Here is a 137,641-nt window from a genome sequence, read left to right as displayed (position 1 = left end):
CAAATTTTGTTTTGTCTATCCATCATGATATTTTTCAGTATTCTATAAATATTTTAGTTAATTCTACCATATTTGAAATTTGATGTTTATTAGTATATTTATATTATGAATGTCACATGTCACTCGCCAAATACAGGTGGTATAAAAATTTTACACACAATCATAGCACAAATTTTTTTATTTATTAAATTATGAGAAATAATTATATTTTTTATTTTCATGCTACGCGCATAACAACAAATTCAACAAAATAATGGATGAAGTAAAATTCAACAATTGTTGATTTATAAGAAAAACACATTTGCAAATCATTTATAAATATGATAAGATTGATTTTATGATGTGATATTTTATAACAGTGATATACAGTTGTAACGTTTTTTTTTTATCAACTTTAATACAGTTAGTTTAACTAAGACGTATGTTTCTTTTGTGTACTGTTGCATTTCAAACTCTTATTGTATATCTATATATTGAGATACATTTTGATAATTGTACTTGTATTTATGACTACATATTGCAAAGTGGAAATGTACTTGCTAACATACAAGGAGATAAAAGTTAAATTGCCTTTTTGGGTCCTTTAGGGCTAAGAACAATTGGTGGATTTCAAATGTTGCTTAATAAAGATGGTGGCTTGGTGTATTATGACCTAAAGAATAAAGACAACTACATTTCCATACCCATCCACTTCTTTCCTTTTCTCACATATCATTTATTTTTTTAGATTTAAATTCTAAAGTTGCTATTTAAACACATGTTTGAGAGCGTAAAAAGAAAGAAGGTAAAAGAAAAACCCTTTCTCGGTTGGTTTGTGTAGTGAGGTGGGAAAGACATGCTAACGATAAGTGTTGTAGGGAAAAGAGTTTATTTGTTTTTCTCAATGCAAGTACCAAAGGATTACGTTAACAAAGTACAACTATTGAATTTGTCATTCTGGTAGTACTGCAACTTTAAACTACTTGAATTTGACAAAACTCTTAGATACATGCTCTTTGACTTAATATCACAATAAAAAAATGATAGAGTTCTTCTATTAGGAGTGAGGTTGCTAATTGTTATAACTCTCAATGATGCAAAAAATAAAAAAGGAAATATTTGTTAAATTTAACTTGATGGTATGTCACTTGACCACAATCAAAGACTAACTCATTCGAACATAAAACATTTACGACATTTATGAATTGAATATTTGCATATGTTAAATTTGTACGAAAACATAATATAATTTGATGGTTTCAATTCAAATCAACCGTTTTCTAACAAAAATGATATATCCAATGAAACCTTTTAAACAATTTTGCAACTATGAAATGTGTAGTTTTCTCGAAACAAACAAATAATTAAGAGTGGTCGATTCGTGGTAGGAAAACGAAATATTAGAAAAAATATTTAGAAAACTCATATTTTCTCGAAAGAGCTTAAGCTCAACCAACACATTTTCTTTTAAATGTTTTCGAAAGCTATAAACTAACAAGAGATTTATCATTTATTTATAAGCCCCTTAAAAATCATAACCGTGTTTGTTTTTTTTTATAAAAAAAGACATTTCCAAATATACTAGAATAGACCAAAATATTTATAAAATAAAACAAATTTTTATATCATAAACACTAATAGACTTTTCCATATACGTGTACTTGTCGATTATTATCTATTTGTATTAACGTTGTTAAATATCAAATCAAAGTTTGAGAACTAAAAAGAGAGTAGTATTGAATAAATATTATGTATGATTTAAAATAGAAATTTATTTGGTCATTTTAAAGTGTTACAGAATTTCCTAAGTTTAGATCCAATTTAGTTGTTTCAAGGTTAAAAGTATAAATATTGAATCGTACGAAAGTATGTACAGTTTTTTTCATAAATCAAACATCGAATCTCTATTAAGAAAAATATTGTCGATTGTTATTGACTCCTAATTCAAAATTTATAGCTAAACAAATAATATTTTGAAATTTATCGATAAAATGAAATCCTAGAGCAATTTGGGACAAAAAAAACATCTAAGACTATAATATCCACATTTTACTGCAATAAATATTATTTAAAAGTCTCTAAATAGCTACATTAAACATTATTTCAAAATTAATTGTTGTTACGGTTTTACTTATTGACATCCATAATTTTATCTACTATTTGCTCTATGTTTACAATTTTATTATCAAACTAAAACAATCTATACTCGTAACAAAAACTACAATCTAAAACCAAAAACCAAAAAATGTAAGTTTTCACTTATAAACTACAAAAACATGTATTTTGAAGAGGTAATCAATTCAAAAGCGTGCCACATTCTATTAATAAGCCTTCAAGTATACCAAAAGTATCCCAGAGAAAGGGAAAGAAAACTATACGGCCACAGCTTAAATCTTGCCTTCTTCGTCGCGATTGAGGGCAAGAATCATCACGCATCACTGCGCCAGGAACTTCAAGCTTGTTACAATGACGATGACATTGGAAGGTACAATTTCCTAATTCCCCTCATAATTTCACTCCACTCAAATTTTTTTATGGGTCTAATGTGCTTGTCGATTTTGGGGATGAGCGCTTTAGATTTTCTGTGCAAACATGTGGCTTAGCTTAGTTTTATACCAGGTTTTCGAACCATGGATTTTCCGTTTACTAACAATTCAGTTGTTCCCAGCTATTACTAAATAGGGGATTAGAGGGAATGATAGTTTTAGTTTATTGGGAAATTGTTCAGGAATTTATCTTTTATCTCCTTTTTGCGTGTATGAAAACATCGATTTTGCTCGAATTTGAATGGAGTTGTGGACATGGGCAAAATCGTGTCTATATAAGAAAGGCTGGTCTCGGAGAAACTTTTGATGATCCCAATTTTTCTGTTGAATTTCCATTGGTGTTCTTAGTTTTTGTTAAGACGGGGGGAGAAGTGGCATCTGTTTCGTTTGCATACTTTATTCCTACATAGATAGTTACAAGATATATGGAGCAGGAAAATGAAAACCCCCTTCATATAGGATATAGGATTGAGAATGAATCCAACAGCCTGAATTGAGTTTATCTCTGAGAGCAATGCGTGAGTCTGCCTGTGAGAGTAGATAAACTTATATATAATGAGCTGCAAAATTTGATCAATTTGGTTCATTTGTTGCTCAATTTGGCTTTTAAATTTTTCTTTCGTTTAATGTTAACTAATGTTCTTGATCTTTGTTGGGTGGTGCTTCTTGCTGTTTGGTGAACATGGATGGATCTCATATTTGCAGTGTGAGTCAAATTTATCAACACCTTTTACTTTGTAACTTAGTTCTGTATTCTGGCGTTTAACTCTATGGAAAGAAATCTAAAAGATACCCTCTGGCCATGCAGGTTAGCTGGGCTTGCGTTTATGTTTTCATCTAGCATCTTGCTACAGATTCTGGTATGTTTTATTGTGCAGTTGCGTATCTTGCTGAATTATAGTACTGTTTTTTGTGTTTGACATAATTTGGGCACAGATGAATGATTTTTTTTCACATGTTTTGTCTTTTAAAAAAATTATAATTATGAATTGTATATGGAGTGATTGTATCTACTTTCAGATTTAACTACTAACAAGAAGCTGAAAGGCATAGTTTGAATAGAAATTCATTTAAGGCTTTCCATTTTAAGGACAAATTGAAAATTTTGAAGAAATTCAACTGGCAGAAAGAAATATGTGGTTAATTGTATTTAATCCAACAAATACATCAGTTTTGTAATTCAATGCACGTTTTATGATCATGTTTCTGGTCTTCCTAAAGAGGTTAGGTTGAACAACATATATTTATGTAGTCTACCTATCAATTACCTTTATACGTATGATTGGATTTGAAAAGTAAGAAAAAGGATAGCCACTTAGATGACAAGTGATGATACATCACTCTTTGATCTCTTACCAAACCTTGTGACATGTTGCTTTGATGCCAAAGGTTGATTCAGGATAAGAAACACACAAAGATCCAGAATATGTTTGTAGGATAGCAACCTGTAGGACAAATTTGTAAGGGACTGGGGATTGGAATTGTAAGAGTCACCTTAGTGATTCCAGGCCTTATACTTAAGGTTATAGATGCATAGCACAATTCAAAGAAGTTGTTGGAGGATCTTGTATTTTCATTCAATCATTCAGAACAGAATTATACACATACTCAAATCCATAGTAAATTTCAGGGACTTTAGACATAACTGAGAGACCTTTTAAATTTGAAGAAACCAACCATATTAAAGGTTCAACAATTGACCTTGCAAACTGAGCACCAATCTGTTCTGATAGGCACCAGACGCTAATTAAAGAATTTTCTTGGGATGATCCCAGTAAAGAGCTTCCATCATCCTAAGCATGCAGGATATCAATGCTTGAACTTTAGAAGGCATTTGTCCCATTCTTAATAAACCTATTATTGCTGCCATTGCCACGGTTCTCTATTAGGATGGATTCTTTTTGATACTCTTGGTGTAACTGTTAAAATTTTGAACAGACTTCTATGGAAAGAAGTTTTATGAAGGAGAGAAGTTGCGAACCGTATATGATTTATTTTTCATCTGTTTTTGTTATCGTCATGGCAGGCTTGTGCACTATACAACAATTGGTGGCCTTTGTTATCAGGTGAGCATCAAGTTTGTTATTTTTACTCATAGATAACTTTTAATGAGTACCAATCACGATTTCTCTGCAGCTTTGATGTATGTGCTTGTTCCAATGCCTTGTTTATTTTTTGGAGGTGGGTCCACACAGTTTCTGATTAGCCGAGATGGTGGAGGGTAAGTACTTAAGTATATACATTGAAAATATGTTTTGTTTAATTAAATTAAGTAACCTTACGGATGTTTTCTTTATTATACACCATCCATGTGATCTAGATATGCTTGTGTTGTGGTTTTTGAGAAATATGTTATTCTTGTTACAAATATATCAATAATATTTGTTATACCTCTTGGCATCGTCACTTGTGTCCAATATGCACATTATCGAGTAAAATATCTCTTCGTTATCATGGAAATTGTTGAATTGCTTTAGTGTAAGAGTAATTGTTGAACACTTACCTCATCTACCAAATTCTCCAAAAGAGCTTTAACTGGATTTTCCCATTGTCATTGTCTCATTTTTCTGTCGACTCAGATTTATATTGTAAATATGTCTTGATGGTTTGTGCACAAAAAATCAAGCTAAAACTTTCTAGCTGAACACTTTTTGAGATATTTTTGGATAAAACATTTTCTGAGTATTCATTTCAAAGTGCCTTAGAAAATTTTCAAAAGCACTTCTGTCCATACAATCAAACATCCTGCATACACTCACATCTATTACTTGTATACAGTTCATTTAAAAGTTCGGATCATTGTGCTTACAAATGTGTGGAAAGATTGAGAATGTAACAATACCCATCCTTACTTTCTTATCCTAATTTCTTATATTTCTTTTTGGCACATGTACTTGTCCCTGTGACTTCTAGATGGATAGGTGCTGCTAAGTTCTTGACGGGCGCCTCAACTGTCGGCAGTTTGGCAATTCCTATTATCCTGAGGCATGCTCATATGATCGACACAGGAGCCATGTTCATAGAATTCGTTTCCTTCTTCATATTTGTTTGCACCGTGTTGTGCTTCCACCGTGTTAGCCTTGAAGATGATTGGTGATAATTCCAGACGAATATAGTGAAGCAGATTTGAGTGCTGATGATTACAAAACCTTCCTTTGTTAAATTTTAATCCTCGTCTTTTGAACACACTCGATACGAGACATTGTATAACAAGAAGATACTTGTGCAGGAGGAAAGAAACCGAGTTCCAAGTTTTCTCATATGTAAATCAATTTAATGTATGATAATAGTTATTTTCTTATGGGTTATTTGGAAAAGTAGGTTAGTTTTGAATTTAATTTGAGAAAAAAATACTGGTTTTAAAATAATTTAGTTAAAATAAGTTTTTTTAGTGTATTCTTTTTTTATTTAATTATTTTAAACATCAATTCATTCATTTATATTCTCCCTAATTCTCTCTTTATTATTATAGTTTTTAATTTTAATGATTTATTAATCATTTTATACTTAATGATTTAAAAAAATAATTCAAAACTTCATATTTACTATTATTTACTTGATTATTTTAAATTTAATGATTTTTAATAAATTTTGTAATAATTTATTATTCCTATTTTTTTATTATGCACCTCGAGTTTTGTGTAATATGGTTGGTAATTTCTTCTTTTATTTTATTATTATGTTTTTCTTCTCAATTTATTTAATAATGCATGTTTATAAATCATGATAATTTTGTCAATAATTTAAGTTTTAAAAAATGTATGTAATTAATGTATATGATTTCTTTTCTTTTATCATTTTAGATGTACCAAGTTCTTGCTTGGTATAACGTATAAGAGCATGTTCTGTTGGTTCGTCCTTAGACTTAATCTCATTAGTCGAAGTAGAAGTCTTTCTTAATTTTCTTAAGGTCATCTAAAATTACGACATATTTGCATTTTCTTGAACGAATTTGATAATCTAACACGAGCTCTCCATCGGTTATGTCGTACACTTGTTCTCTCCTTGATTAAGTTGTATGACCAGCGAGGAACTTTTTTACTGATTTCTGTTAGTTCAATCGAGTTTTGATCACTTGCGTTAACCTTGTAAGGAATACGACAAATCTTAAATCGGCATTTCTTAAAATAGATTGATCCAAATACATAAATTTTAAATTTAATTAAAACATTAAAAGAGTTAACCAATCATGATTATAAATAAAACATTAAAGTAACTAATAATGCTCGTAATACATATACTTTTATTTTTATATATTTGGATCAATCTTTTTAAAAACCTTGTCGATTTAAGAAATATAGTATGAACTCCATATAAAAGAAAAACATATAGATTAATTATATAATTTTTTTAAAAAATATTTTCTAAATCTTAAATTATTGACAAAATTATTAAATCATTACGAATATTGTTATGAAATAGATCGATGAGAAAAATATACTAATAAAATAAAAGAATAAATTATCAAACATATTAAAAAATATGGAAGTGTATAATAAAAAATAGAAATAATAAATTATTACAAAAACCATTAAGTTAAAATCATTAAAATATATATATATTTATAATTAAGCAAATATGAATCTGTGAAAAAATAAAAAAATAATAAATTATTACAAAATTATTAAGTATATAATAGTAAATATGAATTTGTGGGAAAAAAATTAAAAAATCATTAAGTATATAATGGTTAATAAATCATTAAAATTAATGGGAGAGAATAAGAAGTGATGAATTGATGTTTAAAAAAATTGAAAAAAGAAAAAAGAAAAAAGAAATCACTAATTGACAAAAAAAAAAAAAAAAAAATCCATTTTATTTTTAAAACCACGTATTTTCTCCGATTTAAATTCGAAATCACCCAACTTTTTCAAATAACACATTTTCCCCTTCTTTTCTTGTTATGTCCTACAAAATTTGTTTTAAGTGAAAAGCTCAAGTACTACTAATTTTTTAAGAGTATATTATGTGGTTTCAACTTTCAAAATATCTATTTATTTTGATTCATATACATATTTAAGTTTCAATAAATAACTATTTTATGGTTCTTTTAATTTTAATTATAATGACGTGACTTCTAGTTTATGTGTTAATATGATGTTGATTATGAATATTTGAATCAATCGAGTTAAAAGGAGAGAAAAAATAACATAGCTAATGTTTGTTAAAATTGAACACCCCAATGGTTTAGTTTTTTTAGTGTAATTATTAGATAAGAAAATTCTCAAATCACGTGTACATTTCTTTTCATCCGGCTTTATTTTTATACTTTTTAGTCTATGATTGTAATTAAAAGTTCCTCTACACTCAAATATTTAAATCCTTCGATCTACAATATAGAACCACTAACATTTTCCAACTAAGACCTCCCTAAAAACTTCACAAATCTATAGTTTTTACTTGAAATTTGGTTTATAAGTCAATTATTTGTTAAATTCCAATTTTCATATATTAGAAAGCAAATAATCAAACGATAAAAGAAAAAAGAAAGAAAGAAAGAAAGAAGTACGAACGAAAAGTGGAGAGAGCAATAATTGAGTTAAAAAGAAGGAAAAGAAAAGAGTCAATGCAAAAAATAGACGAAGGAGTTTTCCTAATTTCATTTGCCATTTTGTATGTTTACGTCTATTACACACCACACGACTGAAAATTGACTTCAAGTTAAACAGTGAAGAAACTATTTTCCTTTTTTCTTATTCCCAATTTCTAATATATGTTAATTGCCTATTCCTTAATATTGTTAGAGAAAAAATAATCTTTTATTTGTCCTCGATTTTGAGGAATAATATGTATGTTGGGTACGTTATTAAACTTCGAAGTTGTACATTTTTAGTCATCGAGTTTTTAATTAAGATTATATACACATTTGATGTTTGTTCGAAGAGTTCAAAAAGTAGTTTTTAGTCCACGAGTTCTTAAGAATAGAGGTAAGAGAACGTTGTTTTAAGGTAATTATTTTAAATAGCATAGTTGTTAAAATTGTTTACAAATTTAACAAAACGTCCTAGTTCATTTGTGATAAGTAACAATAGGTCATGCCATTCTCTTTTCTAAATGTTTTTATCATCGGTTGCAATTTTCCAAATTTAAAATTAGACAAATGCTTTTTTAAAATTAATTCGAGGGAGAATAAATAATTTTTAAAGATTAAAGGTTAAATTATTATAATAATAAAAAGTATACCAAATCAATGGTACGATAGACAAAGTGTTTATTCTGAATCAAATAATAAAGCCAAGACTTAGAGAAAGAGGAAAAAAGAAAAGGTCTAAGATTTAAGAAGAGACTTTATATGTTGGGATCAAATCCCTATTCTCTCTTTTAAAATTAGAAAAACATCACATCTTCACAAATTCAAAGTTTAAAAAACATAAAAATAAAAAACCCTAAATAAAAAAGTAGTACTAGATCTTCTCCTTTAACATCGAACTCATTTTTTATATCTTTCTAGTTATCTTTGTCGATGAAAATTGGCATGACAGTAGAGATATTTTTCAATCTTCTCCTTTAACAGCACGCTCTATATTTTTTGTCTAATAATGTTCTCCTAAACATAACTTACCTTTATAACTTCAATAATAATAAAAAAGTTGATAATTCAAATCTCCACAGGTCGTGTAATTTGCATATAAACTCTTCATAATATAAATATAATTTCAGTTATCTTATAAACTTTGTAAAAATTCATTCTAGTAAAGAGAAAGTATGTATCTATAAAAAAAAAAACAATTCTTTATTTCAATAGAGAAATGAAAGAATTCGAGGCATCTTGATTAATAACACGTTCATATGTGATTAGTTGAGTTATATACTAGCTTGTTTTAGTAAAGATGTTTTTTTAAACTATGACGTTTTTCGTTTTTTTATATAATATATAGAGTCTAACCTTAAGGTTTGATAGAATAAGTTATAAATTGATCAACTACCCTTACACTTTGGAGTTACAAAACATTTCAGTAGATAAATATATTTATTTCATCCATATATATATATAATAGGTTTGTGGTATTAAGGATAGAAAACACACAATTCTAAATTGAAAATGTATTTGCTTCAACAGCTACTTTATTATGTTATTTTTAATATGCTTATATAAAACCATACTACAATACCATTTTCCAATTTTCATTTTTTTCAGAACAAATTCAACTGCTCCCAATCCCACATCGGCTCATAAGCAGCCTCCATAGGCACTACAATGTTCACCTCATTATTAATATTAGTCTCTCCGGTTGTAGTTTGGGAAGACTTGTCGACTCGGTCTCTCAAAGAAGAGCTATCTGGTGAGCTTATTGTTGTTATTAATGGAGCAGTAGTTGAAGTCAGGTTAGGCTCATTGGGGAAGTTAGGTGGCTCAATCGTCGCTGCTTGAGTGCTTACAGCGAACTGAACCATCCTCGGTTCACAAGGTGGTGGTCGTCGATCAAATGATCGTAAAGTTTTGGATTTCTTATAGATTCTACATAAACTGAACTTTTGTCTCATCTGACATACAATAAATTAAACATGGTTAATATAAATAAACATGAATGTATACCTAATTTATTGTAAACAGTCGAAATGGTAAAAATATTTGTAAAAGAAAAATAGACACTAGTGTCTATGATTGATATAAATCTAAAAAGTTATGTTTTTTTATATGCTCTCTCTCTTTCCTCTCTTTGTCCTTTGGATTCCAATCAAATGACACCAAATTTTAAAGAACACACCATTCTCTAGCTTTTCCCATTTTCCTCCCTTACCTTTCACCCAACCATTAACCAAATTACAATCTCTCTCTCTCTCTCTGGGGTTCTAATGTCCAATACTTCGATGTTGGATCGATGCTATAATGATAAGAATCATAGGGGAAAAAAAATAGAAATGAAGGAAGAAATGCTAAAAAATTAAACATAACAAAAAAAAAAAGAAGAAGAAAAAATAACTCAAGAAAATTTTAAAAAGGAAAAAACTACCGAGTGAAAAAAAGAATATAATGTTTAAAAAATACACTTGAATTTTAAAAATAGTTTAAGAAAATATCTTTGTTGTTTGTATATATACACAAAATTAAAAAAAACGACGTACTTACTCGGATGGTAGGAGTGGTACAAGAAGAAGAAGGATTAGGATTAGAGGCTGAGTGATGTTCGGGTTGATTATCGTTGATGAAACGATGATGAGCAATGGCTTTATATTCATTCATCTTCCATTCAGTTTTGGTTCCATTTGGAGCTCTTCCATTGTAGAAAACCATTGTTCTTTTAACTCCAATGCTTTTGTTGTTTGAACAGTAAACATGGCTTGGAGAACCTGTTGCTTTCCAATATCCAGTGCTTGTTAATCTCTTTGGTCTTCCTCCCCTTGCTTCACTCTCTTGCCTTGGTATGAAATAAAACCATTGCTCTTCATCTCTCCGACACACTTCCCCAGCATACTCTACAATTAAATGAAACCACTTGTTACCCTTACTGTTCATCATTTAATCTCGTTAATTAATTTAAACAACATGGTATCAAAATAGAAGTCGTTTAAATTAATTAAAAAACTCTCGATTTTTATCATCTCTCCCGTTAAAATTTGATAGTTGTAATGATATACAACATCATTTTACAATATTTTTTTTTGTGGTTCTTTGCAAATGATTAAGTTTTCTGTTTTAAAAGATTATGTTGGTTTTTAATTATCTACACCATTACCTCTAACATATAAAGTAGTTAATACCAAAAAAAAAAAAAAACTATATATATAGAGTTGAAGTAGATATTGTAAGCTTATTTTTAATATATATATATATATGATTATAAAAAGATGTTATAATAATTTCACAGGTTTTCTCTTAATCTAATAAATTCAAAATGTTAGGGTTTGAGCACTCAAAAACTTTAGTTCTCAACAAACCCTAATTTTATATGAAACGACGACTACTCTAACTTAACTATACGACCATACATTCACTATGTGTCATTAATCACAACTCTAACTAATATATAAATTTTCAACATAGAGTGCATTTTTTTTATATACCATGCATACACTAGAAACCCTTCATTATTACTTGCAAATTCCCTACAATATAATATATATTCTAAAATTCTTTCTTTGTGTTAACCATTTTAATTATCTAAAAGAAACATACAACGTCTTCCCAAATATAACAATCACATGAACAAATAAAAAAAGATTGACAAAAGAAAAATTGATATGAACATATAATAATATAAGATGAGATGAAGATGGAGAAAAATAAAAATAAATACGTGGAAGATCCCAAGGATTGAAATTATAAATATCCAAAATAGGTATGATTTGATCCATCGCTTGTTTCAAATCATCGTCTCCATCGTCTTCAAGCTTGTGTTGCAAATAGAATGAAATCAACTCTTCTTCAGTTGGGTAAAACCTAAACCCAGGAATCAAATAATTCTCCATCTCTCTCTTTCTCTCTCTCTTCTCACTCACTTCTTTTTCTCTTATAATATAATAATAGTTCACTTCTAAAACGTAACTTTAACAATGATCACACACACATATATATGGAGGTGAATTAAAGAGATGTGGAATGGATAAGGAAAGAAAAATGTTATTCTATAGAGAAAATTACCTAAAGAAATGTGAGGAGGAAATTAAAAAATTAGGGTTTGGGTATTTCTTTGAAGTTTCCAAGCTTTTTGAATATGAACCAAAATATTCTTGTTTTTTTCTTACTCAAATATCAAACTAAAATTAACTAGGTTCAACGAACAAGTAGGGATGTGTTGTCTAAAGTAATGTATTTCTATCCGTATTGGATAAATATGTGTATGTGAAGTCCATTTAATTAAGATTCGTTCGATATATCTTATAGTGATCCATTTAATTAATAATTTGATTTTAAGTCTTTACATCCGGCCTAAAATTTAACTAAAGTACAAAATTCTTTACTTTTTTCCTTCGTCACAATTATTATTACTTAGGTCGAGATAAATATACACAAATGTGGTGTATTTTCTTTGATATACGAGTGTGGTCTACACCATAAGTATGAAACATTACAATATCATGGTAGAGACATATGCTTGAGCAAACAATTGCATGATGCATATTTTTTTCATTTATAAATATTCAAGTTTAAGTGATATGCTTATGCTTTTAGTATGAGTTTGATGTAGACCATAGATTTGAAAGACCACGATCATCGTCTAAATTGATAGAAATGTATTTGAACAATTAGTCTCGTCTTTCTGTCACCCCTCGTTGGAATTATTTAGGTCTATCTCATGTTTGGGTGTTGCTTAGAATAACCATATATAGATAAATAAAAGAACATTTTTAAAAATAGCAAAATAAATTAAAATATTGGCAAGCTATACCAAAATTTGGATTTTATCACTGATAGTTTTCTATCACTGCAGCATGCATATCAATGACTACAGTGATATAATTTGCTATAGACTGTAAATATTTTGTAAAATTTATTATTTGTAAAAATTATTCGTAAATAAATAATATTTTTTTGACAGGTTTATAAAGGGTGAACAAAAAAATTAAAGTTGTCCAAATTACAAAATACAATTTTACAAATAGTTTCTGTTTTTTTGGCTTTTTCAATTCTAAAAACATATACATAAAATTAGGTCGAAATGAGGTTTATTTCCCAAATAAATAAACTAACTTTCTCTTATTTTTATGGAAAAATTGTCATAATATACACTGAACTCAAACACATAATATTCATCATGCACGAGTAAAAATAAAATAAGATAAAGGCACATAAAATTTGTCATAAACTTTTATGGGTTTTCTTTTATAATATATATTGATAATTGATCATAAATAAAAACAAAAATATATAATTCTTTTGAATTATTGTTAATTAGAAAAAGAACAAAAGTTACAACAAGAAACTATCTAAATATATTTTCACAAAAATCAAATTTGATTAGTCACCTAAAAATTCATATAAAGAGCTTTCTATGTGGTATCAAAGTCGACAAAAAGCTTCTTACAAATAAAAATAAACTTCACCCGTAAGTTGCACTCTACCGAGAAAAAAAAAACTATTTAAAGTTTATAGAAAAAAAAAAACCAAAATCGTGGACTATTTTTGACAATTATAAATAAATATAAATCAACTTTGTGAATAGAACCATTTTTCTCTTTTCTTTTTGCAAATTTGAATTAATTTTAAGAAAATTGTCAAAAATAGTAAATTTGATAAAATATTTACAACATATAACAAAATTTATGATTCTATCACTAATAAATATTGATAGATACAAATGTGTTTCTACCAGTGACATTGATAAAATTCTATATGTTTCTATCACATTCTCCATTTTTGTATTTTAATTTTAGTTTGAAATTATTAAATTATAATATATATTAAATATTCTTCAGATTTTGGGTTTGAATATTGTCTATTACATCTACTTCACTTTTCCATCTTCAGTTAATTAAAATCATACGTAGTTAATTTGAAAAAGGGAATCAAACTTAAGCATATAGTTGAATTAATACATACCTTTGAATTCTCTACATATTTTTAACTTAAAAAACTCTAATTATAAATATGAATTATATATTTTGCGAAAGAGAAATTTATTTCTACTTTTGACCTTGACTCAACTTTTTATTAGAAAGGAATTTGGTTCTCAAAATTAAATATTATTAAATAAAATGTTAACTAAAATTTTAGTTTATCTCTATAAGCTTGACCTATTATTTCAAAATGTATTTAATAATAATAATTTTATTTACATATATTTTAATTTAAAGTAGAGAGACTAGTAATGTTGAAGTCTCAAATCAAATACTATATATAGATATTTCTAATAAACCATTAAGTAAGCATTTACATTTTATAAAAACAAAGTTATATATGAGAAAAAATAAGTTAAGAGGCATTTATTAAAACAATGTTATTGCATGAATAACATTTATTTTGGAAATGAGTATCACAATTGATATAGTCTCAATCTTTCTAAGAAATTATACGTCTTTTTTTATGGTACAATAAAAAATCAATATTATTATTTACTGAATCTATAAACATGTAATAATGTTTGCATCGGGACGAAAATTGAATGCATAGTGACAATGATGTATGAAAAATAAAAAGACAATGATGAGAAGTTACAAGTGAACGAAGAAGGGATTTGATGGATTTTAAACTTTTATGTGACAAAGAAAGTTTCTAAGACATTTCCTCGACGGGGGCAACAAGGCAAAGAGGACTTTCCCACATATCAATTCAATGCCACTTCTTCATCATGTACTACAACCAATCAAATTTTGGTCACAAAAACCATTAAAACTTCATAAGAATATAATTTTTTATGTAATAATTTGTATTCATTTTAAAATATTTACTTCTCGTAACAATATAAATTTGCCTCCTTAATTATATTTTCTCACGTCATTTTTAACCATAGATCATTTTGGTTTTGTACACTGACAACAATTGAGGTAAATTTTTGTTGACATTATATTTTGGTATTCGAAAATGGGTATATGATGAATCTTTAAAATTATATATAGTATGTTTGTGAATTAATGCATAAATGGTTTTCAAATGTGATTGTAACGAAGTTGTTTAATAGAAGTTTAATTGACTTAAATTGTAAGTTTATATTAGTCAAATTAAATTTAGAAGGAGAACGTAATTAAATTGATACACTTACTAAAATTTAGAGTTCTAATTAAATTGCTAAACCTTTTTTGACTTTAATTAATCGATACAGCTCCCAAAGTTTAGCTATATAGATTGATCTTTGTTGTAAAATTATATTTTTTATAAAAAAACTCCATTCGTCGGTGTTGAAGTATTTTAAAAATGTTACAATGACGAGAGTTAAGGTCAATGTCTGATCTAAAACCGAATATATATTTTTTATGTGTTATTTACAAGTTTAGTTCTAGAATTTAGAAAAATATGTATATATACATAAATCTTTTAATCTAAAGGCTCCCTCGCAACATGTATTTTCTATTTTTCTTTTTAAATAATTATCTACTATTTTCGAACGTAGATTGAAGAGTTAGGTGCATCTTATTAGTGAACTATGTAAATTTGTGTCAACCATCCCTTTATTATATCGTTTAAGTACTTGGAATATTAAAAAAAGTTCTAAATGTCTTAAGTATTTAAGAAATCATAGAGATGTTGACTACTTCCATCATACTGAGTGCCTTAATTTTTTCTTCTTAATTAGGTTTCATGTCAATGTTTGTTCACCATTTGCTTTTTATTTGTATTCACCGGCGAAAATATTATAAATTGAACAATATGTTCAAACGTAAATAACTAAATCCAAACTTTTAGAGCAAACTGAGCAAAAAGAAAAAAAGTTTAAACACTTTGAGATCAATTAAAATACATACTTAGCCTAATTATTTTAACACTAATTTAAATCTCAAGTGATAAAATATTATTGTACATTTTATTTTCTTGGTCGTTACTTATATAGTTTCACCCAAAATATATTTTAACTTGATTATTTCAAAACCTTACATTTTTTAGTTGACAGAGGTTTAATTTAGATTTTGAAAATTGTGTTTATAGAAAAGTAAGGCAAGAAAACGAAAAAGTCAATAAATAGAAATGGTGTTAATTATAAGCTTAATACAAAAGAAAACAAACTATATTTAAATCAAAAGAGACCAATAAACTATGATCTCGAGTATTGATAGCATAACTCTCAATTAGGGATATATATATATAGTAACTTAACAGGACCAATAAACTATGGTCAAGTCAATGGCTCACATAAATGTATATAGATATAGAAGAGTGTATGATAGTTCATAAATATATAAAGAGTTTATGATAATTAAAATTGGTATTTGACTTATGGGAATAAAGTTTCCTCTTCAATATGAATTCTATCCTTTTCCTTGAAGTTGAAGACTACTATCTCTAGAGCCAATTTAAATGGTTCCAATCCCACACAAGCTCATTATTATCAACTTCCATCTTCAACTGCCCATTATTGTCGTTGGTTGACGATTCTCCATGGTCATCTCCAGAGGAAGAAGACTCCGGCGAGCACGGTCTCTCCGTCGTCATTAATAGCGGATTAGATAACTTCTGGTCATCGTCTACAAATTGATCACCCACATCGTTATGTTGAGACGTTGTTGCTCGTAGCTCAGTCGGAATTGGAGCCTCCACTTGCGGTGGTGGCGGTCTTCTATCGAATGCTCTCACTGTCTTTGATTTCTTGTAAATCCGACACAAGCTCAACTGCATGCCATGCATATGCATCGAGATTAATAACTTGAAAGAACTTAATTCTTTTTACCCTATATATACTTTATAATATGTACCATTCTTTACACTTTAATTCTGTGTTATGAGTTTTCTCGTATTAATTATATAATATGAACATTTTCACACATGACAAACCTAGTTCATTTGCATATTATTTAAATATTACACCCTCAATATTAGCTAGTTGCATCCAAATTAAACAACAATGCATGGACTAAAGACTACCCCAAATTTATCACACAGAAAATTATAAGCTTGTATACTAATCTAAAACATTTAACTAGAAGTATATGAATTAAATAATACAGCACGTCTGGAAAGTTTCAAAAATCCTACTAAGAAACTAAAAATAAACTATAGTACTCTGAAAAAAAAGAATATTGAAACGTATAAGAATTATTCGTAAACCCAAATCATCCCCATGGTCGGAGTCCAACAAAAAGAGATAGATCTAAGTGAATGAGAAAAATTGAAGTGTATATATGTATATATGTATTTAGGAAGGGTAGTTAGGGTTAGAGAGATTAAGACCTTAGGAATTGTGGTAGAAGCTGGAAAAGGTTGTTCCCCAGGGACGAGTTTATATTCATTCATTTTCCATTGAGTTTTGGTTCCCTTGGGGGCTCTTCCATTGTAGAAAACCATAGACCTTTTAATACCAATGCTTCTGTGATTGTTTGAAGAGTAAACATATGTTGGCGAGCCAGTTGCTTTCCAATATCCACTGCTTGTCACTCTCTTTGGTCTTCCTCCTCTTGCTTCACTTTCTTGCCTTGGTATGAAGAAAAACCATTGTTCTTCATCTCTCTTGCACACCTCCCCAGCAAATTCTACCAACAAAAAAAACACACACACATACAATATATCTATATATGATCTCTAGCTAAAAACGAACAATCTTGTTAATCAAAATTAGAGTTTTATTCAATTCACTTTATGAAGTAATCATTAAAAATACTGTTTTTACACCCATATATTGATCACTTTACATGATTTACTAAAAATATAGGTTAGATATATCTTTGAGTTGATTAATTGAGAGAGAGCCCTCGTATTAATAAAATATAATTTAAATTATTAGATATAGAAGAGGAGTTCTTTGTCTGATGCACTTCTACTTCTCCAGCCCTTAAGATTAAAAATCATAAACGACATGATTAAATATAAAAAATACAAAAACAAACAAGGAAAGAAAAATGTTTTTAAAGATCATTTTTCAATATATATATATATATATACACAGTGGAAGTGATTTTCACAGTTTCAAGATCACTTGCTATCCTAATTTGTAAAAAAATATTTTTTCATGCTTATACCTAATTGCAATATATAATTTTCATAAACACCCTAACAGATTACGCTAAACAACTCATTAATTAAGTTTAATAACACAACTCCCCACCCAAGAAGAAAAAGATGAAGAGCAGAAGATATAGTAGTAGAGATCAGAGGGAAAAAGGGGAAAATTACGTGGAAGATCCCAAGGATTGAAGTGATATATATCCAAAATAGGTATGATTTGATCAACAACACCATTAAAATACTGTCTTCCACCTTCAAGCTTATGATACAAATAAAATGAAACAAGCTCTTCTTCTGTTGGGTAAAATCTAAACCCAGGTGGCAAAGTATAATCTTCCATTATTTCTTCTTCTTCTTCTTCTTCTTCCTTCTTCCTTCTTTTTTTAAAAAATTGTTTTTCTTCATGCACTAACTAACTAGTAGAAAAGAAACGAAAAGAAAAGGGGTCTTTCAAGAAATAAATGCTTGAAACCCGGTGTGTGATTGCAAATTACGTACAAAGAAAAGAAGAAATTAACTATAAAAAAGAAAATTGGGGAAAATAAATTAAACAAGTCAACTTAAAGATGGAAAGTGTTAAGTGTCACAACGTATTAAATGGTTTCTATAAATATGTGTTGTTGTTTGGAGTACAGTTGGGGAAACAATAATAAAATAATGACAGAACCTTTTTGGAAATTTTAAGCCAACATTCTACAACATAAATTTCTAAACAATTAGTCTCGAATATGGATCGTAAATATGATTGTTCCACGAAATTTTAAGAGAAATTTATTTCGTTAGTCAGGTTGAACTATTGATATTAATTTTTTTAGTCGAATGTATATAAAACTAAATCTAAGGTTTTCTTAATTTTTATCTAACAAAATTATATTTAGTATTCGTTTAGATTAACCAAAATCTTTGAATTGTTGATATGAAATCCAACGTTCTTCTTGAATTTTTGTTTTTTGCATAATACGTGTGCATTTTGGCTCAATTTCAATCTTTAATTATTTAAAAATAGTTATTCCATTATGATCAAATACATACAACAAAAACAAATAGAAGTATTTTAATGATTTAAGAACACTTTAATAGATTATAGAGTTGGATGCATTTTGGCTCAATTTCGATCTCTAATGATTTAAAAATAGTTTTTTCACTTTGATCAAATACAAACATTAAAAACAAATATCATGAAAACACTTCAATGGAAGTGATTATTGTCACGAGTGATCATGGGTGGTTTAACAAAGCATGTGCCAATTACAAAAAAATGATTTTTTATTAGGTATCCTTTCTCCGGGTGGTGTTCCACCCATGGTCGCATTTTAGTCCAAAGATGAAATTATTATTCATAGTTGGTTGTATTATCAAATATCAGGATAAACAGCATTTTATGGACGTTTAAACGTTTATTATAAAAACTAGGTGGACAAAGAAGTACAAAAAATCATTAAAAGAAATTACCTCATATTGACAATGAATAATTATGAGAGGTTTAGAATTTAAAATAATTAAATGTACTCTATTATTGGAACCACTATTTAAAAATAGATTTTTATATACATTAAACTGAGGAAGAAAACTTTTTAAAAACCTTAAAAAATAAATTATAAAAAAATAAAAAGAAATTAATAAATTGTTAATTTTTCTACTCACATTCATTCCATACAAAAAAGTATTGTTCTAAATCCACGAGATTTAAAAAAAATCTCCTTAAATCTAAAAAAACAAAGATATTTATTCAGATTAGATGAATATAATGTCCATAAATTATTTTGTTATTCTAATCCCTCGTTATTTTGTTATGTTCATGTAATTTATTAAAGAATTTGTATCATAACCCTCTATAATTTATTAACAATTTTGTTCCTTAAAAAAAGTAGATATTTTATCTAGTTTTTATCTTGACATTAGGATGGAATTCTGATGTATCTCTTTTATATTTTACTAATAAATGCAAAGTTATAAACTTTAATAGACGTTTTCGAAATTGTAATCAATAAATTATTCGAGTATTATCATTATATCTTATACATCTGAGCTTGTGAAACTACTTAATAAAATTGTGCTTGAAACCATGAATTATAGAACTAGTTTTAGGGATAAGACATTGCTAATGTAAATTCCAGAATTAGAAACATGCAAGAACTTTTATTTCTTCTTTTCTACAACAGTTGGTGGAAAAGATTTAACAAAGCCTTCATTTGAAGTTCTGTAGGATCTGTCACATACAGTGCTGTTGGAGCCTAACATAAAGTCAAGCTTCTACAAAAAGCACCATTCGAATCTCCGTTCTTGAAAACAATCATCAGGCTCGGCTCGATGGACTTAATATTAACTAACTCCACAAACCAAACAAACTAGATGCCAATCCCAAATACTAATCACATGGATTCCATCATCCATTTAGATACAACTTTATTGATCCAATACTAATTTTTCATCCTTATTTCAGAAGTTGTAAGCTGACTTCGACAATAACAGGGAGGAATTAAACTGATAATTGGCCTCAGAGGTAGTGACAATTCATTAGTATCATCATCTCTTACTCTGATAATACGTGCAATAGATATGCATCATTGGCCAAATCTAATAAAATTAAATTAAATAGTATAGTGCATCAGAGAGATTCCCATTGACAAATCATCATCCTCTTGCAGAGTGCTGATGTCCCTGTCTATTTTATCATCACTTGCACAATACAATAAATAAATTTAGGAAATGAATTAAAAGAATGAAAAACAAAACGAAATCAAATGTAAAAAGACATAGTCAAACCATTGAGAAAAGAACATAAATACTTAAACAGATAGGAAGGAACAAAAAAGCCATGGTGCCTCAGATCAAAAATTTTTCACAGAAAGTCATCTCAAAGTATATTTAACACCATCACAGGCATTAGGCAGAGTGAACAATTCGAGCAAGATGGTAACATCATATATCTAATAAATTTGGCACCATCAAAATGCTTGCAAACATACAAATCAGAAAACATATCAAGTTGAATTTATGGAAACGGGTTTACAAAATTAACAAAACCAGCTTGTATAGAAACATCAGAAACTACACAATGAAAACATTAATCAGAAGATAAATGGCTTGCTGATTATGACTTTCTTTATATAAACAGTAGCAATCGGGGTAACCAAAAGTATGATTATCTTCAGACTAGTTGGACAAAAGAAAACACTATGGTATATCGAATAAAAAAACTCAAGATCCAAATAAAAAACCAATGCAAGCAGGACAAAAGCAACGAACTAAGTGAAAAGGTAGAACTCGGGCAAGTCAGACAAATGAAAATGCCTCAAAAAGTTAAGTTCAGAAAGGATTAATCCTTTCACACATCTAATTGAATCATCACCCTTGCCATGAGTTAATATCCATATTGTCAAGCGCTTGTAAAAGAACAAAACATGAACAAAAACAAAATCAAATACAAACATCACAAAAATCGAATACGAAATGTAACCCATCGATGAGTAAGGCATAGACAACATCCATAAGGATCTGAAACTCAACTTGTCTGAAAACAAACAAACGAGAGAGCAGAAAAGCCAAATCGTTTGAGTTTCAGACATAGTAGGAGATCCAAAGGCGGATAACAAATGCCTCGAGATCAAGATCAAGTGGGAAACGCAGAGAATTCCAGCAGGAAAACCCTAGTGGAATTCTCCGAAAAGAGTGTCGCTGTAGCGCAGCTATGACTCGAAACGCTTCCATTTCCCGCAGAGGAAGGCGATCTTAAGGGCTGCGCAAAGAAATTAGAAATGGAAGTGCACGACGAATACAAATGCAGAATAAAAATACGACGATAAGAAACAAACCCTAGAAGATGCAGTAGACATGGGGGCTGTAAGAAATAGATAAACCCTAGAAGTATGAAGTGGTTGGAGATGGGAGTGGGTTTTATAAACATGCCTGTGTGAATGAGTTGCACCTCTCTTTTGTGGGCCTGTAATTATGGACAATATTAATGGGCCTCTCTATAAAATCGAGCCCATTTGTGGATAAGATATGCGAATGGGCTTCCAATATTCGTCGACTCCATGGACGTTGGGCATCCGACTTGATTTAGAAAGAAAACTCAATCATTTACTCTTGTTTTATTGTAATATGCTTTTAATTCAAAAATCAAACTTTGTGTCATATTCAAGTAGAGTTTTTTCATACTTTTAACGAGTCAAGTGATTGCAAAATAGCAATGTTTAATGTTAATGATTTTGTATTTTCACCTATCTTTTTAGTTTCAACTGAGGTTAGGTAGGTTGGATCTGGTTTTAGGATTGTTAGTGAGGTGGGTGAGCCTTTGGAGCATTTTGGATGTGTGTAAAATAATGGTGAGTATAGGCTATTGTAGTATTTGTTGTACTATTGTAAGATTAATTTGGTGGTTAAAATGACTCTCCCTCAAATGTTTTCAATAACTCCACCATTGACAACCAACTTCGACTACCATTTTCTACTATCATTCTAGTGAATACCACGTTGGTCCAAATTTAACTACAAAACCAACCATGCAACCAGTTTTTGTGATCACTCTGACAACTAACTCTAGTGATTGGCTTCAATAATTCGCTTTGACGACCAAGTATGATGATATCACTTTCAACAACCATCCATGCAATTAACTATTGTTAAATTTGATGACCATGTAAGTAATTAAAATGTTCCATTTGTTCATTTTGAAACTCAATCTCATGTTTGTATAGACTTAGTTATACTTTTATATGTAATAAAAGAATTTCGTGAAAAACACATCCATGAGAAAATGCAAAAAAGTTAATGGACACCCATCTCCCCAATGTCCATAGTTTTAATTGTAAAAAATACATGGTTACAGTAGTAATTTCAATATATTGTTTGGTGTAGATGAAATCTTACACACGCTTTATTGTTTTTTAACCTTCTGCTTATGTCATATGGTGTTTTTCACCTTCAATAACCCATTGTGTCCCTTTTGAAAATTTCAATCCAATGATGGACCGTTATCAACTCAATGACATGTCTCATTGCAAACTTCACATCTTAATAGGTGTCGTCACAAAACAGTCGCTAATGATATAGGTTGGATTAAGTGAGTTAAACTCGCATAGTGAAGCATTATTTTGATTTCACAACTACAACCCAATCATTTACTCGTTTGAATTAAGGTCAGAGGATGTAGGTTCTATTAGGCGAAATTGGGGAATTCTTATAATTGGCGAAAAATGTGATTAAATGATGAACAAATTTAAACATTGGAGTACAGTAATGAAATCGAGATAAAGCTTCACTAAAATACATCACACTCACTGAATCATTCTTATCGCATGTGACAATTTGTAGCAATAACTACTAAAACATGAATTCACATTGAAACATGTCATCGAATTAGAACGATTCACTGTCGAGTAAAAAATTCAAATGCGAAAAACAGTTATATATCATATTTTTTGGAAGGCAGGTTAAAAAACAATATAACTAACGAAGGTTATCCTTACAAAAGAAAACTCTAACTTGAAGCTTGAAAAGTACTACCACTCAAAGAAACGTAGAGATGAGCTTAACTTTCCACTTATTTGTCCAAAATTTGGCAATTCCCCTCATTTATTTACGTTGTAAGCTTCAATTAATGGCATAGGAGTTGGGAAACTAGAAACAGGCAGCAATATTGGTAAGCCACGCCGATCCGGTTCATAAACGTGGAGTGGACTATTATCCTTCCCGATCAATCACCACCCACGTCTTATATGATCGTTTCTGCAATTACCTGCGAGAAATTTAACGTGGTTGTTCATCTTTCCTTTTAGATTTTGGATTTCGCATTGTTTGGTGGGCTATAGAAGCATGGAGCAGGAAAGAAGTTTACCGGGTTCATCGCTTAGCCCTAGATCTCCGTCTTCCCAGCCTTATCTGTCAGTTTCGGTGACTGATCCTGTCAAATTGGGAAATGGGGTTCAAGCTTATATCTCATACCGAGTCATCACAAAGGTATTTTTGCATTCAGAATTGATTTTCCATGCTTCTTTGATTATTTGTTTATTTTGCTCCATTTGATGGAAATTATTGATCCTGTACACGTTTCAAGTTACCTTGTCACGAGATTTTTTACTTGCCATCTAACTGCGGGCAGTTTTCATGTTCATTTCACTGCCAACTATGTAGAATTATGTGAATTTTGTTTGTGATACGAAGTGAAGAATGGTGATTGTATACTTAACTAAGAAACTGGAAGAGACCGATTCGTTTGATTTCGGCCGTAGTTTTACTTGGTATTTAGAAACGTTAATAAAGAAAAAAGGAATGCAGATTGGATATCATCATCTAAGTAAACGTGTAATTTTGAGCTTCAAAACCAACGGACAATGATTCTATTGATCCTGACATTTTAAAGAGAATGAGCTGGGATGTTCTTTTGTGGGAAATTGTAAGGCCTGATAGGCAGCTCTGAGGAGAAGTTGATGTAAAGAAGAAAAAGTTCTGTACATGGTGGAAAATAAAAGCAGAGCATATTTGCTGAATGCAATTTAAGGGGCATGAAGTTGTCTCGCTAAATGAGGAAGAAGGAGTCTGCCAGTAATTTGAGGGTTGAATTGTATCTTAAAGAGAAATTTATTTCATAACATGAAATATTTACTTCAAAAGATGATTTTTGTTCGCCACCTCAGTCCTCACCAAAACAATTGTTATTTTGGATAAGGTTGCCAAGTACTTCCTATTTAAAAAACAAGATAGTAAAACAAAATTGCTAAGGATTTCAGGTTTTTGGGAAAAAACTCAGCTGCATACTAGGTAATTTTCAATAGGTTACAAAATTCATATAATATATGTGGTCTCATATACATGTGAGAATCCCATCTATTTGTACTCTCATCTAGAGAAAAATAGACCTTACTTGGATAGGACCTGTTCTATAGGTCCTTGAGTTTCTGTCTAGAGAAAAATTCATCAGATAAATTTTTGCAGTAAGGTGACTGATTTACTAGGATTAACACATATTGCAAAAAAGCTTTCCTTTTGCATGTGAACATAGTATGTATATTTTTAGCCTTGTTTTATTTTTAATATGTACAATGATTGATCAACAGATCACTTATTATAATTTGTATTAGCAGACTAATTTTCCTGAATACCAAGGTCCGGAGAAGATTGTCATTCGGCGATACAATGATTTTGTTTGGTTACATGACCGGCTTTTTGAAAAGTATAAAGGCATTTTTATTCCTTCTCTTCCAGAGAAGAATGCTGTAGGTAAGAAGTTTACGAGTTTCCCTTTCCATCACATGTTTCATTATTTTGAGGCTGGTGTTGCTAAATGATAATTGTATTTCCCGTTTTACTGCTAATGCTAATGTGGTAATTTCAACTTGCTTTTCTAATTAATCAATGTCAAGTCTGTGTCATGATATAACTTTCATTTGACAATATTTATTTTCCTTCCCATTTTTGTAGTTGGTGAAGTCATATATATGCTTGGAAGCATAAAAAGTAGAGTGTTTTTGTTGGACTATTAATTAGCTAGAACAAACTCGGATATGTGATAGTGTTCAGTTGTTTTAACATGCTAACAAGTAACAAAACATAATACAAGAGGTAAGTGAGGAAACAAGAAGACAAGACAGGATAGGGAGAGGCAAGGGCATCTCCATTTCTAGTTACGTTATGTCCAGAACCTGGTAGTAGCCTTGCTTTTTTTGGTTGGCTCAGATTACTTAGCAGTTGGCAGTCAATTCAAAACATGTTTAGAGATGTTTTGTAGATATAAAGTAAAAGATTTAGAGAAAAGCTGATCAGTGGCAGGTTATCTAAGATGTTTGTATTAAAAAATTAACAAATAGTGTGATTTAGGTTGTAATCACCACTATGGTTTTCCTACTACCCTGCTAATATTCCCCACTAGAACTTGCAATATGTTCCAGAAAATGTTTGAGCAATGTGTTCAGATATCAACTACCTATTTTGTTGAGTTAGGTTACATAGTACTTCTTTTGCTGAAGTAGTATTGGTTTGCATGGCATGCCATCTATGAATTTGACATTGAAGGTTTATTTGTCGATTGTTCTATATATACTTGCACTTATAAATTTAAGATCTAGATTTGAAATTGATAACTTTTTTCTTCTTTCATTGTGAGATCATCTAAAGTGATGAGAAAAATGAGCTAGATTTGATGTGGTTAAACATTTAAGATTAATATTTGGAATAAGTTCAGTTTTTGTGCTACAGAGAAATTTCGTTTCAGTGCTGAATTTATTGAAATGAGGCGTCAAGCTTTGGATATATTTGTAAATCGGATAGCTTCCCACCACGAGCTTCAGAAGAGTGAGGATTTGAGAACCTTCTTACAGGCAGAAGAAGAGGTGATGTTCGTGAACTTCCTTTGTTATATAGTACATCCTTCTTTTTTTTTTTATCTGTTTGTCGTATTGTTAGGAATCTAATTAGGGATATGATAGAACCCGACTTCTCAGTTGGCAATGGAAAAGGATACAATATAGGAAATACTGTGGCTAATGAAAAATACAGAAGAAAAATAAAAGCTCCCTGTCGAAGACTCCCTCTCTCCCTCGGCTGCCTTCCTATCTCTCAAGGAATAACAGTAGGATTCTTATCACCAAAATTCTCTGCCCTCTCCCTTCCTTCTCGTCTCTATTTATATTTGCTCCCTCACTCCCCTGCCATGGTGATCGTGCGTCGGCACTCCATTTCCTTGTGGTCCCCACTTGCAGTTGGTTACATAACCAACTCCTCGTCCTTTTTCTCTTTCCTGTTTTTTCTCCTACTATACTGGCGTATGATGGGTGGTCTAACAGGATATTAGAAGGGCATATTAGTAATGCGCTAGAGAGGTGGTTGTGGAGTTTGGTTATGCATAGAGGGAGCGAGGAAGGAGGGAGTTAGGCATTTGGTAAGTGAATTAGGTTTGAGAGAGATCTCAAGAGGGAGGGTGCACGTACCTCAAATGACTTGTTTTTATTGTAGTTTCTTCTTGATATTGCTATATGTTAGGTTTCTATAGTTTGTGTTTGGATACCTAACATATATTAATGTTATACTGCCCATCTTCTGATAATAAAGTAAGAAGTTTCATTAAGCTGACACACATATGTTATCTTATGAGCAGACCATGGAGAGGTTGAGGTCTCATGACTCTGGAATTTTCAAGAAAAAGCCAGCTGATTTAATGCAGATATTCAAGGTAAGTTAAGTGTTGTGGTGGAGGCAAAATACACATTACAAGATTTGATTGTTAGTGCCTGTGTGTTTTAATGAGAAAAAGAAACTTTATTTCTATTCAAAAGGGAAGTACTGCCAGACTCTAGAGACACAAACGTTTTAATATCTATCAATAAGGTGAGTGTAGCCGTAATGACTCTATCAAGTTAAGATAAATGTCCTGTAGATGCAAGTTCAAAAGTGGAGATTTCTTAAAAGCTCTCTTGTAGTCGTAGAGGGGAGAAAGAAATAAAAAAAGTCTAAATTTCTGACTTTTGTTTGCTTCCAATTATTTCCTTTGATGACATAAATATCTATATGTTTGACTGTTTCGTTTCCTCTTTTTTTTTTTTAATTTGGACACCTCTCTCCCCCTCTGGGATGCGGATCAGTATTAAATCTTCTGATGGGTTCCTTCTTTGAAAAAGAATTATTCTAGGAAACCTTTTTTTTTAAATTTCTGAATTAGAATAGCTCTACTAGATGCAAGTTTTGGTTTAACTGAGATGCTAAGATGATAAATGGAAGTTCCATAGGACATAAGATTCATATGCTCTTTCTATAGAAGATCTTGGAGCATGCTTTTTCAGACCTCAAGCCTATGTGATCCAGATAGTTTTGGGGAATTTGTATTCTAGATGGCCTCTAACCATGCCTTTAAGAACAAAAAGAAGTTTGCATGTTCTAGTTTCTTCCTGATAGCAGTCACGTAATTATCGTTTTTAAAGTTTATCAAGAGCTAGAGGTATTTTTTCAATATATTATGATGTCGTCCATACTTAACTAAATAACTTCAACTGGTATGATGTTCTTCTCTGCTATTATCTTGTTAGAGAGATTTATATAATTCCTTTGACTAGGTGGGAGATTTTATTTTCCATTAGTTATCCTATCCACATATGATTCAATCATTCTGTTTGTTCCCCCACCAAAAAAATGGTTATTAACAGGATGTACAGTCTAAAGTGAGTGACATTGTTCTTGGAAAAGAAAAACCCGTGGAAGAATCAAATCCTGAATATGAAAAGCTAAAACACTACATCTTTGAGCTTGAAAACCACTTAACTGAAGCCCAGAAGCATGCATATCGACTCGTGAAAAGGCATAGAGGTATATGGAAATCTTCAAGATCGCTTAATTTTAGCTGACATTTGTAATTTATGTTTTCATTACCACTTCATTTCATTAGATAACAAATGAATAATGTCTGATTGTTTCTGCTTGTGAATTAGAGTTGGGACAGGCGTTATCGGATTTTGGAAAGGCTGCAAAACTTCTTGGTGCTTGTGAAGAAAATGCTGTTGGGAAGGGGTTCTCAGAAATGGGAGCCAAATCAGAGATGCTGTCAGTTAAGTTGCAAAAAGAGGTATATTTGAGTGTGTTCTCATAACTTCTTGATTACCTAAAGTGTTTCTTCTAAAATCTACCACGTTAGGTAACAAATAAATTTCACTTTTAATAAAATCAAATTGATTTGAAAAGATTCTTTCATTACTTCTTGAAATCTCATCTCCAGGAGAGTGATCTTTGTAATAATTAAACCACTTAAATTCAGTATGTGGAAATTTGAATTTTGGCATGGAGGAGCTAGGGTTTGTTATATTTACAGTACTTACATTGATGAATATCTGCAGGCTCACCAACTTCTGATGAATTTTGAGGAACCCTTGAAAGATTATGTTCGTACCGTTCAATCTATTAAGGTATTCCCCCCCTCTCACTACCTTACTTGAATAGGATATAGGTTGTACAACTATGTCCTTGATTTCTAAAATTTTGCTCCTCCCTTTGTGTTGATTTTGAATGGACTCATTCAGCTTTCAAGTTTGTGGCATAACTTTCTGAATCCTTATACTGTACTCTTAAAAGTTTAGTTGGACTTGGTTACCATAAGCATCGGTGTATGTTTCCGTGATACTGGTACAAGTTGGGTGCAAAATTTAGATTTCTTTTTCATGCAGGGGCTGAAATAATTTGTTTTGGAGTACGTGTACTTTCTTATTATCATCTTGTCTATGTATTTTCTGTGGAATTGATTAACGTAAGTTTGTGTTTGCTTGGTATATGTCCATGATAAGACTTATTTTCTTTGTTTAAAACAGGCCACCATAGCCGAGAGAGCCAATGCCTTCAGGCAGCAATGTGAACTTGCCGAAACAACAAGGCTGAAAGAGATAAATTTGTATGCATTCGACAACTCGTCTTTATTTTCATTTGTTTTCACTTATTTTATCATAATAACAGGCTAGCACGACGTCCTGTGTTTAATTTCCTTTAAAATTCATTCTGGAGTTCTATCTGCTTATCGTACTAGTATTGAATATCTTTTACCTTTTCCTCGAGCCCTTTGTAGATTCTTCAGACTTTTGGAATGTTTGATTGAGCTTGTAGATTAATTTTTTTTAATAAGAAATTTAGAGTATAAATTCAATGGTCTGCAGAGACAAACTCATGCTAATGAGATCCGATAAAGCATCTGAGGCTGAGGTGGAGTACAAAGAGGTATATGAACTTCTATGAACATAAATGGTTACTACGCAGAAAACAGAATCTTGTTCTAATTAGAAGTAGTTTCGTTGTACAGTTGAAGGCAGCAAGTGAGGAAGCGACGAAAAGATTTGAGACAATAGTGGCACTAATGAATCAAGAGACAGTAAGATTCCAGGAACAGAAAACACTAGACGTGGGGCTTGCTTTCCATGAATTTGCAAAAGGACAGGCACGTTTAGCAAATGGGGTCGCCGATGCATGGCGAAGTCTCCTCCCCAAGCTCGAGGCTCTCTCGGTTTCCTGAACAATTACATCCTGCTACAGCAACGACCTTTGGTAGTCACGTCAAGTGGCAGACGGAGACATTGTAGTAATGAAAGCAACACCTATATAATGCTGTCTTGGCTGTGTCTTCTGGTTTTCCATCTTCTTCTGTACAGATCTAAATGTGGCGTTGTAGTCTTAGACATCTTTAGCATATCAAATTCCATCACACTTCACTTGCTGTCATTCTTCATACTGTTCATTCTCTGCCGTGGTGGGTTCACTCTGCCGTTTTCCTTTTACCTAAATAGTTCAATAGCCTATGATGATACTTGAAATGATGAAGTGAGCTTTATGGGTTCAATTTGGTTTTTGGTGTGTAGATGTGGATGTCTTTGACAAGATAGGTTTGAACAAAATAGCTAATTCTTTTCTTTTTAATTCATTGGGATTTTTATTGGTCAATTTCTTCTTCTTTTTTTTTTTTTTCCTTTAATCAGGGATTAAAGGTTCGACCATGTGCAGCTTATAAAGTTCTTAGATAATTCATAAAGATTTGCTTGTTTTAATGTAACATTGAAGTTATGGGTCTTTATCGCAAGTGGGGAGAGCTGATATACACTAACAAAGTCCATTATACATAAAATCTAAAATTTTGTTATATTTTGTAAATATTTTTAGCGGCTTTATCACTTATAATAAAATTTTTAATAATCTTTTTCGTGTATAAAATAAAAACATTTAATCGACATGGGTGGGTTTGATCTAATTAAAATTTTACGAGTAACTATTTAAAATTTTTGTTTTTATATTTTCGGACAACAACATGCATTTTTACCGAGGCCTTCTTTTTTTTTTTCATTTTCATTTCCTTTTTGTAATTTTAGAAAACAAGGCTCTTACAAAAAAAAGTAGGGTAAATTCATTCTTCTATCCATATTTGATTGTGCCTGGTAATATTTTTGGCATCACTAATGAATATTTCTGATTTGGAGGATAAAAACAAAAAATTCTTTCTCACGCAACCCCGCAATACTTTCAGTCTGTCTTATGACACTTTTTATATAGTACTTTATCCGAAAGACTATCCATATTAACTCAGGATTTTAGACTACAATATTAAGCTACGGAGGTCCTACAAGACATATATTCTTGGAACTAATATTTGACAATAAAGGCAATCTACCCGTGTAAGTAAAAACAAAAACAAATTAATACTACATTTACTTTTTAAGGAATCATAATATAAAAACGTGAACACATCCTAAATATATTTTATAAATATTTTTTTAGTGGAGTAGTTGGAGTACATGGACTAGACCTACGGTACATGCCATTTACCATTGCTCATTCTGGCTAGAGCAACATTTATGAGTTTCTTTTTAAGATTTAGAAATTCATATATCCATTTGGTGTACCAACAAAATGTAAATTTTAGTCCACACAATTTACAAATTTTATAGAGGAGTTTTTAAAAGTTGCAAAAAAAAAAAAAAAAAAACGGCTATGATAATATAACATATCTTATTACATTTTTTTAAATTGTAAAAATAGTCAATTTAAAAGTTTAGCTTTAGATATCCAATATTTTGATAGTTATTTGATATCGTTTAATATGTCTAATTACTTGTCGTATTTATCATATTTACAATGTAAAAAAATGATAAGGGCTATTTTTTGTGTGATGCAATTGCCTAATCTTATTAGTTTAGAATATTTGCATTTTGCATAGTTCATCTTCATATTTTCTCAAAAGAAGAAAAAAGAAAAAAAGAAAAAAAAGAAAAGAAAAGTACCGACCAACCGTCAAACTCATCGCTGAAACACTATCTTCTCCTAATTTCCAATCATCTTCGTTATCTTTCTCTCAGTTCCTTTTTCCTGTTGCTTCTTCGATATCAAATCCATCAATGGACGCCATTTCTTATTCAACAAACCAATTCATTCGCTACCCAAATGTCAATTCTCGCCCATGTGTTTTCTCTTCAATGCCCTCCCATAATCCGTCGCTGGTTTTCTTCGCTTCCAACACTCGGTATCGCCAAATCTCCAATTTCTCCCAAGTCTCAGGTCCATGCCACAGGATTCCCAAGCTGGTGCCCAAGTCTTCGGATGAGAACAACGACATTGTGCCCTCAGAAGATGACCCTGAAGATGGAGTATCCCTTGGGACTATGAAATTGCCTTTGGACACTGACATTGCTAGGTTTCAGGTCCTACTCTTCCAGGTAGGTCAAAATCCCCCCCACCTCTTCCCAACTTCAATAATCCATGAAGAGTATAATAGGTAATTGATTTCTTGGCTGCTTGCATTGCAACAGTGGGCCAATAGTCTTTGCCAGGGAGCTAACTTGCCACTTCCAGTGCCATTGAAGGTGAGTAATGGGCTTGCATTACGTGGGTTACTGATTAAAATTTTTTAATGATAAAGTAATGTTAGAGGTTCTGTAAGGAAGCTAGACGACATCATGCTCGATCATTGTTAACGATGCCGGCCAATTTTAGATAAGAGGATACTGTCGCCAACAAAAAGCCAAGAGGCTCTTTGGTATTGCTGATATAAAACTAGTAGCAGGAAGTTGACTGATTGACAAAACCCAAACAATAGGTCAAAAAAAAAAAAGTTCAATAGCTGTTCTTTTTGTTTGTGGGTTCTTTATATGTATTTATATGACGATATATCATCCTAATAATTATTCTCTTGTGAATAGACGTACAGAGCTACTCTTGATTGGCATTGCCTAGCACGATGAGACAAATACATTTGCACCTTATAATTTTGAACTGTGAAATTAACAACTATGACAAGTCTTTGCCTTATTTTGGTCTACATGTTCTTAATATTTGCTATGCATAAGATATGGGGAGTTTTCGTACATAATAAGTTGATTACCTTTTTCAGCAAAAGCTCTAGCGGGAACTTATTTTTCATGAAAATCAAACAGGTTGACAAAATACCCAGTGGAGTTAGACTTGGTTTTATCACAATTGGAGATGGAAAGACAGAAGTTCTCGTGTATATAGATTGCTTGGTTTTTCCTGCTACTGCCAGTAGTAGTCCAATTTTTCGAGCCATAAGAAATGGACGCTTAAAGGACCAGTCACCTCCTGGTGAACCGAGAATTATGAGAAGTCTTTTGGGTGCTTTGAAAAAATCAGTTGAAATTTCTAGAGTATGAGTTAATATTTGTCTATGTAAATGTACCAAACTTGTCTTTTCTTCTGTCATTAGGTAATGTAAATGACTGTCGGTGAAGGTTCACTTCAATGATTGATCTGGCTCTCATATATATATATGTTCATATCCCTAATTCAATGTGGCTTGAATTAGAAAATTATTTCTTATGGCTTTAGTCTCATTCAGAAAACTACGATATAAGATCCTCTCAAATAAAAACAGGATGACAGCATAATGCTGATCTTTCAGTTGTCCTTTACTGATCTAGAATGCACAACACTTGCTTTCCAATTTTTGGAATGTCCACAAATTGTTGATGGAGACAGGGGAAAAATGCCATCAAGAAAGCTAAAAACAAGGAAATTTGTTTGAAGTATTATTTATTGTTCAGTGTTTGGTTATTCACACTGAAATTAAAGTTAGCTGTTGTCTTGGTGTTGGCCATTGCACTCCCAGTCCCTGTCAAGGCAGAAAACGAGAACAACATGCTTAGAAGAGGAAAAAAATGAAGAAAGCTATGAGCAGACATTTATGGCCCATTTGGTAACCATTTTACTTTTTGTTTTTGAAGATTAAGCCTATAAACACTACTTCTACCTCCAACTTTCTTCCTTTGCTATCTACATTCTACCAATGGTTTAAAAAATTAAGCCAAAATTTGAAAACTAAAAAAAGTAACTTTCAAAAAGTTGTTTTTGTTTTTGGAATTTGGCTAAGAATTCAACCATTGTATTTAAGAAAGATGTAAATGTAAGACATGGAAAGGAAATAGGCTTAATTTTCTAAAAGAAAAATAAAAAAACAAATTGGTCACCATAGGGGGGTCTATATAGTTTACCAACAGCAATAAATATGAACATTCTTTGCTGTATTATTTGCTTTCTATGGTATACTTAAATAGATCATTAGAGCGAACTTTTCGTAAGTTTCTTAACCTTAAAGAGATGGAAGAACGGAAAACTGCAGATCTGATGTGTGGTAATGAAGTAGAGAATGGTTTCGATGCAATTGTTATAGGGTCAGGATATGGTGGTTCTGTTGCTGCATGTCGGATGTCTATGGCAGGAATAAAAGTTTGTTTACTTGAGAAAGGCCGCAAATGGGAATCTCGGGATTTTGTTACTGACAGCATGAATTTAACCTCGGCTGTGAGGATGGAAAATCGCAATTTAGGCATAAGCTTTGGTCCCAAAGATGCATTATTTCAGGTAATTATGTTCATAATATTAAGTGTTATTCTATTGTTGTTCCTTTGAGATTCAGAGTGAGTATGAAGAAAATGACTTGTATGCATATATGACACACACATAAGGATATGAATCAAGATTATGATATTTCAGGGAGTCATGAAGTAATCATGATTAAATTTTTTATTTTACGATCTCATGAAAAACCAGAGATGTGCAGTGCCATGCAATGCAACTTTTAATTATTTGGATATATTGAAAGAGTGGCTTTGAAGTTATTGCTTATTATACATCTGTATGTAGTTATGGACAATCACTATCTAAAGGAGTTGCTTAAAGTTAAACCAGATTATACATTACATCTACAGAAACTAATTAGTTTGTAATTGACTATTTATAAAATGTTTTGAATTTTAGGTATTTGAACAAAATGATTCCCTAGCTACTGTAGCCTGTGGGCTAGGGGGAGGTTCGCTAGTGAATGCTGGAGTGATGGTTCCAACCCCAGTTCTTGTGAGAAGGGATCCGAACTGGCCAAAAGAATGGGAAAGGGATTGGAATTTCTGTGAATCTGCTGCAACAGCCATGTTGAAGGTTCAAAGTATTCCCATCAAGTTTCCTTCCGCCAAAGTTTTAGAAGAAATTGTTGACGAAGAGATTGAAGGATGTTTTGAGTCTTCGCTGAATCTTAGCATTAACTTCGATATTGAGGAATCACTGTCTAATTCAAGCCAACAGTGGGGTAACTGCTTAGCTTGTGGAAATTGTCTTGCTGGATGTCCTTATAATGCTAAGAGTTCAACAGACAAAAATTATTTACTGACAGCCATCCAGGTATTTTTTCCACTGCATTTCAATTACTAATCCACCCACATACATATGTATGTATACATTTAACACATGTCATGTACATAAGACCTTTTCCTTTGATAAGATAGAAGATTGCTGATCAATAAAAGTTACAAGAAGGATTTCCGGAACATTTATTACCAAAAATTATATTGATCATTGAAATACCAAAGGAGTAGCATTGATTAACTTCTGCCAAGTACTAATGTGTGCAATGGCTCCCCCTTTCCCTTTTCCCTTTTCATAACACCTATTCTATTCATTTCGTTGTGCTCTTGTCTTGTTCCCTGCAAGTGTGTTCTCCCATCTAACTCCAAGGATGTAACTACTTTTAAGAGTTGTATTATGAAGGTTTGGCAATACCACAAGTGTTGCTCGGCTGACATGGAATTGAAGTCAATTTTTAATCAATGACTTTTCTTCATTACATTATTTTTCAATTTTCTAAACAAGGAATTTACTCATATTTGATGGGACAATGTCTAGACAACATGTTTTATGTATCATTAGCACTTTGATTGAAATCTGTCCTTTTCCTTTTTGTAGGCAGGATGTGTTGTTCATACTACATGTCAGGTTCAGTATGTTGTAAAAAACTCACCTAACCAAGAAGGCGGAACCTCCCAAAAAAGAAGATGGTCTGTTTACTTGAATGAGATTGACTTTATAGCCTGTGATTTTGTAATCCTTTCGGGTAAGGAAGAAGCAAGATATTTGATACATGGAAGACTTTTTACAATTACTTACGTTTTAATCTTTTCTTCTCAGCTGGAGTTTTTGGTACAACTGAGATACTCTTTCGGTCTCAAATGAGAGGACTAAAAGTTTCTGAAGCACTTGGCTGTGGATTTAGCTGTAATGGAAATACTGTGGCCTACCTTGCTGGGAGTCCTGCACCCTTGAATGGTTATGGGTTAGATAGAGAGCGGCTATGGAAAAAAGCTTTTCATGAACGGCCAGGACCGTCTATCTCTTCTTCGTACACTTCTTCATTGGGATTCACAATTCAGGTGCATAAATGCCTTTACATGCAAAAACTTGATTCCGTTGGAAATATTGGGCTTTAGATCATTGGAGGTAGAATTCTACAAATATGATGATAAAATGCATCCATTTTAGCTCCTTTGTAAAGGTCCTTAAGAATCTTGTTAGCTTCATTTGCTAGAACGGGGATGGAGAAAACTTAGTGGTCTGATCTAAGTAAGCAATTAGCAAATGACTTGCACAAGAGTAATCTAGGGATCTCCTCTAAAAACTTGAAAAAATTTCCATCTTTTTGAACCAATGTTTCTAGAAAGTAGAAACTTGGGTATCTAGGATTGCCTTACCTCTCACAGGGATGCCAAAATAATTGATAGATCACTTGTCTTGCCGGGAAACTAGCTATTTAAGGATTGCCTCTCGAGTTGCGTGGGCATGCCAAGATAATTGGTAGCTCACTCATGACTCACCAATCTCGCAGATCTATAAAAAGAATGATGGCTTATTGAAGAAGACATCCTGTATTATAGTGATGAGCCATTGAATTGATTGCACTATATTTATAATTTGTGATGAGATACCGAACCATTGACCACAGTTTGCTCTTAACTACTACTTCTTTTCCTATGAGTGACCGTGAGCCCAAATAACCTTTACTTTTTTCCTGCATGATGGGATTTTTTTTCCTTTTAATTTTTTTTAAAATTTTGAATTCAAATGGTTGCTTTATGTTCATAAAATGTCCTTTTGAGTTGTAAAAATTGCTCTATTGAGTTTTAACTGAATTCTTTTTCCTTGTGCCATAGAGTGCAGTGCTTCCTTCGGCTTATCCTAACCTGCTTTTTAAAGGCGTTACAACTTATGGATGGCCCAATGGCTACTGGTTCTTCCATGGAATTTTAGATAAGTTGAAACAAGTTCTAAGCTGCAAAGCCAGCCAAGCAATTGTTCTAAACGCAATGGGTTATGACAAGGGCGATGGGAAAATTATGTTGCAAAGGGACACAGATAAAGTTTCTTTCTTTCCACCACTTGATTCTTTACTACCACAAAAAGTAAATGTCTTCCAAAGAATCACAAAAAAGTTAGGGGGAGTTCTTTTCATTTCAAGGTACCGAAGCACATCAGTTCATCATTTAGGTGGGTGCAATGTGGCATCTGATTCTTCTTGTGGTGTTTGCAATGCCAGTGGTCAGGTTTTTGATCTTCAGAATCCTGCTTCTGTGCATCCAGGCCTCTATGTTTGCGATGCTTCATTAATTCCACGTTCTGTTGGTGTAAATCCGTCTTTTACAATCACAATTGTTTCTGAACATGTAAGCAAGCATCTTGTGAGTGATATTCTCAAGTTCAAGTGCCAACGTGGCATTGAGCTTTCTGCCATCAATGATGATAGGCATTCTTTGCCCAAAACAAAAACAAATAGATCCCAGAGATCAATAGTCATGGTTAAAGAAACCATGAAGGGTTATGTGGGAGGAATGCCTTGTGCCATTTTTCTCATAATGAAGATGAACCCCGAGGGTTGGAAAGATTTCAGTCAATCAAAAGAAGGTCTTGGAGGATGTCATCCACTTCTTAGAGGAAAGGTTGGTGGATATGTCGAATTTAAGGGCATTGAGAAGGACAATCTATACATTATCAACGGGGAAGTAAATTTGTGTGATACTGGTTGCAGAACTCCCTTCACTCAGTATATGACTTATGATCTTCTCCTTGCAGCTTCTTCTGGTGCAAGGTGAGAGTTTAAGCTTGTTTGATGTATTCTACGTCCACACCACTTATCATCTATATTATGGATAACATTGTTATGCCCTTTAGAATTATATTTTATTCTAAAAAGTTAAAATGCAGATACATTCTGAAGGGGAAGAAGACCTTGAATCCTTATCTCTTTGGTTTATATGCTTGGCGAGAGACAACAACACTGCAAGTGAGAATTGAAAAAGTTTCAGGAAACCATTCGATGAATGATGTTTCCATTTTAGAAGGGGAACTTAGCATCTCAATTTTAGAACTTCTCAAGAGTTTCTTAAGCCTTAAGGGAGAAAAGAGAGGACAATTCATTAGTCTTTTGTTAAAGACTTTTGTGAGAACCTATATCTTACAGATACCAAGGTTGAAATACAAAAACTCAACACCAATAGGGTTCTTAGAAAACCTTTATGGATACACTTCTCGTTTTGAAATAACAACAGGTACTAACTAAGGTTAATGGCTTTGTGCCGTACTGAAACTTGAAAAGACCTCCTAGAAGAAAATATTAATTGCTGTTTTTAAGATGTCAATATTCATTTCTTTATGTCTTGCTTTGGTTTTCAACTTGTCTCAGCCTTTGTCGTGTGCATTGTGCAGAAGATGGAATTACCATTAGTTGCATAAAATTTAGCTGTACCCAACATCAATCGAGGGTTCAAGAAGGAAAACAACTTAATCCAGTTATCCTGATTAATGGCTATTCAACAGAGAGTTACTATCTACCAACAGAACCCATTGATTTAGCCAGAACTTTACTTGGAGAAGGTCACGATGTTTGGCTATTGCAATCTAGATTACACCCTCTAAATCCTTCTAATGACTTCACAATAGCAGATGTTGGCAGATTTGACATCCCTGCTGGTAATATGTTCAGAAGAATTTAACTGCTCGGATTTTTTCAGTACCAACATTACTTTGTTTTCATTGAGCTTTTTGTCCTTCATTTATCTTTGCAGCAATCAACAAGATCCTAGAAATGGATGGGTCGTGCAGAAAAGTACACATTGTTGCACATTGTGTTGGAGGGTTGGCATCACACATTTCTCTCATGGGAGGACATGTCTCTAGTTCTTGTGTGGCCTCTCTCTCTTGTACCAACTCTTCAATGTTTTTCAAGCTAACCTTATCGTCAATGGTCAAAATGTGGCTTCCTCTGGTCCCAGTGAGTACAACTTTCTTAATATTCGCGCAAGTTCTTACTTTTCTAAGAGTGTCAAAATGTGATTGATTAGGATCTGAAAAATGTCCAGACTACAGATCTTAATTAGACAAGTCTCACTTTCATCAATCTTTGGGTTAACGAAAAACGAAGTAAGTCTCTTTCGGCACTTTTTGAATCTTTTATGCAGATCTCCATGGCTATACTTGGCAAGAACAAGATCCTACCTCTCTTGGGAACATCCAGTATCAGCAGAAGGCACCAGCTCCTAAAATTGATAGCCCGTTTGTTACCACGATACGAGAGGTGCACGTGCAATGAATGTGAAGTCTTCTCCGGCATATTTGGCTGCACATTTTGGCACGAAAATGTGAGTCCTTCTGTTCATCACTGGTTAAACAAGGAAAGCTCCTCAGTGCTCCCCATGGCAGCATTTCCTCACCTCAGAAAAATTTGCAAAGCGGGTTTCGTCGTTGACGACAAAGGGAATAACAATTACTTAATACATCCAGAGAGAATGGAATTTCCAACGCTATACATATCAGGTGGAAGGAGTCTTCTGGTAAGTCCTCTCACTTCCTTTCTGGCTAACAAGTACATGAAGTTGCATCAACCAAAATTCAGACATGAAAGGGTGGTTGTAAATGGTTTTGGGCATTCTGATTTGTTGATTGGAGAGAAGTCTTGTAAGGAAGTATTCCCTCACATTGTGTCACATATTAAATTAGCTGAAAATGGAGGTGCAATCACTGGTGAAGCCAAAAAGAGAGGCATTAGGTGGGAGACATTGTCTTGGAGTGAAGATCCTCATGATGAGTATGGGGGCTTTGCTACTTGGTTTTCCCCTTGGGTCATTACTTGGATGTTCTTATGTCTTTTTGTTTTGTTATTGTTTCCATTCTTCAGTTGAATATTTTTTACGAGTAAAGCCACCTTGAATGTTGCTTATTGGATCAAAACATTATAAAAATAGTGAAGATTTCAAAAGTTTGGATCTTCACTCCACCTACTGTGGAACTAAAAAATGATGTGGTTTGCTAATATAACGTTGGTAAACATGTTTGTTCTGTTTTTTTTTTCAAATTCTAAAATGTTTCAATCGAGTAAACTATATATATATATCAAAAGTTTGAAATATAAATTTTCATTTTTTGTTGAAAGATTTTGTTTTGTTATATGTATGGATGCAACCCAAAATGAATTGTGATAGTTCAAAGTTTTTTAAAAAATCAAAATTAAATGACACGATAAACAATGTGCATTTAAGCATATGTAAATTTATATTCTTAGAAAATAATGTATCATCTAATTTTGTAAATATGAGACCACTAGTTCTTGTTTAGGGAGAGACGTGTAAGGCGGAAGTCCTAAAGAACGGACGGTGACAAAAAAAGTTCAATAGTAATTGAAACAAACCTATCCGAAGCCAATGTTAGATTCTTCTTCCATTTTCTCAATATGAAAACTAATTTTTAAATAGAGGATGCTTATATTAAATTCATGCTAATAATTTTGCACCCAAAATGGTTCTAAAATTAATGTCACCAACATGCATTGAATCAATATTCTCTACTATATTGTAAATGAATTTATAAAACATGAATAATAATAATAAGATATCATTTATGTAATATAATATTGTACATGATAGCCTACCTCAATTAATATTTATCGATGTCTAACATTTTATAGATATTAACCGTTTTTATGGCTTATTTATATCACGTATAGGATGAAATGTAAGATCAAATCAAATAAATGTCGTATGTTCTTAAGTTAGTTGAATATACATCGATATGCCAACATTTCTACGTCTTTAATATTTTAAAATTAAATTGATATTTTTTTATATCATAGAAAATCTTAGGAGATGATATATTGGGACTAATGTAAATATAATATTAATAACAAACATATTTAAAAACTATAAAATATTTATTTAGAAATATATAAAATATTATTTGCTTTTTAAACCGTCGAGAGATAATCCTTCTAAATCAATATTTTATGGATATTTGGGTCGAAATTCTTTTGGTAAAATGATCTCACAAAACTTTCCTTCTATGGTAATCCCAATCCTCTCAATCTTCTTCTTCAGCAAAGATTAAAAAATGGGAAGTGGGAACTGTTAGTGTTTGGTAGGCACAAGAATGGCAAACGATTCTCAAAACTAAATCCTCCCAATCGCATTAGCCCTATCCCCTTCTTAATTCTTTCATGTTCTTCCAATTCTCCCTCGAAATTCCCTTTCTTCTCTCTTAATATCTCTCTTTTGCTGTTTTCGATGTCTCTACCTTCTATCTTCGCTCCTTCCTCTCATTTTCCCCTCCCAATTTCACATTTCAAGCCCTCTCGCCATTGCAGAGCTTCAATTTTCTTGTCCATCGATTATAGATGCTGCAAGTCCATCTATGCATCCTCTAGAAGTATTTCCATACGATCGCCGCGCATCTGCGCTTCTTCGTCCGATGGCGCGTCGGCTTCAGTTCCCTCTGATAGTGATAACACTTCCAGGTTAGTTTTTCGGGTTTAGTAGTTGTTGAGGAGTTGAAGTTTGGTGGCGACTCTGAAATGTGTAATTGGTTGTGAATTTGCTGAGAGTTGAAAAGAAAATTTTACGAAGAAGCTACTGGTTTACTTGTGGCGTTCGTTTGATTTATTTTATGGTATCTGTGTAGATGGAATTCATGTGTGTGTGTTGGAATTTATTGATTTTATTTTTCTGTTGCTGCTTTTCAGTAACTTTTGTATTATAGAAGGACCGGAGACCGTTCAGGATTTTGTTCAGATGCAATTCCAGGAAATTCAAGACAACATAAGGAGTCGTCGTAATAAAATTTTTCTTCTAATGGAAGAGGTTAGGTTTCTAAATGGAAGTGGATCCTTCAGTTTTTTCTCCCTTGAAATTTGTGCGTAAAGCTATCACCTAATGGATAGAATTATCAGTTTTAAATTTTTATTTGTGAACGGTGGTTAGGTTAGAAGATTACGAATTCAACAACGTTTGAAGAATCTAAAACCTATCGATGAGAATGACATTGAAGAGGCGAATGAGATGCCTGACATTCCATCATCTATTCCTTTTCTTCCCCACGTGGTAAGTGGCAAATTTATCTATCGTATAAGCACAACATATTGGCTTATTTTCTTTTTCTTTTTTGAGTTCAAAAAAATGTGAGGTTTGAGAGATTCAAATCCCTGACCTCGTAGGTCAAGGGTTGAGTCATGGCTAGCAGCACAACGTTCATTAGGAAACACTGTATGCTGTTTTTTCTACCAGCGTCAGGAAGCTCAATATCATTACTACATTGAGAACTTGATATAAACATTCTCATCCTACAGCAGATGGCTTCACTAATAAAAATGCTAGGCTAGTGCCTGACTGTTACTTAAAACCATCAGAAATCATTTAGATGATTGCAGTCATAGTTTGGAAGGAAAAACTGAAACCCATTTTTATATTCCCATATGAGCTTAAAATTGTGTTTATTATCCAGTTGTTCACTTTCTTTAATGATGGGTAAACTGTATCTGAACTTTTTACACCTGTTCAGTTACAGCCAAGTCCGAAAAAGGTCTTATATAATGCACCGTATTTCTTGTTTCTCTCTTTTGTGTTTAGTTACTCGGGGTCACTTATTGGTGGGTTTTATCTATTCATATTTGACTAAAGTGATTTTTTCCCTTCTTCCTTTGCAGACACCTAAGACATTGAAGCAGCAATATTTAACCAGCTTGTCAGTTATATGGGGAATAATTGTATTTGGTGGCCTTATTGCCCCAACTGTAAGTTGATTTCTTACATCCTCTTCTTTTGGCTCTTGTTCTTCGCCCTTGCGGATTGTTCTAGACTTGTTGATGGTGTATTGCCCTTGTATGTGGGTTGCTGTTTCTTATTTTGCTTCTCCACTCCACCCCAAAAAGTTAATGAAGAGCGGAAACTTAATAACAGAAACAAAAATGTTTTTCTTGAATTTAAAAAGCAGCATGATTTATTAACTGCGATTATTAGTTTTATGGATGCTTTTGGTATTCTTATGAGAATAGTAGTTTCTTGAGCTTTATATCAAAACTCTACCAGAAAATATTTTCCTCATTGGATGCAATCTTTGAGCTTGAGAATAATAGAGATATTTTATTTGTGTCATAAAACATATACTTAGATGACGATGGCTCCTTTTTAAGATTCGTGAGAATATGAATCATAATAGAACATGATTTTGATCAAGTATAAGGTATCTTAATATCTTATATTAGGAACTCTTCATATATGGGACTTGAGAGTGAATATTTATCAGATTTTATATGCTTTACCATGTGAGCTATAAGTTGGATCGAATATATTTAATATTTACCGATTACTGCTTCTGACTGCTTCGGAGAATAAGGAAGGATATGGATTCTGAATGATGGTGATGAAATTCCTTTTTTTCAATTAAGCATAACTTACTTATTGAAGTCTTGATGATCATGCTCAATAAATTTCTACATTTCATATTGGTTATCTATTTATGGCTCCGAGCCTCCGACCATCTAAATGTTGGTGAAAAAATCCTTCCCATGGCAGCTGGAGCTAAAATTGGGATTAGGTGGCACTTCGTACGAAGATTTCATCCGCAACATGCATTTGCCTATGCAATTAAGGTATTTCATGAAACCCAACTTCTTTCCAAATTTGAATTCTGTTGCTAATTCAACGTTTGTCTCTCGTGTTTGCTTCAATTTCTCTCTTTTTGAATCTCAAATACAGTCAAGTGGATCCCATAGTGGCGTCATTTTCAGGTGGAGCGGTAGGTGTCATCTCGGCCTTGATGTTAATTGAAGCCAACAATGTTGAGCAACAAGAGAAAAAAAGGTGTAAATATTGTCATGGAACTGGTACGTGCTAATTTAAAGTGATTCTATATATATTAGCTTTGCTGCCCAATTCATAGTTTAGTTTTGAACTTTTGAAATTGAATGTTTGTCATTCTCATGTGGTATGATAAAATCACATTCTCAATTCAATTTAAAGATCTTATATCCAAGTTTATATTTATGTTCGTCCCAGTTTAAAGTTCGGTTAAAATATCATTTTGGTTGTTCAATTTTAATCCCTATTCTTTCATAAATATTTAAATTTAGTTCACAACACGAGTTTTTTTCTTTTAAAGATTTTTGTAACGTATAACATATGTTTAAAATATATTCACATACTATATTTCGATGCATTAAAATTTCTATTAGTTATTATTTATTAAATTTGGCTAAAATTTAACTTTGAGGGACTAAATTTAAGATTCATGGAACGTACCAGAGTTGAAATTGGACAAGTGAAATTATGGGGATTAAAATTGAACAACCTTCAAAGTTTTAACCATAATATTTTAGTTTAATTAGTTTAATTTTTAACTTTGTGGTTCATGTCTACTTGATCTCTAGCTTTCAAAAATGCCTAATAGGTTTTTGAGCCTGCATTTGCAATTTTGTGTCTAATTAATCATTGAACTTTTAAAATATCTAATAGGCTCTTCAACTTTCACTATTGTGTTTACTAGGTTATCAACACATTCAATTTTTTTATAAAAAAATTAGTCTATCAGATATAGATTTAAATTTTATGTTTAATCAGACCCACATCTAATTTTATCTTGGAGATATGTGAATTCTAAAAAATATTGAATTTGTCAACAAGCTTGATAAACAAACTTAAAAGATCAATGATCTATTAGATGGTGAAAGTTTGAGGTTTGAGGATATATTAGACCTTTTTTAAAGTTTGGAAATCAAATAGGCAAAGTTAATTTTGTATGTTAACCAATTTCATATTGTTTTCCTTCAGCTTAAAAGTTTCTAACCATCCCTTCATAATCTTATTTATTATGGACAGGGTATTTGGCTTGTGCTCGATGTTCTTCCAGTGGCGTCTGCTTAAGTGCTGACCCCATCTCACTATCTGCTTCTTCTAGCCGCCCTTTACGAATGCCCAAAACCCAAAGATGTCTCAATTGTTCCGGTGCAGGAAAGGTACAAAGTTTTAATCATAATTATTCTTTATTAATTTAAGAGTAGTTGAAAATACCTATTTCGCTTTTGAAAACAACTTGTTTGGCAGTATACTTTTTAAAAACTTTTGGCTAATGTCTTACATATTTCTTCTTTCTTCTTTCTTCTTTTTTTTTTTCCTTTTTAAATCTAATCTTTATATATGATCATTAATGAACGTTATTTTTTTTGTACAACTTGATATAAATCTACTACATATTTTAATTACTATGGAGAAGAAATCAATGAACACAATAGAAATAACTAGAAGGCGGCTTTCTTGATGACGACAAGTTTGTGGCCTAAATCATCAGAGAGGTTTTCTTTACTCTTACTAACCGTCAACATAACCATTTGGCTCATAGAAGCTCACAAAACTATAGACGAGCAAAGATCCATCACACCCTCATATCTCTCACCTTCAGTGGTTTCTTGTTTTGGTGTCGAAAAATTTGATTTTGTAGTGTTGGGTTACCTGTTAGTTTGCTTCTAAAGAAAAGCTGTTTCAAAAGGCTAACATAATGTGTTGTCTCATGATAATTGTTTGATATGGATTAAAAAATCGGTATGCCTCTAGTGATCATTGGGTATAAATTTGAGGTTCTTCTTGCTCATATATCTAAGGGAAAAGTTTTCAATCAGATTATAGTGGCCTCATTTAATAATTTCTTCAATTAATTTATAAAATAAGTCTTTGACAAGTGTTGTATGGTTGAGCTTGAGATTGTTATATTTACGGTAACTTTCATGATTGATTCAGGTAATGTGCCCAACATGTCTTTGCACGGGGATGTTGATGGCAAGTGAGCACGACCCAAGATTCGACCCATTTGACTAAGGTTAAACTTGTAACTTGCATTTCAACTTTTTTTTTTTTCTTTTTCAAAATTTATTTTCGTGTTTGTGACCTAAATATTAGATTTGAAAACTCATATATATACACATATACATAAGGTAGAAATGTTGGTAAAGTAGCACTTTAGGACCAATAAACATTCATATCCAACGAATATCAATTTTAAACTTAAATGTTGGAGTCTCCCTGATGAAAAGAAAAGTGTTTCTAGAATTGATTAAATATTTGTAATGCTTTAATATATAATTATTTGGCATTTTTATTGAAAGCATTTTAATTTAGACTCTTTATGTTAATAATAGAAAAGAGTTGATTCTTAAAAAGTGATGGGGGGTTTTATGTTGATCTCTAATATCAAAATAACATCATAGGACCGAAAAAATAGTGATGATGATAATTGTTTATTCATGAAAATGCTCCACACGTTGAACATATTAAAAAGAATAAATGGGATCTGCTTCTAAACGATGCATTATAGAATCATAAAATTTGTACCTCTCAAGGATTGCTTCATTCATTTATAAGAACTTGAATTAAATATTTCGTATTTAATGTGTTTATAACAATTTATATACAGTAACTATATTTTAGAAAGGAATATTTTTTAAATAGCAAAATAAATTAAAAATACAAGTAAAATATGTTTATTATTAATAGAATCTTAAAAATTTGATATCTTTGACCATCTTTATTATTGATAGAATCTGAAAACTTTGTTATATTTTGTAATTATTTTATCAAATTTTGTTATGTTTTACCGTTTTTCTTTTAGAAACGAAGATAGGATATTTTAAAGATTTTTCAATTCGTTTGAAATACGACAAAAATATATATATGTTTTTCAATAAACCACCCCAAGGCTACATAGTGATTGTAAATAATAAATTGTAAATAATAAAGGTTTAGTTCGAATTATTATTTTAAGTTTAAAATGGAATTGTCTTAAAATATAATTCAATATTGAATTTTTTAAACAAGGTAATTTAATATATAAGAAGAAAGTAAAGTGCATGTCATTCAATGATTGTTATCAATAAGACAATAACTATCAAAACCAACATGTAAGCAACTATTAATTTTATTAATCAGCCACCTTTTCTAAAAAATTTATAAGGAGGTGGTTACATCATTAATGTCAACCTTAAAATAGTTTAACTCGTCAAGTATAGGTGGGCTTACTTGGGTCTGACCCCCATTTTTGCAACATTGCATATGTAAAAAAAATAGAGGACATGCTATAAATTGAAAAAAAAAAAAAAAGGATTTGTGAAATAGTGGAAGAACGTAGCATTTAACCCATGTAGGTTATTGATTTTGGTGACTAAAATTTTCTTTTTACATTGGAAAAAGAATGAGAGCCTAGTTTTGAAAGTCTTTTGAGTGTCCCAACGTTTCATTGAAATGTGAAGATGATTTCATGTAGAAAAGAATATATATACACACTTTGAAGTTTGATTGATTGGTTTTTGTTTCTCTCGGTTCATTGTATTTTGACTTTTCGTCCCAACGTAAAAAGACAAAAACTGCCAGCTACTACGCCTCTTTTTGGTTTGTCTCATTCTATTGTCTTAAAAACTAAATGGTATTTCTCTTACTCTTTTACATTTATATTAGTAGGAATATTATTCAGATTTAGTTACCCTAGATTTATATTTGATTCTTCCTCTCCTCAACTCGCATACTATTGGGTACTGTAAACTTTTCTTTAGTATCCGTTCACGGTTTTGAGTTCTCACCCATCACGAGTAGGTGAGTTAGAATTCACTTTTATTGTTATTGTGGTGGAGAAAGCATAAGAAAGTGTAATTGAGTCCCTAATTCGGGGTGAGTTAAAGAAAATGTAGCTATCTATCCATTCTAATTTTGAAAGCTTTTCTTAAGTACACCTGTGACATGTTTTTTCTAAATGGAACCCCATCAATGAAAAGGTATATATATATATATATAACAATAATTCATCAATATTTATAACATATTTGAGGTAAAAACTATCCAAAAATAAAACAATCAGCTCCCTAAACATAATTTACAATAATCAATTATTTGTCACAATCAACCCTTAAAAGTTTGACTTTGGTCACTAAATTAATGTGTATTTTGGTCTAATTTACGAGTTAATTTTTTGTGTTTTGTGTTTTTAATCCTACTTGGGTAAAATAAATTGCGCCAAAAGAGAAGTTATATACCAAAAAATGGAGAGTGAAAAAATCTATGATTTTTCTTGTTCATTCCTTCCTTGTAATCTTTGTTTACATTCTCCATTGCCAGCTGCCATGAAAAACACTTGAAGAAATTTAACAAATCACCTAAACCAACCACATTCATACATACTTTGATAATTACAAATTCAATTTCATCGCATAATTACAGCTCTGATTTTACAACTTCCGACGATAAATGGATCATCGAATCTAATCGGATATGAATTTTTGAATTTTCAGATGAAGAGATTCACATTCCACACCAAATCAAATAATGGTAAAATCGGCCGAATTCAATCGAATCGGATCATATTGCATCGCATCCTCCTCCTCGGCATATTGCAACAGAAGTCGACGAATGATCAAACGATACAAACTCTAACAAACTCATATCCATTAGCCATTGCATCTTCTGTTCTATAGAAACTCCTCAACAATCTCGCCGAAATCGAATCTGCCATTGCAGCATTCAACAGCGCTAACAATTTCTTGAAAAGCAGAGACACTACAAGGAACCACAAGCGCATTCCTCTGTTCGAATCCGAACTCTCTGTACGCTTTGTCGAGCACCATCCTGAAGAGCGGATGCGAGAGGAAACTTGTCGGAACGACGAAGCGCTGGCGTTCTTCGCCGACGTAAATGGCGAAGGAGCCGGTCGGCGTTGAGGTGGGAGATGAGGGAGAATTAGAGTCATGATCTGCGGGTAATTCAAAGCGATCAGTGAGCAAACATTCGTTGTGGGAATGTTCGGTCTCGGTTCCGACCCGGACGGCCTTCACTTTCTTGGCGAGTTTCTTGAAGGAAACCATTTTCTTGGCGAGCATTTTCTTGTGAAGGAAGAAAGTGGAGAGGCGATTAGGGTTTTGAAAGGTGAAGCTATGAATCCATGGAGATGGAGAAAATGGAGGAAGTGAAAAAGGGATTTATACAAAAACGAAGGAGGCGGGTAGAGGAATAAAAGGGATTTGAAAAGAGAGAGATTGGACTATTGACTTTGACGGTTACTCATTCAGTCTCAATTATTCCAATTCTATGCTTTAATTTATAGTGTAAATTAAACTCTAATTGCATAGTTTTTTCGTTAATTTTCATAAATATAACCAAATCAAATCAAAAAACTCTATCAACCTAATTTTACTACAGATTTGTTTTCCTTTTCATATATCAAATTGAAGAAAAATCGTTGAATATTCGTTTACATTTGGTACAAACCAAATTTAAACTGTACCAAAATCTTCAGAAAAAATCTCACATTAATCTAAACAAATCCAAATCTAAATATTTTTTCTAAATTGTTGAATATACTTTTAAAATTTTAATTATAAATATCAAATTTTATTTTTTTTTATATAGATTTTAAAATTGAACCTTCAATCTTCTACGGTTGTAAGTTAAATTTAAAGTCTAATCTTAACCAATTTTAAATAATAAATTTTAAGAGTACATTGACAACGGATTGTATTTTAGAAATAGATTTTACCATTATTAATTTTAAGAATTTTTAGATGTTTTAAAAACTTATTAAGCTTAAATTTTAAACTTTTAAAGATTTGTAATTTAGGAAGAAAAAATATTATCAATAATGCATACACTTTATGTTGGTTGACAATATATGTGAGAAATCAAAATATACTATACCTTATCTTTATCAAGTTATGCTATTGACTGCTGCTTTTCATTAATATTAGAGGTTTTTAATGCTAAAACAAAATGATAGTAACGATGACCATGAAACTTCAAAAACATATTGGAAAATATAAAAGTATTGACACATTGACTTCAATTATAGTTTAACATATGGTTTGGAAAAAACTCATTTAATTTGCGTCATATGTTTGACAAGTAGTTGTGTATCACATTAAAATGTCAAAGTTGATGATTTTCTTTGATAAATCAAAATTTTCTTTTGAATTTCTTTACCATGTGTGTTTCCTCTTACTGTTTTTTATCTAGAAAAAATAACAAAAATATAATAAAATCTTAGATTTTATCGATCAACAAAATTAATAAACACTAATAGAAGTTTTTGAATATCTACTGGTGTCATCATTTATACAATCTAAAATTTTACTATGTTTTGTAAATATGTTTATTAGTTTTGTCACTTACAATAATTTTTTAAAAAAACTTTTATAAATACATTATTGTTACTTACTAATATTTTCCTGTTTATTTTACTTTTTATCTCTACTCAATATTTCCACCAAACAAATCTTAAACTACTTTCAATAATCAACCATTGTATTTAATTATTGTCTTATAGATGAAAATATAAGTTAAATAATCTACCGACTAATTTTGGGACCAACAACGGTCGATTTAAAGATGCAATTGATTAGTGTGAGAACATGTTGTTTTCTTGGACTTTGGTATATTTGCAACGACAAGTTGACATAAGTTTAGTTAAACATCGACATTCTATTTAACACGATGACTATTATACCCCTAACTTTGGAAGGTATACATATACATATAGATGAATATTATAGTAACTAAGTGTATATATATATATATATATGATATATGATATATGATATGATATGGAAAAGAGACAAAAGAATGAGATGTGAAAGATATTCAAAGGGAGCGGCATAAAAGAATGGACTTTGGTGCTCAACCACTAAAAAGAGAGAATATGAGAAGGCGTTTTAGTTTGAAATAATGGCAACCACTTATCATTCAAAACCCCCCTCTTTCCCTTGACTCCTAACTTTTTCTTTTTTATATTTACCAAAATTAAACATTTCACATTATCAAATCAAGAACCACTTCTTCCTATTCTTCTTCCTTTCAATTCATTAACATGTATTATTAGAAGCTTCTAATGTTGGTCTACTTTTACAATCTTAAATAAATTTTTATCATATCAATATTATTTTTTTATTAAACCATGATAAAATGCTCTATCCGAATATATTTTAAAAAAAAATTGAAATTACACCAATGTCAATCACTAAATTTGTGTTGGATTTTGGTAAAATGTCTAAAGAGTAGTTATTTCGTATGTTTAAAGAAGTCATGAGTTCCAAGTAGTATAAAAATATTAGTTTATGCATCTTTTTATGTTTAACCGTTTACCATATAATGAATTATTTTTCATTATGTTTAGAGTTCCTCTGCATCAATTTTTATGTTCTTAGTGTAATTATTTTCTTTAAACAAAACATTAAATATTTATTTTCTAAAAAAACTATAAAAATGTATTTTTGTTGTAAGAAATTATAAAGAGCACACTAATTGATATGAATATAACAATATGCTACAAGAATTTTTGGTTTTTTCTTGTATTATAAGGTGTTGGACCACTGTTACCTACCTTATTTTTAAATTTTAATATAAGCTTAGATTTTGATTTTTAAATAAACAAACAAATAGATTTAAGTATTAGTATAAATTGAAATTAAAACCCTTTTGTAGAAAAATGAAAATAAAATAATTTGTCAGAGAATCCAACCAAAGGTTGAAGAATAATTGATGAAGTTGCCTTTTTATACAATTAATTACTCTCTACATTAATTAGTTATTTATTCATACACATGAAATTATTAACATGTTAGTTTGTAGAGAGAAAGATTAATGATTGTGGTCACCATGAATGGTTGCTTAATCAATCTTGTTTATTTATTTATTTTGGGTGGGTTGGTGAGAGTATTGTGGTTTGAATTGGCTTTTCTTTAGAAATAAATTTGTGTAATAAAAGTTTCTCTAAACAAAAGTAAAAATAAAAAAGTTACCTCATGTTTTTCTCACTTTTTTTAAAAAATTACTCTTTTTACTTTTTAACCTCTTTTCCTTTCATACTGAAGTATGATTTAAAATAATAACTAATGATGTAGAATGTACGATATACTTGATTTAACTTTTTAAGTATTTAATTTAATCATCTTAGAAGAGAAAAAAATTAACATTTAACGATTATTCAAAATAGATTTTAAAAAAATTTCAAATGATTTTTTAGAAAATGAAAAGTAATCTTCTTCTTCAATTATTCTTATTATACTAAATTAAACTCACTAGTAAAAAAAACTATGTTTCAAATGAATATCAACCCATTACTTAGTTTTGGAAAGTAGAGATAGCAAAACCAATAAACTAATAAGTTGATCATAGTGCTTATAATTTTAGTTTTCAAAAACCAAATTTAAAATTTTGTTTGATAGTTACTTGATTTTTTGTTTTAGTTTTAAAATATTATATTCAATTTTTTTGCGTTTTTATATTTTAAAATTTAAAATTTTAACCAATTTTAAAATTTTAATTTTTAGAAATATAACATAACATCAAAATATTTTCCAAGTAACTAAATCTAAACGTGCATTCAAATCTAAACTTAAACCAGTAGTAAGATTTGAACAATTCAATCTAGATCTAGACTTACCAAATTGATGTTTGTGTATCAAATATTTTAGGCTCGAGTGGTCAATTAATGTCGTATTGATTGAAGTATTTTTTGCATTTGTTATGTAAGTACGTGTGTTTTTCATTTTTTAAATTGTTAATATTTGATGGGTTTGTTATTTTTTAAAAATACAAAAAAAAATTTCAAGTTTTTCTTTCTTTGTTTCAATGTTTCGAATTTTCAAGAGTTATATAAGCTAATCAATATTATTATTATAGTTATTTTCTTTTCTTGAAATCTTAATTTAAGTACAAATAAGACAATTTTGATTTGATAGATTGAAGAAATAAGTGGGAGTTGAAAATGTGAAAAGGACAGAGAATTGGGCCAATAAAGGGCCAAGTGGGCTGGGCCTAATAATAAATATCAACGCTTTGACTTGATTTCAACGCTTATCAAGTCAGATGTTTCGGATTTTTGCTTCTATTTGTTCGACCGATGATTTGGCGATGCACAACACCTAAATAATAATCGTTTACTTTCACACTCACACTGGCGCTCTTTTGACTCAAATAAGTTCACATTTTAATACTAAATTAGTGAAAATTTGCCGAACATGTTTTAAATGAAATTTATAAGTTCATTTTTTTAAAAAGAATATCGCTTTAAATATATTGTAATATCTTTTTTTACATTTATATGAGTTTGAGAATCTAATTTTTCATCTATAAATTCAAGAGAGTTAATGATGGTATCAATCCAACTATTCCATACTTGGGAAGTAACTTCTATCATCCATCCTAAAACTGAAATTGACTTAATAAGTATAGTTTATTAATGACTTTTTTTTCTTAGTTTTATATTTTGAAAATTAAAATAATATTTATAAAGATTTGTCCCAAGAGGTTTCTATAGAACTAAATAAATTTTAATTAGAAGAACATTTTATTTTGTTATTGATCATAAATCAGGGTGTTTGGTCTAGTGGTATGATTCTCGCTTCGGGTGCGAGAGGTCGCGAGTTCGATTCTCGCAACACCCCGTTATATATATTTTTTTAAAAAATCAATTTAAATGGGCCCATGTTTAGGAGGCCCAAAACAAGTTTTCGGCCCAAATATGTCGTCATCCCGTGAACAAAATCCGAAGACTCGCCGTGACCTTTTTCTCGATTAATTAGGGTTTTTTTCATCTCTCTGACCTCTGTCCTGTTGAATCCTCTTCACAGCTCTTTTTTTTTTGCGTTCTTCACCATGAGTAGGTCAGGACAGCCTCCGGATCTCAAAAAGTAAGTGTATCTTAACTTTTATATTTTTGGTTCGATTGTTTCAGCTATTTTCATTTGGTTCTCATTTCCTCCCTTCTTTTTTGCAGATATATGGACAAAAAGCTTCAGAGTAAGTTCTATTTCTCACAAGCTTGTTTCTACATTTCGTTGTTCTTTATAGATAGATAGATGTAGATTTTCTCTCTCAGTTAAATTCTGGAGAAGTTGGAAATGTTTGTTTTCTTTTAATTTATGCCATATGATTTGCAATTCCGTTTGATATTGATTACTGCGAACTTTATCGCGCACTGAAACAAAACAATGTCTTTTTGTAATGCGAGGATCATGAAGTTGAGTTTTACGGGTTTAGGGTTTAGTATTTACGTGTAACTGTTCGGAGACGAACGGAGGAAGTATTGGGACTTTAGGGTTAGATAATATACTACTGAAGGATCTCTACCTAATTTTGTGGTCATCTGTTAAAGGTTGAACATTAGTATTTTAGTAGCATGTCGAAACTATGTGCATTCAAATTGACGATGCTTCTAAATTGAACTTTGCAGTAAAACTCAACGCTAATCGCTTGGTAATTGGAACTCTTCGAGGCTTTGACCAGTTTATGAATCTAGTGGTTGACAACACCGTGGAAGTGAATGGCAACGAGAAAACTGATATTGGCATGGTGGTGGGTCGCTGTTATTTTCTTCTCTAATAATTTATTTTCCAAAATGGAAACAATACTTTTTTTTGATATGTGATGAAAAGAGATAGATGCTCAAATTAGAAAGAGACATAGTGTATAGGAAACAAGAACTAGAGCTAGGGGATCAGTAAAATACAACTATTAAAAGTAGGTGCAGTATGGCAAAATGGCATAATTGTTTGAAGATTTGGATGTATTCTAATTCATACAAATATATTGAATGAAATAAGCCCCATCATCTTTTTATTGGGGACACCATGTTGACACTAAGGGACAATTGAACCAAAACAATCTGACGAGTTGGAAGGTTGTGTGTGTCAAACCATCAGCATTCTCAATGTTTGCGTTAATTGATTAACACTGGAATAATCCAAGAATTGATCACCATTTTGGTTTTTATTTCAGGTGATTAGAGGAAATAGTGTGGTCACTGTTGAAGCACTTGAACCTGTAAACAGGATGCAGTGATTGCGAACGTGTTGGAAGTTGGTTTGATTCTTGCTGCTGATCTGTTTAATAGATGGATTGAGTTAAACATTCGGATTTGTAGTATGTATAATTTTGGGATGTTATGGATTTTAGAACGAATTCTTGTACTCCATCATTCTGGACAGTCAGGATTCTAATGTCAGCAATGGGGTTTCTGTATTATTCTGGGAAAGATAGATTCATTGCATTAGGTAAGATTTTTCTCACGAAACCAAATATTCTCTCTTCTGCCACAGCCCCAAGATCCAAATTCTATTTGTTCCAAGTCTATGAGTGCCACTGTATCATTTCGAAATGTGCTCATTAATCATTTCAACCATGCGTTGCCAAATCGACCAATTTTATACGTGTCCTCTCCTCCATTGTACGTTTTGAAGATACTATCAAAACCTGCTAGTGATTGGAATTTTTCGATACAACTTTGTATATTACAAAGTTCATAATCATAAAAAATGAACCATAGATACTTTTTCTATTTTTAACAGCAGTTTTAGAAGTGTTAGATTATACATCAAATTGAATATACTATAGTGATCTTAATCATTTAAAATTTACCTCTAAATATGTTATATTGTTCTAGCTTGGGAAGAAATCTCGTAAATGCCTTTTAAATGCCTCTAATCCTAATATTTTGTAATCGAAGCAGCGGTATACGCCACCCGGGTGGTAACTTGACGCAATCTACAATCTATTAGCATGAAAGGAAATTATGGGTGTTAATCCATAAATTTTAATTTGTATACATCTGTGGCTCCTTTCATGTTATTAGCCCACTTCTGAAACCATCACATATTCAGTAAAGTTCTAAGTTCAAGGGCTAAGAGACACTTAATTTGAAGTCTAACTGAAACTAAACAAGTCCATGATTCTACCAATAATCTTTACAAGAACAGCTCCCATTTCTAAAATGATGGAACCGAGTAGCATCTCTAACAGTTAATTGACGATGGACAATTTTACTAACCATCTTGAAAAACAAGTGACAATCTTCACATATCCTAAGATTCTTTATTATAACAACTTCAGCCCCAGTCGTAGTATTCAGGAGGCCAAAAGCAACAGCCAATTTTTCACTATGAACTCCAACACGAGTAAAACCATCTTTGTTGCTTTCTTCTCTATTATCTTTCTCAGGCTTTCCAAATTCCTGCATTATTATCGCTTCCAACTCTTCCAAAACCCTATATATCTCATCAGACTGAAGATGGTTTCTATCCCCGACTATAAATGGATGAACTCTGCCTTTCAATTCAACATAGCTACATCCAGGATCCTTCTTCAGCTTCTTCTCCTTCATCATAATCCGAATCCTCAAAACCCCTTTTGAATTATTGGCGTTAGAGTAAATGTTTGATAATAAAACATAGTATCCTATATTTTCTGGTTCAAGTTCGATCACACGTTCAAAAGCCAACTCTGCTAACTCAACATTCTTGTGGATCTTACAAGCACCTAGAAGAGCTCCCCAGACGGCACCATCAGGCTTTATTGGCATGGATTCAATTAGAGTTTGAGCTTCTTTAAGCCGCCCTGCTCGCCCCAGAAGATCCACCATACATGAATAATGTTCGGGACCCGGTTCCAATTGATAGTTTCTCTTCATCATTTTGAAGTATTCCAAGCCCTGATCAGTGAGTCCTGCATGGCTACAGGCAGACAAGACACACACAAATGCAGTTCCATCAGGTTCAATGCCACTCCTTATCATCTCTTTGAAAAGCTGCACTGCAATTTCTCCATGTCCATGCATTCCATAGCCACCTATAATTGCTGTCCAGGAAACTAATGTTCTCTCAGGCATTCCGTCAAACACGGCTTGTGCTTTTGTCAAATTGCCACACCTTGCGTACATATTGATCAAAGCATTATTCAGAAATGGATTACTGGTAAACCCACTAGCTTGGATCTTAAATTCCACCTCATGGCCAACGCTCTGAGCTCCAAGGTTCGCGCAAGATGATAAAACCCCAACAAGAGTTACAGGATCTGGGTGAACCCCATTCATATCCATGTTACGGTAGAGCTCCAAAACATTAGTTGCCAACCCATTTTGTGCGTACCCAGAAACCATAGCGTTCCAAGAAATCAAACCCTTCACAGGCATTTCATCAAACAGCTTCTGTGCGTAATTAACCGAGCCACATTTCATGTACATAGTAATGAAGCAATTAACAACAGAGACATCTGAATCGAATCCATATTTCAATGTGGAGCAATGTAGAGACGATCCAAGCTCCAAATTAATCGGAGATACACAAGCTGGAATCAAACCCAGCAAAGTAACTGAATTAACAGGGACACCCTCCTCATTCATTTGGCGAAACAAAAGAACCGCTTCAGAACATTTTGAATTCGAAACATAGCCGGAAACCAAAGCATTGTAGCAAACAGTAAGCTTTCTGGAGTGGAAATTTTCCTCGAACACTTTACGGGCATTGTCGACCAAAGATCCTTTACAATACATAGAAATCAAACCAGTTTGCACAAAAGGTTCAAAAACACACCCAACTTTGGTAATTTGACCATGGAATTGACTGCCGAGTATGGGGAGTGAGAGGGCCGCGCAGGATTTGAGAGCAAACGGGAAAGTGAAAGCATTGGGGCGATCACCATGGCGAAGCATTTGGGGATAGAGACTTAGAGCTTGAAGAAATTGGCATCGTTTTGCTAATTCTCTGAGCTGAGTGTTCCATGGCGTTGAGAGAGCGTTCATAGATTTTGATTTGCAATGATTTTTCATTTCCCGTTAGTCTAGAGGTTGAAGAAGAGAGCAATACGCTGCGTTTGAACACAGAGCGTCGATGCGTCCACGTCAAAAAAATAGACGGTTCAGATTTGAGTTGAAAAGGATAAGCGAAAAATCGGATATATTATCTCTGAGTGGATAAAAGAAAAATCAGATACTGAGACTTGGGGGAGCTAAGAGAAAATCGTCGAATTTGGCAATGGAGGGATTGCAAATTTCGACTGTTGCTTCTCGTCATTTGACTTCCAATTCTCAATCTCATTGTGCAAGTAGAGGCTTGTGCCATGGTTCCAACTGCGCGCGAAAAACCTCGAGTATTTCATCTTCTTGGCTTGGTTCGAGCAATTTGAAGTCGCTCTCTTCGAGGAATTTGTTTACTGTAAGACAGTGATTGAGTTAGTAATTGCGTATTTAAGTTACTTTCTGATTGTTGCCTTGAAATTATAACGATTTTGAGGAAGAATTTTGTGTAGTATAACGAATTAGTGCTAAAATTTTGTTATTCCATCCGGTTAGAAATATTGTTCTGGATGTATGGTAACAGAGAAATTATGATTATCTCAATTTGTAAATTGCTTGTTGAGGGGAAATTTGAGAAAATAAGGCCTTCTTATCTTTCACTGGTAGACGTTAGTCTTGCTACCATTTGTGTCAATTGGAGAGGATTCTTGAATGTTTTGCTATTTACTATTGAACGTAAATAATACTTTCTCAGGTTCCTTAGGTTTGGTTTTGATTTTTTCCACAGAGGGAAATTTGGGGTTGGCTTCATGCCAAGACTGTCAACACTAGGAGAGACATGCGTGGGGTTGTACGGGCTGAAATGTTTGGCCAGTTGACAAGTGGCCTGGAGGCTGCTTGGAACAAGCTCAAAGGAGAAGGTCTGAATATCTTTAATCCTTTTGATTGGTTTCCTTATTTTAAAGTTTGTTATATACGTGGGTAATCGTTGGAGTACTTTGATATTGGTTTGATAGTAAAACATAGTCGAGAAATATATGTTCAAAATTTTCTAAATACATCAGATGGCAATTTGCATAATGTTCTTGTACTGGAAGTACCTTAACTGGTAAATGATACCTCTCTTATGAGTACTTTCATCACTGATTGGATCGGGGTGGGGTGGTGGTTGGGTGCTGTGGAGTGGGGTGGGAGGGGGAATTTTCCCTTCTAATATGGACTTAATGTATGCATTCAGGCAAACTGTGCACATTTCATTTTTAGGCTACATCAAACCAGATCAAATTCAGAGGAACTAATTTGTTCAACCGGAGTACTTAATTGTTTTCCTTGAAATGTGATCTGATAACAGCTGATACTTAGAAAGTTCATTTTGTTGATGGAACATTATCTTCCTCTAGAGGTTTTGTCAAAGGAAAATATTGTGGAGCCAATGCGAGATATTAGGAGAGCTCTTCTGGAGGCTGATGTAAGTAACTGCTACATTGTTTTTATATCAGTGCTTTGGTATAAAATAAGGATTTTTGGGTCCTGCTTGGTTAATATAGGTAAGCCTTCCTGTTGTACGAAGGTTTGTGCAAGCTGTTAGTGACCAAGCTGTTGGTGTTGGTGTGATTCGAGGAGTGAGACCTGATCAACAATTGGTTAAGGTATTTAAGCTACCATGAGTTTTACCTTCATATTCTCACATAATCCTTCAGTTACAAATGTACATGTGGACTTGGTTATTTCTCAGAAATTAACAGTCGCTTAATGTTGCAATAGTATTAGTAGGTCTGCTGTAGTATGTGAATTTTATCAAATCAAACACGATGTTCTTTTTTATGTATATGTTTCTTTTGACGGATTTGAGGAAATCTCCTTGGGGTAAACGAGAGTGAACATGGAAAATATTACATCTTGAATCTGTATTGGGCCAAGGTCTGGGATCATCTTTTGTTGTTTACATTAGCACACATATCAATTTCTTTTTAAAACATTAACATTAATTTTCAACTGTTGGTTGTTAACTTTAGCGTAGAAGCTATCTTACTAGTGCGTATAACTTCATAATGCCATGGTTTCATATCTTTTATGTTACATTTTTGTTACTTATAGGTGCATCCTGCTGCCTGGATTAAATTGGAGATTCTAGAAAGTAGAATTTTTTTTTCAGTTTATTAATATAAAATAATTACTTAACTACAATTCATTGTTGTCTCTTATAGATTGTACATGATGAGCTTGTGAAATTGATGGGGGGAGAAGTCTCCGAACTTGTTTTCTCCAAGTCTGGTCCCACTGTCATACTGTTGGCTGGTCTGCAAGGAGTTGGAAAGACAACCGTTTGTGCAAAATTGGCCAATTATCTTAAGAAACAAGTAAGGTTATAGGTTACACACACTCACACACACTTTTCATCTTTCTCTAATTAAGCATGTGTACTGTGTTCGTTGCTTTCTGTTTTCCTTCTGCATCCCTTTTAATCAAATATGTTTTTTTTAAAACAATGTTGACCACAGGGGAAAAGTTGCATGCTGGTGGCCGGAGATGTGTACAGGCCTGCTGCTATTGACCAATTAGTTATCTTGGGTGAACAGGTATGAAACTTCATTCTCATCAATGTCTTTTGCACCATTGTGTGATTTATATGTGATATGATTATTGGTTAAGCACAAGTGGGTGAGCAAAGATACTTAGTTAACCAGTTTTAGACATTCTTATTAGGTTGACTCCCTCAACAGGACTATGAATACATGACGTGTCCGCGCATAGAATAAAATGTAAAGTGGGAGATAGATGATAGATAGGAAATAGTAAACACTGCAGCAAAATAGATTTCAAATCATATTACTGTAGTTAATTGTAGGTTATAAATAAGTGAATACACTATTATAGTATTATGTTTTATGTTTTGAGCCCCAAACATGGAGTGGGCTATAATATACACTCCATCAACTTCAAGTTGGAGGCCTAAACCCCCCCCCCCCCCCCCCCCCCCCCCCAAAGGTTGCTAGTGAAGATGATGTGAACTAATGTTCTTATCTGAATAATAATAGTGAATTTTAGAGTGGATCAACTAAACACTTGGCATAGGAAAAAGGGACATGTTCCCTGATTTGTTTTGTTGATAATTATTCTTTAAGATTTGGTATTATTGGTGATTGCTTGTTGAAAGATTTTGTACAGGGTTGTAGTTTAAATTCTTTAGAATTATTAGTTAAGTTCGATGGTTTGTAATGAGTAACAATTTACTTGTCCGTTCCCTAATCAGCTGCTACTGATACTTTTGGGAAATGTTTTGATATAAAATGTATTGAAGTGAAATGGGCTTTAAAGTTTGGCTCTAAAGGGAAATTGGAGATGAATTAATTGCATCTGCTTTTAGATTGTGAATGTTGCCTAGTGCCGGAGCTTGTTCAATAAGTCCTGTTATGTTGTTTTTATGTAGTGCATGTAGCCGGGTGAATGTTAAGTGGGATGAGGTTTCTTTTCATTCAAAATTATGGAGCTGAGCAAATATGATAAAGAGTTATGAACTTATCTAGATATAATTCTTAGTTATTGTTTTAGGCTCACTTTTGGTCATAGTGAATTACAGGTGGGGGTGCCTGTTTATACGGCAGGCACTGAGGTTAAGCCTTCAGACATTGCAAAACAAGGTCTACAAGAGGCTCGAAAAAATAAAGTGGATGTAGTAATTGTGGATACTGCTGGACGGCTTCAGGTGCTCATTATTTTTGTTGCAAAGAATACTTGGATGGTGCATAGAAATATAGTACAGATTGAAGACTGTTTACCATTCATTTATCATACAACTGAAAAACTTTATTCTTCTAAAAACTGAACAGATAGACAGGGCTATGATGGATGAATTAAAAGAAGTAAAACGAGTAATCAATCCAACTGAAGTACTCCTTGTTGTGGATGCCATGACTGGTCAAGAAGCTGCAGGTATTTCATTCACCAATCTTGGGAAACAATATTAAAACTGGTTTGGAAAATAACGTGGGGACAATTAAGCCCATTGCGGTCTTATGTGGTTCTGCAGCTTTGGTCACAACATTCAACATAGAGATTGGGATCACAGGGGCTATTCTGACAAAGCTAGATGGAGATTCAAGAGGGGGAGCAGCTTTGAGTGTTAAAGAGGCATGTCATTTCGCTAAACTAATGCGTATTCGCATCTTCAAGAATTAATTTACTGGAACGTTTTATTTAGCTCAGTTCTTTTTGTTTATGAGATTTGTTTTCAGTATCATCAAATTAACAAGAGCTCTGGATCAATTTAGCTATCTATTATATTCGTCTATCAACTTTTTTGTAGGTATCAGGAAAGCCAATCAAGCTTGTTGGTCGTGGAGAGCGCATGGACGACCTTGAACCATTTTATCCTGACCGTATGGCAGGAAGAATCTTAGGAATGGGAGATGTCCTCTCTTTCGTGGAGAAGGCACAAGAAGTGGTAAGTTTGAATTAATTTTGTCTCGCTTTCAGACAAGTTTGTAGATTTTAACTCAAATGGTGGATATAGATGCGCCAAGAGGATGCAGAAGAACTGCAAAAGAAGATATTAAGTGCAAAATTTGACTTCAATGATTTCCTGAAGCAAACTCGTGCAGTTGCACGGATGGGATCTATGACTCGTGTCATTGGAATGATCCCTGGTATGGGAAAGGTGGGAATGCAAATCTTCAGAACTTCTACCTTCTAGTTTCTTTATGCCATGCATGGCTATTAGGTGCTCGTGTTTCAATTCACTGATAATTCAAATGAATATCACAGGACTGTTTCCAGGTCTCAGTACCTGATGTTTATGGGAATTACAATTTCCTACTTTCCTCTAATACTCTGGTCGTTTCACACAGGTCACTCCAGCCCAGGTTCGCGAAGCAGAGAAGAGTTTGAAAATAATGGAATCAATGATTGAAGCAATGACGCCGGGTATTTTCTTTTCACCTGCTGCTTTCTTCCATGAGTTAGAAATTCATACTAGATCGTGCTTATGAGGCTATGATAAATTGTGGACCTTATGCATTTTAATCACCTACTTGCTTCTTTATTATTAGAGGGCGAGCATTTGACATTAGCTTAATTGATTGGATCAGGTTTTTACTAGATGAGAAGTTTTCTCATTATTCTGATTGAATGGACACTAGGCTTCTAGTTAACCCGGTCCTCACTTATCAAACTTAGATAGATTCCTAATACTATACTAAAAGATAAAAGATGAGGATGCCATTTAAATGTATATATTATAGTGAAGTACCTAATAAGGACGAAATAGAGCTGCAGTACCTATTTACCGTTGTATCTTTTTTCCGATTCAAGTACATCAATTGTTGTACCGTATACCTCTATTGATCTCTACTCATTGAACTTCTTTTACCCGGAAACTTTTCACTTGTTTAATGACAGAGGAAAGAGAGAAGCCAGAATTGTTGGCAGAATCACCTGCAAGGAGGAAAAGAGTTGCTCAAGATTCGGGGAAAACAGAGCAGCAGGTATGTCAAGTTATTTCTTTGATGCAATAACTGTTGATCATCCATCTTAATTAAAAACACTCCCCCTCTGCCACGTCCTCAAATAGTGTGGGAATTTACTGACAAATGAAGATTTTATAAAACACTAGGTGAGCCAACTCGTAGCTCAACTCTTCCAAATGCGTGTTCGTATGAAGAATCTGATGGGTGTGATGGAAGGTGGATCCATTCCTGCATTGAACAATCTCGAAGAAGCTCTTAAAGCCGAACAAAAGGTTCCCTTTTTTTTCTTTCTCTATACTCGATCTAAATAATGGTTAGAACTTGAATAAAATGAACTCTTCATTAATTATATAGTCCTTGCTTGTTTGGATATGTGAATGATATATGGGTGTGACCTCATCAGGCCCCTCCTGGTACTGCACGAAGAAAGCGAAGATCCGAATCAAGGAAGCAATTTGCAAATTCAGAAACAAGGTCAAGTCCTCGTGGTTTTGGGAGTGGAAACTAAGCAAAAGTTTATAAAGAGATGCATAACAAATTCAGGTTAATGCTCCTTTTCTTGCATGTCTTTATTTACCATTGCATTAGGTATCCAATTTTCTTGTTCTGTAATTTTACCACAATATTCCTGCGCTAGGTAATGAAACTTTTTTCTTTTAACTCATTGTATAATATTATAAGATTGGTAGTTTAGACTTTAGGATATGGGCTATCAACTTAATCATGGAAACCAGCTTATTTGAAATCTTTTTCACTCCAGAAATAATATCTTAAGAAAAAGTCAGATTAAATGTCAAAGGCGTTAGAAGGTAATGACCAAAGACTTGATTTGATGCACCCTTTGACCCTTAGTTTGTTTAGAAAGATAAGTAGAAAGTCAATCATGAAGAACAAAGCCTATATCATCCAAAATTGTTATTTGAACGTTGGGAAAGTGTTGTTTGAACCAACAATGAGTTGCTTGTGGAACCTAAGTATAATACCTGCAAAAAAAGAAAAAACTGACCAGGACTACATTCTATCAGTTCCGTTTTTGTAGATTTTCACCGTGAAATAGAGACTAATCACATAACTGGAAAATAATCCTCTCCTCACCTTCAAGAAATCACCTAAATGATAATTCTATCATTTAATCATCTGAAAATCTACGAGAATGCATTGGTTGCCTCATCACTACTAATAGACTTTTTAGTATAACAATGAGGATGAAGGATCAAACTTTCCACATTTGAGATGTGGAAGGTCGTGTCAATCACGGTTGAACTAAGTTCATTTGGTGCTTAATATATGATTGAGTCCATGACTTTTTAGTGGTTTTTATTTTTATTTTTATTATTATTAGTAAAGTTTTAATTTAATCTTTTATATATTAACAAAATTTGGTCGATGATAAACTCAGATGAGATAATACCTAGTGAATTAGTGGAAATTTGGCAGAGCAAAAAGTCATCTAAGTGAAGAAAACTTGAAACTTACGTGGAGGAAACTTTCTACAAATTCTTTTGGAATTTAGGGGAGGAATTAGGAAATTTCCTCTCTAGATGAGTTTTTTCTTCCTCTAAATTTTTATGAAATAACTAAGCATATAGTTTTTTATCAACTAATTTTGACATTCATTAATAAAGAGAATAAATTGAAAGATATTGAAAACTCAAGTGCGAAATTTAAACTTTTAGAATAATAGGAAAATATTTTAGGGTCTCTAACTTTTTTTTTTATCTACGTAGTCTACATTTATAGGGGGAGGTTAGAATATAATTTGTAGAGGGGTTTGTGCAAACAACATGGTTTAAAATTTGATTTAATGTGAGTTGTCAAGTGTATGTTCATGTTGCTTGCATAACGGTTTAATGAATTGGAATTACTTGGATCTCTTCATTTCCAAGTATTTCACATTCAACAATTCAAAGTCATTTGGATATAATAATAACAATAACCCATTATGGGTTTGATTTAGTGGTATAAAAGATTACATAAGCTTAATAACTAACTAAGAGGTTATGTGAGATTAGTCAAGATGTGTGCGGTTTCAAACGTTCACACATACTCATATAATATGATGATAATAACAATAATAATAATTTACCCATATTATTTGTATGCCACTTTCTTTGACTAATTGAATTTTAAAAAATAATGGTTCTACCCAAATGCTCCTTTTAGTTAACTTCAACTTCTTTCGTGTTAATTTTTTTCTTGTTTATAAACATTGATTATATAAGACGATCAAGAAGTACAACTATCTCTATTAGTTTAAAACTTATGTGTGCATATCTAGATCAACAACTCAATTGATCTCATGAAGATAATGTATCTAAGTTTACAACATTTGGTTCCTTGGGTGGGCTAAGTTTCTCTTTTAAAATTATTATTCTCATCGGTCTTATTAACTACTAGCTAATATGTGATAGTTTAACTTATAATCAAACAGGATAATATAATTTCTTTCAAATTTGTAAAACTAGTAGAATATGGTATATTACACAAGTCATACAATACACTATTTTTAGTAAAAAGTTCAAAGCTAACATTACATTGTTTAATTCCAAACTCTATATTGAAAAGCCAACCAATGTTGCCAGTTTAAAGCCAGGATGGCAATATTGACTGTGTGAAAAAAGAGAAGTTAAAGGGAAAAGAAAAAAGGTAAAAAGAATTGGATGTAAAAGAAAGATGGTGCCAAAGTCAAAAATTCCAATAGACTTTTCCCATAAGGTGAGGCTGTCATCTTCTTCATTCGGCAACTGCAGTCTACAACTGCCAAAAAAGTCTTTAACATTTAGCCATTGAAATGTCCTAAACCCAAACTTTTGTTTTATTTGTTCTTTCTTTTTTTAAAATCTGTGGTTTTTATTTGTTTTTAATTACTTGTTTATTTTTGCTTCTCGTGACTACCAAAAAGGTAGGCCTAAAGATGACTTATATGAGTTGCTTTGAATTATCAGAGTATTATAATGAATTATTTGGAGAAGTAATTAAATACACAAAATGTGCATGCTTTTCTTTGTACATTTTAGTAAAAAATTTCAAATATTCGAATAGGTTCCTGATTTTAAAAAACATCTAATATAAATCTGAAATTAATAGACTTAGTCTTTTTTTTAAAAACAAACTAAAATGTTAAGGGACCCAGCCTTTTAAATTCATCATAATTTGTCATTTTCTTTTGGTTTCTTGATTGGATGATTGGAAATATTATCGTTTATGCATGTTTATGATATTTTTTTATATTCATGTTCATGATATGTTGTTATATTTATAGATATTTGGAGTAAAATAAACCTTCAAGAAAAATAATAAAATTTGTAATTTGCAGATAAAATAGTGCAAAAATATTGGTGGTCAAGAGTCCATCCTTAAGTATGAAAAAATGGGACGACACTTACCATGAAAGGCAATTGCTGGCATTTTCTCAAAATAGTATTAATATTTAACAAATAAAACTCTTTGTGACCCTAAATAAAGAATCGTGATTAAATAAGACTATTTCTCATCATGCTAAAATTAATTTTAAAATTCCACTCTCTAGTTATTTTTTAGTTAATTAATACATTAAAAAAATTGAAGAGGAAGTATTTATTAAAAAAGTGTAATTTGCCCAATAATATTAAAATTGATAAATGATGTGAGAAGTGATCAATTTTGGGGTGTTTAAACCAAGGTGTAGTTGTAGAAGTGAATTCCCACTGCATGGAATAGTCAAATGGATTATTAAAAATTATAATTTTTCTATTTCTAGAATTGGGTTCAAATAAATAATTCTGTTTTATATTATCATCACACAAATATTCTTTGGGTATAATATCTTTTATGCATTAAAATTCGAGAAGTTTTTTTTAAAAAAATAATTTTTAATAATAATTGTTTCTTAATTTTTCCTGTAGTTCGTATATATTTCATTTTGTTTTTTTCTTTTACCTAAGCCTTCCCTTTTTCCCCTTTTAAAGGAATTTTTAGATTTCCATATTTCATATAAAACAAAAGCTTAAATAAATGAATTGGATGAATTTTACCGTAAAGAGATTCAATATATTTTTCAAACACAATATTTTATACATATTCACTTATAAAAATCATTGTGATATTTTTTTTTGGATGAATAACCAAGTCTTATTATTGAATTCTAAAGTATGGTGGAAATTATGGATTCTAATTATTATTTTTATATGGGGTTAAGATTTTTTGAATTCCTACCTATTTCTAACTTGTGGAAACTAACAATTATTAAAGAGACTACTTGTTGACTTTATACATAAGTTAAGTGCAAAATTGCTTTACTTTACGTAGACAACAAATTTTGCATTATCACTGTGTGGTTTGTATGATTAAGAGTTTTGGGTTGATTAGAGAAAAAAATTCTAAAAAATAAAAGTATTTTTAGTTATAAGAAAACATATTTTTAGTTAAATTTTTTTATAAAACTGGTTTAAAATATACTTAAGCTGAGTCGTTATTAGATATGTCAATTTGGTTTCCTCTAAAATTATATATGTATGTCTAAAGCTAAATACTTGAAAAGTTCAACCAAATACACCTAGTTTTCTTAACTTCATTAAAGAGACTTGCTTAGCCATACATACTAACCAAAACACACTTTTCTCTATTTTACGAATTCACTTGTTATTTTAGAGCTTTTTGACGATCTCTTGGGATCTTTCATATATTGACGATGTTGGTGTGTGGGAGACTTCACATTGGATTATATTGTCGATGCTCGGTAGCCTTGACCTCTAGTCCTCTTTCCTCTACTTCAATCTTGATCTTATTCAAGTTGAGTTGTGTAAAAGATCCTCACTGGGATGTGTTGCAAAGCTTACTAGCATTATGACGCGTAAGTTAATAAAAGAAGTTACTTATTCTTTTAAATACTAAAAAGAAATAAGGTGAGATTTCTCCTTTTAAGACTTCATACTTATTTTGCTCTTTTGTGGTGGTTAGATGAGGTTATTTATATCATGTCATTTGAAGTCCAACTACAGTTGCATGTGATGTTAGGGTTGCCAAAGATGTGGAGCTCGAGGTTATCCTTCCTTTAACACTCGTTTATGGTTGTGTGTAACACTGACGATGTCACTAGTAGATTGTGGTTTCAAGTAGGGACGAAGTCATGTAGGGAGTAGGGACAAGGGGCACCTACCCTCTTAGTTAGTTCAAATTCATTAATTATATATATAATACAATTCAATGTACATAACCCAAAATGGGTTTGAGTCAATGTTTTTTTTTTGTTTCACGTGAGCGGGAGTATCTTACCCAAGTATTTTTAACACTTTCGAAAATATAAGAGACATATTCAGCATATAAACCTAAAACCATAGAGATCTACCAAAATATAATTAAAAAAAATATAAGGGTGTGTTATACACATATTAACGTCAGAGCCATGACATAGAAACAAATTCAAAATTCCAAGTTAAATATCTAAACATAACAAAAACGGTGCCTTCCAACGTGAAATTTTAGTTGCGCCACTGGTCTCAAGGTTACCGTGCACGAAATGAAATTATCTAATCAATTTGGAAATTAAGGTAAGCTTGATTATTAATTAACCTTGACTTATCTAATTTTAAAAAGAATATCTATTTACTTATATTAGTTCTGAATCTCATGTGGTATTTGTAATATATTAAGAACGTTTAGACAGTAATGGAAGGAATTGTACTTTACCACAAAATAATGTTGCTATTAACTAATTGAATTAAATCTTCATTAGGATGAAATGAGGAAAGCAAAAAATTATGTGTTAAAGAAAATAAAAAACAATTAAAATCAAGTGGGTCCAACTCAAGTAATCGTAACCAATTAATAATTTTCATAAACATAATTAATTACGTTGAAAAATTCAGAATTATTATTGCTATAATTACAAAACAACCCTTTAAAATTGAAGAGCCTTTTTCTTCACCTAATTTGCGCACGAAGCACACACCCAAGACGACAGAGAAGAAAGAAAAGAAATCTCCATTACTCATTCTCCATTCAAATTCAAGAATTCTTCCTTTTTCTATCTTTCAATTTTGTTTCCCTCTTTCCCTTTCCCTTTCCATTTCTTTTGTATGATGCCGCAGGGAGATTTACAGGCCTTCTTCACTGGTGCTGCTGTTGCCGGCCACGACGACGGAGAGCGGCTGCCATTAAAGGACGACAAACAGGACCTAGATCGGGGGGAAGTTCCTCCTGACTTTCCGCCGGAATCTTTCTGGCTCTCTAAGGATGCAGAGTTCGACTGGTTCGATCGGAATGCCTTCCTCGAGAGGAAAGAATCTACTAAGGCTAGTTCTAATTCCACGAATTTGAATCCTAATTTGCATCCGCAACCTAATTCGAATTCGCAGAGATTTTCGTTGAATTTGAAGTCCAAGGCGTCGATTATCGGATTGCCCAAGTCTCAGAACACTGCTTATGTGGAAGCGAAGAATCGGCGTAATTGTAAGTCTGGAAACATTCGGTTGTTTCCGAAACGGTCAGGATCCGTTGGAAAATCGGTTTCGTCTATGATCGAGCCTTCTTCCCCCAAGGTATCGTGTATGGGGAAAGTAAGATCGAAGAAGGACCGAAATCGTCAGAAGAATAATAATAATCACCATCACTCATCAGAAACAGAACTAACAGCAACCGCAAAGGAGAAATCAGTCGAAAAACAGAAGAAAGGATTCTTCGCGAGTTTTCGCGCTAGAATTTTCCGGAGCGGTGGAAGAAGGCAACCGGTCGTCGAACCAACTGCCTCGTCTTCACTCGCAAACTCTCCTCCGGAACATAAGATCAGAGCGCCGCCGCCGCCGCCGCAGCCGCAGCCGCCAAGCAAGATCGACGAAACAGAACCACCTGCCTTGGGCGGTATGCATCGATTTGCATCGGGAAGAAGGTCCAGTTCATGGAGCGTAAGCGAGGCCGGTATAGAGGTAGCATAGGCGTAGCATTGACTCTTCCGCCATGCGAGGGATCATCGTGCACTTCGGCGGGACCCGCCCGAAGATTTTCGAATGGCAGCCTTTGATTTGGATGTTTGCTCGGTAGGACCGATTCCCATCCAATTTGTCTTTGGATGAACAGCGGTTTGAACTAAGAAAATTTCTACTCCATTCTGATCTGAAAGGTAAAACATCGATTTCATAGTCCTTTTTTTTTAATCCTTTTGGTATTACTTTGAAATATTTTTTGTTTGAATTAGAGGATGAAGATTTGTTGTAGATAGAAGTTTTCTCTTGGGAATGAGTAGTTGCATTTTGCATTTGTATATTTGTTCATGATCATGATGTGACGCTTTTTAATAATCACATAAATACATATTTTGGTTTACCCTTATTTGACCAAACCTTATAATAAATTAATTTTTGGTTGTTGGAAAGAAAGCTTATATTACATCAAAATTCAAAGATTCTGCCTTTCTTTGTAAATTAAATATTATTATCTTTTATTCATTTACCACTTAGGAACAATCAAACTTTTAATCTTATTATTCGTTTGAGTTTATGTTTCAACATACCAAATACTAATTTTGATGCCTCCTACTTTAAATTTAACCATTCTACATAGTATTTCAATCATCTCAGACTTTATAATATGTATTATGATCTATATTTTTCTTTCCATAAATTTTAGGTGAAAAGACTAAAATGAGCTTAGTATTGACATCAATTCATTCTCTAATTAGTTATAAATAAAATGTTCAATTTTCTACTAGTTCTTTGTAAAATAAATTAGGGTAAAGAAAAGTAAGAAATTGAGACATAATTGTGTATATTATAAAATTAGGAAAGAATTCAAAATTTACCTCGATACTAAATTTACGAATTAATAAAGTTACTCTATACTTCATTAAAACATTAATAGAATTTAAAGTTGTAAAAAATTTTAACTTGTTCAAATTTAAATTTGTTGGTAGAAATATGTGATTTGATAGGAAAAGAATTTTGGATCATTAGCGGATTCTATTAGCGGATTGTATGTTCTACACTTTGAAAAAATTTGAAAAAAAAAACACATATTAATGGTGTGGAAAATTAATTCTAACATTAAAATTATATATTTATCTTTTTATTTATATATTAACGAAAGAACTTTTGAAATGTATTAAATTGTGGGAGCCTATGGGCTTTCTTTTGAAAAATTGGAAATTAATGAATGTAGTTCAAAATTTAAAGGGAAAGATTGTTAAGAAAAGTTGGTGTAGAAAAACGTTTTTTAAATGATTCATTTTATTTTTTTCATAAACTTGAAGCTAACTAATATTTGTAATTATTTGAACTAGTTCATGTTGATTTGGATTAATATTTGGGAACAACCCGTTAGCTATACCATTTAAAAAAAATGTAGATGTATTGGAAAGAAAAAGAAAAAGAAAGATGGGGAATGGGAAGGGAAGGTTTTGAATTTAAGAAAAAGGTTGATTAGTTGCTTTAGTTGATTGGCGGCGAGTGGAGTCCCGGTTTCTTTGTTTTTCGTTTCTGGCGGCGGGAGAGGCTCTCCGTCTCCACTTCACATTTCCAATACCAAAATTTATTAACATAATACAATCTTTTTTAAACAAATTTTATTTCTAACTTTATTTAATTAACATTTTTCAGTAAAGTAGATTTTAAGATCTTCTTCTTTTTCTTTTTCTTTTTTTATAATTTCAATAGAAAGTTAAATTGTTTCTTTCATATAGGTAAAAGTAGAAACAACAACTTTCAAAGTGGAAAATTAGAATGAAATCTAAAAGCCTAAATAATGTCTCTGTCTTCATCACAATTTATTCATTTTACTTTTAAATCTATGATAATTTAATACATATCCTGATTTTTCTAATCAAAATTAAATGTTATCTAACCATTTTGGTTTTGTAGCTTATAAATATACTAGATCCTCAATTAGTTCATTCTTAGAAATTATATTAAATCTTACCATAATTAATCGTTAGATATTTTAAACTATACGAGATAATTTGTTATCGATTAGAGTTTATATATTATTAAATTGTTGCAAAATCGAAATAATATTTACTAAATTGTTACAACTCAAAGATTGACTACTAAAATATAATGTTGCATTATTGAAAGTTTAGAGACTAAAAGTGAGTTTATCCAAACATAAATCAAATTTAATACTAAATTTGTTGTGTTGTATCAATTTGAACTTGAAAGTTTCAACTTCATCGAATTGGTCCATACACGCCTATATAATCAATGCAATTGATTTTTCACTAATTTTACTGTAAAACCAAGCAAGAACTATCTTAACCCTATTTATTTCAATGATATATTTGTAATTCTAACAAAAGAACATTTAATTTAAATCAAACATGGTAACGTTAAAGTATATAATAAAAATGAAGCATATTTATATCCAACTTTTCCTCTACCTAAAGTCTTTAGTTATACTCTAACAAATAGTTTTTCTTAAGATGAAACTAAAAGGAAAGCTAGGAACATTAGGGATCTAAACAAACTTAAACAATATACAATTCAACCAATTATGGTGGAATCAATAGGAAAAAAAAGAGGAGGAAATTAAATGGTGAGAAGGAGTGATTAGGTTTGTAAATGCATGTGTTAATAATTCTTCATTATTTTGCTATCATAATTGATTTTCCCTTTGGTGGGGTTTGCTTTCTTTCTTCAATTCTCTCAACATTTCTCACAAAATGGTGTAAATGTTGACTTTAATTACTATCAACATCTTTTAGGGCAACACTTTCCTATATATTATATAAACAAACAAATAAATAAGTAAAGTGGTTAACATTATTGTTATTGTTATTTTTTAATTTTCAATTTCTTGTTTAATATGTTATTAAACTTTAAATTACTTTTTAATATATTGGGTATTTATTTTTTTTTTCAAAATACAAACCAGGATAAATAATTATAAGTTAGAGAAATCTATATCATGACTAATATTACACACTTTTAAATTAAGAATTTAAGAACTAGTTAAAATTAAGTTTAAATCTTTAATTTAATCAATTCATAAAATAATTTTCTTCCCTAAATTTAGAGAGTAGTTATAATTTATATGTTGTAAATCATAAACTAATTTATAATTCTAATTTTCGACCACTTTGTAATTTTTAAAGCTGTTGCGAACCGCACGTATTAGACCGGGTTCGTATGAATCGAAGTTGTCGAACCGATCAACCAATAACCAAAGGAACTTTCCCCATCAATCGTCTCAACTCTCAACTTCAACACCGTCGCTGGAGCTTTGCGAACCCTAACTCGGACAGATCAGGAGGAGAGAAGCTCAGATTAGCATCACCATGAATTCTGCAGCGCGTCGGAGCGGAGGAGGCCTCCTTGAAGGCTTCTACAGAGTTATTATGCGCCGGAATTCCGTTTATGTCACCTTCATTATCGCCGGCGCTTTCGTTGGAGAGCGGGTAAGGATCTGAAATCATCTCTGTATTGTGTATCGGATTCATTCTTTTGGTTTCTTTAGCCATCTTCTTGCTGAGGGATAGAGCGATGGTGAGAAGAAAAATGCAATTTTAGTGGGTAATAGATTGTATTACCTTGTCGATTGGTTTATCGAGATTAGCGGGATTGGGATGTAGAAACTAGTTATATTTGTTGAAATGCTGGAATCTTAATTGAACTGGTTTATTAATGTTCTCTTGATCATCTAATTCCGAATCGATTGCTCCATTGCTGAAAAGACGGTTTGACCAGAAGTCGGTTCTGGAAGTAAATCAGTTACTGATTATGGGGCTGGGGCTTCAAAGTTGAATATGAAACTTTGAATATCTAAGGATATGCTTGTTTATTTTCATGTAAATTTGTTCCCGCGAAATGAACTCTCTAGAGTTTTAGGGTGTTTTTTTTTTTGGATTATGCAGTTGGCTTGCTTATCCCTCGATGCTAAGAAACGATTTTCCTTTATTCGTCGGGTAGCTCGTTAAATCATCATTTTGGAGTTTGAGAATGTTGCCAAACTGTTTTTGCATTTATTCCTTTCTACCGTTTGCAGGGATATGCATTCCATTATTTGCTACAAAACTATTTGGGGTTCCTTTGGTTATTTTTTAAATATAAATTATTTTTTGATATCCGGGTCTTGTAAGATTATGAGCATCAGTATTAGCTTACTTTTTTTGGCTTTTCTGCTGTAGGCTGTGGATTATGGAGTCCAGAAACTCTGGGAATACAACAATGTTGGGGTATGGCATAACTATATTGTTTTTTTTCTTCTTTAATGTATTTTTTCCTCTCCATTTAATTTGAGATGTCTATTTCTCAATTCCACACTGGTTCTAAATTTGTTAATTAGAGTGTCAGATAGTGGTTATCGAGCTTCTATAGAGCTGAAGTTAAAAATCACTACCTCTTTCACATATCATATTGAACATTAAGTTGCTTTCTGAATTGGACCAATTTGTCAAGAGTTTTTTGTTTATTATTCCCATTTTTCCTCAGATTGTACTAAAATGCTAATAAAATAATTGATTTACTTTTTCTTTTTATATATTGTTATGCAACATATGAACCAAAACTGTAAAGATAGCATTTTCATTGATGTCTTAAAATGTTGAAACAAGAAGAGAACGAGAAATCAATTAAGAGGAAATTGGAAATGTTTTTGAAAAAGATAGAAATGAAAAATGGGATAGATTATTAAATTTATATATTTTTTAACTTGGCCAATAAAGGGTCATTGTAAAAAGTAAAGGGCTCAAGGGAATGATTTTATTTTTATTTATGGTGGCCAACCATATGAGATTTGATGTACCAAAAATTACCTCGAGAACCATATCAATTTGTAGTAGGGCCAGGTGGTTGTGTTGTAAGAATAGTCAAGGTTTATCTGGTAGTTTTTTTGTGAGAATAGTCAGGGTTTGTGCAAGTTAGGGTGGACACAAACCGATATTAAAGTGTGTTTCTTAAGAAGTGAAAATGAGGAACTGAAAGAAAATGAATATCTTAACAATGGTCTGCCCATCTGGTTAGTTTTTGTTCTCTCCACCCTGTTCAACTTTCCTTATCCACTTCGTGTTACTGGAGGTGTTTATTGGGAACGGGATACACAATTTATTAATTTTTGCAATTGCAGTTGTAAAATGTATGAGATAAAACTTCAACCTGGAAACATATTACTATGAGCATCGTTTGTGGCTGAATGTTAGCTTTTAATTTTGATCGTGTTGCCCTTTTTTGTTGCAGAAACGATACGAGGACATTTCAGTTTTGGGTCAAAGACCAGCTGAAGAATGAGTCTCCTTGATGATTGGTTATGGCCATTTTATTGTCATAAACAACTAGTCATCTGATTTATATTTTTTGAAATAAGTTTTACATGTTGGATTTTGCCCACCTTATATATTGACTTTTGAGCATGGTGGTCTTTTGATGTTGGTTCTTGTGATTCCTGTTCATTTATGAAATTACCAATCGAATGTTCCTGTTTTATCAGGTTATATTACATAACAAATCGAGGTGGGTGTATCTATTGTCGTAAATGTACAAGTACACGATTGAATTGTTGTATCACTGCATGATGAAATTTTAGGTGCTTATTCCACATACATCTGAACCATTTTCGATTTTCCTAATAATAGTGGCTTGGTCTTGTGCACTTTGATCAATTTTCAATAACGAGGCTAGACTTCTCATATGCATCATATTGTTTACCAAGATCATTTGGTTACGGACAGATGTAGAGAGAAGGAAGTGATCTGTGCAAGGCTTTAATAAAGACATGAAAGACAACCCTCGAAAAGAAAACTTTGGAATGGATCCCATTGAAAAATAAAGACAAGACAGGATAAAATTAACATCATCTGATTTTCTCTCTTTTCCCTTTCAAGAATGCAATATATATTTGATTTAACTCCTCCCACCCCAATATAGAAGAACAAGCAGCGTTGTAGATTGTCAAATGTGAGAACCTCCATAGTACGAAATCATGAATATCAGTAGGCTTGAAGTGCACGACAGCATTGCTTGCCCCGATTCATTCTAAATGGGTAATGATTTTGCTTTCGTCCTTTGTTTACACATTTATTGCCAAGTATGTTAAATATAACTTCTTCTTTAAAAGGGTTGGATATTCAATATTGATTACGAAGCATCTTGCATAGAGAAGCACAGGTGCCAACATCACCAAAACTCGAACTTGATTTGGCTTTGCAACTAGTCAACTTGTTATTGAAGAAATGAGGTATAAACTTCTTGTCCAACATCTCATCCATAAAGCTGTAAGAATGCCCTCCTTACAATAATTTGATTATTGAAACAAGCTCGATTACAAACTAGTAGATAGATCCAACAAGATAGTAATCCAGTGCATTCGAGAGTGCTGTGCTTCTAGTCTCTCCAACCTTAGAACTTTTGGTCTATCCAAAATACAAGCATGAAAGAAAAGCAAACTGATTGTATAAACATTCTAACGTTCTACCATCCAATGGCCTGTCCACTCTCTGCCAAATCATACGCTGCGTTGGCTAAACTTGAGAGAAGCAAGAATCAAGGTTGAGCAAAATTCCATTTTCTATTTTGAGGACTAGGTGGCTTCTAACACCAGGGGAGTAAATAGCCCCTGATCGTCAATTCCCATTCTCCATAGGAACTCACCATCTCATCTCTCGAATAATTCTGGAACGTTGTCGGATTAAACTTAAACTTAAGTTTGCCTAATGAGGTCCAATCATTGTGGGTACACCAACTGTGATGCCATTTCCTTAGTCATTTCGATTTGAAAGAATAAAAAACTGTGACGCCATTTCAACTAAGCACTAGACAGTGCACAATGGCTTTATTATCCTGGAAAGAGTTGATAGATTTTTCCCCTCTTTCCTTCACATTCAAATACAAGACCAACCCAAGATCCACAAGCAATGATATAAAGTAGTATTCACAAAGTATCTTGGCAGAACAGAGCAAAACCCAACCCTTTTCATTTTTAATTTCTTTCTACAGTTGTTTTCTAGTGTTCTTTTCCTTGTAGTGACTACTTTTTATATTCTATCCAATTAGTACGTTGAATTGTAGAAAAGAAAAGGGGAAAAAAACTGCGTTACTAGTGTGTAACGATTTGGACCTAAGTTTTAGAGGCCTATCCTTGGTGGTATACACTTAAGTCGGTTAATGTTTTTTATTATTTATTTATATTATATTTACATTAGTACATATTTTTTCTGTTTTGTTTAGTTCACGTTTCATGGTTTTATGATATAATTGAAGTGTTAGACTCACTCTTTATGTCACTGTCTCAATGAAAATATTGATAGGTGGACGAAAATTTAATATGAAAGCTAAGAGATTGAGATGTGGACCATGAGCCTCCTTTGAAACATTTCTATGTGTAAATAAACTAGAGGGAGTGATTTTTCACATAAAACCCTACACTCTTTTGGGGTATTTGTCTTCCCATATAGAGCAATAAAGCTCTCTTTCTCATGAATCTGGTTATGAGTTCGAATACTGTCTACTTTTCGCCAAAAATTGAATGGTTATTATATTATAGGATCCATACAAATACATTGTGATTTTGTATTATGGCCTAATACTATGTAGGGACGATAATAACATTAAAGGGCCCACTTTCAATAATTTACCTTTACCTTTACCTTAGAGAAGAATTTTGTAATTATGAAATTCGGGATGCCATTAATTTAGTTGGAGAAATTAATTAATTGACTTGATCAACCACTTGAAACACTAATTAATGCCCCCATTTTGATAATGAAAAATTTGGCACTATAATCCCTCTTGCCCATTATGGAGCTAATAAGCATCACACCACCATATTTCTCAATAATTATACTCATGGAATAAAGGTTTTATTATGCTAATATGACTCATTAATCATCTTTCCTCCTTATCTTGTTTTCTCTTTTATAATTTTACTGACATCTCTACAAAAATAATCCATTTTAGCACTTTAATTAGATTGATTTTTAGTATTGTAACTATTTAGTTTTAAACCACAGATTCATGTCTGTTGCCAATTTTGAATGGTATATCACTTCATAAATATTTGTTTTATTTTATTTTTATCATAACATTACTACAAATGTGTCACTATTTAAAAATGGTCACGATGATTAAGATTGATGATAATTATTTTATGTTATTGTGTTGCACGTTAAGATTTTAATAGTAATAGCTAGTTATAAAATATCACTTCCGAGTTTACCATACTAGTTATCATTGTCATCATTTCACTCAAATCGTTATGAATATTAACTATGGAAGAAAATGTAAACAAAAAAATAAAAGAATATATGGTAACAATTTTTGATTGTCAAGTATATTTGAATCATGACAAATATTATCTTAGACCTGCAATTGTACACTTTCTTTATTGTCATAAAAGTTCACATTATAACACTTTACTTTATACTTCCAATAAAATACATCTCACGGTAGTTTGTTAAATGGTTGTAGAAATGTCTATAATGAAATAGAGAGTTATTATTTTCGCATCTAATACTATGCAGAGTTTCCATCATCCACAAAATACTTATCGTGACATGAACCAAAAATTCTAAGGATTGAGACAAAAGTCATATTTTAACATCTTCATGAATTAATAAAGTATCTTTTTGGTTTGATTAATTAAAAGATGTTAAATTATTATTTTGGTCCACATTGATTCTGTTCTCTAAGTATAAAATTGAGCATCTTAGGAATTGAAAAAACTACTCAACAGCGAAGGTGTAATATATACAAATCTCATGCATATATATTTGTCACTTTAAGAAAAAGAAAACCAACTACTATGTTGTATGTATAATTATTTGTTACTTACAAATAAACCAAGAAAGAAAACAAAAAAAATTCAAATTTCTATATATTTGGAAAGAAGATGAGGAAAGAAAACCCAAAACCAAAAGTAAGAATAAATCAAATTGAAGATGAACATATATATGAATTGGTTAATTTATTGATAAATTTGAGCGGTTGGATTTGGTTCTTCATTGACTCCAATTTAAAAAAGAACTGAACCGACTTTACCTACTGGTTCATATTCATGATGAAATCAACCAAAATGGATAAGTCGCGGTTGAAGTAAAGTGAAGGAAAAGGGAAGAAAGGAAAAAGGTGAAATTATATGACAAAAACTTTCTCGTTTTCATTATCTATCTTTCAAGTTTGTTATACACTTTGATCTGTATATAAAGAGAAAAAAAGAAGAAAGAAAGAAAACCGGACGGAGTTGGGTAAAACTAACTAGCAAGCAACTTCACTTTCCGGTATACTTTCAAGAACCGGCTTCCATCTTTGTAACTCCGATTCTTCATCATCATCATCATCATCTTCTTCTTCTTCCATTTCTGATCTGCTACTAATTTCCCCACATCCATTTTTAATCTTACAAATCATTTCCTCTGCCGAAATTCCTCCTCTTTCAACCATTTCCTGCAGCTCCTTTTTCGTCATAACCACTTTTATTCTCACCACCCCTCCACCGGTGGCCGTCTCCTTCTCCGGTTCAGCGAACCGGACCGCCTTCTTGGGCTTTTTCTCTTCTGGTTCCTTGGGTATGAGAAAGTAGAGGTGGCCGGAGAGAAGCTTGGCGGTTCGGTGGAGATGATGAGAGACGGGAACGGCGTCGGAGATTTCGTGGCCGGAGAAATCGGAGAGGACTTGGAAAACTCTAGTGGGGGATTTGTATTCAAGGATTTTGCCGTCGGTTTTCATGATTCTGATGGGTTTGTTATCGATGAACAAACAATTACAGTTGCCCATTTTGATGGAGAGAAGAAAAGGGGAAATTGGGAAGGAATGGATGAATTGATATGTTTTGGGTGAAAGTGAAGAAGGGAGGAAGAAGGGAGTAGTAGTGCGGTTGATTTAGGAATGGTATTTAAAGAAAATTTGGTTAAGTTTTGCCCTTATTTGGTATCAATTATTACACATAATGGCATTCCCCCATTTTCTCTCTCAAAACTCCGGACTTTATTGGGACTAAGACAGACCACTTCTTTGTTGACTCCCAACTTTTGTTTGAATCCAAAATTTGACATCTCATCTTTGGTTATTCGTTGAGTGTTAAAAAGAAACCCCATCATCTCTCCCATTAACAAAATTAATAACATCAACATTCACAAAATCTTATCGCTTATATTCATTCTTCACCTTCACAAAAAACAACCCTAACCAATTTCACTCTATTATTAATTCTTCCTTTCTAATCAAATTTATTAAATAATTACAATCATCTAAATTGATGTAAATTGAGATTGAGTTGTTAACCTTCATTCCATTCCATTCCATAAATGGATAATTAAATAAAAATTTTACATACTAACATTTTGCTTAATTTTAGAACATAAATTTAAACAATAACATCCCAACCATAATGTTTTATCCTTGAGTTGGATTGAAGAAATACACAATCCGAAAACAATTGAGTTGGATTTAAAAAGTGTTCGATTCCAATCCAATCCAACTCAATCCACAAATACTCCTACTCATAGTCATTCACAATACTTTCATATATTTAAATTTAAATTTAGTAGTCCAATCATTACATTCATTTAATTATAATATGTATCTTCTACTGAAGTATTGCATATGATATTGATCTCACATATTGTTTTAGGACATCACATCAAATTAAATTCATTGTAGGGTCCTATAATTGAAAAGAAAAAAAAAAAAAAAAGGGAAAAGCAAAGAGAAAAAGAGGATAAAAGGAAAATAAACTTTTCAAAGATTATGTCGTCGTAGATGATGTAATTGAAATACATGCATTTAATGTTTTGTAATTTTCAAACTTTTAATTAAACACAATATTAAGTTGATAAATTTTTGTAATTGAAATACATGCATTCATATTTTCTTCTATATTTTATTTGGTTCTTAAACATAGAAAGTTTTATTCAACTATACCTAAATTTTATTGATGGTTTGTAAATAGTAATTATCAATTAGTCATGAGTGTAATTATTAATAATTTCATATGAATCTATCATGCTTTAAGAGCAATAATTAATGAGGATTGGTTGGGTTAGTGAAAAGTGAAGTTATTGAATTAATTTTTGGTATAATTAGTGGCTGAGATGGGAACCCTATGGATTTCTTTTTCAAAATTATATAGCCTTATCGAATAACTTTTTAAGTTAAAGTAACAATAAACTATTCATACACACATTTACATCATTTTTCACTTAGCAATAATTACAGTGGATAACCATTCTTTTAATAAGAAAAGCAAATAAACTTTGATTCTTTCAAAATTGGGCATTATTTTAGTATATAATCATGATTACAAATTTCTTAGCGCGTCTAAGAATAGGTCAACCAAGAGTAAGCAATATAATGACTAAAAGAGTGATGAAGTGTTAACAAAAATTACTCACCAAAAAGTTATCGAAGATTATTTAGGAAGTTCGTTATTGACCGAAACGAGTATGAATGAAAAATAATTAAAAACAATACTTCATATCTAAGCGTGCAAGCATGCATTATGTCATATTAAGTATACGTACTTCAAGTATTGTTTTCTTACGAAACTATTTATACAATTTGATTTTTTTTAAGAGAGCTTTTCAATGTAAATCAAATGGTAAAGAAAATAAAAAAGGTTTTGAGGTTGTTTTTGTAAACAATAAAGATAAAAAATAAGAAGAAACAGATATTTCAAAGTCAAATTTTAACCTAAGAATAAACTCTCGTAAGCTATATGATTGCATCATGTTGATCACATTGACGAATTGAGGTCAACTTCTATCCCGTGTTGATTTCAAATATCTTTAAGAAACTGATCCTAAATTAGAATCTTAGACGATAGTTTCATGTAATCTCTTGGTCATGTGATGTGCCTTTATATATATAAAGTAAATGATGTCCTATGTTCAAGCTCTTAGTCCCATTATTTTTTTTTGTGAGATTTGTTTATATTGATCTTAACCTATCCAACATTAAAACTCAACTAGCATGCTAATTTAAACAATCAATTTGATGTGGCTACATTGATTACTTAATAATATTAGATTGTGCTCATACTTAAAGTAGAACAAGAATGCTTACTTGGTATACAATAATGTAGCAAAACGGTGGAATAATAATAAAGGAAAAGAAACCAACAAAATACTAAAAAAAGAAATCTGAAGAAAAAAAAATAACGAGGGAATCTAAGAAACTAAGATGCCATCGACCTATCTCTTTTTCAAAGTGAATCCCACTCTACAACATGTTCTAATTAGTAAGGTTGATCAAATCAAGAAATTGTCTCTTCTTGAAGAGATTATAGATGATTTTCTAAATTTTCTTCAAATCTCGAATTTTCCATTTTTTCTTTTAATGAGTGTCACTTCTTAACATAGTCTCAATGGCCAAAATTTATAAGAAAAAAAGCATCATAAAATCCACCAATTATACTTCTTGTTAAACTATATATAAACTCTATTTATTTATTGTACCAAAAACCTAAATGTACTTTAATTAAGAAAAACACACACATAACTACAATAAATTTCATGTTTCATGAAAACCATTCAAATAAAAAGACAAAATAGTTGTGTAACTTTAGACTACTTGTACACGGGTCACATCTTATTGCCCTTTCATTATCTATGCTACGACTAGTCCATATTGCAACACACCATCATTTAAAAATAAAACATGTTTATTCAAATCCCACTCTTTATTTTGGGACCATATATATATATATATATATATATATATATATATTTATATAACGTAAATAAATAATTTTATTCCCACAAATGTTGTATATATATATATATATAAATAAGTAGGTTGGCACCCTCCCAAAAATATACATGATTTTGACTTCACAACTCCATAGTCTTTGGATCAATAAATCAAAATCATTTTTATTTGGTTTCAATGAAAGAAAAAAAAAACAATGATTTTGTTTAAACGTAAAAAGATCAAAATTTTTAACTTATATCACAATATTTTAGTTTCGTATAAATAACGTAACGCTAATAAGTTTTATTACGTCATACAAGACTTTATTATTAACATTTCTAACTCGTTGAACACATGAATCCGATTATATTTGATGTAGAAATAGTAAAAGATAAACAAGTAATTAGTAAGATTAAGAAAAAGGGAGGGAGAGAAAGATGAAATAAAGAAAAAGAGAGTGGAGACTCAACGAAAGGAAGTATAGTTAAGAAGAGGAAGAAGGGTAGGTAGTAGGAAGGGAGGGATCAACTAAAAGAGTGGAGTTAGAGGGGCCATCATATCAAACATCCAATCAACTTGCTTCACCACTTTCCTTTTTATCATGGGATCATTGCGTCCATATGGTTGACTCAATCTATTCTCTCTTTCCTCTACTAACAAATTACAATACTATATGCTTATCTCACATTTCTCTACTTTAATTATTCCCTTTTCTGTTTATTAATTCCATATCACTATATATACATATCTTTCTTTTTCTCCCAGTTATTCAAAATTAGGTGGCTTCCTGCTACTCTTTGCTTCTTTCTCAAGTTATAATTCTAGATAATCGAGCTAACATTCTTATATATATACATATATATGTTATTCTTAGTGATTAGAAGCATCATCACTAGGAAATCAAGTGAAAAGCTTTAAAACTTTTTTTTTTGGGGTTGTTTGTGAACCTTTTAATCCTTGAGCTTTGTATTTTGTTTGTGTCTTCGCCAAGAGACGTCTCCCATTTATGTTATTGCATTTTTTTTTCTTATAAACTTCAATTACTTTCATATATATTTATTTTATTAAATATATATAGTAAAATAAACAAAAATGTGTATAAAAATGTTCAATTTTTTTTAATTATATTAAGAATCTCATAAACATTAAGTTGGATGAATATATATATATATATACACACATACATATGTGTGTGAGATCACTTTTAAAGTTCATTAACTAACATGCAACACTAAATTTATAATAATCTTGAACTTAATTTGATTTTGGGAATGGGAGAAATAATATAGATCTACTTTCTCTCCTGCTTTTATGAAATATGAGCAATCTCATTTTTTCTTCAATTTTTTAGGTATACTTTTTCATGTCTCAATTAAAAGAAGAAGAAAAAAAAAAACAAAATCAAAGACAACATTTTAATGTATTTTCTTTTTAATGCATATAGTGAAGAATCAAACTTCAAATCACTCCAAATCAATAATATAAGTTAAATTTGTTTGAAGATAAATTAAATTAACTAATCTACACCAATTATTGATATTATTAAATTGTAAGCAAATACAAATTTCTTTTTTCGGTCTGTTTCAAAGTTAGCCGTTAAATAAAAAATAAATTGATTTTTATAGAAAATTTGGCGGAGAGCAAACAATACAAAACTTAGAATTAGAGGTTAATTGGAAAGTGCTTTTTATTATTGTTAAATATCCTAAAAAAGTGATTGGGTATAAATTGATATTGAATATATAGTTATATAATTGGTTAAGTCTTATGCTATAGAGAAGTCATCCTGACGTTGTTTTTTGTTAGGGTTTATCGTAGCTTTTGAATAAATGCAAAAGAGAGAGAGAAAAAAAAAAAAAAAAGGGAAAGGAAAGGAAGTGATTTTAAAGAGCCAAAAAACATGGCCTAAAACCTCATTAATAGTGGAGCATTGAAAGTGATGTCGTCAGAGAAAAGATAGCTTTAATGGCTTTCTTGTAATATTTCAAAACTATTTGGTCAATTTAGGACAACAAATTTTTTTGATACATAGATCACAATTTCATTTTAATTGAAAACATTTATTAAAAAAAGAAAATTCATTTTAAAACCCAATGTTTGGATTTTTCTTTCAGTACTGAATGTTTGGAACTAAGCTAATAATTAAATCAATTCAAAATTTTAAGTTTGATAGGCTAATCCATCTGTCAATTTTTAACCTTCTCGTGAAAAATTGTAATGAACTAATTTCACTTTGGGGTATAATATAAATAAAGGGTAATTAGAAAGAATAATATATAGGTAATAGAAATGGTTAATGGAGACAAAAAAAAATGGGCATTATTATTAATAAATATTATAAGGTAATAACAAAAAAAGAAAAAAGTTTGGTTTTACATTTGAATAAGTAAATAAAATGATGGAGAAGCCACTTTTTGAGAGTATAGAGTTTGTTATGTTTAAATTGAGAGAGAAAAAAAGGGGGAATGAACCATTGAGAGAATGGGAAGTTAGAAGTTTTATGAAGTGATATGGAGTTTTTTCAACACGCATGCTTTTAAACACAATCCTTTCTTTTCTTTCTTTTTAAATCTCCAACGTTTCTACATTGCTTTTACTAGTGGAGGCTACAACATTTTGTCCCTCTTCCCCTTTTACATCTTAATTTCACAGTTTCATTATTAACTCGACATATAAATTTGGACGAGTTGTTACGATAGTACCATCAAGTATTTAATTTATCTATATAAAATGTAGAAAGGTTTTGAATTTTTTATTTGACGTTTTGTTTAATGTGAAGCTTCATGTAAACTTAAGTTAGTTACATATTTATCATTTTTACGTTGTTTACACTAAAGTTTAAAGATATATCTTTTTAATTTTGGAGACTATTATTTTGTGTACATAGCTAACATACTATTAATAAACAAGTAAATTTTTGTGTATGTCTTTTGTTTTACGACATAAAGTTAATCTAAATTTATAAAATTGTTTGTAAACCTTGTTTGTGAATGAGTTAAATTGACAATATTATAATTTTGGACATGTATACTTATTTCATATACCAAAGACAACTTAAATTGATAGGAAATTTGTTGGGTATGGAGTTATTTATTTATTTAATTAATATTGTAATAATTATTTTAGATTTTAAGGGAGGGATGAATTCAAACATTATATATAGAACTTATTAGTTATTTGAAGTTAAAATAGATTCTCCATTTTGATTATTATTATAATTTCATGGTCAAGTAGCTTAGCCAACTATTTTCCTTTTAAATTGGGCCAAATTAATGAATATATTAATTATATAGTCTCTCTAATGATTTTTATTCAATTTAGTCAATTTTAGTTCATTTATGTTTTCATATATATACACATTTAAAATACATTTCTACCATTGACAAATGTTAAAGGAAAAATAAGTAGTAAGTAGTCCATCAAAATTAAGGTATGTGATAAATTAGACCAATAATATATCTAAGAGAGAAAAGGTCAAAATTTCTATAAAAAATTTGTAGGCCAAGTCAAAAAATATATTTTTCCCTGTGAACTAATTAAATTTTCATGTTATAGGTTATGTTTTCCATCCCTCCATTGTGCCGAAATATCCTTCATGTTTTCAATGAATTTTTCGTTAATATTCTATAAACGTAAAAGTGTGATTGGTGTCTCGTTGGTTTTCACACGTTGTGTTGATGTTTAGTATAATTGCTAAATAATTGTTGTTCTTTTAATTTGAAATATCATATAATCAATTTTGTTTAGTTTTTTTTTTTACAATTTGGTATTTTTTAAAACATATATTTAGTATGGGGATGATTTAACATGAATAAATATGAACACTAAAGTGGATGTGGGTCATAAAGGGTTGGTTTGATCAAATTAAAGAAACCTTATCCATATAAAAATTGATTATAGTTTGCTTTCAATTTCAGATTCTTAACTATTATCTATTTAATCCACCAAATTAAGGAAACGTAATCTTAAACCTAATATCAAATTAATCAACCTATAAAAAAATAACATCAATTGTATATAAACTTATATATATTCCAATGGTTTACACATTTTTGCTTGAAAATGACTTAATTCATTAGAAATTTTGGAAGTAAAGAAGGTAATTAATTAAGAACAATAAGTTTTTCTTTTCTTCAAAAACCATTAAAGTCAAAATGGTGATAAATTTTGCAGTTGTATTTTGAGATTATTATTACCCTAAGTACTTCTCTTTAAAGTATTTCTAAATAATATATATATAAGTATATATATATATATACCTTTAGCTTTCACCCCCACAATCTTTTTCAATAATAATTTTTAAATCTCTTAGAAATATCGAATTTATATTTAATAATAAGACACAGTAAGAAAATGATAAGAATCTCATATTTTTAATTAAATTAAATTGAAGAGGTGTGTGTTCCTAGGTCCTACACTTTAGAATTACATTATTAGGAGAATTATATATGAGGAAATTCACATCATCACACCTTCTATTTATAGCATGTATACATATGTACATCTAAATTATATATTAAAATATCACTGCCCAAACTAAAAATATCTTCCTCTCTTTAAATAGGAAATCTTTATAAAATATTCTTGCCAAACACCTTTTCTTTTTAAAAATATATATTTGAGTATTTATTAATATAATATACATTTTTAGTTGGATAGCTTTAAACCAGATTTAAAATTGATCGTTTAAAATATCTTTGAGACATATATGTATGACAACCATAAACGAAATCGAGGATCTAACTTCTTTTTCTATAAAAATATATATATTTAAAAAGTTATGTATATATTAATGGGGTGAAATATATGTTGTATGTTTAGATATGCAACAAAAAATATCATGCCGTCCCTTAATGAAGTAATATGGCGGCATGCTCCGTCCACTCCCTCTATGCAAACCGACTTTACTTATTTTATTTTTCATCCTTTCATACTTACATACATATGAGTTAGTGCTTGTGGGAGAGATGCCTTTTTGCCTACGCCTTCAACACTTCCTATTTTTCTAACAACAAAAACTCAAGCCTTTTCTTATATCATTCTTCTTTTCTTTCTAAGAAATTACTATGAACTTTATACGGTCTTTTTATTTATTTATTTTTCATTCACATTATTGACTTAATGGTAGAAATAAGAGTAAAGATTTGGATTATATATATATATATATATATATATATATATATATATATATATATATATATTACATTCTTTTTTTTTTTTATGAACTTAAGAGACAAAGTGAGAAGCATCTATAAACTTCTCGAAAAGGAAAGTTGATATGAATAAGACTATTCACCTACCCTTAGTATTTTGCCATCATTGCATGACAATGGAGCAATTGCCATTTTCCATTCTATCCCATTATTATTCCTTTCTCATTTTCTTCCTCAATAGATCTCAATTTGGTGGTCCCTTAGGTCTAAAGTATGATTTATATTAGTTTATTTTTGGTTCGGTATATGAGTTTTGAAACCTTTTGCATTCTTACTTTTATATTTCGAGTATAGTTTTCATTTGATTTTAGGTTTTAAGATGTTATATTGATTACTCGTTGAATTTTGATTAATATCTACTTTAGTCGTTTGTGTCAAATTTATATTAGTTAATTAAAAAAATTAAATTAATCATCATTAATTTTTAATCACTAACTCAAATTAATTTAAAACTTTCACATCCAATTTAAATAGTCCAAAGCAAACATTAAGAATTAAGGGGACATTTGAGTTACTGAATATGAGATTAATATGTGGAGGTTAGTTAAGTTTGTGTTTGGATGGCCTCGATAATTGTAACAAATAGATTAAGAAGTAAGATAAAGGTATTTGGTAAATAAATAATAAAAAAAAAAAAAGTAAAGATAGCCAGAAAAATTGGATTCATCGGTAAATATTAAAAAAATTAAAAGATAGAAATTGTTGGATGAATACGGAAATTGTGGGGAGAGAAAAAGTCTAATTATAAACTAAAAACAAAAGTTAAAAAAGAAACTTAAAAACCAAATAAAGAAAATAAAACTAAAGGGTTGAGGAAGAAAAGAATGATATTGAAAAGGAAAAGGAAAAGGAAAAAAAGTTGATTGTTGGTTTGGAGTAAAATAAAAAATCTCAAACATTCTGTTTTCTCTTTTCTGTCATGAAGTGAGATATTGTTCCCATTGTGGGGCCTGCTTTTGCGGACGTGGCATGGTGGAGTCTGACACTTGTCTCTCAGTGGTTGGACGGCACCGCCTCGACGACTTTTTGTTTGGGTGACTCGGTAATCGCCAAGTCTTACCGTTCAATCCTCACTATCTTTAACCATTGCCTTTTTATTTGCCACCTGTCACCCTTTCTTTCCTCCACCTGGACCCTCACTGACGCTTATCTCCGTCACCACCCTCCTCTCCAATTCTATTTACTCTCAAAATATTTGTTACATCCAACTTTAGTTTATTGAGAGGAAATATTACTCTTTTAACATAAAATATAAATGAACACTAATGGATCAAAATTATAAACATCATACCAAACAAAAGTAGTTCAAAATTATAAGTTGGTTCAATTTTTTCTTTTTTCTTTTTTCATTTTGCAGAAGTTAATTATACGTTTTTAGGATGTATTGCTTTTGATTTCATGACAAATTGGTTGATAGTGTAGGTCTAGTGTCGTGGTTTATAATGTTCTGATTAATGGGTTTATGAGATGATTGAACTGGGATCAAAATTCCGGCAAGATTTGTGAGACATGTGAATTTTGATTATAAATTTTTGGAGTAATCAAGTATTGTTGTCTAAGGATTCTATTACATCAAAATTATTGAAAGTCTTTGTGGAAAATGGAATGAAGGTGGAGATACAAAACTAATAAACAAGAAACACGTTAGTGGAACACACAAGTTTAGAAAGGTACAAAAATGAAATCAAGATCTCATTCAAATGAGAGATATCCTATGTCCTATAGATATATAACAGCATGCACTTACCTTCTTTTGATAGTTTAATCGTAAGAGTTCAAAACATGTGAAAATCGTTATTTTGAAAAACACTTTTTTTACTGTTAAGATAATTTAACACAAGCCGTCTGTTAAAGAATTTAAGACAAGCCGTCATCATATCGAATTCTGGATCCCAAACTTTGGGCCTAAGGTTTAGAATGTATTCTTTGGATGAATTTGGGGCAGAATTTAAGGTGGGTATTTATTAGGGGTTGAAAGAACACAAAGACAACAACTTGAAGATTCATGATTTTACTAAAATGATGAATACATGACAAGACAAAAACTGTGGTAAGTGTTTGCCAGTGCTACCCCCCTCTTAAGAAAATATATCAGTAGAAAAGGTTTTGCTCCTAGCGATAAGTATAAGCCATATCATAAGAAATCATTTTCATCCCTGATTTCATTTTCGACTATTTCTCACAAAATTAATGAGCAAACAACCTCCATGTCTAGAACAAGATCTTGTTCAATTAAGCAGCCATTAGAGGTTACCCACCAAGCGCTTATAACAGAAGGTGGGACAAAAATCATTGGAAGAATATCATTTATTCTGATTGTTTTTGCCTCAAAACCGAAATATCCTTGTATCGTTTCTGCAGAAGGGGTAGCACACAATCAAAATTCAAAACAAGTATCCAGAAACTCTGATGGTAAATGGTTGCGCACTAAAACCTTATTAAAGTTGCAGTTGCAACCTTGTTAATTTCAAGATATGCATGCCAACAGAACCCGGAAAGCATTGAATAGGGTCGGGAAGAGTAAAGGAGAGAACAAAACTGAACTCTAATCACACACACATATTTTTTGAACCAGAAACAAAAGCCTAATCACATAATGGTTAACTAATAACACTGATGCAAACTTAGTTCTATAGTTGCATGCAGAGCTTCACATGCAGAAGCCTCAATTTCTACTTGATAAATCTCAATATATGCAGATCCAGTGTCCAAAGTTTCCAGAGATACTAAGCTAGAAGTTATAAGTTAACTTCAATTTATATTGCAAAGAGATAAATCAAAGCCTAATTAGAAAAACAATGAGCCTATACAACTTATTCTAAATGAAGCAAACCAAAACAAAGAATAGCGTGTCAGCAGTATCGCATACCCCAACACTGTTGTGTTCACAGAGCTTGTGAACGCCATAATCAACACCCTGCATCAGGGAAAACAAATTGACTAAGAAGGAAGCTCAAAATTTGCAGTACCAACTATTGAGTACAAGGGTACAAGACAAACACGATTAAGAAGCTACACACATATGTAGAATAAGATTCTCTTATAGAATTAAGGTTAAAATGCCATTTTGGTCTATCTCCATGATCATTTCATTTGTCTAATTTCAGCCCCATACTTTCAATAATAAATCTAAAATTTAGTCTTTCAAAATTAGTTATTATCAAAATTGGTTCAATCCATTCCCCATCCTTTTAACAAAGCTTAAATTTAGTCTTGCAAAGTTAATTATTGTCAAAATTGGATAAATAATTAAATAATTAAAAATATATATACATATATATATTAATTTTCATGTAGGAAAAGACAGTGTGTAAATTAATTTTCATAATTCGTGAAGGGGATGCCGATAGAGACGAAACAATTGGAACAAGATGAACAAGAAACTATGTAGGCTGCAAAGACTAATTTTAAGCCTTACTGAATCTGCCAAGATTAAAATGGGCAATTGAAGGTATATGGACTGAAATGGAGGGCCCATGGCCCAAAAAGGAAATTGAACCTAAAATTAATTAAAAGTTGAAGGTAGTACCAAAATACTCATTGACTAACAAGAAAAGACACTACCCTCACTTAGTTTATACAGATAAATGAGTGGTTGAACCAGAACACCGAGAATATACCTTTTAAGTATCTCATTAGCGATAGCAACATGAAATGGATATTATCAACCACGAATGTAACTGTAAGCCGTTAAAAAGAAAAGTCAAGTCATCCAATGTAGATATGCATTAGACAATAGACAATACTATATAGTATGACTCAAAGACGATATTGTAAGAGTTAGATAGAGTCACTCATTTTGCCGATTGTATCATACAATATTTATATCGTTTTTGTCTTGTAAGTACACATGTTGATAGAGATTGGAAGACTCACTGTTTTTTTGGAACTATATTAGAAGCTTCTATATAACCCATATTATCTAAGTAAATGGATTATAGAAACCAATAATTAATGGTCATTTTAAAGCAAATAAGTGAATACACATCCTGACAAAGGGTACAAAATAATGAATTGAAACGAGAGGATGAAATTCAAAACTTTTGAATGGATTACTTCAACTCCTTCCCATAAAACTTTTACATAGCTTATCGGATGGTTTCAATATAAGATTCTAGGATAAATTTCAAGAACATATTGCTAACTAACCATCAAATGAGCAATATCTAATATAGAATTATAGCCAGAAGCAACAAATGATTAAAGTGTCAAATTTCAGCCCTTAGTTTTTTTCCTTTCTCCCTAAAAGAGGAATCATATTAATAAACATGACAATGAAACAAAATCAACCTAGTTCTATACATATTCCAACTTTTATACAAAAGAATGGTTCCTACACCTACATGCCAGCACCACTAATGCCAAGAGAATCAATTAACACAACAGATCCATCAAAACTACCCAGTGAAGTTGCACTATTCTTCTAAAGTTTGAAACTAAACAAATGAATAAGAGAAACATATCTAATACATAATATAGATGAGTAATGATCCTCACCCACTCGCCAACAAAAGAGCCAGCGATAATGAAGGTGACATAAACAGAGTTTCAACGCATAACAACTCTATAAAGACCTTCAAGGTCCTCTTAGTAACCATTTACAAACTAAAATCAACCCAATTTTCTTTAAAACTAGAAAAAGTTCTGTCTAAGAACTTGATTTTACTTTTTGAAATTTAGCTAAAAATTCTTTTTTTTTTTTCTATTTAAAAAATATGAAAACCATTGAAAGGAAATGTTAGGAAATAAGGGTTAGTTTTAAAAAAAAATTCACAAATTGTTACTAAACCTGACCTAAATTAAATGATTATCAAACAAGGTTTCTTTTTTAAACGCTCTAGAGGCATGAATGAACCGATATCACATTTGAATGACATGGATCATGAGAACATGAAATTCACATTAAGAAAAAATTAAAAGAATTAAAAAATTAATACCTATATCAACAAGGTGCACCTTCCATTTCGATGACTCAATCATAGAAACTCTAAATTTAAGTGTGCTTACCTTGAAGCAATTCTATGTTGGGTGACATTGTGAGAATTTTCCTATGATGCATGTGAGTGAAAACAAAACATGCTAAAATGACTCGTGTTGGTTTGTAGGAAGAACGTTAACTCTAATAAGTTTTTAAGACAGTAAAAATGATGTTGTCAGGCTACAGGAGATGCATGTGAATGTCAAGGATCCAAATTCCAAATCTTGAGTACAAGGTGTTACAGTTTATCTTCGTTTTATTTGATTTTTTCACTAAGAGTAGTGAGAAGAAAAAAAATTTATTTTTCCTAAACAAAACTTTCAAGTACTTGTCTAATAATTTGTTAAGTATATATTTGCACTTGTTAGATATAGATAATATTATATTTGCATATATATATTTTTGAGCACAAGATATTTTAGAACACCTTAGCTTATTCTAACACATTATCATTAGAGTTTTTACATTTATGAGCAATATAGTTCATTTTTTGTGCTGTTAGTTTTTTTTTTTTTTTAAATAAATTTAAACCATTAGTTGAAAAGGAAAATTAATTAATTTGGGGTTGTGAGAGACAAAATAATAGAAGGAAAAGACAAGATTGGCCCTATACTATATTTTTCGAAGCTACCACATGCAAATATAAACACATCCAAATATTAAACAGTGAATTTAATTAACCTTCTCTCTCTCTCTAACTCTCAACCAATTTATTTTTCTATAAATTTGAGACATTTCCTTTTCTCCTCTTCTCTTCATATAGTGAATATATCATGATATATATGTATATATGTATACATATAAGTGAAACATGAAAAGAAATTTCTCTTCTGCTATTTGAAATAACTCTGATACCTATGGGAGACATCTCATTAATATTTTTAATTTAAAATTTCTATTTAGTTTAAATATCGATCAACAACACGATATGATGTGATTTTACATGTGATATGAAATAAGAGTTGATATGAATAGTATTTTTGATTCCATAATTGTGGACCATAGATTGTTGAGCTAATAACTCGTTTAGAAGCGTGTGAAATGTGTTTTATATCTATTGAGTTATATATGCTTATATTAGCAAAAGTATTATATTATAAACATTTAACACAAGTTTTAATACAATATCAAAATATTTATACAATATGGTTATTATTTATTAATGTGCGTATTTTTTAGTACAATAATGATGAGAACGAGGGATCAAACTTTCAACCTTTAAAATGAAAGATCATACAACTATGCACCGTAGTGTGTTTCTTTCCCGTATTTATCAAAAGAATATTCAATATCCTTGCTTATAAATAGGTTAAAAACAAACAAACTTCTTTACATACGTAATTTAATTTCTAAACTATAGATAGATGCAAATAATTTAGTCCAAAAACGAGTTTACAATTTGAACAACTTAACTTAATTAGCTACATTTTGAAAAAAGAAAAAAAAGTTAAAGGATTCTTTTTTTAAAAAAAGGGGTACACATGTAGCCAATGAAAGTGATCAAACATCAAAGTTTTTTCAAACACACAATAATAAGTAGTTTATGTAACAAAAGTTATACTTCATTTTTATGAAAATCTTCATGATTGAAAGTTTATAATTAATTTGTTAAAGGTTAGAGACTAACTAAATTGTTTACAATACTAAATTATTGAAAATTTGAAAATATATTAGATTAAAACAATTATTAACTATAGTTAAGGACTAAATCATTCCTTCCACGAAAAGTAAGATTAGATATAATTATTTAAAAATACAAAAAGAAATACTATAGGAAACCATATTTATCCTAAGGTAAGAATTGTTTTGTTCCACATGTTTCTCTCATAGAGTATCAACCTTTCCAAAAAAGAAATAATTTGTATGGATCTCAACAATATTATAAAAGAAAAATATAAAAAATAATAATTTATCATGTGAGAACTTGTAATTAAATAACTAAATAAGTTTGGACACAAATTTATAGATGCAACCATTCAACCAACCTTAAGATGCTCCAAATAATTTTTCTTAGAAAAGAACAACACAATGATATATATTATAGGAGTTAAATTCATAATAGTTTCATTGAATGGAACATGAATTAAGATAAGTATAGAGCACATATTTAACTAATTAAGGAAAAGAAAATTGATTGGGTTGAATTTGAATTAAATTAGCTGGTAATGAGGAAGAAAAATGATGAGAAGTTTCTCAAAGAACAAATAACAGAAGAGAAATTAATAATAATAATCAACAATTAAACAACCTTTGATAAAATAATAGTAATGATAATAATAATAACAATAATCATTCCAACAAATAGATAGATATTTAATTTAATAATAATAATCATTCAAACTTTTCAATAATATGATCATATAGATCTCTTCAAGAGAGAGATCGTATCAGCTCTCACAAGTGGATTATTCGATGGAGTGAGTGAGAGAGATAGAACGATATTATTTCAATATACATAACCCAATTAATAACCACATTATTAACAAAATCAAAACACAACATCATACCAACTTAATAATATTCATAATACGTTTAACAAGTACTACTGTTTAGTATTCTCAAAGCTCCTGCAGCCGCAGTGGCAGTGGCAGCGGCGGTGGCAGTGTTATTATTCGGGGACAATCTCTTAGCATCACGAGCCAAAGCACAGCGAGCCGACACAATCCCAGAATGAAACAAAGAGGCTTCGAATGCGGAGCCGTCGATCCAATCCTTCAAAAACTCCTCTTTTCCCCACTTGTCCGGAATCCAAACGTGCCCCGCCACGGCCATACGGTGGCGCTTCAACCGCTCCCGACTACTCTCATCCTCCTCCTCAAGAGGCTTCTGTGGATCATGTTCAGAAAGAGTTTGATCTGATTCTTGGAGATGAGGATGATGGGGAAGGAATAATGAGGAGTTGGGGTTGGGAGAAGGGAGAGTCATGGGGTGGGGGATATATTATATCTGTGATGGGGTTTGGTAAAGACTGAAAGTTTGATATGAATAATGAAGAAACTAGGGTTCTTCCGTTGTGTGTTGTTGATGATGGTGAAGAGAGAAGAGAGAAGAAAGAACAAGAATGAAGAATTAAGCGTAAAAGAGGGCAAAGAGAATGGGTGGAAAAGTTAGTATGCACGTCATAGAGAAAACATATGATCTTGATTTGTATGGTAAGTGACAAATGAACGTGTCTTTTCTCAGCTTGGATTCCACTTGTGTGGCAAAATCATCTCTTTATCTCTCTCTCTTTTATTTGAAAACATACGATTTTTTTTCTTCTATATTTGTGAGGTTGATGTTGGAGTTGCATTAAGTTATTGCAACTCTAAGTTTTAAATTTATATATGTATGTTCTTCCAACTTTTTTTTTCAATCACAAGACAAGAAGGGTATAAATATTATATATATATATATATATATATATATATATATATATATATATAAAACAATTACTCTCTAGTTCTCTTGTATTCTTTATGAGATGGAGACTTCATTCCATGATATTTTCTCATCACAAAATTGACATGAAATTTAGATGTATATTGGATTTTCAGCTCTTCATTTTCTAATCTTTCAGTGAGCGTTTAATTTGTTCAGATAAACGTCTTTATTAACTCTAATGAGTGGTAAATATTTTAAGAAAAAATTTAAGAAGTTTAAGTTTCTAACGTTTGAGGTTTAATTTTTGTCTATTTGTCTTGTGATATTTTTCAAATATTCAGACTTAATATTCACAAAAATTAATAAAGAAAGAAAACTAAAATTTCTTATATCTAAATTAATTTTTACAAATAAACTTCAAATACGTTAGGTTATATAAAATTAAAAAGTAAATTATCTCTATTACTAAGTCCACTCTTAGAAGTTTAAAAGACTAAATAAATGCAACCTAAAAATTTAACCACCTATGCGTATAATTTAATCTAAATTAGAACATGTTGGAGCTTAGAATCATTTATATATATATATATATATGTATATTCATATATTATAGTTTTATAAAAAATTCGTCTCATAAAAATGATTATCCACCCCAGGTTGCATACATACTTCAAACGATTAAAATGATTATAGCTCGCAATTAATTGCACTAATAATATATAATATTGAGAATCCTTTTGTTATCTTATTTTATATATGTTATATGAACTAAAATAGTATGTAATACACAATGTTATAATCCATAAGCGCAAACTAATTACGTACTATTAACTAATAAACCAAACACCCATAGGTAAATGGTAGAAATAAGTGTACAGTGTCATTATTTATTATTATTATTGCAAAGGACAGTATTAATTGATAAAAACATTATCTAGGTGCGTAATAACACACACTATTCTAGGTTTATTAATAGAAAAAAGAAATCACATGCAATTCATATCATACAAATATAGAAAATGAGTACATGACAGCAGTGATACTAATTTTGGCAGCCAACAGTATGACCCTCTTCCCTTCCACAAATAAAAAATTACTGTCACCAGTCACAGAAATAGAAACTTTGAAGCTCAAATCACTTTACAATGTATGCATGTGTGTGGGTATATATATATAAGATTTATAGAGATTTACCATATTATGGTACAGTAAAATGTTCCAACACTTTTCCATTAACTTGAGCTAAAAAGTTTGTTAGTCCATATAATAAACATTTCAATTCATATAGTTTGGAATTATTTTCATAATTCTCTCTAATTTGAATAAATCTCTATAAATCCTGGACCAGAAATTTAAATTGAAAAATTAAAAGTTAACTAGACACAAACCTCGCTATTGCCCAAATTGTTTAAATTGTTGCCTAAACCAGCTTAAGACAATGATAATTGGCATAGCAATCTTCCATATCAATTCAAAGTTTGATCTTCCACCCTGTGTTGTAAATATATATATATATATATATAACTTACAATTTAGTATTAATTTTAAAAGGTTTCATTTATTCATCTTTGACTTAGAATGTCCTGTGAACAAAGAATGGTTATAACCAAGGATCCTGTTCATAATTTCAGCATAGTATTCAGTTGGATGGATCAAGAAAGCAGCAAACTTTACAAACTAAAACTCAGAATGCATAATTAAGATATGTGAACAGAAACTAGTGGAGGAGTACATTTAATCAACTTACAACAAGGTATAAAGGCAATTCCATAAACATTACTTCATATTGAGTTCAGCCATTACAGTATTTTGCTGAAATAACTACTGTCGAGCAACTTTATCAAAAGAACACAACTAACTCAAGCTCTTTAGCAAGAAACATATATTTCATATTGCAACTACAGATAAGCAATATATGAGCTATTTATTACTCAACAAATATACAGAGTAACGAAACCGAAGAAGGGTATACAGATAAGATACTACCACCTAGAGCAACATATTATATGTACGTAGGAAGGAAGGTCGTGGCGACGAACAAATGTTCCAATTTGGTTAAGGTTATTAAGCTCTAGGATAGCGTGAGCGGCCTTTTTTCTTCAAGAATTCTGGGATTTCGAACGAACTAACTTCGTTCAAGGAGGAAGGTCTACGGTTGATTCCAAAATTGTTGTCTCCCTGGGATAGTTGACTGGCCTGTAAAAAGAGGGACGGAACAGATTTGTCTTCAGCTTTAACACAATTTCATGTATCTCGATACCAAACTATACAGTTTTTTGCAGCGGAACAATACCTGAAGGGGCCTTCCTTCACTTTCTTCTTGGCGCTTAAATCCAGTAGCAATTAGAGTTATACTAACCTGAAAGTGAAAGATATCAATTCAATGGATCCTTGGTCAATATCCACAAAGATGGAATTCAAATTCATATGTATGCATGACCTGACTACCAAATCCAAATGCAACTTCAAATGAATTATGGCGACTCTTGTAACTTACTTGACCACTGAGTGAAGGATCTATCACTGCTCCAAATATTAGATTAGCGGTTGGATCCACAAGGTCATATATAACCTCCGCTGCAGCATTCACCTATGATTATCCACGAGTAATGATGAGAACAAAGAAACCAACTTTACATCATTAGTAGTAGAAATACAACAATTCAGATCAAAGTGGAAATTTTGGTACAATTATAAGTTCTTTTTTCTTTCTTTTGAAAAATGGTATAATTATAAGTTTAGTACCTCAACTTTCAATTTTTTGTCTAAAAGCTACCTGAACTATAAAAGTGTCTAATAAGGTCTACAAACTTTAAAATGTCTAATAGATTCTGGAATTTTCAATTTGTATTTAAGAAGTACTTGATATTTTTGTAGGGGAAAGAAACTATTTTTCACCTTTATCGTGGATACTCGTAAACAACGAGTTTTTGGATTCTTAAAAATTAATGAATCTATTACAAATTTATCTAATTAGAACCCAAGCTTTTCCTCCCTAGCATCGGGTGACCAATTTTAGATTGTAGAGATCAACTCTTGATCCCAATGAAGCAGTTTGTTAGAAACCTTTTTCTAAAAGAACTAAAGAAGTCGTTTGTTTTGTTGCAAATGATATTCCTTTTTTCTTTTTTTACTATTTTTAACCTTCCAATTCTAACTTTGAACCGCTTGGTCTTAATTTTTTAACCTTCGATTCTAAATTTCACAAGTTTCTTTGGTTTTGGAATTCATGAAGGGAGAATACTGAAGGCTTGATAAAAAGATACTTCCTTGTTTATTTTATAATTCACCTCCGTGGACTAATTTTATGTTGTTGACATGGTGATTGTAGAGACTACTATCTAAAGACTTGTGGGTACGAATTATTGCATGAATACATAATTACGGGGGGGGCTTTATGTGACTTGGGATAAGAATTCTAACTCCATAATGGTAACCAGAGAACAGTTGTAAACTCAAACTTCAAAACGAACACCAGCCACTGCATCTAGCTTCCGTTCATAGGGGACAGTAACAATCGCATAAACATGGTAGATCAAACTTATGTTGTACATCAGGTATATAAATTATTGAATTAAGATAAGTGATTTAAATTTTGAGAGCAGTGAGAAAACGATACATAAATAGGTTGTGAAAGGCAGGTGAGAGGAACAGAGAGAGCCACACCTCATATAAAGTCAAATCACTTCCACCAGTTATGTTCCACACAATTCCAGTGGCTCTTTCTATGCCAATATCTAACAGAGGCGATTGGATAGCATTTAAAGCAGCATCTCTTGCCCTTGTCTTCCCTGCACCAATGTCAACAAGAGGTAGAATTGGTTTATATTAGAGCAGCTCATCAAATATTTTAGAGTTTGGAGAAAAAGGGGAGGGAAATAGACATTCCATTAGGCTAAACCCACTGCACCACCTCCAGACAAAGTAAAGTCAAAAGAAAATCATTGAATTGTAAGAACAGAGACTTGGATTCCTTCAGATTTCAAATGGCAGGGAAGGATTGGCTTATTTCAGGCTGGTATATCCCAAGATACAAGCTTGCATGTCAAACAGGTTACATAAGCTCATACTTATGAATCTATCTTTTATCCTACGTATTAGTTTCTGTAAATCATATACAGTATAAATCTAAGTTTTCATAATTCATCCCTCCAGACAATCCAAACAAAAATTACAAAGATATTATAATATAGTCTTCACAAATTCTACTCGAGATTTCTTCTTTACTACATCCAAAGCCACTGCATCCAAACGTGTATGCCATTTGATGCATTCTTCAGGTGCTTTGGTTGGAAGAAAACAGCAGGATCTATCCAAATGTGAGCAGAGACAGTGGATGATGTGGGAGAACATTATTTTATAGCTTCGCCTTGGTCTTACTTAAATAGAACTTTAATAGTTATGATTTCTACCAATAGTGGGAATTTTTGTTCTTCTGTTGGTTTGTCCAGACCGGTGCCTTTCACGTTTCATTTATCAATAAAATGTTCCGTATCTTAAGGAAAGAAAAAGATAACAAAAAAAAAAAAAAAAAAGACGAGGTTGAAGAAGAGATCAGATATTAGTAAAGGTCAAGACCCATAGACATTTAAAAGGACAGTTCTATCTATTAGCCTTGTCTGATAATTTGGAAGAAACAGTAGTAATTTGGAGTATCCAAATAACATTTCATTTCTCTGATGAGAATTAAAGAATAATGAAGCAATTGCATAAGTTTAAAAAGTAGAGATGGTTGATAAAAATAAAAATCTTGGTAGATCAAAGATAAGACAAAAAAGAAATAATAAATAAATAGACTAAACTTTAAACTTCATTACAAAATTAAATCCTACATATGCATGCATCTTAGAGATCTTAGAGTTACCAGTGGCAGTTCCTATTCCCATCAACGAAGAACCAGCATTCGCCATTATGGCACGGACATCAGCAAAATCTACATTTACCAGCCCTGGTATCTGATTATTGTAATGTAGTAACAAACCAAGTTAGATCTCAAAATGCTTTTATAAACGAGTTCTACTGATAAACTTATGGCTAGAAGGAATTTTTAATTCAACATCCTGCACTTAAACTCGAACTGGAAAGTTACGACAAAAGGTAGAACTAAATATCCAATATAAGCTCTTGGCAAATATTCACCACGCAATTTTGACAAAATATTTGAAAAGTATGGGTTTTCTGTTTTCATACTCTCAATAGTCAAAACCACTAAATTGAAAAAATAAACTCCATAAAAAAGCTTTTTAAAAGTACAGAGAATCTATAGTTTAAAGTTCTTGAGGTTTGTATATATATACCGTGATGATGTCAGAGATTCCACGAACACCTTGCCGAAGAATGTCATCAGCCAAATTAAATGCTTCTGTTACAGGGGTAGACTGTGAAACTGCTGTAAGTAACTTGTCATTCGGGATAACTATCAGTGTATCAACTTTGTCTCTTAAATTTGCAATTCCTTCCTGCGCTTGAACTGCTCTTCTTCGTCCTTCAAATGAGAAAGGTGTAGTAACAATACCAACTGTCAATATGCCCATTGATTTTGCAATGCCTGCAATAACAGGAGCCCCTCCAGTTCCAGTTCCTCCACCCATCCCAGACTACAAGCATGGACGTTAATTCAAAGTTAGAAAAGAAGCTATCTCTCAGTCTAGCATATGTGGTTGAGCATTATAGTCAAAGAATAATTGGAGTTGAACCAAAATCTAAGCTATGAACCAAGTAGCATGTGTAAAGCACCATTCTCTTCAAGATTAGACATTACATGGGTCTTTTTGTTTTTGTTTCGATCTTCAAGAGAATAATGCTTAAGTAACAAGTGAAAATAGTTAAGAAGTGGATATAAAATGGGATTTAGCACTCTGATCAACTTTCTAGAAAGTATTATCCTGAAGTCAAAATACAGTACAAAACTGCAGAAAGTCAACTGGAGACGAGGAACCAGAAAAAATTAAAAATAGAAACCCAATAAAAGAATAGCATGCAGAGGAAGCTATTAAAAGAAATCCATAGTCCTCGTTCCTTGATATTCCAGCGCTACAACCGTTCCTATGTCAAGTATGACATCCACCAGAGAGATGTAGAATTATTGGTTAAGCAATGGTCAAGTAAGGTAGCCGATAACCAAGTGCGTTAGATGATATAAAATTAAATCTACCTTCACCCATGAGCTTAAGCTTTTGGGTTAATCGGTGATTTAAGATGGCACCAGAGCAGGTTGTTTCAAAATGTCCTAGGTTCAAGCCTCCATAATATTGTTCCACCCTATTTAAAATTAATTTCCACTTGTTGGGCCTTTCACATACTTCAATCCACAAGTGAGAGGAAGTGTTAAATGATATATAATTAACTCTACCCTCACTCATGAGCTTAAGCTATTGGTTAATCAGTGATTTAAGAAAGTGACTTACATAGTATTGCTTTAATTTGTCTGTTTAACTATATACTAAAAAAAATCATGATTTCATGGAAGTGAAAATTGTGTCTGCTAAAACAGTGCTGGAGGAAATAAACAGTGAAGCTATAGAAGCAGTACATTCCAGGGATAAAACAACTTGACTTACCGTGACAAAAACCATGTCAGATCCATAAAGCGCCTCTTCTATAGCTTCTTTACTTTCGTTTGCAGCACTCATGCCAATCTCAGGATTCCCACCGGCACCAAGACCTCTCGTAAGTTCTTGACCGATTTGTAGACGGTTCTCAGGATAGACAGGGGACATTTTCATCGCTTGAACGTCTGTATTAACAATCCAAAACTCCACACCCTGCATCGAACTTTCAATCATGCGATTAACTGCATTTGATCCACCACCCCCCACACCAATAACTTTAATCCTTGCCTCATTGTAATTACTACTGGATGCATCTTCCAAGTTCTCGGAAGTAATTCCGCCCAAATTTTCCTTTCTTGGGCTATTAACTGAATTGCTTCCTTCACCTCTTAGCATTGAGATTTCAGGGTGTAAATCCAGAAATGAATCCCTGTTCTGATATGGGCTGACACTGTGAGAATTTGAAGAAGACTTGGCCAAATTAGATTTTTGATTGATACCCACAAACCCATTCCTATCTTCAGGCATTTTCATATAACTTTTCCCCGAGTGATGCTCCATAGAAACTCTGCCTCCAAGAGCAGACAACATTCCAACAGGGTTTCGAGTAAGAGTGAAATTCATCGACGCATAACTTGCCATTATCCAACACTGAATCTCCCACCCTTACACAATGCAGCTGAAAATGAAAAGAAATTAAGATACATAACAGGTCTAGAATTTTCCAACTGTTCGATTAAATGTGTCCCTATCAAACAAACACAAATTGAGACGACTAGTAAAAAAAAAAAGGGCAATCCAAGGGAAATGTTAAATCGATAACGAACAAAAACTTAAATTCTAGAAATCAATATTTCCCAGAAACAATAAAATGAACTCTAAAATGCAAAACTCAAAAGTGTGGAAGAAAATTCGAAACCATTACACATTATCAACCAAATTCAACAGCAGAAGACAATTAAACCCAATACAATAAGGCACTAGGGAAAACAAACTGGAGCAGAAAAAAAGATATAGAACTTCAAAGCAAGATATGGAAAAGGGAAAAGGGAAAAGGGGAAAGGGAAAAGGGCATCTACATTTTCGAAAAGGGGACCTGAAAATGCTGGTGAATAGTACCAAAAATCGTCGGAGAGCAAAATCCAAATTGGGTCGTGAGCTTTCGGCCGAAGAGAAACAAGAGAGGTAGTAATCTTGAAAGATGAACAAGGGCAAACAAGCACTTCGGTTCAACTAAACCCCCGCTAACAGTCCAGTCTGGACACAACAATCCAAAATCTTTTAAGTCTCTATAAATCTTATAATTCTCTCAACTTTATAATTCATTAATACTTCTTAAATTTCAATTTTTATTTTCCTCTCAAGTTTTCTTCTACATTTTCTATACTTATAATTTACATTTTTTTATAATATTTTGAAGCTTTTATACATATTTTTTAAAAGGTTAGGAAACTTAGGTCTAAAATTCAACTTTATATTATTATCTTTACATTTAAACAAAATCTAACGAAAATATTGCATTTAAAAAATTAAAAGCTCTAATGACATTTTGAAAATTATTCTAAAAGTTTATTAACCTTTTACCTATGATCTTGAAATATGGAAGATTAAATTTATAAAAAATTTATTGATAAAACTTGAAATTCGACTTTGCTAATTTACTACCATATAATTAGGTATAGTATTATCGTATATACTATAAATGGAGTTATGGAAAAATAAATTATATGTCAATTTTGCTCTCTAGTTTTTAATACATATCTATTTTATTCCCGGAACAAAGAAATTGTTGTTTTTGAAAAGAAAAAAAAAATGAGAAATGAAGGAGCCGTCGGGGGAAGGGTTGGGGTTATAATAAAACTAGTGTTATGATAAAACTAGTTTTATGATAAAAGTTGTTTGGGGAATGGTTATGTGAGTAGTGTTATGATAAGATGTGTTTGGGGAAGAGTTATGTGATTAGTGTTATGATAATTTATGATAAGATGTGTTTGAGGGAAGGGTTATGCATGTAGTGTTATGAAATTTATTTTTTATACATTTTTTTAAAAAAATTCATATTCTAAATCCAACCAAAATTTTGTATATTTAATTTACTAAATTATTCTATTTTCGTAAAACAATTTTCAATAATTTCTTTAAATGTGACATCTATTTCCAACATTTTTTACGTCGTCATGTGTAAATAATTTATTGATTTTTTAAAGAAATTTGTATTCTAAATCTAATACACAGATTTCTTTGACGTAATTGTTGCAAATAAATTATTAATTTTTTTTAAAAAATCATATTCTAACTCCAATACACAAATTTTGTATATTTAATTTATCTAATCGTTCTAGTTTTCGTAACACAATTTTTCTTAATTTATTTACATACAATATGAATTTTTTTTGAAGTAATCGTTTCGATTGAATAAATTACTATTTTTCTTTTAAGGATAAAACATTCTTAGTTTTCTTTTTATCTCAATATTATGTTTTTTTTCTCCTTTTTTTAAATTAAAGGATTGTTGTTCCAGAAGCAACAAAAATGATAACAAAAATTATAATAAAATCAATGAAAGATATAAAAATAAGGAAGAAGAAAGAGAAAAAAAGTACATTTTGGAAAAATAGAGCATAATTTGGTAAAAAATTAGATTCAAAATTTAATTCAAATAAATCTTAAATCAAATCTAACTATTAAATTGAATTTTTTAAAAAGAAAATTCTTATACATTTAAAGTTTAAATATTTCCAAAGAAAATATTTGTTATACATTTTTTAAGTTGTTTAAGAATTATAAAGTTAGTTAATTTAATATTAAATCGTCTTATTTGATTTTGTTTTGATTTTTATATAAGTTTAATAAAATTCATTTTTAGAAATCTATTTAACTCAAACTTATCCGAAATAGTTTAAATACATATAGATTAGTTTTAAAATAAAATATTTGAAAAGGTAAAAAACAAATAAAAGACATAAAATAAAATAAAAAATTAAAGTAAATACGAGTACTAAATGCATAAACTAATCACAATTAATATTTATTTAAAATTTATTTTGTAAATAAAATAAATTTAAAATAAAATTCTTTTAAAATTATTAACTTAATTAAAAAATAAATGGCATTTGATAAATAAAGGAGTAATTTTTTAAAAAAAAAGAAATGGTAAAATTATGGGGAATTGAAAATGTAGTATTATGGAGAATTAAAAAAGTAGGATTATGGAGGGTTGAAGAGGGATTGAGAAGGAAGAGAGAGAGGGAAGATGAGTTATGATAAACCTAAAACAAGGGTTATGATAACCCTTTCCCCAGATAAAAGTTGGGTTATCATAACCCTAACCCAATAGTGATAATCCTTCCTCCAAACGACTTCGAAAAGATCAATGTGATTTGAACATGGAAGTAAAGAAAAACACCTTTGTAAAACATAATTTATGGCAAAAATTTCTTTTATAAATTATTGGGTTAAATGCAATTTCTAAATTTTGCAAAACTTTTATATTGTTAGGGATAGTTATAGTTTGGTTAAAAAAATAAAGCAAAACTAGAAGAAATATTTAATTCCAAGGAAGAAACTCAGGAATTGGTTCCTAACAAATAGAAAGAAAGGCAATTGGACTGAGCTCGTAGTAATCATACACAAGTGACTCCAAGTGAACCTCGATAAGGAAGAGCCTTGAACCACCCCATTAGAAGTAGGGCTTGAAAATCCAACAAAAAAAAAAGTAAGTTATTCTTGCCCTTTTGCCAAATGAAATAACCTAATAGTTTAAAATTTATAAGTATTTTTAAAAAATGTTGAATTCAAATTTTAGTCTCGTAAAAAAAATAGTTAATTTTAGCTTGTACTCTTAAAATCAATCTACAAATTTATAAATTGTCTACATAAGTTGATAAAATCTCTTAGATATATAAAAATTATTCATTATAAATCACACTAATTAAATTCGAACTCTTTTCTTTCTTTTTCCAAATATAGGATGGAATTTGCAATTTATCAAAAAAAAATTGTGCAAGATTTGAATCAAGTGAATTTTTATTTGCTGTCTTATTCACTAAACAAAAAATACAAATGATGAAGTAATGATATACAATAGCAAAGTGACAGAGTGAGGGGTTTTGAAAGGGAATTTTAGAAAGGAACGACACAAAGGCTGACAATTAGGATCGTTTCTTAGAGTTGCATCCCATCATGTAGAATTTAAAGGCAACCAGCGAAGCTCCAAAGCCAACAGTTCCAAGGACCAGAAAGAATGAATAGCAAATGCAACAATTGTACACTAAAGGAAGAACAAACCCCCTATCACTCTCACTCCTTATTTTTGAAAGAAAGTATATACCATAACCAAACATGTACACCGCCGGCGAACCCCCACGCAATACGGATCTATAATAACCATCATTCATATAAGTTAGAAGAACATGACATTTTTTCTGTTTAGAAGTCAAAAGATGGTCAGAAAACAAAAGTTAGCCGGAAGAATGGATTACCTCCACCACCAGTTGTAATCATCTTTGAGTAGTTGAATACTGGTAAGTGCAATTCCACTGACGAAGGTACTTAGGACGACCATTAAGAAAGCAGAAAATAAGGTGAGGAATGAGCCGCAGATTTTCAAACCCCACAGGCTTGCAAAGATATCATCCATTAGAAGGGAGATTGGCAAGAAAATTCCAAGGCCCTCAAGAATCATCTGAGCAGGTGACTTCATGTACCATAAAGTGGGAGGTGATGATCTGTTGTGTATGACTAATCTTCTGGTGTGACAAGTTGCAACGTTACGCTCTGGCCTATAGATGTTTCTTGGTGCAATACAACATATGTATATCATAATGGCACTGCCAAATCCTGCTGCTAAAAGATAATTGATCACACTGTCAACCATTGGAGTACTAATCCCGAATATCTTTCCTAGGATAACAGCCATGAACACTGGAAAAAAGTAGAGTGCGCCAGTTTGAAGAACACATTCTTTCTGCAAGAAAGAGATTTTCATTAAAGGAAGGGCATGAATGGAAAGATGTAAAATGGTGTTGGTGAAATCATAAGCTTTGGAGAATATATATATACCGATCCAATTGGGGAAAATCTCTCATGAAATGATCTGGCTATGGATGCAGATACTACTGATGTTACACAATACAACAAAACAAGATCAACAGAGATTCTTTCATGGTTGCAAGGGAAGATACCATCGTATTCAGAGACAAAAAGCATTACAATTCTGCACACAAAATTGGTTTAATGATTAGATGATTAATTATATGATAACCATTATTCGGTTTACAGTTTTCAAATGCTTGTCAAAAGTATGCTTGTAAAATACAACTTTTAACACTCTTACATGAGTATTAGATGTTGAGTTCCAACGCCGAGTATAGCACCGAGTAAGGATGTGTACATCGGACAGAAGCATGCTTTAGCATTGAAACGATGAATATTTCCATGAGGTTGTCTAAAGATAAAAAAAAATATATGAACGATTAATGACAATCTTGAATATAATTGACCCTAATTACAAGAACAAAGAGAAGGCATGTTACCTATTCTTCAAGAAGTATTTAAACAGATACGGCGAAGCAACTACAACAGGCAAAAAGATCCACCAAAAGGCCAGGATACTCCAAAGCCAAAGTGAAGACCAAAACAAGCGTCGATTATCTTCCAAAACCCACGAGGCTTTCTCTCTTTCCCCAGGTATAAAGTAACTCGAATTGTCAATGGGTTTGATTTCATTCCAAAAGACAGAGTAGGAAAATTCGACTAAGGGTTCAGTCAATATGGTTATGTCAACAGAAGAATCAAGACTATTTACAACACTAATATCCAGAACTTGACCCTCCATGAAATCAACATTGAATTCAATGTGATTGAAGAGATAAAATTTCTGCCCAAATCCTGGTTCTTCAATGACTTCCCCCACCTTACTCCCAAACCAGATATTGTCGAAATACATTTGGTATACAAAGTTGTTTTCAATGGCGAACTTAAATATTCTGAGATCGTCTTCTGTCATATACTTCTCGCAAAGAAACCCCTCCGTGTCCGAAACGCCAAATTTCAACTCATATTGGGTGTTCATTAAGCAGTCGCCTGCAAGAATTTCATTCAAGTATCTTCTTTTGGATACTTTTTCTGTAGTCAATTGAAATGCACACAAAAAATCAAACATAAATCATGTAACATAATGTATAATATCAAAAAGTTCAAATGAAGAGAAGAATATGATTTTCACCTCCAGGAGGGCAAAATGGAAGTGAAAAATATGGAAAAGCATCGCTGCAAATCGAAAAAGGAGAAATAATTAACAACAAATCAGAGACCTGTAACTCCTTACATTTTTTAATCTCTCGATCTTTACCAATATTTTTTCGAAATCAATGCAAATGTAATTTTTGTTCATAGTTGTACTCGAATTTACATCTATTAGATTTAATCAAGAAATAATTTATCAGTCTCAGCAACCAAATATAGTTAGTGATCGCAAGAATAGGCCGATTAGAGAGAAGAAAGCAGATACGGAGATTGAAAATTTTCGGAAAATAACATGATAATTGCAAGAAAATGAAAAAGGATGATAGGAGGTAAATGGAAATGAATAGTGATTACCATCGTTCATCAGCACCATAAACTTTGTTGGCGAATAGAGGAATCCAGTCTCCCTTTGTATATACTCGAGGCTTTGATGAAGAATCATGTTTGTTCGGGTCAGAAGTTTTGAAAATCCTGGCCCCGAATGGGAGTGGCAGAAAAAAGATGGAAACAAGGATCAAGAAAGTTAGTTTACAACTTGGCGCCATTAATGAAGCAGGAAGCATGATATTCAAAAATGGAGGGAAAATTTAATGGTCCTCATGCACCATTATATAGAGAAGAAGAACTCGCACCCCTCTAATTTATCAATTTTCACATTTTTAAAAGTTTTTTCCCATTACTTTCATTATAATATGTTTAAAAATTATGTTAGAGATAATATTTGTTGTATTAAATAACCTGATGTTGTAATAATTTAACTCTAAACTAATATTAATATTAGTATAATCTCTTACCATTTTAGAAATAATTATTAAGTATATAATTACTTATTTAACAAAAAAAATTAAAGTGGATTGTGTTATATTTGTAATTTTTTTAAAATATTAATTATGGTATATTTTATTATTTTGAATTTAATTATTATATTTGTAGGTATCTATGATAACATTGAGTTATGATTTTCTTTCGAATTTTTTTTTCATACAATAATTCTAACTATTACTTTTATTAATTTGACGTTTGATCAAGTTATACATAGGTAAGAATTGAATTTGAAGATCGTTTTTGAATGAAATTTTAACAGATTTCTGAATTGATTAGTTTGTAATAATTTAGAAGTTGAACAGAAACAACTATATGTTTCACACGATATTTTTCTTTAACTAACACTAATACAAAAATTCAAGTTTAAATTAATACAAGGATCTAAGTTGAAATCTCTTGTTTCTTTGATTATGTTTTTTTCAACGGAAGATTAGGTGAAATATTTGACTTTGTAACCTCTAACATTGTAGTTTATTAGTTGGTTAATTTAATTATTTGTCATGAAATATTAAACTCTAAACCCTAAATGTTAAAAATTCGAAGTTATTATACGGAGTTTGAACACTACGAAGTTGACTGTTAGGTGGATGATGTCCAATAAATAATAATTGTTTATTATCTTATTCTACTAACAATACGACTCACTTTATAATACTTACAAATGGTTTGATTCAAACTATTCATGTAGAGATATGTGAGTGGGATATTCTATACAAAGAGTTTATATTATACGCAATTGCAAAAAAATAATATTTGTTTGTAAATCAATTAATTAATGAAATTAATATTTCATAGAATGATCATGTGTGACTTGATCTATAAACTTGTGGTTAATTTTTTTATTTGCACGAGTGAGAACGCCTCAAGTGGTTGACTCAATATGTCTACGGATTTGAGTACGCATGAGTTGGATATAACTTTACATAATAAAATTCACTTGTTTTCGTTATAGGGCAAACAAATGAGTAGCTGATTGTATATGGTTGGATCATGACAAACTGTTTGTTAGAGTAACCGTAGTAAATAAGAAAAAATTGCAAGTATAAACGTGAAAGGAATATTTAAATTTAATTGTAATTACGAAATAATAACATTGATTATATTAATGAAAAGAACATGTGATTCATGTCTTTGATTTATAGGGTTTGGAAGAAAGAAAGAGGAAGGGGCGTAGGGTGTAGGGTGTGGAGCATTGGGTGAGGTTGAAAACACCTAACTCACGCAAACGCAAAACCCTTCTCAGTCTCCACTTTCCTTATTTTCATTATTTATTATAATTTTATTTTTTTATTTTTTATTTTTTATTTTCCTATCTCTTCCTTTTTCTCAAGCTGTGGAATTCAAAGCTCCGATTCCGATCTTATCTTTCTTCCATTTTTCAATTTCCCCAACTCCCAAAATTCCCCAATTCCTTCCCCTGTTTATCATCTAGGTTTTTCATTTGGCCAGCCAGTTGCTATGGCCGCCGGTGTTCAAGTTCGATCGGGATCATTTTCCTCTCAGTATCGAGTAAGCCAAGTCATCTATTCTGATTATTACCTTTTCAGATTGATAGATTAACGTTTCGATTACTTCTATAGAGAATTTGATTGGTTCAAACAGTTGATTAATTAGTCTGTTCTGTTTGTTGACGATCCATTTCCAATACAAATTTGGATGTTCTGGGGATTTCGAGTGTGCAATGTCGTTTCAGTAAAACCCCAGATTCTAGATTTCATTACTACTTTAGATGTGAGATTTTTTTTTTTTTTTTTTCTGTTTCAGATCCAGGTTTTCTGTTGGGAATTTGTATTGAATTACTTTTGCGTTTTGATTGAAAGCCCTTTTTTTTTTTATTTGTTTTTTGCTTCTTAATAACTGCTGCAGATAGTACAGATGATGGACACTAGGCGGCTTTAAATCCTGTTATTCGGTGTGTGTGTATTCATGGTTTTGGGTGCTGGAATTTGATGTTCTGTGTAAATTTCTGGAAGTAGCTGCTTCATCTTGTGCTTCCTATTTTGGGGATGGAGCATCTTCCTGTTGAAGTGATCGGTAACATACTTTCCCAGCTCAGAGGTGCCCGAGATGCAGTGATCGCTTCGGTAACTTGCAAGAAATGGAGAGAGGCTTGGCGCAATCACCTCCACACCCTCTCGTTCGATTCTCTGGATTGGCCTGTCTATCATGAACTCTCAACCAGCAGATTAGAAATTCTTATAACTCAAACAATATTTCAGACGACTGCGCTGCAACATTTGGCAATTTCAATGGAAGAAGTTGATGAATTCTCTGCGGCACCCGTGATGGCTTGGCTCATGTATACGAGGGACACTTTGCGCCAACTGCACTATAAAGTGAAGACAACCCCAATCTTCAATATTATTGAGAAGTGTGGTCGACAGAAGCTTGAAGTGCTAGCATTGGCTCATAATTCTATAACAGGTGTAGAACCCAGTTATCAGAAGTTCCCTTGCTTAAAGTCACTTTCACTGAGTCATGTCAGTGTCTCTACATTGGATTTGACCCTTCTTCTGACTACTTGTCCTAAACTTGAGAAATTGGCTCTGATCAGTCCCGATATTGCAATGTCTGATATGGAAGTTAGCAGTTCTTCATTGAAAGACATATATGTCGAAGCAATCAGTTTGGACAAGTTTATACTGGAGGCTGATACCCTTGAAGTAATGCATTTAAAAGATTGCACTCTTGAGCTATTTGAAGTGGTTAGCAAGGGAGCTTTGAGAGTTCTAAGAATTGATGATGTAAGTGTTATCCATCTTGATATTGGCGAGAATATGGAAAATCTTGAGGTTGTAGATGTCTGCAACTTTACAATTATGTGGCCAAAATTCTACCACATGATCTCAAAATCATCGAAGTTAAGGAAGCTTCGGCTTTGGGGTGTTGTATTTGATGACGATGATGAGGTAGTGGATTTAGAGACTATTTGTATGTGTTTTCCTAGGTTAAGCCATCTATCACTATGTTATGATTTGAAAGATGGAATTCTTCAGCATAGCTTGCAGGGGTCATCTCATTTGTTGAATGTGGTAGTGCTTGAACTTGGATGGAGTGTAGTTAGTGAATTTTTCTCTGAATGGATGGGAAAACTTCTAGGAAGGTGCCCCAATTTGAAAAAGTTGATCATATGTGGGGTTGTTTCCGAGGTCAAAACCCATGACGAATGCCAAACGTTAGCGAACTTTACCTTTTCCGTTGTCCAGTTGATGAGAAAGTATATGCATGTGGAGGTTCAGTTTGAATATGAATAGAAAGTTTGTGGAGGTCTTCAAGTCTATTTGAGAATTGTATGAGATTATATCCGCCCCATAAGGATTCTGACGATCCTACTTGTTCCACAGTCATAATTCTGAAAACATTTGCCTTTCTTTACAAGCATTCATTACTTTGAGCAATTGTCAATTGCAGTCCTTGTTGACAAATGACGAACTTCTCTTTTCTTTTTCCACAGGTTCATTTCTAGAGACTTGCTAGGATTCTGTATCTATCTTCTCTGCTTGTATATTTTTCCAAGCCCCCTGAACTCTCTTTTCTTTTCTATATACACTTTAAGCAAATAGCATTCCACGTGCTTTTCATTTATACAAATTTCCAAATCAGGAAATATGTTTTAATTACTTGTTTTTATAACCCTTTTTCGGCTGTTTTATTTGAGCACGAGCATCATCTGTGATGATATTTTCTATCAAAACTGAGGCAGGAGCACTGTCAAGGGACTCTTAATCTTCCAAGCTGCAAGGTTAACACTTTGATAAATCTATCCACTGATATGTTAGGAGCATTGGCATGGAAGCTTTGCATGGTTTTGTTTTGTTTTTTTTTTTTATTTTTTTGGTTAAATGACAATGCCATCAAAATATTTGTTTCTACAGATTATAGATTTCGTATAGTTTATGAATGTATGGCTATTGATTGAGTTTTACAGATACTCATAGCTCTTGCATTGTATGTATAACTTGGGTAGTATTAAATCAAAACCTCTTAGTTACCATAGGCCACATCTAGTAAAGCCAGCTTGTATTATTTGCCAGTAAGATAGCTCCATGGCCAGCTTTTGTTTGAATTTACACATATCTTCTTTTGACTGATTGTATCTAAGGGCCACAAGGGAAGTTTTCAAAATTGATTACTAGCCACAGCTGTTAGTTGTTTTGCAGTTCGGTAATGTTAGAAAAGATGCATCCCAAATCCCCAATATCCTCTCATTCTGTTTCTTGGTGTTTAGCTCATTTAAGCCATTTGTATTGTTTTGTAATATACCCCGATTACACATGATTATCATTAACGTGTGAGGAAGGAAACGGGAGCAAGCGAATTTGTAAGAGTTGGGTGTTTTGACATATCTGTTTTTAGTATTCTCTATGAGAATCAGGAGATGCAGAAAGCTCCCAAATTTTCTTTCATGTCATCGATTTATAAATGAAATTGTAGTAGTGAGGTTGCTATTTGTTGTTTGGTTCTTAAATCAGGTTTGCTTTCCACGACTTTGTTACTTAATAGTTAATAATTAATTTGCATGGTTTGGTGTATGCCGATTGCCAACTATATTTTGATTTCCTTCCAACGTGCATCAATCTGCCATAGAGAATAGAGTTAGAATTTTGAGGTGGCCGTCTCTTTCATTTTAGGTTGCTTTTGGGTTGATATTTTTCAATGATATTACATCATGTTTGAGGTGGAGATTTAGGGTGCGTTCGGATTATTTCCTGTGTGTTTGCAGAAGTATCTTCTAGGTGTGAAAAAAAATGTTTGTAAGTAGTAAGAAAGTTAATCCATCGTTGTGCAAAGCTCAATTGACATTCTCCCTTGTATGTTTTTGCTTATTTTATTGTAGGGCAAAAACATCCGGATCTATGTAGGGTTGGGTTCTATTCAATAATTGTATCAATTTAATAAGTAAGTTTTAGGTTGTATCAAATTAAACTTCGAACTTACGTAAATATATTCTTTTAAATTTTCAACTTTTATAAGTGTATTTGAATTAAATGAAATGGATGATTTAGATTGATATAATTATTTGTTTACGGTCTAAATTGATATATATATATTTTTTATTATTATATAATATATATGAGTGAAAAGACTTCTCTTTTTTAAGCCAAAATTATGACTTTGAAATTAATTGGTTAGAATAAACTAGTTATCTTTTAGGTGTGTTGTACTCTGAATTTTGTCATTTTATATGAATGTGAGTCTATCTCATTTGACATGTAACGTACTATTTATTGAATTAGAGATTTTTTCCATCATGTTAGAACTCAGAAGGAGGGAAAAAAAATGAGTTTAGCTCAACTGACACCTATATGTTCTCCACACCTCAACATTTATTACAATACATTTACAAAAAAAAAAATCTCTATTGTATTACTACGAAATAAAGTGGTTGGTGCAATTCTATTAATTATGAGCTTATAGACAATTTTCAACGACAAGAAAAAGGAGGTGGGAGTGAAGAAAAAGTTAACAAATGCTGGCAGTTCATCTTAGATTAAAAATAAATATATATTTGAAATAAGATTTCTAATTATATTTTCCCACTTGCTTTTCTTTAATAAAAGTATAAAAAAAAAATTAATGACTAGGGAAAGGCATATTTTCAAATATAATATAAAGTAGATCAATATTTATAAAATATAGCAAAACGATAGACTGTATTGAACCAATATAGACTATTATTTGTGTTATGATAGACACATACAGTTGTTTGTGGTCTTTCATAATTTCAGAAGTTTTGTTGTTTAAAGTTATATCTTGAGATAAATGGATGACCCAAAAAGCAAATGGAATGACCATATTTTCATGTCAAAATTTGTTTATACTAGTTGACCTGTTGAGTTAATACTCATTTTGACCGACTTTATTAGTTTAGTTATAGTTAGTATGGTCTTGTTTTATTTATTTAATTGCTTTTATTTATTAGAATAATATAATTAGTATGATTTCAACTTTATTAAATAAAATGTTACTTTTTAATCTTTGTTCATCATGTGTGTGTATATGTAACATGTCCAAATAATTTTGACCACTGTGTAATATATAAATGTAATTATAAAGGGAAATGAAATCAAAAGAACGCAAGTAATAATAACCCCCACATTACAAATGGGCTACATAATTAATCATTCATGCACCATCCTTCTTCCTTAAGCCTCAAGTAAAAATAAATATATATAGTGGTTGGCAGCTAATGTTGTGAGCAAACAAGCATGCACACCATCATTCCATGATATACAATCATGGCATTATTCCCCATTTTCACAAGTATATTATGCCTTACATTAAAACTTTACTATATGAAATAATCATAAATATATCACATCTTATGCATGAAAACATTTGATATGTGGTTTTCTCAAAGTTTTAATTTGTTTTTCAATTATATGTTTATCATCTTTTACTTGAAATCTAAGTGTGTAACGATTTGCTTACTTATTTATTTTAACTTCTTTAGTTAGAATATGGGAGGAAAAGGGGAGGGGAAATGATAAAGGGGGTGGTGGAGAACAAGAAAGTAATGAATTGATGATGGCCATGGGTGATAAAAATATCATCATAATGCAAAGAGTAATAATAATTAAAGATGTATATATATATTCAACACTCATTCTATTAAATCATTTAATGAAGTTGACTTTTATTGAGATTGTTAAATAATAATGTTAAAAGAGAAGATACCATATGAATATATATCCAAAGTCATTTAAGAAAATGTGGATGAACTAAATATGAAAGGGTTATGTTATATTGATAAAATGCATATATAAGATGAAACAAATAAATAATAAACAATAGAGAAAATTTTATATATAAAAAAATATGAAACTAGCAAGGAAAAAAGAAAAAAAAGTAAAGTTTATTAAATAAATTAATCATATTATGTTTAGTTATTGAATTTAATTATTTAATGATATAATAAAAAAATACGAAGGGAAAGCTCTCTTCCCTCCTTGATCCTTCCATATAAACCCATCAACTATCCCAAGATTATTGGACTCATCAAGCTTCACAAACAAATTTGATCACTCACAAAATTCAAATCAAAATGTTCCTCAAAATCCCCATATCCATTTTATTAATTCTCACAATCGCCATAGCCTCCGATCCCGACCCACTACAAGATTTCTGCATCCCAAATCCCAAATCTTTTCCAGATCAATTATGCAAGAACTCAACCGCCGTCACAGCAGACGACTTCGTCTTCTCCGGAGCAAAATCCGCCGGACCCTTCTCGGGAACTGGATTCGCAACCGTAGCGGCAAACTCAATCAATTTCCCAGGATTGAACACGCTGGGAATGTCGTTGGTACGCGTCGATCTAAAAGAGGGGGCAATAAATCCGCCGCACGTGCACCCACGAGCGGCGGAAATGGTGTACGTGGTTGAGGGGAAGGTTTATGCGGGGTTTGTAGACTCGGGGAACAGGGTTTACGCGAAGGTAATTGAAGAAGGGGAAGTGATGGTGATACCGAGAGGGGTGGTTCATTTTCAGATGAACGTTGGGAAGAGAAGAGCGACGGTTTTTGGGTGTTTCAATAGTCAGAATCCGGGGACTCAGAAAATGGCTGCGGCCATTTTTGGGTCTGGGATTAAAGAAGAGCTTTTGGAGAAGGCTTTTGGTTTGAGTTCTAAGGAAATTAGGAGGATGAAGAGAATGTTTGATTCTTAATTACACATTTTTCTAATCTATATATATAGTTATTCTTACATTTTATGTTGTGATGTTGATCTAAAGACAAGGTTTTGATTTTGATTTTTTTGGGTGGATTAGGTGTTGTTGCATGTTTTCTCAATGAATTCCATTAGATTAAAATAGGTGAGTAGATAAGTTACTTATTATTATTTTAAATTACACGTGGTATATTTAGTAATTTAAATTTTAAAGATAATGGGTCGATTTGAATAGTAAGATTAAAAATCAAAATTAATCAATTAAGTATAATTAAACATGATTTCTATATCTTTTTCTTTCCACTATATAAAATTTATGGATCCGTTATTGTTAATGAGGGAATGTGGTTGAAAAGTATATGCAATCAAAAAGGGTGTGATTTGAAATTTTTTATCTCTACCGGATAAAAAAAAAAGAGAGGTTAAGAAGAAAGTTTCTAAATCTTTTGAGTATATTGAATTTTTAAAAAAAGGATTAATCTAGGTCATTGCAATTTTCATGTTAATATCATAACGCTTTTGAACTTTAAAAAGTGTAATTGGTCTTTAAATTTTTTACTTTTATGATACTTATATTTGTCATTTAAAAAAAATCATAAAGCTATACAAATTATTCCATTAAAGCTAACATGTAAGCTTAACTTAACTAATATTTGTATGTTCACAACGACAAAAAGTATTGAATTCAAATCTCTATGTCCATGACTAATCCAAATACGACGAATTAAAGTACGACAACCTTTAATTAAACACAAAATTAAATTAGATCGTGTATTTAACTCAAATTCAATTTTTAAAATTTTGAAAACTAAACATAAAATTTAGTATAAAACTCTCAAATTATATTAGATAATTATTGTTAATTAGGTAAATCACATGTCAAACAATGACCCTAAAAAGGGAATTCAGCATATACTTAAATATGTAACTACTAATTCCTCTACTAAAGGAAGCTAATTACGTTGATCAGAGTAATATATAACTGGACTCCATCTTTTTATCCTGATTCAATCTCCCAGCTTACTGACCCCTCTCTGTCTTCTAGTATCTCCTTAACAAAATATATTCATAATATTGTGTAATATTATATAATTGAGACTGAAAAAGTTGTACCAAAAAAGTAACTTTATAACTTTATATTTGTAGTTTAGTTAAGGCTCGAGGAAGTTATAAATAAAAGGGTCCTGTAAGAAAGACAGTGTGTGAGAGTGTGCTTTATTTCAAATCTGAAAGAAAAAGAAAGAAAAAAGGATTGAAATTATGGCAATTAGATCAAAAGTAAGATCAGGTGAGCTGCAGAATCCTCTTGTTCTTGGAAGAGTAATTGGAGATGTTGTTGATCCCTTCAGTCCAACCATTAAAATGTCTGTCACTTTCACCAATAACAAACAAGTCCTCAATGGCCATGAATTCTTCCCTTCTTCTCTTTCCTTCAAACCTAGGGTTCATATTCAAGGAGAAGATATGAGACCATTGTTCACTCTGGTAAATCATTATCTTTTTTTACCTTTTTTTTTCTTAAATAAAAGATTGATAGCTTTTTGTTTTTTTTTTTTTGGTTAGGTTATGGTTGACCCTGATGTTCCTGGCCCTAGTGATCCTTACTTGAGGGAACACCTTCACTGGTATATATATAAAAAACTTCCATTCATTTTTAAATTTTGAGCTCTCTATTGTTGAAAAAAAAATTTGAACTTTGAGAAAACCCATTTCCAAAATAGTAATTTCTTTCTATTTAGAGCCTATTTTGTATGATTTTCTCAATGGTATTTTTTTAAATATATATATATATATATATATCTTTTTTTCTATTTTAAAGATGCAAAATTGAAAACCCATTACCAAAACAATAAATTTATGTTTGAATCCAATTTCAATTTTATCAACAAATTGGAAATGGTAATGACCTAACTTTTTACCTTTATTTGGATCTTTTTATTTTTCAGGTTGGTGACTGACATTCCAGGAACTACTGATGCTACTTTTGGTAAGGATTACTATTTTTTAAAATAAATAAATAAATGTATTTGTGTTTTGAATTAATTTTAATTGAAAATGTTTGGGATGTGGAATATATATATGAGACAGGAAAAGAAGAAATGAGCTATGAAATTCCAAAGCCAACAATAGGAATTCACAGGTTTGTGTTTATTCTGTTCAAACAAAAACAGCGTCGGTCAGTAGTGAATCCTCCTTCATCAAGGGATCGTTTCAACACTCGAAGATTTTCTTGTGAGAATGATTTGGGTCTTCCTGTTGCTGCTGTCTATTTCAATGCTCAAAGAGAAACTGCTGCAAGGAGGCGATAAATATCAAAATCATCATCATCTTCGTCATCTTCGTCATCTTTTAATTTTAATGCCACATCCATTTATATTTTATCTTCTTCTCCATTTTAAATTTTAAATATATATATATATCAAAATTCACAATCTTTATCTATGTTTATATATGTATCATGCATTCTAATTTTATGGATGTTTTGAAAGGATAAATATTTGTTATCCGCTGTTTTTTTTTCCTATGTTCTATGGATGCATTTAATACAATTTATTTGATATAGTTATCATTAATTTACGTAATTCTAACTATTATATATTAATTCAAGACAATGAGATTATACTCTTTATATTAACCAATTATATACATTACTATATAGAGTTTAGTTGTTTATACATTACGATAATAATATAATATGTTATCTCATTTAGGTTAGATTTGCAATTTATTTAATTTTGTTAAAAAAGGTTATGTGTGAAGTTTGGAATTTTCCATAATAATTAACCAACGTTATAAAATTAATTAGTAGGAAGAGAAATGTTTATAAGAAGTCCAATAATGAATATAAACAAAATATTCATAAAGAAGATTTTTTTTAATTAGTCAAATATTCACATGGAGTTAGTTTCATATAATTAATTAACTACCGTCTCGACCGAGCTTAAATGCATTCAAACTTAGGACTCCCATAAATTCAATTACTAATCTTTTTCACATTAATAGCTTAATGTTGTTAAAAAACTATCGACACCACGTTGAACTTAAACACTTCTTATCAAAAGAATTTAAATGAAAATGAACTTTCTTTCTCTTTTTTTAACACATTCAAACATCTCTAAGTTTCTAAAGAGATGAAAAGGTTTAATTTAACTGGTAGATATTTCCTCACACGTTTAACTCACACCGGATGCATCTAGATACTTTCTTATCTCTTTATGTAGGCAAGATCATTTAGACATGTGTATTTTTCATCCTCTAAGGAAGAAAGGTTTGAATATACATATACATGAAAGGAAGAGAAGAAAAAGGTGTTTGGTTTAATAATGAAAAAAAAAGTAGAAATGGTTAGAAATGGTTGAAGGAGGAATGACTTTATCAGGCAAAAAGGATAAGACATGAGAAGAAAAAGGTGCGGTTTGGTTTGAATCGTGCAATTAAGAGAATCTCTTTGTACTCTTTGATATAACACTTAACACAAACACACACCCTCTCCCCTCCCCATACCCTTAAGTAATCTTTACTATTCAATTTAACCCCTTTTTTTTCTTATATATATATAATACAAAATTAAAACGCATTATAATATTATTCTATAACACTACTTTTTGGATAAATATACTTAATTCCTTGGAAGTTCATTTACATTGGAATTGCAAACCATTAAACTTGATTGCCCAAGTTTGCAATTAGAAATTAATTGAGTTCTTTTATATTAAACAGAAAAAAACTACTCAATGTCAAAAACATATCTAGTGTATTGTAAAAAGAAGTCTTCAAACTTAGTCATTTATTAGAAGTCACTTGCAAACTATTGTTGTAGTTATGTATGTATAAGATAGATAGTATCTTATCGTTGAAAGATACCATTCCTATGTTTATAAATCAAACGATTCAATATCAATATTATTAAATAACATTCATTAATACTTTTCAATGTCTTTTATAAATATAAGATAATTATTAATCTTAATAAATTTCAAGTTACTATATTTTTGGTTAAAAAGAGGTTAACTTAATTAACTTGTAATAATTTGCATACTATTGACTATAAAATTGATTTGTATTTAGCACAACGTCTGTGAGTACTCATTTTGATTTGTATATATTATTTTTTCTAACGTCTTTACTAATTTGCAGCATTGATTCAAATAGAGTAACCCTATGTTACAATCAATTTTTAATCAAACAGCTATATGATAATATTTTATCATAATAAATTAATAATGCAACTTATGTTTAAAATATCATGCAAACTTCCTTTAGGAAATAATTTGTTTAGTTCGTACGATATGACAACCAAAAAGTACATAAATGAATGGACGTGTTTGAAATGAGAGGAATGGTTTTTTGAGACATTTCAAATAATAATAATAATAGTAGCTAGTAGGAGGAGGAGTTACCAATAATATCAATAATGTACAATTTCTTGTTTTGGTTGGTACATGTGTATAAAAACTTCAAAATTAGGCATTAGTGACATGACTAGATAGGCAGGAATGAGAAGGCATGCCAAGTTCCTTAGGTATACAAAATCTAGATTCCCAATTCTCTAAGTGTTACATAGGTTAGGTTGGTTACTCTAGCTAATTTTTATTCATCTCATATGATGTTGATACACAAATTATTGCACAAAGACAATTCACACACTTGACTTCAATCGATGATTTTATAATATGAAAATGAGATAACATGTGCACAAAATATTGTACACGGTGATCGTCTAGTATGCACCACACTAGCTTGAATTTTTTAGTTAGAGATGGAGAAAAGAGTGTAGTAAAATATTAGGTTAGATTTTTTCGAATGAGAAAGAAGTTATACATTTGTTGGAAATATTGATTGTGTATTTATATATACCATTAGTCAATTATGATTTTCAAACTAATCTCATGAATTAGATTTGAAAGAGGATTAATCATTTTCACTATGGGATTTCCTAAACTAGGGGTACAATGACACACGCTTGATGGGGTATTTGCTCACCATAGCCTTGACTAGCACAACCATGGCAAATCCGTGAGATTTAAGGCTGAGGATTTCAGCCACAACTCTTCGATCTTTTCTAACTCTTAGTTTTTGTTTTATTAGGTAGTTCTAGAGCTCTAAAATAGGTCTTCTCATTGTTTATATAATTGATTTGTTTTTGTTCTTTTCTCTGTTCATTTAGATTGAACATCTCTATTAGATCTTTTAGTTAAACCCAAATTGTTATGCGTATAATAATGGGAATTAAGGGTTAGGGATGTTAAGAAAGAGTAAGTACATAACCTATAAGTTAATATCAGAGGGCAAACAAGCAACTGAATAAAGTTGGGGTTATGTTAATGGTGGGATGTGTGATGCAAAATTGTGTATATGGTGCATTGATATATACATTCTTAGATCATTATTTGCAACCAACAAGAATAAGTACTTTTGAACGTGTCATATTATTAACCACACTTGCTTTGGTGTTTTCTTTTAAAGTTTCCATATTTTCTAAGAGTAAAAAGGCATAATAATGATATATATGTCATTCCTATCCCATCCATCTTCCCTTCTTCCATCCCCTCAATATTATCTCTTATCCCAGCTTTTTCACTGTGTGTTTTGTCAATTTGATACTCTTTTTCAACTTTCTCTATCAACCACACTTCTATGACTCTTCCTTTCTTCAATCCTCTTTTGCCACCTTCCCTTTATTGTTCTTCCCTTTACACTTTACTACCTCTCATTCGTCGTTCTTTCAATTCTCGTTAAATTATTTGATTAGTTTTCATAATGTCAATGTCTCTCGTATATAATAGTCGTTGGATTTGGATTGAATAAACCACTAGAAATATATTTTCCAGGGTACTTTTTCTCTTTTAACTACTATGAAAAAATATTGTCAGTGTGACAAGATTACCTTATGTACAATATAATTTTCTTCTAAATATGAAAACATTTGTTTGACTATATTTATTTGATTTCTTGTTTAGATTGATGTGATGGTAAAAGAATAAAGCAAGGTGCTCTCATAATTGATGTCATAGATCTATTATTGGTCATTGTTGCTTTTACTGTATTTGCTGTGGATTAAAATGATCTAAAATATAAAAAAGATTTTTTTTTTTAATTAATCAAGTTTTTCTACGTCTTAAGATTTGTTTACAATTTTGCATATTACTTTATGTGTGATGGAGAGCATGAGTTTGTTACCATCTTGTTGTGTATATTCTATATCAGATCTTACTTTTGGCATTAGTAATTGGAAGTGTATATTCTTAATTTAAAAGTTTTATATATATAGAATATCATTTTTGCCTCCCACTTCTAATAACATCATTTCTCTTTCTTTTTGTTTCTAAATTTTAAATATTTTGTTATTGTTCCCTCGTAAAAGAGAATTAAATCACTTCATTCTTGTAATTTTCTATACAAATTATTATAGCATATATCGATTGTTTCGTTCCATTTACCTTCTAACGACTCTATGTCTATCGTGGACAATTTTTTCTACAAGTAATTTGTGGTACGTAAGTTTTATATTTTTTTAAAAAATAAAACATCGTGAAGAATTCAAACACCTTACCTTGTGTCAACTAATTTATGTTCATGTTGTCTCCAAAGTCAAGTAATTTATTGGTTAAAAATGATTAATTTGAATTTGTTGTTATATTATATGATATAAAAATAAACCACAAATGTTATTAAAACACATATTAGGTAAATTTAAAGAACTAAACAAATAATTTGTAGGTCAAGAATTAAAAATAAAAAATAAAAAAACTTAAAAGTTAGATTATAACCTTTTACAAATTAAAAAAAAAAATGTATTACTACTAATTACTTCTTACCTATGGAAAGATTTTAAATCATATCAATCATTTTCAACACATGATTTGAATAAGTTTAAATTAAAGGGATAGTTGCAAATTTAGCAATTAAATTCAAATTAATTAAGTATATAGCACAATTTAATTTTTTTTTGCAAATATAGCAAAATTTGTCAAATTCTATCAATGATATAAATCTATCATTGATAGACCATGTTGCAAATATTGGTCGATATATCATATGAAGGCTATTAGTGATAGTTTTGCTATATTTGCAATTTTTTTAAAATGTTGTTATATCCTTAATTATTATTACTAAAATAGTCATCCATTTCAATTTTCCTAAATGAAAATTTTGTGACCCTGTGATCCATTGACCTTTCACCTTAAAGATGGTTAATTAGTACATAATTTGGATGAACATTACATGATCTTAAACTTATCGAATAAAAAACACTAGTCAAATGTGTTAATGAATAACACGACTCAACTAACATAAAAGATATACTATTTAACTTAGCAAAATACGAATGGCTCAACTTCAAATCACATAAATACATATCGTATATGCATGCATGCGATATTTAGACTTTAGAGTTACGTATACGTATGAATTTAAATCTACCATTATATTTGACTCGAACACATTCAGAATTTAGGATAAATTTATAAAAGTTGAAGACTTAAATTGAAAGTGAAAAAGAAAAAGCGTTTATGGTTAAAGTCGTAAAGTGTTACCTTTAGGAAAGGAATAAAAGAGAGAGGCAATAGTGTCATACCATAGGATGATGATAGGCATATATCTTTTTGTCAGATAAAAGATACACTTTTTACTCAATTTGGCTCCATCTTCTCTTCAATATATTGTTTTTAATTAACAATTTAAGAGGAAAATTAAGTAAAGGATTATGACAAATATATATATATATATTGTATTATTTTTAAATTTTTTTGTTTTTTTGAACTCAATCCAAAATGAAAAATGTGCTAACATCTTTTGCATTTGTGTAAATTATTCACAGTAAAACTTCTACAACCAAAAATTGTATTTCATTCAATTTTTTAGTTAGGTTGTAACGTAATCCAAGCATTCACACAAAAATTGTATTAATTTTTTTTTGATTTTGTATAAGTATTTTTTTTGAACCCACACCTTATACACTTTCAAAAGTGAAGTTTTTGTTTATTTGTATAGTAGTTTTTTAAATTTTGTTTACATTAAATCTAGTACACAAAATAAAGTGTATTAATTTTTTGTTTAGTTGTCTAAAATATGTTTCTAAAATTTATACCGTAAATTCATTTCACAAAGAAAATGTATTATTTAATTTTTCATATGTAGTTCAATTTGATCTGTAAATCCAATACATTAAAAAAATGTGCTATTTTTTAAAATTTATGATAAATGTTTGTTTTCTTATATGACAACCTTACATGAGAAAGAAAATGAATTATATTTTTTTCATGCATAAGAAATACTTATGGAATGTTTTTCATAAACCAATATAAATAAAAGTTGTATTAATTTTTTTTTTGTTTGTCTAAACTTATTTATTTTGTTCATACTGTTTTCCATAATGACAAAAAATCGTATTGAAATAATTTATATATTTCATTTCTACTATAACCCCAACACACAACAAATATATATTAATATAAAAAAAAAATTAGACCATACACACAATACACAATACAAACAAATTATATTACTTTTTTATTTATGTAAAAAATGCTTATTCAAGTTGTACCGTAAATAGAATACAAAAAAATTTATATTTTAAGTTTGTATCGTGAATCCTATACCATATATACAAAATTGGATTCCATTGTTTTTATATTTTTTCATTTTCAATATTTCTTTTTTTCGTTTGGAAAAAAGAAGAAATAAGACAATTAATTTGAGGAGAAGAAGAAATAAATGAAAAAAGAAAAAGATTATATTGGAAAATAGAAGAATTATGTTGGAAAATGAAATGATTAAATGATGAAAGTGAGGTAATAAACGAGGGAAGAGAATGAATAAAAGGGATTAAGTGTAGTCTTTTTCCTCCTCTTAATCCGTGGACCAAACAAAAAACCTTTCATTTCTTTCTCCCAAATACTAAAATTTTATTTTATAATTTTCAATATTTAATCATATTAAAGGTTGTTAAGAACTTTTATAAAGGTTGTACAACAATGGACATTTCAAGAAATATTTTTTCACTCTTAAGACTTGCACATTCACTTTTTTCCTTGTAAGATTGTCCAAGCCTTTAACTTTACTTTTTTCCCGTCTTTCGCTTTTCTTTTGCTTATCTTACAAATGGAGACATAACTCCCGGATTCATTGGTGTAAAATTTATGGATCTCAAGTAATGTGATTTTCTAGGATTTTTAGCATCTAAACCATTCTACAAATTTCTATGAAGTTATTCTTAGCTATAAGGGACTTCGAGAATTCCTTGGAGCCTACATTTCTAGAGCATTTCGTGTGACATACATACTTACATACTTAGATAAATCTAAATATAGAGATATATGATTTTTGCGCTAAGTTAATTTATATAGGTACTTCAAAAGAAAACTTATAGAGTAGTTAGTGTTGCTTGTATTGTAAAAATACTATATGCTGAATATCATATTACAAAGGGAAGTTCAAATCAATATAAACTGTGTACCCAAGTATTATTTCAAATGATGTGTGTAAGAAAAGAAGACTGCGGTGCCTTAATAACCTAAGCAGATTTATTCTATAATTTGCCTTTTTCATTATCTGATCTTCACTTCAATGGTGAGGGAGGACGGAGCCAAAAGTGCAGATGAAATTCATGCGGTCCTCTCTATGAGAATATAAACAAACTCATTCAACAGAGATGATTTCTTACATTTCCCTTGAATATATGTGTAAAGCTAAACTGAAAAAAAAACGATTGTTTCTGTTTCCTTTTCAATATTCATATTCTACAAGCTGGATCAGAAGAGAGGCTTTTAAACCATAATGAATCACCAACGACAGCTACTTCGTCGTCATCGTTCCTGTGCCATTTCCAGAGTGCATGTGTTGCATTCAACACCTCAAACCGGCCATGTCCAAAACTTGCCTGCCTGAATAATGAAATCGTTGGCGTCGGGTCCATAAACCTGCATAAGATTAAACTTTTTAGTCTAGTAGTAGTTTAACGCACAGTATCTAAATAAAGTATGTTTGAACTCTTGTAAAATGTTATATATTGAAAAACAAGTTTGAAGTATTACTTGCTCGCAAGGCCTTCACGGTTGCCCCCGTCGCCGATTGTGATATATATTGGTGCACAATTGTTTGCTTCCCCATTATAAACACGAGTCTGCAATAATAAAATGATTTAAAAGGGTTATTCAGGTAAGGAAAGATATATCAACTTCGCTTAAATGTAAATAAAAAGTGATCTTGATTGTTAGAGAAACATACGAAGCGCTCATAAGCATGGACATGCCCAGCAAACACCACGTCTACTCGAGCTTGATAGAGCAGATCTTCCATGGCTGCCTTCATGTCAACAGACTCTTTCTCTCCCTGGTGAGCAGTGTTGGAGTTATACCACGGAGCATGAAGAAGCACCACAATCCATGGGGTTGTTGCACGATCAATCTTCTTCAAGTCCGCTACGAGCCATTCGTACTGAGCTGAACTCTTGTCGAAATCGGTATACGATCCCAACATGATAACGTGCACACCAGCCGTGTTGAATGAATAGTATAGGTTGGAACTTGAAGAGCTCTGTTCGAAAGGCATGTGCCATCTTGCATTGTATGCTGTGAAAGGGAGGGGATGAATCAATGGGATGCGCTCTACTTCATGATTGCCATGAGTCACCATCCATGGCCTTTGGCTGGCCAGTGGCTCGACGAGCCTGCCAAAAGAGTCCCATAGAGACTGAATGTAATCAGCATACGACAAGTCACCGGGAAGTAGGAGCACATCATAGTCTGATTTCGCTACATTTTTAAGAGTTGTTTCCGTCCATTCTGTCTGCCCAAGATCACCTACCAAAACATTGATCATAAGAATTAACACACGACTTAGTTTCTAGAGATATAAATGACTCCATCGTAGCGACATTAATGCAGAATGACCCAACCCTTGAAAATTAATGCAAAACCAAATTTTTGCCTAAGTCATAGATGCATTATCGTGCTAGAGATGCCTCACCCACTGCGAGATGATCAAAGCTCTAACGCGATATTCATTTTTAATCACCGGTTGGCCAACTGTTGATTTTAAAAATCTCAATTAAAACGATATTGCATAAGACCTTCGATTATTTCACAGTGGACATTAGTGCTCTATAATGTCAACAATAGGTCGATTTTCATAGGTTTTTTAGGAATGGGTCATTCCACATAAACACCTCTGGAAATGGGTTATTTGTACAAAAACTTGAAGCCATTAACAAGTTTTTCTTGTGTAGCAGAAGTTTCCTTCTATACATACCAATGACAACAAATTTGATGGGGAGCTGAGCAGGTGGGGTTTTGAAACTGAAATTCCGGGCCGAGTTCGAGCTGCACTGATAGTAATAAGTGGTGTTGGGATCGAGAGGACCAATGGTTACATCATGAATATTACCAGATTCATATAATGCATATTTGTATGAGGAAGTAGTTCCATTTTCACGATTGGTGTAAACTCCAGGAGATGTGCCATATTCCACCACAGCTGCTGCAGAGTCCTCCGTTAGCCATGTTATCCTCATTTTATCAACACCAACAAGAGATATATGAACCTGAAATGTTTTTCAAGTTTACTTTATTAAGCAAGGCTCCGATGTTCGTAAATCATAATAGTAATGTTTGATTCTCAAACATGTATCACTCATGGACTGGCGTGTTATTTGGATTTCAATTGAAATACTTACCTATTCTTTTTTAGTTTTTCAATATCTAGCCATGGTCATTATACACAACTGGACTTGGGCTTTGAAATTCTATGCTACTTTACACTTTCTATACTTTCATTTTATTGTTCATGTTGAAATCAGAATGAAAACATTAATGGATATTTGATTAATTTGATATATGAAATTATTAGTTTTGATTTTTGCACTATTCTCACTTGGTTGTCCTTTTTTTCCTTTTAAAAGTCGAGTATGGTAATATTTTTATTCCTTCGTAAAATATGGTAACTTGGTTGAGGTATATTCTTTTAATTTGCCTGGTTTCCATCTATGGCTTCTTACCTAAATTCCAAAAAGAAAAAACAAAACAAATTAAAAGGTTTCTATAAGTTTTTTCTTTATTTTCAAATTTTAACTTGCTTTTAAATTTTGGATAAAAAGGAGGTAGCAAATAAAAAAAATCAAAAAAAAATCAAAAGTTGAAATAGTGTTTGTATGGTTAATTTCAATAAAAAAGAAATTAAAGAATTAAAAAAGTTACGAAAGAAAGCCTTAAATTTCAAAAGGTTTAAGATATTAATAAACTTCCCTAACTTAAAATTTGAAATTCCTTACCCCACATTTGTAATCATATAATATTTTCAAAAACCATAAACCATAGACAAAAAATATATATAAGAAAAAACAAACAAACAATAACAATAAGAAGAGAATCAATTTTTTAGTTGTTAGAGTAATAATTTCATTAAATATTGTTTAATAAGATTGAAATAATGCATCAAATTTTATATATAAAATGGGTTGTTTGGAGAGATTTTTTTGGACCAACTAAAAATTTCGGGTTGGTTCAAATAAGATATTCAATGGAGTTTTAAATTATCTATTTATTTTCTTTTTGTTTTTTTAAATATATTATTTATTAACTTAAAATTTAAGCCTCCTAATAACTAAAAATTTCATAAATATCAAAATTTAACATACCTATTACAAACTTAAAAAAAAACCTTCAATAATATGATAGAATTATAGTATTTATAAATTGTAATATATATATTTTTATAATGTGTAATATAGATTTTAATAATATTAGAAATTTTAGTGGGATGAAACCCCATATAACTCGATAAAATATTAAATAAGAAAATTTTAATTTAATCTTTATAATTTAAGTTGAGTGGTACGAGTTGTTGAGTTATTTAAACACAAAATTTTCAGAGTTTGTATTGAATAAAATAGAGGGGAAGTAAGTAGAAAATAGTTTCATGTGACAACGTTTTCACATTTCAATCACTTAATCCAAATCCACACAACGACAAACAAAAGAATTTATTATGTAGCAATTTGCCTCCCCCTCTATCCTTCTTGATTTTTTAAATTAAATAATTTCATACAAAACGAAAACAAAATAGTTAGGGTTTTATTTTATCAATATATTAGATCCGTTAACATGTCATGAAATCCAATTTGTTCACCACCAGAAATTTGCATAAAAATATATTATTAGAGGCTTGTTTTGAGGACGAACTTGTAATGAAATATTGAAGCTTGAAAATAGTAGAAAAAGAAGGTTAAAATTGGAAATTGATGGAATGAAATTGAACTCAAAATCTGGTTAACATGAATTCTTTATCTAGTTCAAAATCAAAGCAAAATATAATTTGGATGATTTGAGATCAATTTAAGATTGAATATTACATTTTTAGACATAAGAATTCAACTTCTATAAGAATTTAGAGATACCTTACTCTACAAAATTTACTTTTAGTTATGAAGCAAGAAAAACGATACTCTCCTAGCTAGTACTAAATAGATACTTGGGGGTTGAGGGTTGGGGGTTGGGGCTGTTTGGTTGGTATACTAATTCTAAGATATGGGTAAGAAACAAAAAGAGGTGTGAAATGGAAATCCTTCAACTCTTTTTCCATCCCCCAATGGCTCCATACTCTTAAATACTAAATACCATTTCTTAACAAATTTCAATCATCGGATAATACATACTATCACCCTAGATTATTTGATTATAGTATTATTTTATTAAATATTTATTTCAGTATGGAAAATTTTCCGTACTTATTACAAATTTTCTCTAAGGTAACAACATTTATTCATTCATTAATAATCCCCATTTTTATGCATATGCTTCTTTTTCAAATATATATTTATACATAGTCTTATTACTCACAACTAAACTTGGTGTTTACCAAAAATAAATAAATTAATTTTTATGAATAGAAATTATTTAAGTAAATAAACGACACCCAAAATTATAATTAAGGAATGATTTTAAATTAATTTCTAAAAAAAAAGGGAAAAAAAGTTAATTGTTTTCTAAAAATGAATTTGCACATGAACTTATCATCCACTTGGAACGCTAATGAATTAAATGGAAAAAATAAAATGAAAATGTAAGTCTATTGTTAGTGACCGGGATGATTTCCCTACTCAAGAATCAACTAAAGTTAAAAGCATATTGTCCGTTTCTTTCGATTGGCAATAGAAAAATGAGGAGGTTTGAATTGAAAAAAAAAATACCTGTTCTGGAGAATGGGAATCGAGATCTCGACGGCGAGGAACGAAGAGGTTCCGGCGAGGTGGCGGGCGGTTATAAGATGAAACAGGAGAGAAGAGAGAAGCGAAGGCGAGGATGGCGAGGATGGCGAGGGCGATAGTTAAGGGGGTTTTTGTATGGGAATCCGCCATTTGCAGAGGAAATAGAAAGAGAGAAATTGTGATTGGAAGAAAAGGAAATGGAAAATTTGGAAAGTTTTGTGTATGTAACGTGAAAGCATTGAAGGGATTATATATGAAAAGGGGGGAAAGTTTAGAGATTTTCGATTTTAGCCATAGTCCTCAGTCCTTACCTGACCACCTATTACGTGTACGGACAAATCTGCGAAACTGCACGTGACTCACGGGCCCTACTTTCGTACACGTGTCATTTTTGGAAAAATATTTCTATCGTTTCTTCCGTTAATAACCAAAATATTCGTTATTTTTAAAACTATTTACCAAAATGATATTATTTTTGTTATCTTCTTAGGCGAGTCTCCTATTTTTTTTCTCATTTTCCCGTGTTTCTTATTTTATTTTATCAATTATTTAAGTATTTCTAAAATATATTTTTTTTTTTAAATTGATAGAACTTATTTTTTAAGAAAAAAGTTAATGGAGAAAAAACAACTTTTTCGTAAACAGTTTTTAAAATAACAAAATTTTGGTAATTAATCTGTTTCTTTTTATCGCTATAAATTTAATAACTTAATGATGTGACAAATAATTAATCAACTTAGTAAGTAGAATTTTAATTTAATAAGTATTCTTGTAGTTATTACCTGATTAATCATTGATTATCAAGAGGATAACATAAATCAATTGGCGTATGAGTGTCAAATTTTAGTTTAAGTTAAATAACTTTTTTGGTTAAGATAAGTATCGACCCTCTCTTATATCTAAAATAAGAAAAGTTTGATTTTTAGTTTCAATACTTCAATTTCAATTTTTGAACTTATTCCAAAATAATATTTTGTTATGTGGAAGTAAAAGTATAGAAATTGATTTTTGTAACAAATGGTTAAAGATTGAAAAGAGGAATGTGATATTGTTATCATTGATATTCTGAGTACAATAAATGGAAATATGTGAAAGTGTGGGTGTAATTTTAAATTTACCTTTATTCATCAACTTAAGTTTTTATGTCAATCTTTAGTTTAATGTAGTGTCAAACCAAGTGGTTATTTGTTCAAATCCTCCAACGTTATTCCAATGTTTGGTATGATGTATGCCAAATTTTTAACTAAAAGTCTAACCTTGACGTTCTCTCTCAACTAAAATATACCTAATTGTCCAATGTATGTATACAATAAAATAAACATGGGTGTGTTTGGGGTGGGGATTTAGGAGATTAGAAAAAGAGTTTAGGCCCTAACAGGTTTGGGTTAAGAGTTTGCAAAATTGGGGATTAGGGTTAAGTAACCCTACAAATTCTCCTATTTGATCATCTTATCATAATACTACACTCATAACTCTTCCTTCATATGCATGTTATCATAATATTACAATAGTAATCATTCCCCCAAACACTTACTATCATAACACTACCATTTATATTCATTTCCCCAAACACAAGTTACCATAACACTATCAACAATAACCTTAACTTCAAACACATATTATCATAATACTAGGATTATCATAATCATTTTTTCCTATAATTTTTTTCTCCCAAACGCATTCTAAAAAATAAAGAAGAGTTTGGTTTAATTTGTTTATATATATGAAAAACGAGAATGGTACTAAGAGAATTCTCGATCATTACGTGACAAAACACTTATTACATAGGTTGCAAAAAATATGTAATAATTTCGGCCCCAAAGTATTTCCCACTTTCATAATTGGTTGAGTTCACGAAAAGCTAAAGTTCACATTAAAATGATTCCATGAGAAAATAGAGTTGGAAGGAACTTGCTAAATAGCAATAGGATATATATATAATATATATACAATGAAAAAATTGCAATATATACTAAAGAAAAAGGAATATGGATTAATTAGAAAGAAGTGTTTATTTGGTAAGGGAAAAGGTGAGTTTGTGTGGAGAAGTTAGTCAATGAGAGAGTTGAAACGTTACTCGACCGCCCACAAGTTGTGGTACTGATGATTTCATCAAACATGGCCTTTGCTTTGCCTTTTTCTCCAATCAAAACTAATTCTGTTGAAACTAAATTGACCATTTTTCAAAAGAACTTTGCTTAAACTTTAAGCTTTCTAAACTATCCACTTTTTCCAACCATTTTTAATTTTTTGTTAAGTAGGTAGATACCCCGATGCTTTAAATAATATTAAATATACAAATATATTCTTCCAATTATTGAATCCATCAAACATTTTAAAACAATCGTGGAATATTTGTTTTAATTGTGAATATTGTTTCGTAATCATGAGCATGAATATAATAAATTTATAATTTACATTTTGCTATTATATGTTTATAGAGAAAAATCAGAATTAAATTATTAATCTGAAAGCCAAGTCCATTAATAACTGGAAGGGTTGCTGTCAAACACAAAAACTGAACAGTTGACACATTTGAAAATTTGAAAATCTTAGAAAATAATCCATACCTAGAAACAAAATTCGAATGATAACTCAAGAAAGATGGTAACATTAATAACTCTAATATATTTTGAATAAAGTTTAAGTCAAGTAATCTAAATGGGAAATTAATATTGAAGAAATTGTTATACTTTGATTCACAAACTTGATAGCTTTTACGGTTTTGATCTCGAACAATCATGTAGGGCAGCGAAGGATACTCTGCTTCATATCGATGGATAGTAATCGTCCATGCAAGAATCCACCTAAGAATTTTAATATTGTGAAACTACTTATCATCGTATTAAGTCAATTTTATGTGGAAAAAAATTATTTAAAAACCATTTTTAAGATCCAAATATTGAGTTGCTTCGGCTGAGTCCACACAAGCAGAGCTATGGTCATTCTTTCTCTCAAAGAACCAGAATAAAAGTGAAATCAAAGAGCCAAAGCAGGAGAGTGAGACCATGAGACAAAGGGGGAGAGAAGATACATCTGTGAGACTCAAGCTGCAAAGAGCGAGAATGACCGAACGAGAGCTTGTATGATTCGCAAAATCTATTGTTGTTAACTTTGACATCACCAGAGGATAAAAAAAAAAATTAAACATCTAAAAAGTGGGATAGATCTCATTCCTTAATTTAGTTCATCCATCCATCTGTCGTAAAACCTTCTAGAAAAAAGATATATATACTTAGATATAATATCATAAAAAAGGTGAAATGACCTTGTATTCAAAAATGTGATTTGTGTCTGCTTTATAATCAAAGGGAGGAATAAAATAAGTTGATTTGCATATTGTCAGATAAGTAAAATATCAAGAAAAGTAATAGTAAAACAATCCATAAAAAAAAATGAAGTATTGATCAAATAGCGTTTTCAAGGGTGTCTATCAACAATAACAAGATGAAGTGTTCCACTAAAATATACATTATGATGACGATGCAAGCATATGATGTGGCAGTTTCAAACAACAAATGAAGCGACACGTAGCGAATTGATGACATCCCACAAACCCAATTATCCTCTTTTTTTTTTTTTTTGGCCGACACATTCACAAATGATGTGGTGGACCAATTAAAAAAAGAATAATCCATGGCAAATTGACATGGAAACAAGTGTGGCTATTGATCAACCAACGCACATATTGTAAATACATTGCACAAAGCAGCCCAAAACCATTTGCAACATCCGAAACTAAACGATAGACATCGAGAAAATTAAACATAACAATGATCGAACACATGATATTTCTAATTTAGCATAGGTTTTATGTTCTTAATGACGAATATATGTATGAAGACATAGAAGTTCAATGGGTTTAAGTAGAGAAGAAAGATGAACACCATTCAATGGAAGTAAAGATTGATTCATACTTTCAATTCTGAAACCAAAAGGGGAAAAAAATCGAAATTCATTTTTTTACAACAAAACCCATCTTCCACACTTAAATTTTATATTGTAGCGAGATAGAGAGAGAAAGAGACCAGTAGCAGCAGCGAGTGCGACGTTGAACGGGGACCGGACGGCTGAAAGAGAGATTGCACGGCAGCGAAGGTGATCGGATGATTGGCCACCGTGAACTTTGCTCTCAATCTTCACCATGGTAGAGTCATAAGGCCTAAGAAATCGTTTAAATCCTCTCTAGTTTGTCGGCTTTGACGACGGGGTTTGCTCGAGCAATCTCCTCTCTTCCGATTGACTTGAAGTCGAAGGTGCAGCCGTGTTTCTCCGGGTACCTATGAGCCCCACAGAACGTGGTTCCACATCTGCATTTGAACCCGGTCAAACCCACCTTCTTACGGCACGACGAACAACGGTTCGGGCTCGGGCTTGGGTTCGGGTTTGTGACATCAGATCCAACCACCGCAAGGGGAGGGATGGTCAGATCTGTGGTGGTGTCCGGCAGGGACAAGGCGACAACAGGAGGCACAGGGGGAGGATCGATTGGGGAAGAGGAAGGAGAAGGAGATGATGAGGCTGAGAGAGCGGCTTCGATGGTTGATTTTGTGGAGGCTTGTTCTTGTTCTTTAAGACGGAAATCTCTATAACATTTGGAGCAGAGATCCATAGTAGCTGGGCTACCGAAGAATCCGCAGTTATTGGCGCAGAGACGGTGACCTTCAGGTGCTTGGCATCTGTGCTCTTCCGCCATGTCTTTCTTCTTCACAACCTCGCGTTTCTAGATTCAGAAGGAAGAGCTATCTGTAGCTCTGCGAGAAGGGGATCGCACAGTTTGGCGATGTTGTTTGTACAGATCTAAAACCCTAAAATTAACAATCGAAAATCTAAATCAAACATTCGCTCGCAGGAACGGAGACAACGATCGGATAAACAGAATCGTCAGAAAACAAAGAGAGATAAAGGAATGAGATGATGAAGATTCTGAGAATCATCCAAAGCATAACAATAAGAAGTAGACATCAATAAAACCATAGAAATTTCATCTCTCTACACCCTAGAAATGAAAAAAAAATCTAAATGAATTAAACAAAATTAAAAAAAAATCAGCAAAATTTGAAAAATGGAAGAGAGAAGAACAGAGTGGGAAGAAATTATACCTGAAGAGCGGAGGGGATTGAGGAAACGGAATGGAGAAAGAAGAGGGAGGAAGAATCTTAAGAATGAAGAATCTAGGGGAAGGGGTCAGAGATATAATAAAGAGGGAGAAAATGAAATTAGGAGAGAGAAGGGGAAGAAACAACGAAATGGGACAAAAATGAAAATAATTAGACGCTTTTTTTTTAAAAAAAAAAAAGATTTAAAAAAGAAAGAAAGGAAAAAAAGGGAAAATAAAAGAAATAGTAAGAAATAAGAAAAGGGGGAAGGACAGGCTGGAAGCAGCCAAAATGGAAGAGTAGCCAGCCCAATATAGGGCGATGATGACGTAACAAAGGCCGCGGAATATCTTTGCTACTTTAACCCCCCCTCCCTCCTAACAAAATATCCCTTCATAATAACAATGAGGTTTCATCCCACAAAACAAGTCCCTTTCTTTCAAAGTCCCCATATCCATATTTACTTAAATATTTTGTTTTTTTTTTTTCTTTCTCTAATTTAGTTTAATATTTTTCTTTTCTAATCTATGGATTGTTTTGGATGGGTATGCCCATATTACCACCACCTTTCCTAACTTTTTTTTTTTTTTTTATCCCTTCAAAATTTCTTCAACTTAGGTTGTCTTTGTCACCAATTATAACCTAATTTTTAAATCCTTATGTTTTAACACTGGCGTGACCATCAAATTTTATATAATTTGGAATACTTGTATAAAGTTTTTGAAGAGTTATAAAATAGGATTGATCATTT

General features: G+C 31.3%; 22 protein-coding genes and 5 non-coding genes across 33 annotated transcripts; 13 read left to right on the top strand and 14 right to left on the bottom strand.

The window, feature by feature from the left end:
• Positions 1 to 2,289: 2,289 nt before the first annotated feature.
• LOC101210770 (vacuolar protein sorting-associated protein 55 homolog) lies at positions 2,290 to 5,826 on the top strand. Its single transcript, XM_004143341.3, has 5 exons — positions 2,290 to 2,464; positions 3,334 to 3,385; positions 4,552 to 4,591; positions 4,662 to 4,746; positions 5,439 to 5,826. The coding sequence occupies exons 2-5, from the start codon at positions 3,353 to 3,355 to the stop codon at positions 5,620 to 5,622; spliced, it is 342 nt and encodes a 113-aa protein (XP_004143389.2). The 5' UTR covers positions 2,290 to 2,464; positions 3,334 to 3,352; the 3' UTR covers positions 5,623 to 5,826.
• A 3,713-nt stretch (positions 5,827 to 9,539) lies between these two features.
• On the bottom strand, positions 9,540 to 11,993 carry LOC101210525 (NAC domain-containing protein 90). Its single transcript, XM_004143340.2, has 3 exons — positions 11,765 to 11,993; positions 10,597 to 10,943; positions 9,540 to 10,010 (listed from the first exon to the last, which is right to left on the bottom strand). The coding sequence occupies exons 1-3, from the start codon at positions 11,934 to 11,936 to the stop codon at positions 9,660 to 9,662; spliced, it is 870 nt and encodes a 289-aa protein (XP_004143388.1). The 5' UTR covers positions 11,937 to 11,993; the 3' UTR covers positions 9,540 to 9,659.
• Positions 11,994 to 16,129: 4,136 nt separating this feature from the next.
• On the bottom strand, positions 16,130 to 19,563 carry LOC101210278 (NAC domain-containing protein 90). The gene is made up of 3 exons (XM_004143339.3): positions 18,226 to 19,563; positions 17,287 to 17,585; positions 16,130 to 16,728 (listed from the first exon to the last, which is right to left on the bottom strand). Exons 1-3 carry the CDS (start codon positions 18,395 to 18,397, stop codon positions 16,402 to 16,404), a joined length of 798 nt encoding a protein of 265 aa, XP_004143387.1. The 5' UTR covers positions 18,398 to 19,563; the 3' UTR covers positions 16,130 to 16,401.
• Positions 19,564 to 20,550: 987 nt separating this feature from the next.
• Positions 20,551 to 20,630, bottom strand: LOC116404814. Its single transcript, XR_004217918.1, has one exon. It is a non-coding gene; the product is annotated as a small nucleolar RNA snoR122 (small nucleolar RNA).
• A 29-nt stretch (positions 20,631 to 20,659) lies between these two features.
• Positions 20,660 to 20,744, bottom strand: LOC116404841. Its single transcript, XR_004217940.1, has one exon. It is a non-coding gene; the product is annotated as a small nucleolar RNA R44/J54/Z268 family (small nucleolar RNA).
• A 131-nt stretch (positions 20,745 to 20,875) lies between these two features.
• LOC116404839 lies at positions 20,876 to 20,947 on the bottom strand. The gene has a single exon (XR_004217938.1). It is a non-coding gene; the product is annotated as a small nucleolar RNA Z267 (small nucleolar RNA).
• A 376-nt stretch (positions 20,948 to 21,323) lies between these two features.
• LOC116404838 lies at positions 21,324 to 21,421 on the bottom strand. The gene has a single exon (XR_004217937.1). It is a non-coding gene; the product is annotated as a small nucleolar RNA Z266 (small nucleolar RNA).
• Positions 21,422 to 23,539: 2,118 nt separating this feature from the next.
• LOC101214007 (sorting nexin 1) lies at positions 23,540 to 30,462 on the top strand. Of its 2 annotated transcripts, XM_011659409.2 has the most exons (11): positions 23,540 to 23,701; positions 23,838 to 24,018; positions 25,143 to 25,278; positions 26,254 to 26,387; positions 27,152 to 27,226; positions 28,194 to 28,353; positions 28,476 to 28,609; positions 28,878 to 28,946; positions 29,346 to 29,425; positions 29,685 to 29,745; positions 29,828 to 30,462. In XM_011659409.2, the coding sequence occupies exons 2-11, from the start codon at positions 23,875 to 23,877 to the stop codon at positions 30,035 to 30,037; spliced, it is 1,203 nt and encodes a 400-aa protein (XP_011657711.1). In that variant the 5' UTR covers positions 23,540 to 23,701; positions 23,838 to 23,874; the 3' UTR covers positions 30,038 to 30,462. The 2 variants fall into 2 exon arrangements, with proteins under 2 accessions (XP_011657711.1, XP_011657710.1); XM_011659408.2 differs by lacking the exon at positions 23,540 to 23,701 and having other exon boundaries at positions 23,721 to 24,018; positions 29,828 to 30,236.
• A 1,327-nt stretch (positions 30,463 to 31,789) lies between these two features.
• Positions 31,790 to 33,308, top strand: LOC101214488 (hypothetical protein). Its single transcript, XM_004143279.3, has 3 exons — positions 31,790 to 32,225; positions 32,319 to 32,372; positions 32,943 to 33,308. Exons 1-3 carry the CDS (start codon positions 31,908 to 31,910, stop codon positions 33,174 to 33,176), a joined length of 606 nt encoding a protein of 201 aa, XP_004143327.1. The 5' UTR covers positions 31,790 to 31,907; the 3' UTR covers positions 33,177 to 33,308.
• A 170-nt stretch (positions 33,309 to 33,478) lies between these two features.
• Positions 33,479 to 40,192, top strand: LOC101210028. 2 transcript variants are annotated; one of them, XM_011659407.2, is made up of 10 exons: positions 33,479 to 33,718; positions 34,193 to 34,383; positions 34,780 to 35,196; positions 35,758 to 35,905; positions 35,980 to 36,221; positions 36,999 to 37,930; positions 38,047 to 38,390; positions 38,548 to 38,811; positions 38,907 to 39,112; positions 39,300 to 40,192. In XM_011659407.2, the coding sequence occupies exons 2-10, from the start codon at positions 34,228 to 34,230 to the stop codon at positions 40,017 to 40,019; spliced, it is 3,429 nt and encodes a 1,142-aa protein (XP_011657709.1). In that variant the 5' UTR covers positions 33,479 to 33,718; positions 34,193 to 34,227; the 3' UTR covers positions 40,020 to 40,192. The 2 variants fall into 2 exon arrangements, with proteins under 2 accessions (XP_011657709.1, XP_011657708.1); XM_011659406.2 differs by having other exon boundaries at positions 33,479 to 34,383.
• A 968-nt stretch (positions 40,193 to 41,160) lies between these two features.
• Positions 41,161 to 46,211, top strand: LOC101214251 (protein ORANGE-LIKE, chloroplastic). The gene is made up of 8 exons (XM_004143278.3): positions 41,161 to 41,623; positions 41,849 to 41,966; positions 42,087 to 42,206; positions 42,809 to 42,895; positions 43,677 to 43,753; positions 43,860 to 43,987; positions 44,979 to 45,115; positions 45,894 to 46,211. The coding sequence occupies exons 1-8, from the start codon at positions 41,394 to 41,396 to the stop codon at positions 45,969 to 45,971; spliced, it is 975 nt and encodes a 324-aa protein (XP_004143326.1). The 5' UTR covers positions 41,161 to 41,393; the 3' UTR covers positions 45,972 to 46,211.
• A 1,961-nt stretch (positions 46,212 to 48,172) lies between these two features.
• Positions 48,173 to 49,185, bottom strand: LOC116404457 (auxin-induced protein 6B). The gene has a single exon (XM_031886854.1). The coding sequence runs from the start codon at positions 49,013 to 49,015 to the stop codon at positions 48,608 to 48,610; it is 408 nt and encodes a 135-aa protein (XP_031742714.1). The 5' UTR covers positions 49,016 to 49,185; the 3' UTR covers positions 48,173 to 48,607.
• Positions 49,186 to 53,500: 4,315 nt separating this feature from the next.
• Positions 53,501 to 53,572, top strand: TRNAP-CGG. The gene has a single exon. It is a non-coding gene; the product is annotated as a tRNA-Pro (tRNA).
• Positions 53,573 to 53,662: 90 nt separating this feature from the next.
• Positions 53,663 to 55,224, top strand: LOC101214972 (probable small nuclear ribonucleoprotein G). The gene is made up of 4 exons (XM_004143281.3): positions 53,663 to 53,818; positions 53,905 to 53,927; positions 54,361 to 54,482; positions 54,906 to 55,224. Exons 1-4 carry the CDS (start codon positions 53,784 to 53,786, stop codon positions 54,966 to 54,968), a joined length of 243 nt encoding a protein of 80 aa, XP_004143329.1. The 5' UTR covers positions 53,663 to 53,783; the 3' UTR covers positions 54,969 to 55,224.
• Positions 55,225 to 55,680: 456 nt separating this feature from the next.
• On the bottom strand, positions 55,681 to 57,862 carry LOC101209780 (putative pentatricopeptide repeat-containing protein At3g11460, mitochondrial). Its single transcript, XM_004143337.3, has one exon. The coding sequence runs from the start codon at positions 57,727 to 57,729 to the stop codon at positions 55,858 to 55,860; it is 1,872 nt and encodes a 623-aa protein (XP_004143385.1). The 5' UTR covers positions 57,730 to 57,862; the 3' UTR covers positions 55,681 to 55,857.
• A 16-nt stretch (positions 57,863 to 57,878) lies between these two features.
• LOC101209537 (signal recognition particle 54 kDa protein, chloroplastic) lies at positions 57,879 to 63,952 on the top strand. The gene is made up of 15 exons (XM_004143336.3): positions 57,879 to 58,114; positions 58,484 to 58,616; positions 59,097 to 59,164; positions 59,244 to 59,345; positions 59,904 to 60,056; positions 60,198 to 60,275; positions 61,277 to 61,402; positions 61,527 to 61,629; positions 61,727 to 61,827; positions 62,003 to 62,140; positions 62,210 to 62,353; positions 62,544 to 62,619; positions 63,094 to 63,179; positions 63,308 to 63,433; positions 63,565 to 63,952. The coding sequence occupies exons 1-15, from the start codon at positions 57,935 to 57,937 to the stop codon at positions 63,667 to 63,669; spliced, it is 1,719 nt and encodes a 572-aa protein (XP_004143384.1). The 5' UTR covers positions 57,879 to 57,934; the 3' UTR covers positions 63,670 to 63,952.
• A 5,268-nt stretch (positions 63,953 to 69,220) lies between these two features.
• On the top strand, positions 69,221 to 70,072 carry LOC101213762. The gene has a single exon (XM_004143276.3). The coding sequence runs from the start codon at positions 69,221 to 69,223 to the stop codon at positions 70,070 to 70,072; it is 852 nt and encodes a 283-aa protein (XP_004143324.2).
• A 3,175-nt stretch (positions 70,073 to 73,247) lies between these two features.
• On the top strand, positions 73,248 to 75,660 carry LOC101213525 (cytochrome b-c1 complex subunit 9). Its single transcript, XM_004143275.3, has 3 exons — positions 73,248 to 73,521; positions 74,251 to 74,298; positions 75,299 to 75,660. Exons 1-3 carry the CDS (start codon positions 73,402 to 73,404, stop codon positions 75,347 to 75,349), a joined length of 219 nt encoding a protein of 72 aa, XP_004143323.1. The 5' UTR covers positions 73,248 to 73,401; the 3' UTR covers positions 75,350 to 75,660.
• A 3,526-nt stretch (positions 75,661 to 79,186) lies between these two features.
• On the bottom strand, positions 79,187 to 79,935 carry LOC101213283. The gene has a single exon (XM_004143274.3). It carries the CDS (start codon positions 79,826 to 79,828, stop codon positions 79,310 to 79,312), a length of 519 nt encoding a protein of 172 aa, XP_004143322.2. The 5' UTR covers positions 79,829 to 79,935; the 3' UTR covers positions 79,187 to 79,309.
• Positions 79,936 to 95,224: 15,289 nt separating this feature from the next.
• Positions 95,225 to 96,203, bottom strand: LOC105435886 (protein BIC1). Its single transcript, XM_011659404.2, has one exon. It carries the CDS (start codon positions 95,855 to 95,857, stop codon positions 95,465 to 95,467), a length of 393 nt encoding a protein of 130 aa, XP_011657706.1. The 5' UTR covers positions 95,858 to 96,203; the 3' UTR covers positions 95,225 to 95,464.
• Positions 96,204 to 98,002: 1,799 nt separating this feature from the next.
• LOC101213041 (cell division protein FtsZ homolog 2-2, chloroplastic) lies at positions 98,003 to 104,128 on the bottom strand. Of its 3 annotated transcripts, none has more exons than XM_004143273.3 (8): positions 103,926 to 104,128; positions 102,856 to 103,525; positions 101,593 to 101,892; positions 101,160 to 101,250; positions 99,962 to 100,086; positions 98,793 to 98,885; positions 98,589 to 98,654; positions 98,003 to 98,491 (listed from the first exon to the last, which is right to left on the bottom strand). In XM_004143273.3, the coding sequence occupies exons 2-8, from the start codon at positions 103,486 to 103,488 to the stop codon at positions 98,360 to 98,362; spliced, it is 1,440 nt and encodes a 479-aa protein (XP_004143321.1). In that variant the 5' UTR covers positions 103,489 to 103,525; positions 103,926 to 104,128; the 3' UTR covers positions 98,003 to 98,359. The 3 variants fall into 3 exon arrangements, with proteins under 3 accessions (XP_004143321.1, XP_011657703.1, XP_011657704.1); XM_011659401.2 differs by having other exon boundaries at positions 103,966 to 104,119; XM_011659402.2 differs by having other exon boundaries at positions 103,943 to 104,105.
• A 2,726-nt stretch (positions 104,129 to 106,854) lies between these two features.
• LOC105435885 (transmembrane 9 superfamily member 5-like) lies at positions 106,855 to 109,648 on the bottom strand. Its single transcript, XM_031888006.1, has 7 exons — positions 109,447 to 109,648; positions 109,073 to 109,116; positions 108,381 to 108,972; positions 108,182 to 108,292; positions 107,908 to 108,061; positions 107,328 to 107,812; positions 106,855 to 107,223 (listed from the first exon to the last, which is right to left on the bottom strand). The coding sequence occupies exons 1-7, from the start codon at positions 109,635 to 109,637 to the stop codon at positions 106,998 to 107,000; spliced, it is 1,803 nt and encodes a 600-aa protein (XP_031743866.1). The 5' UTR covers positions 109,638 to 109,648; the 3' UTR covers positions 106,855 to 106,997.
• Positions 109,649 to 111,083: 1,435 nt separating this feature from the next.
• On the top strand, positions 111,084 to 113,550 carry LOC101212800 (F-box/LRR-repeat protein At1g67190). Of its 3 annotated transcripts, none has more exons than XM_004143272.3 (2): positions 111,084 to 111,426; positions 111,784 to 113,550. In XM_004143272.3, exon 2 carries the CDS (start codon positions 111,924 to 111,926, stop codon positions 113,169 to 113,171), a length of 1,248 nt encoding a protein of 415 aa, XP_004143320.1. In that variant the 5' UTR covers positions 111,084 to 111,426; positions 111,784 to 111,923; the 3' UTR covers positions 113,172 to 113,550. The 3 variants fall into 3 exon arrangements, with proteins under 3 accessions (XP_004143320.1, XP_011657702.1, XP_011657701.1); XM_011659400.2 differs by having other exon boundaries at positions 111,089 to 111,426; positions 111,793 to 113,550; XM_011659399.2 differs by lacking the exon at positions 111,084 to 111,426 and adding an exon at positions 111,436 to 111,648.
• Positions 113,551 to 116,889: 3,339 nt separating this feature from the next.
• LOC101208561 (germin-like protein subfamily 3 member 2) lies at positions 116,890 to 117,730 on the top strand. Its single transcript, XM_004143334.3, has one exon. It carries the CDS (start codon positions 116,963 to 116,965, stop codon positions 117,584 to 117,586), a length of 624 nt encoding a protein of 207 aa, XP_004143382.1. The 5' UTR covers positions 116,890 to 116,962; the 3' UTR covers positions 117,587 to 117,730.
• Positions 117,731 to 118,770: 1,040 nt separating this feature from the next.
• Positions 118,771 to 120,108, top strand: LOC101212565 (CEN-like protein 2). Its single transcript, XM_011659396.2, has 4 exons — positions 118,771 to 119,073; positions 119,152 to 119,213; positions 119,535 to 119,575; positions 119,677 to 120,108. Exons 1-4 carry the CDS (start codon positions 118,849 to 118,851, stop codon positions 119,895 to 119,897), a joined length of 549 nt encoding a protein of 182 aa, XP_011657698.1. The 5' UTR covers positions 118,771 to 118,848; the 3' UTR covers positions 119,898 to 120,108.
• Positions 120,109 to 126,969: 6,861 nt separating this feature from the next.
• Positions 126,970 to 132,030, bottom strand: LOC101212320 (probable purple acid phosphatase 20). The gene is made up of 5 exons (XM_004143270.3): positions 131,774 to 132,030; positions 128,839 to 129,130; positions 127,816 to 128,390; positions 127,623 to 127,711; positions 126,970 to 127,508 (listed from the first exon to the last, which is right to left on the bottom strand). Exons 1-5 carry the CDS (start codon positions 131,939 to 131,941, stop codon positions 127,322 to 127,324), a joined length of 1,311 nt encoding a protein of 436 aa, XP_004143318.2. The 5' UTR covers positions 131,942 to 132,030; the 3' UTR covers positions 126,970 to 127,321.
• Positions 132,031 to 135,582: 3,552 nt separating this feature from the next.
• LOC101211758 (zinc finger A20 and AN1 domain-containing stress-associated protein 6) lies at positions 135,583 to 137,065 on the bottom strand. Its single transcript, XM_004143267.3, has 2 exons — positions 136,894 to 137,065; positions 135,583 to 136,599 (listed from the first exon to the last, which is right to left on the bottom strand). The coding sequence occupies exon 2, from the start codon at positions 136,485 to 136,487 to the stop codon at positions 135,966 to 135,968; it is 522 nt and encodes a 173-aa protein (XP_004143315.1). The 5' UTR covers positions 136,488 to 136,599; positions 136,894 to 137,065; the 3' UTR covers positions 135,583 to 135,965.
• Positions 137,066 to 137,641: the final 576 nt, after the last annotated feature.

This window comes from Cucumis sativus, chromosome 6 (genome assembly GCF_000004075.3).
Source record: "Cucumis sativus cultivar 9930 chromosome 6, Cucumber_9930_V3, whole genome shotgun sequence".
Classification (NCBI taxonomy): Eukaryota; Viridiplantae; Streptophyta; class Magnoliopsida; order Cucurbitales; family Cucurbitaceae; genus Cucumis; species Cucumis sativus.
This window is presented reverse-complemented; position numbering and strand designations above follow the sequence as displayed.

What these genes read in the sequence shown, in the direction of transcription:
- LOC101212565 (XM_011659396.2), top strand. Translation starts at nt 118,849, where the DNA reads ATGGCAATTAGATCAAAAGTAAGATCAGGTGAGCTGCAGAATCCTCTT. An exon ending in TGAGACCATTGTTCACTCTG is followed by an intron (nt 119,074 to 119,151) that starts GTAAATCATTAT and finishes TTTTTTGGTTAG; the next exon opens with GTTATGGTTGACCCTGATGT. An exon ending in AACTACTGATGCTACTTTTG is followed by an intron (nt 119,576 to 119,676) that starts GTAAGGATTACT and finishes TATATGAGACAG; the next exon opens with GAAAAGAAGAAATGAGCTAT.
- LOC101214251 (XM_004143278.3), top strand. Translation starts at nt 41,394, where the DNA reads ATGTCTCTACCTTCTATCTTCGCTCCTTCCTCTCATTTTCCCCTCCCA. An exon ending in TTCCTTTTCTTCCCCACGTG is followed by an intron (nt 42,207 to 42,808) that starts GTAAGTGGCAAA and finishes CTTCCTTTGCAG; the next exon opens with ACACCTAAGACATTGAAGCA. An exon ending in CATTTGCCTATGCAATTAAG is followed by an intron (nt 43,754 to 43,859) that starts GTATTTCATGAA and finishes TCTCAAATACAG; the next exon opens with TCAAGTGGATCCCATAGTGG.
- LOC101213525 (XM_004143275.3), top strand. Translation starts at nt 73,402, where the DNA reads ATGAATTCTGCAGCGCGTCGGAGCGGAGGAGGCCTCCTTGAAGGCTTC. An exon ending in GCGCTTTCGTTGGAGAGCGG is followed by an intron (nt 73,522 to 74,250) that starts GTAAGGATCTGA and finishes TTTCTGCTGTAG; the next exon opens with GCTGTGGATTATGGAGTCCA. An exon ending in GGGAATACAACAATGTTGGG is followed by an intron (nt 74,299 to 75,298) that starts GTATGGCATAAC and finishes TTTTTGTTGCAG; the next exon opens with AAACGATACGAGGACATTTC.
- LOC101208561 (XM_004143334.3), top strand. Translation starts at nt 116,963, where the DNA reads ATGTTCCTCAAAATCCCCATATCCATTTTATTAATTCTCACAATCGCC.
- LOC105435886 (XM_011659404.2), bottom strand. Translation starts at nt 95,857, where the DNA reads ATGACTCTCCCTTCTCCCAACCCCAACTCCTCATTATTCCTTCCCCAT.
- LOC101213283 (XM_004143274.3), bottom strand. Translation starts at nt 79,828, where the DNA reads ATGGGCAACTGTAATTGTTTGTTCATCGATAACAAACCCATCAGAATC.
- LOC101214488 (XM_004143279.3), top strand. Translation starts at nt 31,908, where the DNA reads ATGGACGCCATTTCTTATTCAACAAACCAATTCATTCGCTACCCAAAT. An exon ending in TTCAGGTCCTACTCTTCCAG is followed by an intron (nt 32,226 to 32,318) that starts GTAGGTCAAAAT and finishes GCATTGCAACAG; the next exon opens with TGGGCCAATAGTCTTTGCCA. An exon ending in CACTTCCAGTGCCATTGAAG is followed by an intron (nt 32,373 to 32,942) that starts GTGAGTAATGGG and finishes AAAATCAAACAG; the next exon opens with GTTGACAAAATACCCAGTGG.
- LOC101210525 (XM_004143340.2), bottom strand. Translation starts at nt 11,936, where the DNA reads ATGGAGAATTATTTGATTCCTGGGTTTAGGTTTTACCCAACTGAAGAA. An exon ending in CAATCCTTGGGATCTTCCAC is followed by an intron (nt 10,944 to 11,764) that starts GTATTTATTTTT and finishes ATTTAATTGTAG; the next exon opens with AGTATGCTGGGGAAGTGTGT. An exon ending in GTACCACTCCTACCATCCGA is followed by an intron (nt 10,011 to 10,596) that starts GTAAGTACGTCG and finishes ATTGTATGTCAG; the next exon opens with ATGAGACAAAAGTTCAGTTT.
- LOC101209780 (XM_004143337.3), bottom strand. Translation starts at nt 57,729, where the DNA reads ATGAAAAATCATTGCAAATCAAAATCTATGAACGCTCTCTCAACGCCA.
- LOC101210770 (XM_004143341.3), top strand. Translation starts at nt 3,353, where the DNA reads ATGTTTTCATCTAGCATCTTGCTACAGATTCTG. An exon ending in TTGGTGGCCTTTGTTATCAG is followed by an intron (nt 4,592 to 4,661) that starts GTGAGCATCAAG and finishes ATTTCTCTGCAG; the next exon opens with CTTTGATGTATGTGCTTGTT. An exon ending in ATTAGCCGAGATGGTGGAGG is followed by an intron (nt 4,747 to 5,438) that starts GTAAGTACTTAA and finishes TGTGACTTCTAG; the next exon opens with ATGGATAGGTGCTGCTAAGT.
- LOC101213041 (XM_004143273.3), bottom strand. Translation starts at nt 103,488, where the DNA reads ATGGCAAGTTATGCGTCGATGAATTTCACTCTTACTCGAAACCCTGTT. An exon ending in GGGAATAGGAACTGCCACTG is followed by an intron (nt 100,087 to 101,159) that starts GTAACTCTAAGA and finishes ACATTGGTGCAG; the next exon opens with GGAAGACAAGGGCAAGAGAT. An exon ending in GTGAAGGAAGGCCCCTTCAG is followed by an intron (nt 98,492 to 98,588) that starts GTATTGTTCCGC and finishes CTCTTTTTACAG; the next exon opens with GCCAGTCAACTATCCCAGGG.
- LOC101210278 (XM_004143339.3), bottom strand. Translation starts at nt 18,397, where the DNA reads ATGGAAGATTATACTTTGCCACCTGGGTTTAGATTTTACCCAACAGAA. An exon ending in CAATCCTTGGGATCTTCCAC is followed by an intron (nt 17,586 to 18,225) that starts GTAATTTTCCCC and finishes TTTTGTTGGTAG; the next exon opens with AATTTGCTGGGGAGGTGTGC. An exon ending in CTTCTACCACAATTCCTAAG is followed by an intron (nt 16,729 to 17,286) that starts GTCTTAATCTCT and finishes CATGGCATGCAG; the next exon opens with TTGAGCTTGTGTCGGATTTA.
- LOC116404457 (XM_031886854.1), bottom strand. Translation starts at nt 49,015, where the DNA reads ATGCTCGCCAAGAAAATGGTTTCCTTCAAGAAACTCGCCAAGAAAGTG.
- LOC101211758 (XM_004143267.3), bottom strand. Translation starts at nt 136,487, where the DNA reads ATGGCGGAAGAGCACAGATGCCAAGCACCTGAAGGTCACCGTCTCTGC.
- LOC101214972 (XM_004143281.3), top strand. Translation starts at nt 53,784, where the DNA reads ATGAGTAGGTCAGGACAGCCTCCGGATCTCAAAAA. An exon ending in CAGCCTCCGGATCTCAAAAA is followed by an intron (nt 53,819 to 53,904) that starts GTAAGTGTATCT and finishes TCTTTTTTGCAG; the next exon opens with ATATATGGACAAAAAGCTTC. An exon ending in AAACTGATATTGGCATGGTG is followed by an intron (nt 54,483 to 54,905) that starts GTGGGTCGCTGT and finishes TTTTTATTTCAG; the next exon opens with GTGATTAGAGGAAATAGTGT.
- LOC101214007 (XM_011659409.2), top strand. Translation starts at nt 23,875, where the DNA reads ATGGAGCAGGAAAGAAGTTTACCGGGTTCATCGCTTAGCCCTAGATCT. An exon ending in CAGTTAAGTTGCAAAAAGAG is followed by an intron (nt 28,610 to 28,877) that starts GTATATTTGAGT and finishes GAATATCTGCAG; the next exon opens with GCTCACCAACTTCTGATGAA. An exon ending in GTACCGTTCAATCTATTAAG is followed by an intron (nt 28,947 to 29,345) that starts GTATTCCCCCCC and finishes TGTTTAAAACAG; the next exon opens with GCCACCATAGCCGAGAGAGC.
- LOC105435885 (XM_031888006.1), bottom strand. Translation starts at nt 109,637, where the DNA reads ATGGCGCCAAGTTGTAAACTAACTTTCTTGATCCTTGTTTCCATCTTT. An exon ending in TCCATTTTGCCCTCCTGGAG is followed by an intron (nt 108,973 to 109,072) that starts GTGAAAATCATA and finishes AATTGACTACAG; the next exon opens with AAAAAGTATCCAAAAGAAGA. An exon ending in ACTCAACATCTAATACTCAT is followed by an intron (nt 108,062 to 108,181) that starts GTAAGAGTGTTA and finishes TTTTGTGTGCAG; the next exon opens with AATTGTAATGCTTTTTGTCT.
- LOC101212800 (XM_004143272.3), top strand. Translation starts at nt 111,924, where the DNA reads ATGGAGCATCTTCCTGTTGAAGTGATCGGTAACATACTTTCCCAGCTC.
- LOC101209537 (XM_004143336.3), top strand. Translation starts at nt 57,935, where the DNA reads ATGGAGGGATTGCAAATTTCGACTGTTGCTTCTCGTCATTTGACTTCC. An exon ending in GACTGGTCAAGAAGCTGCAG is followed by an intron (nt 61,630 to 61,726) that starts GTATTTCATTCA and finishes GTGGTTCTGCAG; the next exon opens with CTTTGGTCACAACATTCAAC. An exon ending in CAGCTTTGAGTGTTAAAGAG is followed by an intron (nt 61,828 to 62,002) that starts GCATGTCATTTC and finishes ACTTTTTTGTAG; the next exon opens with GTATCAGGAAAGCCAATCAA.
- LOC101213762 (XM_004143276.3), top strand. Translation starts at nt 69,221, where the DNA reads ATGCCGCAGGGAGATTTACAGGCCTTCTTCACTGGTGCTGCTGTTGCC.
- LOC101212320 (XM_004143270.3), bottom strand. Translation starts at nt 131,941, where the DNA reads ATGGCGGATTCCCATACAAAAACCCCCTTAACTATCGCCCTCGCCATC. An exon ending in ATTCCCATTCTCCAGAACAG is followed by an intron (nt 129,131 to 131,773) that starts GTATTTTTTTTT and finishes AAAACATTTCAG; the next exon opens with GTTCATATATCTCTTGTTGG. An exon ending in CGTGAAGGCCTTGCGAGCAA is followed by an intron (nt 127,509 to 127,622) that starts GTAATACTTCAA and finishes AATCTTATGCAG; the next exon opens with GTTTATGGACCCGACGCCAA.
- LOC101210028 (XM_011659406.2), top strand. Translation starts at nt 34,060, where the DNA reads ATGGTATACTTAAATAGATCATTAGAGCGAACTTTTCGTAAGTTTCTT. An exon ending in CCAAAGATGCATTATTTCAG is followed by an intron (nt 34,384 to 34,779) that starts GTAATTATGTTC and finishes TTTGAATTTTAG; the next exon opens with GTATTTGAACAAAATGATTC. An exon ending in CAGATTTGACATCCCTGCTG is followed by an intron (nt 38,812 to 38,906) that starts GTAATATGTTCA and finishes TTATCTTTGCAG; the next exon opens with CAATCAACAAGATCCTAGAA.